The sequence below is a fragment of the Vipera berus genome, assembly GCF_964194415.1.
Source record: "Vipera berus genome assembly, chromosome: 3".
Taxonomy (NCBI): domain Eukaryota; kingdom Metazoa; phylum Chordata; class Lepidosauria; order Squamata; family Viperidae; genus Vipera; species Vipera berus.
In genome coordinates this window covers 71438281-71582459 of record NC_138204.1, presented here as the reverse complement: position 1 = coordinate 71582459, position 144179 = coordinate 71438281, and the positions used below count along the sequence as shown (strand labels likewise).

General features: G+C 38.0%; 3 protein-coding genes across 6 annotated transcripts; 2 read left to right on the top strand and 1 right to left on the bottom strand.

The window, feature by feature from the left end:
• Positions 1 to 56347: 56347 nt before the first annotated feature.
• On the top strand, positions 56348 to 71613 carry DEPDC1 (DEP domain containing 1; the record flags this gene model as incomplete). Its single annotated transcript, XM_081325493.1, has 12 exons — positions 56348 to 56395; positions 57078 to 57343; positions 58472 to 58622; positions 59824 to 59930; positions 60953 to 61083; positions 61630 to 61677; positions 62523 to 62663; positions 63109 to 63969; positions 64624 to 64796; positions 66024 to 66200; positions 67573 to 67758; positions 71344 to 71613. The coding sequence occupies 12 exons, from the start codon at positions 56348 to 56350 to the stop codon at positions 71482 to 71484; spliced, it is 2430 nt and encodes an 809-aa protein (XP_081181619.1). The 3' UTR covers positions 71485 to 71613.
• Positions 71614 to 81935: 10322 nt separating this feature from the next.
• Positions 81936 to 94571, top strand: RPE65 (retinoid isomerohydrolase RPE65; the record flags this gene model as incomplete). Its single annotated transcript, XM_081323969.1, has 12 exons — positions 81936 to 81949; positions 85749 to 85856; positions 85959 to 86100; positions 87444 to 87591; positions 87905 to 87986; positions 89322 to 89454; positions 89646 to 89785; positions 90840 to 90969; positions 91368 to 91482; positions 91567 to 91661; positions 94078 to 94189; positions 94420 to 94571. The coding sequence occupies exons 2-12, from the start codon at positions 85780 to 85782 to the stop codon at positions 94569 to 94571; spliced, it is 1326 nt and encodes a 441-aa protein (XP_081180095.1). The 5' UTR covers positions 81936 to 81949; positions 85749 to 85779.
• Positions 94572 to 95948: 1377 nt separating this feature from the next.
• On the bottom strand, positions 95949 to 127653 carry LOC308665767 (biotin-dependent 3-methylcrotonyl-coenzyme A carboxylase beta1 subunit-like; the record flags this gene model as incomplete). Of its 4 annotated transcripts, none has more annotated exons than XM_081323965.1 (14): positions 127564 to 127653; positions 124534 to 124794; positions 122619 to 122815; positions 116427 to 116605; positions 110488 to 110568; positions 109097 to 109275; positions 107248 to 107440; positions 106338 to 106429; positions 103733 to 103889; positions 102264 to 102386; positions 101370 to 101515; positions 100618 to 100699; positions 96252 to 96337; positions 95949 to 96092 (listed from the first exon to the last, which is right to left on the bottom strand). In XM_081323965.1, the coding sequence occupies exons 2-14, from the start codon at positions 124752 to 124754 to the stop codon at positions 96089 to 96091; spliced, it is 1740 nt and encodes a 579-aa protein (XP_081180091.1). In that variant the 5' UTR covers positions 124755 to 124794; positions 127564 to 127653. The 4 variants fall into 4 exon arrangements, with proteins under 4 accessions (XP_081180091.1, XP_081180094.1, XP_081180092.1 ...); XM_081323968.1 differs by having other exon boundaries at positions 100618 to 100660; XM_081323966.1 differs by lacking the exon at positions 127564 to 127653 and having other exon boundaries at positions 124534 to 125272.
• Between the last annotated feature and the right edge of the window lie 16526 nt (positions 127654 to 144179).

The following is a 144179-nucleotide window of genomic DNA, read 5'->3' as shown; positions in this document are numbered from 1 at the left end:
CAAGATGGATTTAGTCCAACATTGTGTTTCCAGGTGAGATCTATGAGATGCTTCTGGAAAAGTGCAAAGCAAGGATGACATTAAATCCAGCTCCATATTATTTGTTCTCCAACCTCTGGTACAATGAACCCTTTTATCTGCAGTCTTGTTTTCTGTGATGTTGCCTATCTGCGTAGCACTTACAAGCTGCCAATATTGATCAGAATTTGTAATATACCGTAACGTTCCAAACATACACAGACTTTGGCACATATGTTATTTTATACATGTATGTAGAATGTAGTATGTATCGAGCCTTGTCACTGAAGTTTGCCAGAAATCACAGTGATTTGCAACATTCTGTTTTTATATGGTTATGCTCTTCCTGGACATTCCTTTCTCCATAGTGAAAAATGAGGAAACTCTTCTAAGGGAAGTAGCAAATGTTCACACCAAATGTTGCCCTGACCTTTTGATTTTTCAGTCATTTTCCAGGGATCCAGAACTTAACCTCTCAATTTCCACAGGCTCCTGGTCTCATTATCCATGTTTTTTATAACTTGGAATTGTACTCTGAACTATAACCCTTGCAAATAATAAGGTATATCATATGTACACTTATGTAATATAAATATTCAACTAGGAAAGAATATGGAACCTGTAGCCCTCTATCTAGAGTTGCACTGAATTATACAATTTACTGGTCCCAATATCATGACCAATGGTCAGGGAAAGGTGAGTTATAATCAAGCAGCTTCTAGAGAGTTATAAAATGTCCATCTTGTATTTAGATGCTATTGCAATTATGTACCATATCTGTTTCAAGCTGCTTTGGAGAGGTAGGGCAGTCAGAATAAGGCCAAGTAGAAATGAAAGATTATTCATTCTTGAAGATTACTTCAAGAGCAATGCTGACTCAGGAATTCTGGGAGTTGAAGTCCACAGGTCATAAAATGGCCATAATTCCCCACCCATGCTTTAGATCAGACATGTCAAACTCGCGACATCACGTGACGTCGCGCAACGTATTGGGATGGTTTTGCCATTGCTGGATGGATGTACAAAAGGTTGCCTCCAAACCTCCTTCAACACTTGTCACTGTGAGTTTATTATGTAACCTGGCAGGGGAAATTACTAAATAGAAGAGCTATAATTGTATAAATTAATCACTTAATTTTCAATTCAGTATCAATGAAAAGTAGTTCTTGTCCTTCAAGTCCTAGCCTGCCCGCTTTTCATAATATAGCCCTAACTGCAGTCCTGATTTTTTTTAAAAAACTATTACACACATTGACTTACAGTAAATGTATGCAATTTTTATGTTAAATTTTTAAATCTACATTATAAAGGATGTGAATGATGCAAGAATATATTGACCATTTGTGTGCAAAGCAGCTTGGTCCTTTTCCAGAATATTTCAGTTTTTCCCAGGGCATTCCTTTTTAAATACAAAACAAAACAATTTCAGAATGCTGCCATCGGCATATTCCAATGGGAAAAAAGAATGGTCTGGAATATCCACTAAATGACCATTGTGGTTTGTAAATCCATAATATTCACAAGCAAAAGTTAATACAGATGATGGGGGAAAGCTGCAAACAGTAATATAAAGATCTAGAATTAACAATAAAATGTCATCATGGCAATAGTAAAAAAAAATACTATCACTATGAAGATAAATACATTTTTTTACCTGGAACACAGCATTTAATCTTAGCCATATCCAATGAAATGGATGCTTATTATTTATCTGAACAGCCTAGTGAGTGTGGCATTTTCAGATGCATTATATTACTGACAGCATGTTTTGAAATAAATTTATTGTGTAGACACCTCTGGAATATTATTCTGATTGCCGGATCTCAATATAGCATTCTAACTAGAAAATGTGAAGAATAACAAACAGAATGAACAAAACATGTTATCCTTTGCCTTAAGAAAGGATTGATAGAAGGCAAGCATTTGTAGCCTTCTGAATAGAATAATTGACTTTGGATTTGTTTTGATGAATAAATGTAGCAGTACTATTATCAATGTTACCTTTGAATAAGGGGATTTATTCAAATTGACCATACATCAACTCCACAGTCTAGTGTAAGGACAACTAGAATGCTTTCTTTGGGTTTATATGCAATAAACAGGGCTGTCCAACCTTGGCAACTTTAAGACTTAAGAACTTCAATTCCCAGAATTCCCCAGCCAGCCATACTGGAGGTCCTTGTAATAAACCTTCATATTTAACTTTCTGTTCATACTGTGGGTGTTACTTATATAAATGTTCTTTCTAGCCATCTTCATAATCAATTGCTAATCACATGAAAAAATTTTTTATAAAGCATGAATAACTCCAAGGACGCTTCCATATTGAAAGTTACTATCTTGTCTGAAAGAACTAATTTGTTTAAGCAAATATTCAAAATATTCACAAAACCTAAGGGAAAGTGCTAGATGGATCAGAAGGCAGAATCCTTTTCAACCTCTTGTTATGAAATAAGGAAACCAAAATTAAAACCACAACTGTGACATGTTTTATTTACTATAGTCAGGGCTTTTTTTCTCATAGAATGCTCAGAACGGTGTTCCGGCACCTTTTTTGCAAAAAAAAAAAAAAAAGCTCCCTCTATTGGCTTTTAAAAGCCTATTGCAAGGGGAGGCAATCTTGGCTCTTTTTTATGACTCGTGGACTTCAACTCCCAGAAATCCTGAGCCAGCCACGCTGAGGGGAAAGATAGAGGTTTCCAAGCTGAGACATGCTGGCTCAGGAATTCTGGGAGTTGAAGTGCTTGAGTCATAAAAGAGCTAAGGTTGCAGCCCAAGTGCTGGAGGTGTGGCGATGAAGATGCAACATATTTTCACATATGGTGGACTTGTAAAAAGGTTAAGGCCTTTTGGATAAAAATTTGGTGGAACATGCAGAAGATTTTCAAGCAAAGGATAAAGTTTTGCCTGCAATTTTTTTTGTTAGGTATAATTACAGATGCTGCGGTTGTGGACACTAAGTTGATGTTGAATTTAACTACGGCAGCAAGACTCTTAATAGGTCAATATTGGAAGAAGGAGGAACTGCCGACTATAGAAGAATGGACTTTAAAGGTTTCTGACCTGGCAGAGATGGCAAAGATTTCGGCTTATTTGAAAGATCACTCGCAAGAACGTTACATTATGGAGTGGAGAAAATGGATTGAGTATATCCAGAACAAATATGGGACTAAAAAGTTTCATGTAGCATTTGAATAAGTCTTCCTTTCTTTTCTTTTTTCTTTTTTTATAGTTAATAGTAATAGTGTTTGTAGTTATCCTATATGAGCTAGAGAGTGATAGATTTCAGAGTTTATGGTTGTTAGCATTTGGATGTTTATGAGTGTTTTTTTTTGTTTTTATACCCTGTACCCTGGGAAGTCGGGGGGGGGGGTAGGGGTAGGGAGGGATGGGTGTGGGAGGGGGAGGGGGGATTGTTAAAGATAAAATGTATGTTAAAACTTTTTAATAAAAAAAAAAGAGCTAAGGTTGCCTACCCTGCACTAGAGGAGGACATTAAAATTATTTACAAGGTTACTTCTTTAGGAACTAAACTTTTAGAATCTAAAACAGCTAATTCAAAAAAGCCAACAGGAAAGAACCTCACATTTTTCATCTGCTTCTGTCTTTTGGAAGGTAAAATTAGATAACAAAATAATCTGTTTCCTATGTTAACATCTCTGCAATGAAATCAATAAACGTAACAGGAAAGAAATGAGAAACATTTTTCTCAATGTAATATGTTTAATTTAGCTGATGCTAGAAAAAAATAGTATCTTTTGTAAATACTCTTGAAAACTATTTTGAATCTATAACCATCTATTACAACTAAACCACTTTAAATTAAACAATTCTTAAGAATGAAATATTCTTAATTTGGACTTTACTTTTACTGTTTGGACTGTTGTGTGTTTTGAAAAATAGATTATTTAGAATCTAGTTATATTGCACTTCAGTCTTTAAATAATTAATCTAGTATATACATAACAATACAGGGACGCGGTGGCTCAGTGGGTTAGGACGCTGAGCTTGTCGATCGGAAGGTCGGCAGTTTGGCGGGTCGAATCCCGAGTGCCGCGTAACAGAGTGAGCGCCTGTTACTCGTCCCAGCTTCTGCCAACCTAGCAGTTTGAAAGCACGTAAAAATGCAAGTAGAAAAATAGGGACCACTCCGGTGGGAAGGTAACAGCGTTCCGTGCGCCTTTGGCGTCTAGTCATGCCGGCCACATGACCACGGAGATGTCCTCGGACAAGCGCTGGCTCTTCGGCTTTGAAACGGAGATGAGCACCGGCCCCTAGAGTCGGAAACGACTAGCACGCATGTGCGGGGGAACCTTTACCTTTTACCTTTATACATAACAATATATGATGTTTTCCATGGTGAGCTTAACATCAATAACAACATTTATTAAAAAGGCTAAAATAATTTCTGGTGGCATTATCTGTACATTAAAATTTTGTTTAGTCACAATCTTTCACTTTTCACATTCTGGACAAGCAATGGTCATGTATCCTAGCAAAAGATGTTACATATGTGCATAAGCGTAGTCAGTAGCATATGCCTTTTTAAAAATATCAAACAGTAAGTGAACGAGTGCCGGTGCCGGAGGCCATCAGCTGTTTGGCGCCAGAGACCACTGCCACAAGGAACACAGCTCTGGGTCAGGGTTCGGAGCAGCTCCGGGTGGGGGCTCAGCACGGACCGCAGCATGGCAACTGCGGGGAGGGGAATCCCAACGGTGGCTGTGGGGAGGGGAATCCCCATGGCATGTGGCTCCAAGCCGCAGGGGCAGGGGTGCAAAGGACGAGAGGCGATGCCGCAGCAAGACACCGGCATTGCTCCCAGTGACAGCACCTTTGAGTTCCGGCACCTTTTTTTTTTTTTTAGAAAAAAGAACTGACTATAGTCTTTCACATTTCAGGATCTTCCAAGAACTGAGAGAAATAACAGGAGTCAAGAGATAACCAGCTTGGAGATATTTTCCTTAAGGACATGGGATGTTTGGAAGACCCCAAAGCATTTTAGCCTGGCCTCACATTATTCTGAGAATTTCAAATCAACTTTCCTTCCTGTGTCAGCAAGTCAAAAATGCTGTGCTATTCTTTTGAGTAAATTATCAGTCATTGGTAGCAAAGTTTGGAAAAGGTTCTTAAATCTAGTGAGATATTGGAAAGATCAAAATTTTAGCAAGACCTATGGATTATTTTGATTTGTTGAGCTAAAAATTCATCTTGTCATTTTGAAGAGATGAAAAAATGGTTCCTTCTAAATCAAATGGTTGCGAGTAATTTGGACCTGGTTCATGCAAATTATTATTAGAAAACCTCATGTAACATTGAATGTTATTTCATGAGTGTATATTAACCTGCAGCAATAATCATACAGACTTCAAGTTCTGGGGGGGGAATCAAAGTACAAGTAGATATAGAAAAAATTAAAAGTTTAAAAGTATAAGATAACTGCAAATAAAGTTGTAGCTCCTCGATTCATCTTGTGATTATTTTGGAAGAAAAAGTGATCCAGATAATTATCCTCCATAGAGAGTCATTTGTTCTATTGCAAAGGGAAACAAAATAATTTTGCAAGGCTCTGCTAAACAAACACAAAACTGAATCTTTAGTTAGGTTTGCAGCATGCATTTCAACAATACAAAAATCTTCAGTAATTCTACATTCCTATAATTATTGATGTTATTGTATGGGTGTAATGGACTGTAAAAGTAATCTTGAAGAACAGAGGATGAACTAAAACCAAGATAATAGTAAGACAGAAGAAATTTTAGTCCAAGGCAGAACTGCAGTTTGAGAAAACATTTCAGGCTTGACCTTCGCTTGTTCTCTTGACAATAGAGGAAGGTGAGGGAGCCTCATTCAGACATGCAAGGCCTTATTACAAAAGTAGCACTAGCGTTCATAGTTCTGGTTTCTTAGCCTGGTCTACCTTGAAGGGCTGACAATGGGAAACGCTGTAAGTTTTAGCAGCTTTAGAAATGAATTTTCTTTATTGATTTATTTTATTAAATTGCTTGACCGCCACAGCTGTGTGACTCTTAGGGGTGCACAGAACTAATTACAAACATCAACATAAAATATCCATAGTACAGTGATTACAACATAATACAAAAATTAAATCCAACAGCCTAATTGAAGCAATACATACATTCCTATGGCTCTCTCTCAACTAATTAAAAAACCTCTCCAGAAGAGATTATTTTAATTTGTTTCCACAAGGCAACAATGCCAGGCTATTCTACTGTTTCATAATATGATGATCATTACAGAAAACATCTTCTCCTTACCTCAGTTGCTGCAATTTCACACCAGTGGAGATCTACAAACATTTATTGCCAGGATGCTCACAACAGATGGATAGATTCTAGATCAGGGTTTCCCAAACTGTAAGGCGTAGGTCCCTTGACAATGTACAGAGAATGTACATACATTTCAGGTATCAACAGCTGAAACTTGGGTTTTGACAAGTCCTTCAAGGTGTGGTGTACAGTTGTTGTTTTTTTGAATCCTCTTCTACAGACATCTTCAAAACAAAATGAATCCATTATCACCTTTAATCCATTTATTTATTACTTATAAAATTTATAGGACGCCCATCTTACCTCAAGGTAACTCTGGGTGGCTTACAATCATAAAAGATAGAAACTATGTAAACTAACAACATAAATAAGTTAATGCAAAACACCAGCCTTCGTCTTCCCCCAGACTCCTTGCCCTGCCCAACCCTGGATTGCCACCACCATATCAGATACATCCTCCTGAAACTCTTAGAGCCAATTTTGGTTAAGTGCAATCTATGGAGCAAACAAAGTCCACCTTTTCCGTGAATTAAAGCCATGTTTAAATATTTAATCAAGCATAGGTCATCATAGGTATGATATCAACTTGCATGTATGGGGAAGTTTGTTCCATCAAAGGGAAAGATACACACGTATTTTTTCTTTCACAACAAATTTACAACTGTTGATTCCTTAGACAGCCTTCTTGAAGAGAAGCTGTAAAGTGCCAGATTATAAACTGTGAGTTACAAAATAAATGATTATATATGTTATATATATTCATTGGACAGATAGAGACAACAACGGTGCTCTTGGAGCTTGTTGGTTTTCTTGCAGATGTTTTGTTACCAAGCCAGGTAACATCATCAGTGCAGCCCTGAGCTAAAAATATTCTCTTCTATCAATGGAGATAGATTTATATACTTTGCCACAGGAGTTCAAGACGGTCTCAATTGCACTCCTTCCTCTTGTTTTTCTACATAACAACTCTGTAGGATAGATCTTATTAACTATCTACTGAGTCATTTGCAAGTAGGCTGTCCCACACTCCTGCTACAATGTGCCTTCTCGTAAGACAAAGTAAACTTTTCAAACCAAAACTCCATGTATGTGCATGTCCTTCGTCTGGAGTACAACTAAGAGAACTGAGAGAGTGAGTGATTCAAAGACATTCAGTGAGCATTCATGGTTACAAGTGGAGTAGAACCTGGGTCCAACACCTTACTCACTATATCACTCCGATTCTCTCATGCTGCAAAACTCAAAACAGATGACTTATCCTGCTATGGCTCTAGTGTAGGTTTTTTTTTATGCCTCATTTCATGCTAATTTATGAAATAAAATCAATATGAATACATTTGCTGCCCATAACTAAGATCTTTCTCCAGTAGAGCAATCTTGCATTGCAGGAAAATATATTGCTTCTTTTACTCTGACCGGCCATGTAATGGATTGGTCACATGCAAAGCCATTGAAGCATGCTCATATCTGAAGGCTGAAGTCATCTGAAAGTTGAGCCAGCAGTGAAGTTGTATGGTTTGGTTGTTTCCCTGATATTTGTCTGAAAGTAAACTATTTGGTTTTAATCTTTCACATAATTCCAGTTATCACTTCATTGTATCGAGTAAACCTGATTCATAAAAGCTGACACGGTTTATCAGATCCCTGCGATAATTCAAAGAAAAGCAGCTGCAGTCCAATGAAGGCTTGGGAGCATTACTTTGAAGACTTCCAGGCCTTTAACTTTCAGCAGTATTTTCTGCCTTCAACAGTCATGATCAAACTTAAATCAGAAATATTCTGAAGGATTGCATGACAATTTTATATGGCTCATAGTCTATCCGCTTCTGATGCACAGCCATTTTTTGGTTACCCTTGAGTGTTTGTGTATAATTTAGGTTAAAATAAGGGGATCTGGAAGAGTTGTGGTTGTGGGAGCTTAGGGAACAGTTGCTTTCAAAGCTGGTGTGGTTAATTATTGAAATTGATCCTAATTTCTACCTCAGTACAGTATTCACTCTCAATGCTGGTCACCAGATCTTAGGTGATCATGGGCTTCAATCACTGCAAATGAATGCCAGATTGGTATGCAGTAAGGCCCTAATTCCACAGAGGAGGGAGGGTTATTCATAAAGGCTAGTCCATCTTCCAGCTTTCTGTATTCTTCCCTAGTTCTAAGTTACCAGATCTTTAGAGGCCCTAGTCTCCAACTGTTGCTGTTATTATGCTAGTTTGGTTTGTATTAAGATCACTCTGATTGATGACTTCACCTTGGATGAGGCAACTGACTAGGCATGTATAATTAAAACTAGGTGATCCAGGGATCTTGGAATCTGCTTGCCTAGGGTGAATCTGGAGCTGAAATGAGAGGTAGAGTTAAAAGAGTGACTTGCCTGGAATTGCTGGGAGGGAGGAAGCAATGGAAAGCAGACCCTGCCTAAACCTTAGAGTGCTTATCTAATCTTTCTGTAGTGAATGTAGTTGTAGTTTGGTGAGATTCTTGTAAATAGGTGAGTGGCAATCAACATACTTCTCTGTTCAGCTCCCAGTATTGTTGTGGTTCCTTGTTCCTGACACTGCCTGGGTTTCAAGTTTGGCATGCCCCACCACTCCAAAGCAATAGTGGGTTAGGCTGAGAGTTGTCATCCTGAAAGTCTTGATAGCTTCTGATAACTGGATAATAGCACCTCAGGTTGACGTTTAGCTCTAGGGGACATCTATGTTTTTTGCTGATGTGCTGGCCTCCTTGCCTGAACTGCTGGACTCCATCATAAGGTAGGCAATGGAGTCACCTAAGATTATATAATCCTTGAGGACTTCAACCTGTACCTGGATCTCATTAGATTTTTGTCTCAGGGCAGGTGCAACATGATCTGCAGGATGAGAAAATTACTATCAGTATTTTCTCATGATTAGATTACTCTTGTCCCAGTACTTGGAAACTTTGGGGAAGAACAGATACAGACTTAATCCTAACAAGACTAGTAAGTGTTGGGCCTACCTGGAGACTTCTACCTTTAATTTCCGTGGAGCTGCACTTCCCCATTCAGGATTGGTATACAATCTTGGGCATCCTCCTGGACCCTCAGCTCTTGCTTGAAGATCAGGTAGAAAATATTACTAGGAGGGCTTTTGTACAGATCCATCTCATGTGCCAGTTGTGCCAGCTCCTGGATCGAGAGCCCCTGTTCGTGCTTTCCAAACTATTTCAACCTTCTTGGCAGGCAGCTGCCCGTGAAGACCACTCAGAAATGGTAGCTAGTCCAGTAAGTTCAGCAAGGCAGTGCTGGGTATACATCACCACATGAAGTAACAACCCTGCTCTGTGATCTCTGTTAGCTACTGGCAAGTTTTTAGATGCAATTCACATTGCTGGGGATACCTACAAAGCCATACATTGACACAGGAGCTACCTATTTGAGTGATTCTCTTCCTCCTGTGATTTCTGCCTGCCCTGTGTAATCAGCCAGGGTAGATTTGTTTCCAGACCTTTCCATGAAGCACTCCCTAACACTGATGGGATCAAAAAAGCAGGCATTCTCTGTCACAGTGCCTGTCCCCTGAAATTATTTTGATTCATAGTGCCCCCATCCTAAAAAGGCTCTTTTCCCAAGCTTTGGGCTACATTAAAGAAGTGAATGGCTCTGCTGGGGATGTGATTGTGTTTTTTGCTGGCAGGCTGGTTTTTATTCTTGTATAACCCCCAGAGCCATAAATAAATGCATAATCATTGCTAAATACTTTGCTCTAAATTCAAATAACTATAGATAAATAGCAAACTGCCAAGCTGAAAGGAATTTTAGGTAACATTTGATTTATTCATCTAAATCACAAACTCACATCCATCTGAATAAAAAAAAGGATGATTTCTTTCTGCCTTGACTTAAAAAGAAGCAACCTATAAGAGGAAAGAGATAAAATAGTGGCTTTATCTATTCCTCATTCTCAGTACAGATGCAATGAATTAATCATGAAAGACAGCTTTTAACAAGGTGGGTTTTTTAGTGAAACTGGACTCTTTAATTATCCACTTTTCACTCACCTCATAGGCAGTAAGTTTCAAAGTTGCAATTAGGGCTGTGAAAATGGAAGATTAAATTCCAAAGTATAACAAACAGATTTTTTTTTAAAGAGCAAGCACAAGATGGAGTGGCATGTTTAAAAATAATAGGATGTTTTGTTTTGTTTTGTTTAGGGTTAGATAAATTCTTGCCCCAATAGTAGATTATGGGAAATGGAGAAAAAAGAAGGTTAAAAAGCCAAAAGCACAATTAGTTTCTAATACAACGCAAAGCCTGAAACAGAACTTCACTTCCTCATTGCATTTTGCATTTTTGTATTTTGAAGTTATAACTAACTTCAAACTACCATCAAGCCATTACCATCCTAGCAAGCACTATCATCCTAGCACAAAGCATCAGGATAAAATGAAAATAATTTGATGTCATTTTTCATTTTCAAATGAAACAGTCATATGCTAATGGGGTGGCCTTTTTTGAGCAGCATATGCTAATTCATGCCATTCATCACTGTGCCTGCTGCATTATTTGCCTCCATTAAAATTCCCATTTCCCGACTTCCTATTTCTCTCTCTTTCTTGAAGACTCAGGATGACTATTCAAAAGTATGTCTCCATTTCCCACTGTTTACTTGAGAGAAGGCATTTGAGCTCGTTGAGGCTGGCAGATTCAGAAGACAAAAACCACCTAGATTTCTCAAAAGACCTTTATTGCTAGTAGTAGTATTACGGTAGCAGAATCTTGAAAGTCTACCCAAATATTTCTCCTGCACTGTTTACATCTAGTTTAATTAAGATGGGGTTGCTCTGATTCTCTCCTTCATGCCTCTATTCTCTCCAGGACAGGGTTCTCTTCTACAATGGCCTGTTCTGTCTGGCTGCCTCCTCCAGCTTCTCAAGGTCTCTTAGGCCTTCCCTCACAGTAACTCATCATTTCTTCTTGATCCCTGGCTGTGTCCCTGTCTATTTATTCCATGGGCCACTGTCAGCAAAGGATTTACTGCAGTCTGTATAGCTAAAATGTCTCAGTCTGCATTTTTGAAATGCCAGCAACAAGGCTTCACATGTTTCCAATCCACTGTGGCATAATTTAACCAAAAGCACTTTTAACTTTCCTTAAAGGCTTACATTTAGAACATAACAGTCTCTGTAGCCTAGTTTGCAATGGGCAGTTGGAAGAATGGGCTATAGATGAGGTTATAATGAGGAAGGCTCAGAGAAGATAAATAGCCTAGCAGCTTATTTATTTATTCATTCATTCAATTTATAGAGCTGCCTATCTCACATTTGTTAAGAATTTACTCAGTGATGTCTTCTGAGGAGCCAGCCAAATAGCCTGGCTCCACTTGAGAGTTTGAAGGAGCTCTTAGCAAAATATTTTTGATAGACTTTCCCTTGCCTAGGTGACCACTTCCCCCTTAATCTACTTAGTGCAAAGCTTATTTTCTGATGAACAGAACCGTGGATTTTCCTCCTTGATTGGAAGGATTAACAATATATTTGTAAAGGAATTCAGCACTGATCTTGGAAAAGGTATGAAAGAGCCATTATGAAGGCATTTGGAGAAGAGATTACACAGTCCAGTGATTAAAAAGCGTGTGTGAAAAGGTGTCAAAACAACCCAGCCTTTGCTTAGAATAACATGGGAGAGACATAAACTTGGACAAATTTTAAGCTTCTGTTGTTGTACCCTACAACAATAAAGGATCATTCCTAGAATCTCTGTGCTGTCTGTTTCTTGACCAGGCCTATCTTGAATGGCTGACAATCTTTTACACTGCAAAAGCTTGAAATCTGCTACACCAAAGTACAGCTAGTAAACCTCAATCCTCTGAAATGCAGAATTAAAATTGAACACAGTGGAATGTAGACCCTAAATCTAACCAAAAATGGGATGTGTCAAGGCTAAGCTGGATTTGAAGCACACTTTTGAAATCAGTCTTGGATAGCATTCCTGAAGAACCCATAGCTTCCCCAGTCCTCAAGGTTGCACATATTCAGTTTAAATATAATAACTGCTTGATGTACAATAATGAGTTAATTGTGAACATGCGAGGGGCTTGGAAGGCAAAACAGTCCTGTTTTTTTTACCTAAAGCAGAATTTTCTATTGTTCTTGTACATATGTAAACATACACCTGTAAAGTCTTTATCTATGTTATTCAGACTGATATGATAACACAATCAGTGAAATGAAGAAAGAGCATTCTTATGGAATTTTTAAGAAAATGAATTATGGAGAAGACTAGGTCTAAGTAAGTCAATAAAATGGAAAGTGTAAGAGGAATAGTTTGGATACATATTGGTGGGACTTTTCTCTTGTCAGGCTCCTCTGATTATAATTTAGTGACAAAGTTGAAAAGTTTTAGTTGCAACTAGACTGAGTCTGTGTGAACAAAAGCCAATCTTTACTGCTCCAGATTTATGAATTTATTACAAGGGAGGGAGGGAGGGAGGGAGGGAGGGAGGGAGGGAGGAAGGAAGGAAGGAAGGAAGGAAGGAAGGAAGGAAGGAAGGAAGGAAGGAAGGAAGGAAGGAAGGAAGATTGTCAGATAAAGAAATGATTTCTCAGAATGAAGCTCAGAAAAAGATAGGAAATGGTACTTAGTATCATATCTGGTGGACATGCCCTAAAGCAAAAAAGTTTTGGGTTAAGAAACATACACGGTTGGAAAGGAAGACTAAAAGACAGATAGAATTTAAACCAGAATTGTTTTTGTTAGGAATATTAGGACCTAATTATGAGAAGGAGAATGAATATTTAATATTGCATGTACTGACAGCAGCGAGAATAGCATTTGCCCAATACTGGAAAAATGAAAACTTACCAACTGAAGAGGTTTTAATTAAGAAAATCTTAGAATGTGCAGAAATGGATAGATTGACATTAGAGATTAAAAAGAAAGAAGATTCAGTTTACTATAGAACATGGGATAATTTTTACCAATGGTTAGGAAAACAAACTAGTGAGAAATGAATGTGACATGTTATTTTGAATATATATTAATAAAAAGAATGATATGTATTGACTAACTGATAGTTTTTGATTATCGTTTATTACATTTACTGCAGTTAGCTATTACTATATCAACTATTGCTAATTTAATATATGTACCCTGACAATAGCCTGTTTGCTAAAGAATGAAAATGTTATTGGGGGATAACCTCAATGTTGATCCCAACGCTGTCCTAATCCCAATCCTGATCCTAACCCTACCCTAAACTTTAATCCCAAACCCGATCCTATTCTATCCCTAACCCTATAAAATTCAATAAAATCCTTTTTTTAAAAAAGATAGGAAATGGACCAATCTGTAAGCAACATTGGGTTTTCAAAGGTTCAGCGATACTGCTCCAGTTTTATGCATAATATGAGAGTGGGAAGGATCTCTGAGTCATGATACTGAGGAGCCTATTAAAATCATAGCATGTGCAAAGTAACATCCAGAGAACAAAAGAAACACTGAAGGTCCCCTATTTCTTTGTTGATGACAACACAAAAGCCTAAAATGCCGCCACTTCAGCTGGCTTTTTCTGCAGTTAAGTAATGTGCTCTTGGTAGTCTCTGTGCGTCAGGCATATTTCTTATATAGTTCTACAATCTGTATAATTAAAATCCCACACATCACAGTTTGTCAGCTCCACTTTCCTTCCTGCAATTATAAATCACAACATCCTGGATATGAGGACAGAAAAAAATTATTCTATACTTTTATGCTTGCAGTTATGCACACGCATAGGTGAGATTTTGACTTTGGTTTTGTATGGCTGTCAGAAATACAGCTCAGTATAGAAGTCCTAGAGAGAAATGGTCTGACTGCCTAACAGAACATTATGCACACAGGGTTCTTTTACCCATTATGGAATTGTATCACAAATTTGGTAGCCAGAATATGTCAGCATGAAGAGTTGCCAAGCCACTAAAGCAGCCTAGTGATTCACATACTTGATCTTCTTATGCTGTTTAAACTGTCAGGAGAAAACTAGCATGGTTTCAGAACACTAATTGCTCAAAGTAGGAACCCAGCATTATTGATTGAAACCTTTACATCAGGGGTCTCCAAACTTGGCAACTTGAAGACTTGTGGACTTCAACTCCCAGAATCCCTCAGTCAGCATGGAATTCTGGGAGTTGAAGTCCACAAGTCTTCAAGTTGCCAAGTTTGGAGACCCCTTCTTTACATCATGTAGGGAAAACAATTTATGGGGCTGCCCTTGAAGACCACTTGGAAGTTACAACTGGTCCCCAATGCAGAGGCATGCACAGTGGTGGGTGCTTCTAGTTTCAGTCTCATTAGACTCCTGCTGCATGAGCTGGTCTGACTTCTAATTTCTGTTCAGGTACAATTCAAGGTGCTGGTTTTCAACTTTAAAACCAAACATGGCACGAGACCAGATTATGTATAGGACCACCTCTCTCTGAGACTTTCTGCCCATCCTACCAGATTGGATAGATTAGGTATGCTCCAAGTCCCTTCCCAAAACTATTGCCATCTAGTGGGATTTCAGAAGCATATGGCTTTTCTGTGGTTCCCCTATCTTGTGGAACACCATTCCCCTGGTGATCTGGGGAGGCAAGACACATGTCAGTCCTCCAAGGTAGACCAGACTAGGATACCAAAGTTATGACTATTAATTGTTACTCTGTTACTATAACAGAGTCTTGCAAGTCTATGCCTCCCTTGTCTCTCCTTTTATCTACAAGAGAACTAGGAAACGTCATGTCTGAAACACCTTCTCAAATTACATTTCTGCCTTAGACCCGCCTTTCTTTCATCTTGGTTGTGGCTCTTCCTTCTGTTCCTCAAGGTTACTTTTACATCCCCTGACACTATATGGTACATAGAGAATTAAAATTTTAAAAAACAACTATAACTTACAAAATGAATTTCCAAGACAATGTATCACACAATCGTGAAAATCATTCCACTTCCTAGGTCCCACAGAATGACATGTTCTAATAAAAGGGTCTGGAGAATGCTCCATTTAGCTTGTGTTTTATACATATGGTACCATCCATCGCAGCCCGTTCTCCAACCCACATTATACTGGATATAAGAATATTAAGAAGCAAAGAGCGTTCTTAGAGAAAGATATTTGCTTCACCTGCTGCAAATATGATAATTTCCAATCTCCTGAATACTTTCAGAGAATGGTAGCGCCAATAAGAAAATTTAACTTACTCACCCATGGTACACCCATTTGTTTGACTGAAAGATTAGAAATGAACCATATTGAAAGCAATGGACTGAAACTACAAGTGTCCAAGTAGCAAAAATGTAGGTATCTGACATGACACAATAATTTCAGAAGCCACTGTTATTGTCCTATAGCACTGCCAGTGGAGTAGAACATGAATTTTGTTCCATAGTATTAACATCGCTTTTCCAGCACAGCAAAATAAGATGACAAATAATAGAAGGTTAGCACGAAGAGAGTAATCCCAAGCATGCTTTTTCCAAAAGGCAACTGGATTTTCTTGGGGTTTTTTTCTTTGAAAATGTTTCTCATCCAAAAAGCTTCTTTTGTTTAACTTCTTATGAGAAGTGAAACACTTCCAAGGAAAAAAACAACAAGAAATCTCAGTTGCCTTTTGGAAAAAAACATCTTTGGGACAACCATGAACTGGATGATTGAGAATCTGTACAGACACAAAGAGAGCAAATGTGCTTAGTTGTGAATATAGTGTTTGGGAGACTGTACAATCTTCTATACAAAAGCATCCTGGACAATGGACTTCTGGGAAGGGTTCCCATTGTTGTTCCCCTACTTTCAGCTTCTTCTCTGCTTCTGTGTCATGGTGCCAAAGTCTAGTACTACCACCATTACTACTACTGCTGTTCCACTTCTATCATCTCTTCTGATAGTTCTACTCAGGGCTTTTTTTGTCATAGAACGCATGGCGTTCCAGCACCTTTTTTCAACGGAATTTGTGGAACAAAAAACAGTTCAGTCAAACCTTCCAACTTCTTGCGGGGGGAAAAAAGTTCTCACAAGGAGTTGGAAGGTCTGACTGAACTTTTTTTAGTCCCACAAACTCTGTTTCCCTGCAACAGAAGAGAAACATGCCAGAGCTGGAAAGCAGATTAGCAACTCCTGTTTTTTACTCAGCATGTCCTCGGTCTCTTTAAGCCTCTGGATGGCCTCCTGGGGAGAAGGCCCCTTCCCACTGCCTTTCTCCCCTGGGCCGATCCTGAACAACTTACACAGCAGCCTGGACATGGCTGGATCTCACGCGAGGAGAATGACCAACTGAGAACCCCAGCCCGGAGGAAGTTAAGAAAACGGGGAGGGGAAGGAGTGTCTCTAGAAGATGCTGTGATTGCTCCTGAAGTGCTAAGGTAGACGTGGCAGCGAAAGGTGATCCCGGTGGTCCCCTCCTGCCCTCGAACCGTCAATCAGGTTAGTTGGTCACACAGGCCAAAGGCCCGACACTGACCGCTCTCTTAGACCAGCCCTCAGCAGTGCATCAACCCCAAGCTCCCCCCTACTGACTCATGGCCCATCGTAGAACTGCCCCCGAATCCTATACATCACTCATACAGCTATGGCAACAACGGTAACCCCACCCACTTCCGTCTTCCCTCTCGGCTCAATGGGTGTAAATAACCAGCAAAGTCTGTCAGGAGTTGTACTGTTGTTTGAGAAGGGACGCTGTTGCATAAATATGCTTAGACATACAGTATTATTCTTGTTCCGTCAGTTCCTGAGTCATTATAATAGTTTCTTCCCTGCCCATCCCATCCACCTTAGCATGCCAGTCCGGCTTGGGAGGGGAGTGAAAGGAATGGCCTGGCTGGTTGGGGGGGGCTGAGTTCCAGCACCTTTTTTCTTACTAAAAAAGCACTGGTTCTACTAACCAGCTAATTCACATTTTGGAAGACACCTGTCTTTATAAACATTAAAATATTGGTCAAATGTAAGGAGCAGAGAATGTAGCCAATCAGCATTGGCTCTGGGGGATCTCCTGCCAAATGAAAGGATGTCACTATTCCAATTAACTCATGAGAACCCAGGAAGACCCATGAAAATATCATTCAATTGATTCAGTTACCCACCATCTATTGGGGAAAAAACATTTCTTCTAAAATGGAGAATTACTGTAGCAGTCTTGAGTACTTGGCCAGCACAGCAGCTGACCATTATTGTGAATCACTAAAGTTTATTTTGAGACTTTCCTGGAAAGTCTTAGGATTCAAAAAATAATAGCTGCTCTCACTTCTAGAGATTTTAATGTTGTAAAGGATGGGGATCTTCAATGATCTATGCTTTAGTTTCAGCTCCAACTTCTTCCAAAGCCAGACCTCTCTGGAATCCATGCATGGTGGTGCAATGATTAGAAATTAGTATTGCAAGCTAACTCTGCCCACAGCAAGGCGTTCAGTCCTGACTGGCTCAAGGTTAACTCAATCTTCCAGCCTTCTGAGGTCGGTAAAATGAGGACCCCAGATTGTTGGGGGCAATATGCTAACATTTGTAAACTGCTCAGAGAGTGTTGTAAAGCACTATGGAGAGGTATATAAGTCTAGCCGCTATTGCTGTTGCTATAATCCTTTTTTGAGGCACAGGTTTATATTTCTTATGTAATTCAAAAGACATTTTCTCAGACATAAGTACCACTGAATACAACAGTTGATGACAGGTAAGTTGATAATTATATGTATTATAATAGAATGCATCTATTATAAGTATTTTAAATTTGGTTTCTTGCTAACTAAGAATGATACCTGGGCAACCCTGTACTACAGTCACTCATATCTCTGTAAACTTAATTCTTCATGGGCAATGTCTGACATGGTGCCTGGGACAATGTTTTTCAGTAATATCTAGAACTGCTTTCAGCCTATAGAGTCTAATGAGATGTTCAGGAAACACCTTAGCATAGCCTCTGCCACATATAGGCTGAATCCATGCCCCTCCTGACTCTTTCAGATGCTTTTCAATATGTATTTACTTTATTTATTTATTTAGAAAATTTATATTGCTGCCTACTCACATGTGGCATCTCAAGGCTGTTTACAGGACATAAAAACACAATATAAAAGAAATAAAAATAAAAACAATAAAGGATAAAAATAATAAAATAACCACCACCACCCCAGGAGACAACACACATTCATACCAGCCATTTAATGGGCTCTATCTCCAGGCCTACTGGCAGAACCACATCTTCAGGGTCTTCCAAAAGAGTGTTAGAGTGGGGGGCAGTCTAATTTTTGGAGGGATGATGTTTCAGAGGCAGGGAGCCACCATGGAGAAGGCCCTTCTTCTGGGTCCTGCCAAGCTACCAATTTTCTGGGCAAAATTTTGGAAGTAGTTTGCCATTGCCTGCTTCCTGGGGCTGAGGGAAAGTCACCGGGCCAAGGTCACACAACTGGCTTTGTGTTTCAAGCAAGACTAGAACTCAGTTTCCCAGTGCCTTAATCACTACACCAAACTGGTTCCAAAATATATGTTTTTATTGACATTTATCTCACACAATAACCTTTTGAAGGACATCAACCTGTCCAAGGTTATCAGGTAAGGAGAAAGATGAACATGAATCTTTCATGCACTGTTCCAAGGGCATGTTTTTATCTTCACAGCCCTGTGAGGCAGCCTTACCTGACAGGAGGTAACCTTTTCAAAGAAGCTAAATAAAAATTGGAAACTATAGGATATGTTATATTTACGGTGACCATATTTTCTTGGAAAAGGATAAAGACCAAACCTGAAAAAGGGACTAATATGAAAGAGATTCATAAGGCTAAAAAATAATAAGTCTTTATGTTTAGACCTTTGCTTTACAGAGGAAACTTCAAGAGCAAAATCAAGAACATAAATCATTAAATAAATCTAAAGGAGAGCTTTCAGAAATAAATAACTGTCCTTTACAAAAAAAAGGACGTGTGGTCACTGTACTCCTGGAACAGTAAAGGATTCTGAAACTCTAGTGACAATGACAAATATGTTTTGTCCTAAGGAGACATTTATGGAGGGAAGGCCTTCCCTTTATTATGCTACTGCTGGAGAAACCTCCAACATCATTATATCTGTTATGTAGTGAGTTCTTCGCGCAGGAAAGGAGACGAGGCAAGTGAGTTCAACAAAGCTCATGGTTTATTGCTTGCAGGATCTGAACTGAGAATTGGGCTGCAACTAGCAGCAATTTATAGCCTAGCCCCTAGGCGGCAGCCAATAGGTTTAAAGCAACCACTGCTGCCTAGGGACAGCCAATAGCAGCACTGGAGACCTGGAGTCTGGGTAGCTGGAGAGCCGTTAGCTGCTCCAGCTGACCACGTGGTATTACAATTGAGCCCAATACATAACAGTATCTATTCTGTTACACAGCTTTAAATTTAAAGGTTGGCATGGTACCAGATGTTCCCACATGGCTGAATTGGCCATCCACTGCCATTTTGTTCAGGTTTCCTGGTGACTTTGGATTAACCGCCTACACATAGAAAACAACAACTGACGTGAGAAGTGGAATGCTAAAATGTGAATCACATATACCTAAAATCTGGCAAGAGCAGTTCCATGTTCCACTTTGTAGTGATTTAGCCATTGGAAAAATCTGCCCATGTCATTTATCCTGTCCAGGATAGTTCCAGGTTTTCACCTGACAGAGTTTCATTAGCAAGTGAGTCCTGCATTTGGAATTTGGGATGGAACAATCATTAATTCATCAGGGTTTTGTGGTTTACAATCAACAGGGAATTGTGTATTCCCTCATCTCCGTTTCAAAGCCGAAGAGCCAGCGCTTGTCCGAGGACATCTCCGTGGTCGTGTGGCCAGCATGACTAGATGCCAAAGATGCACGGAACGCTGTTACCTTCCCACTGTAGTGGTCCCTATTTTTCTACTTGCATTATTACGTGCTTTCGAACTGCTAGGTTGGCAGAAGCTGGGATGAGCAACAGGCGCTCACTCTGCTACGCGGCACTTGGGATTCGACCTGCCAAACTGCCAATCTTCTGATCGACAAGCTCAGCATCCTAATCCACTGAGCCACCATGTCCCTATTAAACTCTAGTACTAGGATGCAAATATTAACCAATACCAGAGCCCACCAACATGCACAAAGAGAGACACTTAGAAATACTTTTATGTTGAAGTCTTGACTTTAGAAAAAAAAAATATATATTCCTGCGGTGTTTTAAAGGCACACAATTCTTATCAACCGAGACTAAAGAAGGTGGAGAAATCATTCACAATGACATGTAGCAGAATTAGCTAGGTACGAGGCTGAGGAAGTAAAAGCACTTTGCTGTTCTTTAGGCTCTGTTTTATCAGTAGATGAAATAAGTAGGGGGGGAAAAAAGTGCTGTTTTGCCCTGAATCTCAATCAGATCCCCAGAACTGCACATTCCATCTGTAACAGGGAGTCTTGAGCCATCGTCCCTACCAAGAGGAGTCTTTTACATCAGGTGCCAAACCTCTGTCCAGAGATCAGCCTGTTCAGCAGAGTTCATGGTAATATCAGCCTGGAAGGCAGAGTACTTGGCAATTTCAAAAAGCACTAGAGCAAATACAAATGGAAACTGCAGGTAAAATGACTAGGAAAACCAAGCTAACCTATGAGAGACATGGGATCCTCACTGTCAGATAAATCTGATCATGATAGAGCAGCAGCAGCAACTTTCTTAAAGGTTCCCCCGCACATGCGTGCTAGTCGTTTCCAACTCTAGGGGCCGGTGCTCATCTCCGTTTCAAAGCCGAAGAGCCAGCGTTTGTCTGAGGATGTCTCCGTGGTCATGTGGCTGGCATGATGCCAAAGGCGCACAGAATGCTGTTACCTTCCTACCATAGTGGTCCCTATTTTTCTACTTGCATTTTTACGTGCTTTCGAACTGCTAGGTTGGCAGAAGCTGGGACGATTAACAGGCGCTCACTCTGTTACGCGGTACTCGGGATTTGACCTGCCAAACTGCCAATCTTCTGATCGACAAGCTCAGCGTCCTAACCCACTGAGCCACCACATCCCTAGCAACTTTCTTATTATTGCTCTTTTTATTTACAGTATTTTAACCCCTTGTGGGAACTTAAAACAGTGGTACCTTGGTACTCAACTGCTTTGAAATTCATCAAATTTGGTACTCAGTGCCTTTTGATGTGAACATTGTTTGTCCTGGTACTCATTGTTTGTTTGGCACTCAATACACAAGTTAAAACTTGTTGCTGTCAGCTGCCTTGTGACTCACTACATTATTCCTTATAGGAAAAATTTGTCTGGTACTCATTGTTTTTGGTACTTCTCGGGTCTCCTGGAATCAATTAACAATGAACACTGGAGTACCACAGATAATTTAGTCCACAGTTTCTCAACATTGGCAACTTTAAGACACATGACCTTCAACTCCCAGAATGCCCTGGGCCAACATGGCTAGCTAGGGGATTCTGGGAGTTGAAGTCCGTGCATCTTAAAATTGTCAAGATTGAGAAACCTTAGCTTAAGTCTATAATAAAGTACAGGTGGAAATGATTAGAGATGACTAATATACAGTACAGGGAGTCTCAGTGACCTTAACAAAGTATCTCAGGAGGGAATGGGCAATCAGCAGCAATAGAGCTGCATCTGGCCTCAATCTTTTGTTCTTATATCACTGTCAGTCTCCTTTGCCTGCTTCTGTCAAAAAAAGAAAAAGAAACCCAGCAGCATACATTCCCACTATTTTGAAATAGAAACATAAGCACATAGACACACACACAAGAACATGCAAGCCCTAGAATAAGTTTAGTAGAGTTTCAAACAAAGTATCCCCCATACATGGTATGACCTATCCATTGTGGCTCCTCCCCCTCCAAGTTAAATAAGGTTTTGGCCACCAAAGCAATGGCTGTTTTAAGAATACAGAAACTATCCTTGATATGGCCTTCCCTACTTCACTAAAGCCCATGTGAAGACTGATCACTGTTCTGCTTCACTGCGACAATACAACTGTGGCCAGCTTGCCATCTTTTTCCTGCAAAGCAGGGAAGGCAACATTTCACAAATACAAACCTTACTAATGCCAAACGTAGCTATAAGGTATAGCTTATATATATATATAAGCTACAAGGTATAGATGTTTGGCAACCTGCTTGCCACTATAGAAGTTGGCAGCCTTCTTGCTGCTCTAAAATGTTGGCTTATTTCTGTGAGCTTTACAATTGTCTTCAAAATGTGCTTCCTAGGAGCAATAATTTAACCAAGTTGGCAGTAACAGCATATAAGAAATGGAACAGAACTGTATAGGTCCCAGCATAATTAGCAAAAATCTACTTCTAGGCACACAGAAAGCTATAATATAATCAGAGACCCAGTGGGATGGAAACAAGATTAAAGCCAATACAGATCAGGGCTAATCTATCAGGAAGAAATCAGAATGTCATTAAGCCACAGATTCATCCAGTTGGATGATGCAAAGATGTGTGGCTCTTTCTGAAAACAAAAAACAGGTATAGTCTAAAACAATGTTTTTCAAACTTGACAACTTAAAGATGTGTGCAGTTGAAGAACATACAGTTGAAGCTCCCAGGTTTGAAAAATACTGATCAGAAATAAGGAGAAGAAAAGGCAACTGGAAGCACTAAACAGATATGGAAAAATTGAATTTTAAGCTGTAAATTTGGGATAACAGTAGCTCTGGTGAGGAGGCAAATCTATTGTTTATAATTATAGAAATCATTACTGTTTATAATTTTGGAATCAAGAAATCTCTTCTTACCTGCGTAAGTAGCAAGCTAATTCCAGGTGCCCTTTTGATAGATAGATGATTGACAGATGATAGATACAGTACATGATAGATGATAGATGAGAGGGAGAGAAAGAGAGAGAATGTTGTCAAATTTAGTATTACACTTCATATTTCCTTTAAAACCCCTAGTATTAGTTTAGGATACTATATAATAAAGTAAGTAGAATAAAACATGTTACTATTATACAAAAGGCTGTCTACAAGTAGTCCTTGACTTACAACCATTCATTTAGAGATCGTTCGAAGTTACTATGGAACTGAAAAAAGTGACTTATGACCATTTTCACACTCATGTCCCTTGCTGCATTCCCATGGTAATGTGATCAAAATTCAGATGCTTTGCAATTAGCATCTATTTATGATGGTTGCAGTGTCCTAGGATCGTATGATCACTTTTTGCAACCTTCTGAGAAGCAAAGTCAACGGAGAACCAGATTCACTTTACAACTGTATTACTAATTTAACAACTGCTGTGATTCACTTAACAATTGTGTCAAGAAGGGTCATAAAATGGGGCAAAACTCATTTAACAACTATCTTGCTTAGCAACAGAAGTTTTGGGTTCAGCTGTTGTCCTAAGTCGAGGACTACCTATAATTTAAAAAAGAAATGTGCTCTATTATATATAAAGGCTATATCATGAGAAAAGAAAAAAAGAAAAATGGACTCTATCAAAAAGTTGGGGGGGGGAGAAGGGAGCAGTAGGATTTCACAAAGATACATACCTTAACGAAAAAGGAGGGAAAGAAAAAAAAAACCCAACAATTACACTTAAGTAAAACTAACAAAAATTAAAAAAATCTAACTTAAGTCACAGATAAATTATACCTAGTGTTAAAATATATATTGTAGAGAAAAACAATTAAATTAAAAAGAGACTTAATACATCAAACTATTACAATTCTATACCTTTCTTCCATTTCAACATTATGATTCAATTTTTGAACACTGAATTTAGACCACAATTATTCTAAGATGTATCTGGAATCATACTCTATGGCAGAGGTATCCAACTTGTCATTTTTTAAGATGTGGACTTCAACTCCCAAATTCAGTTCTGGGAGTTGAAGTCCCACAGGTGTTAAAGTTTCCAAGGTTGGACCCACCCCTGCTCTATGGTCTTGCCTCTCCTTTGGTATAATTCTAATTCATTAAGCCAACTTTGAGAGCTTTTGCAGCTGCCTTTCAAACCAACCTCTCAGTGGCCAGCAGTCCCAAAGTTGATATCAAGCATTGGGTGGGCTTGCAGCTCTCTCTCCCATAGTATTTTAGGATCCCCTGATCTCTGTATGCCATTTCCATTGCGACCCAAAGGGAAACATCTATTCCAAAAGACGAGTGCTTCTAAAATGCCACAAGATTATGCCAACACATAGGGGAAATAGATTCAAGGTAAGATAAACGTTACTAAATTAAATAAATCTCATATACTTTGAATTAATCACAATTGTTCAATATATGTAGAAGTATGTGATCTCAAATTGACGGGTGGGTTTTGTCCATTGGGCTAATCAATACTCCATTCACAGGAAAGGGTTAATTGTAGCAGCTAGCACTTTGTTAATATGCAAAAGTTAGATGCTTCCTTGGTTGTGAAGGTTAGAAAGATTCTTTTAACTTCCCCTTTTGTTAACAGTCCCTTTTTCCCCTCTCTCATGATATGATCACATAGAACAATGTCCTTTTCACCGATTTTTGTGAACATTGGTATTTTCTGAACTGTGTATAAAATACAAATTTATTTATAAGAAGATAGTTTAATTTTTAGGAAAGGCAATTGGCTCAAGAAGGAAATGAGAAAAGGCAAAAAGTGGAGCTGAGACCAGTTGAAAATAGTAATTACGAGACTATCCAATAATTTCTGTTCTTCATTATGGCATTTGCTGCCTAGAAAATTCATACCTGCAACAATATTTATATGAGAGAGAGAGAGAGAGAGAGAGAGAGAGAGGGAGAGGGAGAGGGAGAGGGAGAAAGAGAGAGAGAGAGAGAGAGAGAGAGAGAGAGAGAGAGAGAGAGAGAGAGAGAGAGAGGAGAGAGAGAGAGAGAGGGAGAGGAGAGAGAGAGAGATGAGAGAGGAGAGAGAGAGAGAGAGGGAGGGGGGGAGAGAGAGAGAGAGAGAGAGAGAGAGAGAGAGAGAGAGAGAGAGAGAGAGAGAGAGAGAGAGAGAGAGAGAGAGAGAGAGAGAGAGAGCTGTGACATTATCTGTACAAAATCAATTCATAATAATTGGGCGTCCAGTTGGATATGTTATTAATTTATCACACCAAGTAAGAAAACCAAAGATCTTCTCCACAGTGAATCTCAAGGACACTTTGTGGCGGTTGGCCTTAAATTGCTTTCTTCTTTAGTGAAGTAGTTCTAAAAAAAAAAGAGGTTAAGCCCCCTACGGGAGAAAAGAGCTATATAAACAGATTAATGGAGGATTTCTTCCTATACATTTGCCTTTTCCAAGCTATGCAAATGGTAGCTGTCTGGGAATATGAACAGTTGTAATCCAGACAAACCAAGCATATACCAAATGGGAACTGTGGAGTTAAGCAGGCTTTAACTCTCTGCCAGCCTAACATCATGTTACATTTATCTTATCTCTCTTTGGCAGAATATAAACCTATGGGTCCTCTCAAATTAGACTATCCTATACTACAGGCATGTCAAACTTGTGACATCACATGATGTCACGTGACGTATCGTGACTTTTTCCCCATTACCGGCAATGGGGAGGGCACGGTTTCGTTGTGATGCATCTGGCCTGCGGGCCGGCAGTTTGACATGCCTGCTATACTACATCTACTTTCAAAAAAAATTCAATAAGAAAGACTACAAGAAAAAGGTGAAATGCATGAAGAAAATAATTTTAGAAAGACTTTGCACACCTGGCTATTGAACAAATGCAAAATTCTGTCCCATTAAAAAATGTATATTTTGATTTAAATGTAGGGTAGAATATGAACATAGGGCAGGTTCTGGTGATGGGCTTTCTGTACCTGAAAAAGGAAACATGCTTTCACTACACGAGTGCACCTTCAATAGATGGCAAAAGCATTCTTTTGCCCTATGCCCCCCAAATTTCAATCACATCAGCCCTACCAAGGTTGAGCCTTTTAGAGTAACATGTCTTCCAAACAGGAAAGTGTTGGATGACCTCCAGCCATGTTGGACTTCAATAGGGACTTTATTCCTCTCCATTCAACATGTTGGCAGAGGAGTAGGAGAGCTGAACCCAATATATCTAGATATCTGATCTTTAGGTTGGAGAAGATCTAGCCTAAAAGAAGAAGTAGAAGCGCAATATCTTTTGCTATGTCCAGAATGTGTGATCATTTACCTTGAATTATTGTGAAATGCAAATTCCTAAAGTACTGTCTCTTGCATGTTTAGCCTCCAATTTGTCGATCATTTCAGCATTGCCAGGTTTAAACTAACAAGCTGAGGGAGCTTACGGATTGCATAAGCACAATCATAGTGCATGAGCATGGGTAAATACGTTGATTGTTTTCCCATTGTTGTTCAGCTATCATTTAAACTAAATACAGATGTTGACAAACGGCCAGCCAGGCTGGAAGGAGGGGGTCAAACAAGGACCTACTTGGAGTCATTGCGCAGCTGCAAGTGGCATAAGCTTTAATTCCCCCAAGATCCATGAAGCCTTATCTGGTCATTCCCAGGGGCAGGCAAGCTGCCTGGTGAGATTTTGTAACATAAGTGCTAGATAATAAAGTGTCTGAGTTTTGTTTTTCACAAGTGGCTCTGGTTGCTTTCATCTTAAGCACAAGCTGTTGCTAACAAAAGCTTCAGTATCCCTGTGTTTGCAGAGTTTGTCCAAAGAGTAACAATAGAGTTTTTCACAGGTAGGGCTTTGGAATATGAGCAGTTCACTGTTCATATACTTAGGATAAAACCATAAAGTAACTTACAGCTCCCTAATGTCTGACACATTTATTTCTGCATGACCTCTCTTAGACCACAGAATACATCATAAGATGCATGAAGTATTCACTTGAGTTAAGAATATCTTAGCTCAGGAGAACGCTATGCATCTGATTAACTTACACAGAAAACTAGTTTACTCCACAGTAAATGTTCATTTTTAAGGCAGGTATGTGAAAATACCTTTCCAGATGTTGCTCCGTCACCATTCCTAGGAGACTGGGATTCCAAAGACTTGTGTTCAGCAACATCTGGAAGTCTGCAGGTTCGCTATCTCTGCTTTATGATACTACAGCATTACTTATTTATCAAATTTAGACAAGTCACGTATTTTACAAAACAAGGACTCTGAAAGGCATACTTGGTGTTGCTGCAGTAGACTAAAAGTATCTGACGATCCTTTTGTTAAATAGATTTTATTTCTGACCTGCATTAACTCTGGTTTCTTCCCTTAACTAAAATTTGCCTGCAAAATATATCACAAAAATAGTTTTTTTTCAGATTGAGGTGCAAGATCACATCTATCCCACGCTAATGGAACAACAAGATTATGAAGGCTGCACAATTAAAGCAACATTCCTTGGATGTTAAATATTGCTTCTTTAATGCCATCAACATTTAGTATTTGAAAGGTTTATATTAGAAATGATTTCTATTAGAGGCAAGATAATTACGAGGTTTGCATTACAGAAACTAGGACATCTCTTGCTTTGGAAAGTTCTTTTCTGTATTTAAATTTTAAAAATCCTTTCATCCTTATTCAAAATTTTACCTTTCAGAAATGACCAGTAGCTATACACTGAATTGCACCTGGAAAAAAAACTGGAAGCCAGTGCAGTTCACACAAAAGAGATGTAAGAGGGGCAAACCAAAGGCCCCCCATTACTGTGTGCAGTGCTGCCTTCAACTGGACCAGTTGAAGTTTCTGATTGGTCTTCAAGTGCAGCTCCATGTTGCTTCTTGCTACCATTTCTGTCAGAACACATAGAGCAGACATGTCAAACAAAAGGCCCGGGGGCCGGATCCGGCCCGCGAAGTGGTTTCATGCGGCCCGCGAAGCCATCCTGGAAACAGTGAGGGAACGGCCCCCACTGCCTCGGCCCTGGCCCAGAGACCCTCCTTCTGCCAGAGACCCTCAGATCTGTCCCACTCCTGCCCAGGCCCTCATAGGCACCCTTGATGCGAACCATGTAGAGCTGGCCACGCCCACCCAGTAGGCCATATGCACTCTAGCCATGCCCACCCAGTAGGCCACGCCCACCCTGGCCATACCCACCCGGCCCCTTGAGGGTAACCGCAATGGTGATGCGGCCCTCAATGAAATTGAGTTTGACACCCCTGACATAGAGACTAAAGAGGATGACTTTGGTGGAGAGAAGAGAAACTTATTAACAATTCAAGCAGAACAACATAGCTCGATTCCAAAAAAAGAAGGTTAGTGTATCAGATTTGTTGATGGGGGGTGGGGGTGTTATAGGAAATCTGAGGCTCTCTGATGATTCGGTCATGTTCTTTTGTGGCTCTTTCTTGCAAGACATTAAAGAGCAAGTTTAAGAAAAAAAAGTCCTCTACAAATTTTTCAAATGACATTAATTGTAAAAAAATGAAAAGGTGGAGCAATAAGGTTTGTAGAGACTAAATTTATATTTAAAATTGGGCTAATTCTATATTAATATTTATAGATCTTTTGCTCATTATTATGTATCTTCCCCTTTTTCTACTCTTGTATTGTTTTCACTATTACATTTTTTTAAAAAAAACTTGCAGGAATAATACCATCTACTTACTTTTGTTTCTGGTCTGAGCTTTAATTCTGCATTTCTTTACTCAGCTTGAAATATTGTTATTAGTGCTTGAATATTTTTATTATCATTTATAGATTGACTTTGTCTTTCCTTTGGGTCCCTTTTTTGCATTTTTCTTCTCTTTCTCCATGGAATAGTTTAATACCATATTTGTTGGCCTCAGTTAAGAAAGATGCTTTACTTCTGTAACTTTATTTCTTTTCAGAGTGAAGAATTGATTATCTTAACAGCTCATGGCCAAATTATATTTATCCTCTTGTTAAGCTTCTCAGAAATATCCAATAAATCTTTATTCTAGCTGGAAAAGTTACAGAAACAAAAAAACATCAATCCATATAATTTTGAAGCAGAAAGCCTAATTTAAGGAGACTTGTTACCACAGCAAAATAATTGGCTATGTTACCTGGACAATATACGAAGTCTGTGGAAGGCATCTCAATGCAAAAACGTAATCAACCTATTTAGATAATGTGTAACAGCCCGATAAAATAAGGATATACTAAATTCTACAATAAATCATTTTTTTGAAGTTACCTGTATGTTTAATCCATTGGTACAGGGGGGAAAAACAAGGGACTTTTTCTTTTCTTTTCTTTTTATCTAACTCCATTTCCTTAAGTTAACATTCAATACAGCAAAGAGATTATTTTGCGTTTCTGCTTTATGGATAGTTATCTTCAGAAGTGTCAAATAATGCAATTCCTTAATACAGGGCTTTTCAACCTTTTCACCCATTGTACCACTTTAGGATATGGCAACATCCGAGTACCACCAGTCGCCTAGCAAGGTGCCAAAAACTTGATGACCCCCCCCCCAAAAAAGGGGAAAAAAGTGATAAAGTACAGATAGTCCTCGACTTACAACAGTTCGCTTAGTTCACCTCAGATGCCAAGCATCTGAGTGTAAATCACAAGACCCTGGAGAGGCTGCCACATTCCACATTCCTGGGCTCAGCAGATGTGCCAGAATCAACGGTGAGCTCCAGCTGGAGCCTGGCACTGATCCTGGTGCTTCCGCTGAGCCCTGACAGCCCTGCAGCTCCAGCCGTCTCTCGCTCAGGCTTGTGGGGTGCTGCCACCGGTTCAGCTCATTCCCCTCCCCCACTACCACTTTTCTAGGATGGTCGCGTACCACCTGCCAGGTGCCAACGTACCACAGGTGGTACCTGTACCTCTAGTTGAAAAGCCTTGCCTTAATACACTTCACACAAAAAAACCTGTGGTCCTTTTTAAAAAAATATTTGGCAGCATCAATTGACCTATCCAAGCAGCAAATTTGCTCTGGCTTAAATATGGCAAACAATAGGGCTGCGAATTAAATTGTGGACCATTAATTTGTTGGATGTTAGTGTTGATTTCACAATCCTATTAGACACCTGAAATATTTTAAAAGCGTTGCACTCAGGCAGTGGGGGAAGGAAATACAACATAACATCCTTTTAGTAGCCGGATCACTTTCTATTATTCACTGCTTTCTCAAACCTGGTAGCAAGGCTGTATCTCTTGATATATTTGATGGATAGTATCATGTATACAAAAAGACATTGATTTTGATATAGCCCAGATATATAAAAGTAATCTATATTTTGATATATATGTAATATATTAAAATTAATGTCTTTTTGTGTACTTGATACTAACCATCAAGAATATAAAGGGATACATTTTTGCTAGCAAGTCTATGCCATCAGTTCTCTAGTTCTCATCATTAGGCATAAATATATCCAAGTTGTAGATATGGGATAGGACACAGACTAATGTAATCTTATAATGAGGTATAATTTAATAACCCTTACTATACAAAATCGTTATATATATATATATATATATATATATATATATATATATATATATATATATATATATATATATATATATATATATATATATAGAGAGAGAGAGAGAGAGAGAGAGAGAGAGAGAGAGAGAGAGATAAAATGTTTATAACAGTTTCATTTTCTACATGATCAAAATTTTCTGATAGTTTATGTCAACATATCCACACTTTCCATTATTAAAAATTGTCAACATTCAGAGAGGTGGGATTTCTTTAACGTAATCTATAACTAGTCTAATACATCTCAGGTTAAAATGAACAGACTCCTGACCAGGTTGGTCTGCAGACTTTCAAAGTGCCCCCACATGGCTTGTGCTGGTATCATCTGTTACACAAACTTCACTAAAGGTGGTGTTTTCTCTTCTTGTGATTTTCACTTACATCTCAATTGAGTGCAAGGTGACTGGAAATGTTTTGTCCAGAAATTTATTGTTGTTGCATGGGGGGGGGGGGAAGAGAGAGAGAGAGAGAGAGAGAGAGAGAGAGAGAGAGAGAGAGGAGGGAGGGAGGGAGGGAGGGAGGGAGGGAGAGAGAGAGAGAGAGAGAGAGAGAGAGAGAGAGAGAGAGAGAGAGAGAGAGAGAGAGAGAGAGATCAAATCATTAAAAGTAGATTAAATGAGAATCTGCAGATTGAATGGGATAGCCAGAGAAAATAAATTCTCTAGAACCATTTTGAAATAGATTCTGCAGCTACGTATTAATTACTGGCTATTTGTCTTTCTAATTAGGCAAATATTCACCTTAGTTTGGAGGGCGGAGAGAGACAGATGTATATACATTGTGGAACATACAACTAACACATATTAATTCAAATTAACCAGATTAAAATATAATTACTGTAAAAATAATTTTTTAAAAAAAACTCTTTATATATTGAGAAGATTTTGAAGAGGCCATGCTTTAAACAATGTAATAATTTAAAAAATGAAGTAAAAATTAATCTGTTCTTGACAAATCAATGCCAACTTCTAGTAATCACCACACTGTTTTCAAGTTATTTACAAATTAATTGATTTCTGCTATGCATCTATTTGCACAGCAAAGAATGGTATTCAAAAGCTGTCATTATTTGCATTTCCAATTCTCAGTATTTACCCAGATTTTCCATTTTTTTCTCTCAGGACAGTCACATAAATAATATTTCAGAATTAGGCTATTCATAACAGGATAGCCACATGACAATGAAATGTGAAGTTTAAAAGTAATACAAAGTCACTACTGTGTTTGTTCATGTGTTTTTTTCAGAAATAATAATAATAATAATAATAATAATAATAATAATAATAATAATAATAATAATAATAATAATAATAATAATAATAATAATAATGTTGGAAGGGACCTTGGAGGTCTTCTAGTCCAACCCCCTGCTCAGGCAGGAAACCCTATACCATTTCAGACAAATGGTTGTCCAGTCTCTTCTTAAAAATTTCCAGTGTTGGAGCATTCACCACTTCTGGAGGCAGGTTGTTCCACTGGTTAATTGTTCTAACTGTCAGGAAGTTTCTCCTTAGTTCTAGGTTGCTTCTCTCCTTGACTAGTTTCCATCTGTTGCTTCTTGTCCTGCCTTCAGGTGCTTTGGGGAATAGCTTGACTCCCTCTTCTTTGTGGCAACCCCTGAGATATATTGGCTCCAAAACATGGACATCAGTGTGAGAACTAATACAACAAAGATTTTTTTTAAAAAAAGATATTTTTTTACACTTTATGCTAAATCAATCATCGAGTCAACATAAAGTGTTACATCACTGAGCTTTTGTAATAATAACATAAGGGTAAAATAGCCGGCTCACAATCCTGCATTCCTCAAGTCATCTTACTGGAATTTGTTTCAAAGCTTCCATGAAGTTAATTAAAATCATACAGTTCCCCTGCTGTATGATACATTATTTCCCAAATTTACTGCAACAAAACAATAAGAGAAAAGAAAAAGAAAATACATTGCCACTGAGAACAAAGTTACTCTTCTGGTGTTTTGATTCATAGAAAGAACTTTGTATACATCATGATTTTTAAATAATGGTTTAATCTGATATTGTTTCCATTCCTACCATTTTGCTGCTATATCCTCAATTTTCCCAACTATTATTGTCTTTTTTTAATGGTAAACCATTCTATAATGAAAACACTGAAGGGTGAAATATAATATGTTTGAATGAATAAATACAGTACTATATATTACAACACTGTTGACAGTCAATTTCCTTTCAAGCCTTAGTGAATTATTGCACATGTAGTCATTCAACCAAGAATGTTCAATTACTGATATTCTTTATACTTTTAAGGCTACCTTACAGTAAAAACATATAAAACAGACTAAATGCATTTACTAATGCTAGATCAAGTCTTTACACCAGCATAGCAAAACTCATTTAATGAGACTTGCATAGTTACAAAGACACTAGGAACTATTAGATTCTTTGTCTGCAAAAATAAAGCTTGCAATTCAGTTCTAACAGATTTGAATAATTTAGAAACAACATATTGGAAAACAACAATTTACTACGCATATTTTACACAATTGGGTAAGGTCTGTAATAAGACTCATGGCAAAGATATACGCTTAGTCACTGAAATAAACTGCTTTAGTTGCAGCTTCTATAAACAAGTCTTGCAATCTTTATTCTCAATTTTAAGTATTTTAGCATATGTATTTTAAATAAATTATTAAATATATTCCTTCCTTCTCTTTTTGTCCTTTGTTTTAAAGCATCTTTCCTGACAAACATTTATTGGGGTGGATGGGTGGGTGGGTGGGTGTCTGCGTGCATGTATTCTATATACACAGAGAGAGACACACATACACACATACATGAATATACTATTAAAATTGTAAAATTGTAAATATCTATAGTTAATCATATAAATAAACAAGAAACACTGGGGTGGCTAGTCCAGGAATCAGATAAAGATCAGTGGATAAGCACTGAAAGAAAGTCATACGTGCAAGTGAATCGGGGCGGGGAGCTGTTTGCAGAAATCACGGAAGGGAGTCAAGAGGGAAAACCAGGCACAGCACAGAATGGCCAATCACAGGCATGGAGGGTAGAGAAGGAGGACACAGAGAACAAGGAAATACAAATACCAACAGCTATGACATTGGATGAGGAACAGAAAAAGAAAACAAGATCAGTTAAGGTAGTCAAACCAAAACAGATAGGGAGGATAAAGTTTTAAAAAGTGACAGTAAGACCAGATTGCAAGGGAAGCGATGCGAGACAGTCAGAACAATCACAATTGGCTAGAGCAAGGTCCATCACACGGCCAATGAGCAGAGCGCGGAACCAAACAGACTTACCAATGGTTTTTTTTCAAACCTTCAATGCTTTCTCTGATGACGCTGGCAGAGGACCAGCAAAAGCTTAGATTAGGTAGATATGCTTTAAATAGTTACTTTTTATTGCTTATTATGATCTTTTAGCAATAAACAACTGTTTTTTATCCATCCCGGTGTTCGAAGATTTTATACTTTAAGTAAATATGCCTGGGATTCGTATTTTTAAAATTATTAGGAATATGTTTGTGTGTGTGTGTGTGTGTGTGTGTGTACACATATCAGTTTGGTGTAGTGGTTAAAGCATGAGTTGTAGTCTGGCTGTAGGCACAAAGGTGACTGGGCCAGTCACTCTCTTTCAACCCTAGTAAGAAGACAATACCAAACTACTTCCAAAAAACTTTGCTAAGAAAACTGCAGGGACCTATCCAGGCAATCAAGACACACACACAAATCCCTTGAGTTGCCTGGACATAATTGCCTGACTCTTGTTATCAGGGCCCATCACCCAATCATTTCCTGAAGATTTGGTATAAACATGGTTCCATTTCATTTTTTTAAAAAAATTCTTCTACATGCAACTTGTTTCCTTTATGCTCCTAATATTGGATTCTCTTTTGGCCCTTAGACAACTGGATAGTAAATTAATGCATGCACACACACAGGCACACACACCCCACACACCCCTCCTATTGCTGAGAATAGTACATAAATACTTGAAAGACAAATCAATACAAGCATAACCTTATTATGGAAGGCTCCTTCCCTCACACATTTTAAACAGGCTGTCAGAAGTAGAGGCCTGAAGCATCTTTCTGCATATCAATGAAAAGTTGCACGTGAGCGATTTCATTTGTATGAATTTCCTACTCTTCCTTTTTTTTAAAAAAAGGATCAAAGATTTCTTCTCTTTTATTAGGAAAGCAATGCATCTATCAATGTCATTTGTGACATCACATATTTTGCCTGTGTTTTTCTCACCACTCAAACAAAATCAAAGAATCATTCTCCAAAACAATCATTGCATTGCAGAATGACAATGTTATAAAGGTAATATTTTATTTGCCTTTCTTTAGCCATTATGCCAGAGTATAATCATTTTAGTCGTACAACTTATGTCATTTGAAGCTTATTTGACTGACAGACATGGAGCTGCCTTTCTTGATGTTGAACAAATCAGGTGTCAGCTATCCCTGCAGAGTATCCAGCATACACATAGTCAGTTAGTCAATTATGATAACCCAGTACAAAAAACTATGGGTAGTCCTTGACTTACGACCACAATTGAGCCCAAAACGTCCGTTACTAAGCAAGGGAGTTATTAAGTGAGTTTTGTCTCATTTTATGACCTTTTTTGCCACAGTTGCTAAGTGACCCATGCAGTCATTAAGCATTTATGGGCTTCAGTAAGGCATTTGATAAAGTAGATGACAACCTACTACTAGATAAAATAGAAAAATGTGAGTTAAACAGCATCACCACCAGATGGATTCGTAGCTGGCTGACCAGCCGTACTCAGCGCGTGATCCTCAATGGAACTGCATCTACATGGAGGGAAGTGTGTAGTGGGGTGCCAGGGCTCTGTTTTGGGGCCAGTTTTCTTCAACATCTTCATCAATGATTTGGATGAGGGGATAGATGGGGAACTCAAATTTACAGATGACACCAAACTGGCAGGAATAGCCAACAGTCCAGAAGATAGGTTTAAGATACAGAAGGATCTTGACAGACTTGAACATTAGGTACTATCTAACAAAATGAAATTCAATGGTGAAAAAAGTAAGGTTCTACATTTAGGTAGGAAAAACCAAATGCACAGGTATAGTATAGGTGCTAGTTTGCTCAGTAGTAGTAACTGTGAGAGGGATCTCGGAATCCTACTGGACAATCACTTAAATATGAGCCAGCAGTGTGCTGCAGCTGTGAAAAAAGCCAACACAGTGCTAGGCTGCATTAATAGAAGGATAGAATCAAGTGTTAATACCACTTTACAATGCCTTGGTAAGGCCACACCTGGTCAGTTTTGGTCACCACGATGTAAAAAAGATATTGAGACTCTAGAAAGAGTACAGAGAAGAGCAATAAAGATGATTGGGGGACTGGAGGCTAAAACATATAGGGCAGTGTTTTTCAACCACTGTTCCGCGGCACACTAGTGTGCCGCGAGATGTTGCCTGGTGTGCCGTGGGAAAAATTGAAAAGTAATTATAAAATACTTTCTTTGTGTTTATTTGATTCCTATTCAAGAGAATTACTTTATATATAGTCAATATAGGCACAGAGTTAAATTTTTTAACATTTTCTAATGGTGGAGTGCCTCATGATTTTTTTCATGAAACAAGTGTGCCTTTGCCCAAAAAAGGTTGAAAAACACTGATATAGGGAACGGTTGCTGGAATTGGGTATGTGTAGTATAACGAAGAGAAGGGTGAGGGGTGACATGATAGCAGTGTTCCAATATCTCAGGGGCTACCACAAAGAAGAGGGAGTCAAGCTATTCTCCAAAGGACCTGAAGGCAGGACAAGAAGCAATGGATGGAAACTAACCAAAGAGAGAAGCAACCTAGAACTAAGGAGAAATTTCCTGACAGTTAGAACAATTAATCAGTGGAACAGCCTGCCTCCAGAAGCTGTGAATGCTCCAACACTGGAAGTTTTTAAGAAGAGACTGGACAGCCATTTCACTGCAATGGTATAGGGTTTCCTGCTTGAGCAGGGGGCTGGACTAGATGACCTCCAAGGTCTCTTCCATCATCATCATCATTATTATTATTATTATTATTATTATTATTATTATTATTATTATTATTATTATTATTATTATTATTATTATTATTAATCATCGCACAGTCAGCCAGATGTTCAGACTGGATTTGGCATTTTTGTCTATCTATCGAGTCCTTACCAAGGACCTGGGATAGGCAGATGTGGATGTTTGATGGTATTACAGATCTCGTCGCAGGATGGAAGCAGTTCCTAGTAAGGCCGCCTTTTGCAATTGACTAATGGCGAATTTGTCAATGCCAATGCTGTTCAAGTGGTGCTCCAGTTGGATTTTTATTATTATTATTATTATTATTATTATTATTATTATTATTATTATTATTATTATTATTATTATTATTATTATTATTATTATTATTAATTATTATTATTATTATTCCAACTGGAAAGGTTACAAATGGTGTTCACATGACCCTGGGACAGTGCAATCATCACAAATACATGCCAGTTGCCAAGCGCCTGAATTTTGATGATGTAACCGTGGGGATGCTGCAGTAGTCACAGATGTGAAAACCAAGACCAGTTTTCTTAAGTCATTTTTTTCAGTAATATTGTAACTTAGAATAGTCTCTAAACTAATTGTTATGTCAAGGACTACCTGTAATAATAAAATACATTTGTTATATTTTTAGGGAAGGTGATAAGTTACTAAAATTATTTATATTTCTGATGAAGGGGAGATGTCACTTCTTTAGACATTTCTTTCCTTTTTTTAACTATATTATGTTTTCTTCCTTTTCTATTTGTCTATTTTTTTCTCTTATTCTCTTCTTTTTTGCAGCTTCCTTTTTTTCCTTTTTATCTTCTTTTTGTATTTTGTACAAGTAGTCCTCAACTTGCAATGGTTTGTTTAGTGACTGTTCAAAGTTATAATGGCACTGAAAAAAGTGACTTATGACCGCTTTTCACCCTTATGATTGTTGTGGTATCCCGATAGTCACATGATTCAGATGCTTGGCAACTGACTGACATTTACAAGGTGAGTCATGTGATCACCTTTCGCAAGCTTCAGTCAAGCAAAGTCAATGGGGAAGCCAGATTCACTTAACAACCATGTTACTAAATTGCTTTGTTCCTGGCAAATAAATGTTTTGTGCAACACTGACACTGGAAAAGCTTCCTTTGTGTCTAGCCATAGTCTAATCTTGTTTTACAAAGTAAAGCCAGTACAAGGTAGCTTATTTAATGTACATGATTTCTAAATCCCCTTCCATTTCTCTCATTTTTTCTCGGCCACAAAGCGTTCATAATAACACAGCAATTTGTCTATTTAATTACGCCAGAGAAAATACTTGACAATTCCAGTTATCTCAATGATCCTGCAGGGATGTCCGTTATAACTACTGAGATGTCACTGTACATTTTAAAATGTCTTATTTCTGATCAGCTGGTAGTCTTACAGTGTGAAGATTTGAATCTAGATATGCTACACTGAGCTGAACACTTCTAAAAAATAAATCTGGCTGGTCAGCAAACAGCTAGGCCTTCACAAGAGCCCCACTCTTATTTCACTGATTTATATACCTTTATGAAATCAACTGAACTGTACAGAAGCTCTTAGTGCCTCCCCCAAGATGTCAGACCTTCACACCTAACCCATTGAGTTAAATTATCTACAAACCAAACTCAACATGCCACTTTGTATTAATTTAAGCATCACATACTGCGTTCGCCATTTGCTATAAATGAGAGTTCTCAAGGAACTATACATTCACAGGGTTGCTGAATAAATGACCTTCTCTGAACAAGTTAAAAGTAGAAATCATACAGGTTTTATCAGCTAATAACTTAGGTGATGTTTTGTTTAGTTTTCTGCCTCAGGCAACGATTCTCACAGCGACTCCACATTGCTTAACTCCTGCATTCTCACTCTGGGTGCAACAGAGAAGACCTTGAAACTTTCTGTAAAGCTCAAGTTCTGTGCCACGTGCCCAACAGACTAATTGGATCCCACTTTGGCCCTGTCTGACCTAGATTAGATGCAGAATCTGTATGTGGCAGTCTAATCCAGATTAGAAGAGGATATTACAATGGTTAAACACTTGACCAATTTCTAAGGATCCCCAACTTCACTTAGAATTTTTTAAACACCACTGACGTTTAGCAATAATGCAGTCTGAGGCCAACTCACATGGATCCATGAGATCAGATAATGAGGGAGATAGTGGAGTCTATAGTGCACTGATGGTCAAGTTTCAAAGCAAGCAAACAAGAAGAAATACCAAGTAAGATCAATCATAGTTGGATGACTAGATTCTAAGCTGATGTCAGAAGACTATTTTGGGGTTCCAGCTGGAGCCAGGGTTGTGCAAGAATAAATAAAAATGAGATCCAGACAGTTCTGAGGAAAGAAGAAATGTTTATTCCTGAAAGCAGAGTTTGCAGTTAGGGGCGGCTGCAATGAAATGGGATAGAGTGATACAGTTTTTATAGGGAAGCTTGTCCTGGGTGTGGAAATGTCTGTGTGTTGATTCTAGGGTGACACTTGAGGGACATGTGTATATATTTAGGTATGTCTATGTTGTTTATTCTTGTGAACATGCAGTTCTCATGGGAGACCTAATTTAATTAACTCTGTTTGTGTTTATAGACCTTAACCTTTGATATGTAGATTAGGCCTGAGTAACGTATGGCATTTGGGGGCTTGAGAAAGTTGAATAAAAGATTTAGGCCGTTTTGCTGTTTTTACTTGATTAACTTAGCTTCAGATTGACTGTCAATTATCTATCTGTCAATGGATTCTCAGTCCATTGTGGATTCTGTTAATGTTTTAAGGGAAGATGAAAACAGTATAAAGAATAAAATATATTTTGATATAAAGCTTCTCACACTGACTCGCTGCAATTTCTCTTCCACATGCTGGCAGGTAACACGATTGGGCAAACAGGCTCTTGAACCATGACTACAATACTTTACAACGTTCTATGTAAACATGGACAGAAGGACATATAGGCCTGGCTCTGGCAGCTAATCACATCCTGGGACTGAAATGCAACTATAATGTGCAAACCATGATATAAAAATGAATTACTTTGAGTATTTAAAAAAATCCAGTATCTTATTTTGTCGTACAACCACTAGCTTTGGCAACTGACATTTACCATTTCCCACTTAAGTAGCTCTACTTTACAGAATCTAGAATGTGTATAAATGTCTTTGTACTGATGGAGCAGGATCAATTCAGTAGTCAGGCTGCTTTCCCTTTTATAGCCTTCTGTGCTTATAATGTTAATTTTCTCTTTATGAATTTATTAACGTTCTGTTCACTCATAAGCATACTTATATTTATACTTAAGAGTATAGCTCAGTGGGTTAGGACGCTGAGCCTGTCGATCAGAAGGTCGGCAGTTTGGCGGGTCGAATCCCGAGTGCCGCGTAACAGAGTGAGCGCCTGTTACTCGTCCCAGCTTCTGCCAACCTAGCAGTTCGAAAGCACGTAAAAATGCAAGTAGAAAAATAGGGACCACTCCGGTGGGAAGGTAACAGTGTTCCGTGCGCCTTTGGCATCCAGTCATGCCAGCCACATGACCACGGAGACGTCCTCGGACAAACGCTGGCTCTTCGGCTTTGAAACAGAGATGAGCACCGGCCCCTAGAGTCGGAAACGACTAGCACGCATGTGCGGGAGAACCTTTACCTTTACCTATACTTAGAGTATTTCTCTCACTCATTCTACCAGACTCCATTTCCATGCATGTAGTGGGCTGATGTTTTATTATTCTTTTTCTACCACTTACTCACAGTTCATGCACTCTGAAATTTGTTATATTAGAATTTATAACATATCATCTAAATGCATTTTTTTACCTAGAAGCCTTTTGGGAAGGCTTAGTCTTCCCCAAAGTACATCTTAGTGTTAGGCAAAAGATAAAATAATAAATGGAAAATATGGCAAGGTCTGATCTGGGAAACACAGGAGTAAAATTAACAAAAATCTTTTAGCCAATAATTATTCATTTACTACAAGAAAAACATGAAAAAGATTAAAATCAAAGACTATGATAGGACAGTAGGATGTCCTATAAACTAAACCTGCTGGGTTTTATTAAAAGCTAATTTTAATCTACAATATGGTACTTATACCAGATCACTATACTTACTATTAATCCATTTCCTTGAAAAAGAAACTAATTAATTTGAAAGCTATGCATATAATGTATGTGAATTAACATGTGAATCCAGTGGTGGAATTCAGCCAGTTAGCACCAGTTCAACAGAACCGCTAGCTAATTTATTATTGCCCAATCCCAGAATGGACTTCCAGAAGCGGCATCCACACAGAGAACTGGTTGTTCACATATTTGAATCCCACCACTGTGTGAATACCATTGCATTCTAAGCTATCATCCAGTAGTTTATACTCAACCATCAATAGCTTGGAAAAACAAACATTTCTTCTTTCAAATTGAAGTTAATTACATTTTCTTGCATGCAAAGCAATAAAGCAGTTATACAATGGAGTCTTAAAACTATACCTCAATACAATCTTACCCATGTCAATTCAGGAAAGTCAAAAACATAGAAATTCCATTAAATTCTAGGTAAAAAGGTATAGGACTATATCTTTGATAAAAGATTTCAATTTCATTTTAAAAGAAATGTAATTCTCTCATTTCTAGGGAAGTATTTATCTGCTGATGCCCATTTAGGGCTTTTGTTATCATTTGTATTGGCTGTGAACGCTCAGAATATTATACTCAAGTGCCCTACCTCAGTGAAAGCTCACATGCAATTCCCTAGTGTAATTCCAGTTGATATTGCCTCAGTAGCTCATAGGTCATATGCTTCTGACCTTCCACTTGTTGATAACCTATGACGTCCATCTTCCATGTTTTAAGAATTTGATATGCTGACTGTGATTTTGGGAGATTTGAGTTCAACTCCATGCATAGAATAAACTGTTCCTACTTCAATTGCTCTACAAGCTAGGTCACAGCACTCAGATTTGGTTATGTTATTGTATGAGTGGGTAAAATGGCTGGAATATTTATGTGGCAATTCTACTCCTCCTCTGAGATCCAACAGTGAACGGCAGAACATTATTACACTGGTCTAGTCAATTAGATGCATAGCTTCAAACCAACGTCACTACTCTGCTTTGCATTAAACGTCCAGTGAACGTATTCCATTTCTTGTATATTGTCTAAAGACATATGGCAAGAGCTGTTGAGAACGCAAATACTAATCAACAAATGAAAAATCACCAGCACAATCCATTCCTTTTGCTCTTTTGCAAGATGTTCAACAGAACAATGAAATACGTCCTGCAAAAGAATAGAGAGACCATGCTAGGGTGTTTTGTAAATTTCATCTGAAGGATGAAAGCCCTCAATCTGTTAAAAGTGCAACAAGATGCTTCTTTGTCAGAAAAGAGAGTGCAAAATATTAATATAATAAAAATCCCAAAAAGATATGACCACAATATTAAGGAAATTCCAGAAAAGCACATTGTAGCAAATGCAGCTCACATTATAAAGAAGCGACCCTTCTAAAACAATGAGACTTCAGGTTGTACCAGTCCTTCAGCAGAGTTCTGCCAAACAGCATTTCTTAGCTTACAAAAACACAGAGGCCCGAGAAATATTCTTTTGTTTAGAGGAAGGAGATCCAAGGGGAACTATTAGAATAATTTTCCTGTTTATTACAGAATAGAGCTCACTCCTTCACGCTGAAGTACTAACTATATTAAAATCCTGAACATTCCACAGAGGGGGGGAAAAGCACTGAAGCTTACATGAAACAAGAAAAGGAAAAGATACAACACCATTAAAAGTTAGGTTTCTAACCGATCTACAAATAAAAGCAAGCTTCCTTATTGTTCCCATGTGGAATTATATGCCTGTGTTTCAATTGCTTCTTTATTTCAAAAGGGTTCTAGAATGAGTTAATGGCCAGTCACTGAAGGGTTAAAAAGTTGGGCTCGTTGGAAAAGAGACCTCAAAAATATGGGTAATGATTGTGCAAGACTATCCCCTAACACAAGACATTCCAAGTGCAAAGGGATACAAAATGTAATGTTAGAATATGACATCTTGTTAATTATGTTTAAGTTGCAAACTAAATTGTGATATAACTGTTTACCCATGAATACATAAAATGGAATAGTACTTCTACATGGGAATGTCAGGTGTCCTTAAAAAAAATAACCAAATGCAGCAACATATCGTGAAAAATTTGGAAGTCTCAAATCTCTTTTTTCAGAAGGACTGCAACTCTATACATTAGTATCTATGAAGATTCTCAGTCATCCAGGTCATAGTTATCACAAAGATTTCCACAAGGCAACTGGACTTCCTTGTTTTTCTTTGAAGACATTTTGCTTCTCATCCAAGAAGCTTCTTCAGCTCTGAGCTAAAGAAGCTCCTTGGATGAGAAGCAAAACTTCTTCAAAAAAACATCAAGGAAAGTCCAGTTGCCTCGTGAAAAAGCATCTTTCTATACATTAGCATTTCTTAACCTTGGCAATTTGCTTGTCTTTATGAATTTATTAACGTTCTGTTCACTCATAAGCATACTTATATTTATACTTAGAGTATAGCTCAGTGGGTTAGGACGCTGAGCCTGTCGATCAGAAGGTCGGCAGTTTGGTGGGTCGAATCCCGAGTGCCGTGTAACAGAGTGAGCGCCTGTTACTCGTCCCAGCTTCTGTTAACCTAGCAGTTCGAAAGCACGTAAAAATGCAAGTAGAAAAATAGGGACCACTACGGTGGGAAGGTAACAGCGTTCCATGCACCTTTGGCATCTAGTCATGCTGGCCACATGACCACGGAGATGTCCTTGGACAAGCGCTGGCTCTTCGGCTTTGAAACGGAGATGAGCACTGGCCCCTAGAGTTGGAAACGACTAGCACGCATGTGCAGGGGAACCTTTACCTTTTTAAATCCTTTCTGCATGTTTCTGGGACACTCTGCAACATCAGAGTTTTGCAATACAAGTTCCCACATCTCAAGAGTCAGTCAAAGGCAATTACCATGTTAGATCTGACTATCTTAACCCCATCCTCCATGCAATGCAAACTTGGTGCTATGTTGATTTTCACTTTTTCCCCAAAGAGAAAGAATTCTTTCATGGGTACCTGATTTAGATGAATCAGTAGGAAGAATGCCTGGCTAAACAGAGCGTGGCATTCTTTCATGTCAGCTTTAAGAAGCTTGTCGGTCACAAAGAGAAAGGTGCAGCAAACAGTAGTGGCTAGGAATGGAAAAGTAAACAAAAGAGCACTTTTCTTGTTTCATTTATTAAAATATACCTCTTTTCACTAAAGCGATATAGGTGGAGACATTACATTTCATTCAACCCTCATATTTTTTTAAATAAATAATCATCTGCCCCAGCAGATGATCCTCCAAACATCAGAAGAATGAGAGAATAAGTATATGATCTTGCTATATGTAGGTGCTCATCGGGATTTTTTTTTAAAAAAAGGGATGTAGCAGTAACCATGGCATTTTTTCATCTCAAGGGAGGATAAGAATGAATGTCCAAAACTCTAATAATAAAGTATCTCTCCCGGTTGTAAAAAGACCTTGGAAATCATTTGATCTATCAGGAGGAATCAATGATAAATCCCTGAAGTACTGTCAAGACAATTATATGAGGCAAACGAAGATCTTGATCAAATCAACTGAAGACATAATTGCAAAAGGGAAAATAAAAAAATAATATAAAACTAATTTGGAAGCATTTTATTTCTTGCTTAAAACATGGGTTGGCCATGTGAGTCACGGACTTTATCCTTGTCCTAGACAGGCCTGTTTTCCTTTGCTTTGTATCCTAAAATGCCTTCCCCAACACTTGGTGGATTGTCCCTGATGCCTTCCCGCCCCACAGCAATAATTACATAGCTTGTATGCTATCAGAATTTGTTCCGGGTGGGATTAAATATTGTGACATGATGATGATGATGATGATGATGATGATGATGATGATGATGATGAATATTATACATGTACATGAAATGGGAAAGGCCACAAGGATTAGGAAGGGAGAGAGGTTATAAAGAAAGTTCCTCCCCACAAGCAAATAATTTGCCAACATCCTGGATTAAAATTAGTGGCTCGTTCTCACTATTTTAGCAATTTATCAAATCCTGGTACCACACAGTTGAGCAGATTTTTGATAGTCACCGAGATAGCCAGGAAGGTCAATACCTTTTCCAATTTCTGCTTTCTGAAATTAATATACTTTAAAGGGAATTTATTTGCGAGCAGCTGAATTTTGTTATAAACCTGGTTTCAGTTTCAGACAAGTGCACAACTGCAATGTCTTAATGGTGAGCAAATGCTTTGGCACTTTCAAATGTGGAACTTTTTTTCTTGAAAACCTATTTGTGGAACATGGGGCTCACTAAGCGTTCTCAAATCTTTCTTCCTGATTCCGCTGTGATGGGTTTTCAACAGAAATCTTCTCAATATAAAAGAGGGGAATCAATGAAAAGTATCAGAGGTGAAAGGCTCTTGTCATCTATACAAATAGAGGTAGATATGGTAGCAGGGGGACATTTTATTTTCATACTTGCTACATTTCTTTGGGTTTTTTTCCTGTGTGAATAAAATACCTGTAGAGAACCAACCAAAGATATTTAGAGCCTAGTGCACAGTGAGCCCTTGTGCTTATGAAATATAGACAAACAGCATGCTGCTTTTGTACAACAGTCATGGAAACGTATGTTCAATCGTAGATTTTCACAGCACAAGCATGCGGCTTTCATTGTTTTGCTATAAATAATATTGTTGAAATGAGAATGACTTATTTTACAGCTAAAAGTCTTTGCACATTTGACAGCATGAAACTTGGCAAAAATGTTGTAATAGGCAATGATCTGGTCAGATCCAACTGGCTTCAGGGGTATAAAAAAAAATCAGAAAAATTTTAAATCCCCCAGAAAATATTTCACACGTTTCAACATCGTGCCATTAAATTCCTTCACCGGAGCTAAAGGTTGAAATAAAAAAGAAAAAAAATAGAAGGAAAGAAGACTTCAATCAAGTGATGCTACCTTGAACAAAGGACATGGTTACCCCCAGTTTCGGTGATTATGTGTGAGCATTTCCAACATGTATGTAAGTCCTTCAGTTCTGCTGTTCGGTTCCAGGATGGAGGCTGATTGAATATTTGATACTATAGATAAAAAAAAGTATGGGATTATGAGACACGTATTTTCTACATCATTTGGAAAAATAAGTAGAGCATATGGTGATAATGAAGGAAGTGGGTAGACTGGCAAAGCCTATACAGCTCCAGATGATAAACAAGACATGCCTTAATACATATATATATAATGACACACAACCACAAAACAGAAACCTAACTACAGCTGCAACATCAGCCACTTTAAACCCCTCCAAACCACACAATATATCTCCTATATTTATCCAAAAACTGATTAATCGGTGTTCTGAATTAAGGACATTTTAGTACTACCAAATAGATGTCAACAGCATCTGGCAGAACAGTGTTTAGTTGGACCAGTTGGAAATGAATTGTTGTAATCTGTAATAAATGTAGAGCTCAAATCCCTGTATTGAAGTATTATTTTAGAGCTTTTAGAACCTGTGTGGGCTGATTGTTCTACTGAAATGTTTTGATGCCATGGAAACGCTAGCAGATATTTTCTCTTAATTGCATGAATGGTTGACAGATACGGTTGCGGCACAGTAGAATTAAGTTCTTGATTGCCAATGAACTATGCCTTAAAGCAAGAATGAAGCAGGAAACACAGAGAGCTGGAAAGAGTTTCAAAGAACATCTGAACAAGGGACAGACCTGATGTTGTGATGATGTAACTCAGTCTACAAGCTTGTAGTCAAATGGGGAGGGGGAGGACTCCAGAGAGAAGACTTAATTACATCAAACACCACACTGCTGGTTCTGTCTCTCTTGGGGACATAATTTGTTCCTTCTTGTAGAGATTTCTTTTGCCTTGGGGATTAATGGTATCTCTTCCCATTCATCTTGCAGAGGGTATACTCAGTCTGAATGGCCTGACAGCTCTTGAGAGTAGCTTTGAATCTGTTCATGATAGCAAGATATATAGTTTCAGGTATTTATCTTCCAAGAACTATGGGATATTACTGATGGAATCCAACTGAATCCGTTAAATGTCAATCCTGTTGACAGAGCCTCAAATGTCCCTCTACAAAGGGGATTATTAATGTCCATCCCCAGATACAGGAAAATGCTGAAAAATATCCTTCCACCACAAATAGAAATTTTTTGAGGTATTTCTTCCCTAACCTGGCATGCTAGACAAGCATTATTGTATTAATGGGGAGTTCAAGAGGTTTCATTTCATACAACTGAAGGGCACCAGGTTAGTCATGGCCGCTATAAGAGCACTGCAGTGCTATGAAACTTAGCTGCCAATTATGCCATTTCTAATTGTCATAAACAAACTTCCAAAGCACAAACCCTGTAGACCTTAGCAATTGTGGAGGTCAAATTCTACCTGAAAACATAAAGTTTAATGTAATTACAGCATGACTTTGTTTGGCCATCTAATGTTAAACGTCCTATATTACTCCTATTGGTATCTTCTGATTATCACTTTGTTGGTTGCATCTTATGTTTTATGATTGTATCTTATGTTTTATGATTTATCACTTTCTTGCTTGAATGAATATTAAGAGTTTATGCACCAGAGACAAATTCCTTCTGTGTCCAATCACCGTTGGCCAGTAAAGAATATTCTTATTCTATTCACTCAATTTCAATTCAAATTTTAGAGCATTATTGACTGAGATGCTTAACTATCCCTAACAATAACATTAAGGTCCAGAAATAATCCTGTGGCCAGTTATGGAAGCCATTCTTATACATCAAGGGTAGATTTACATCTCTTAGACTGCTAGGGACAAAGCTTTATATTCAATATGAATTCTCATTTAATGAAAAGACCTGTTCTCAGTACCCTTTAATGGGATAAAACTATCTGTTGGTAACCGTAAAACTTCCTGTAGAAACTCTTCTGACTAAATGGATGTGGGAAGTCTGGCATGCTTCCGTAGCATTACTCAAATATGCCCTGATTTTATTTTCATCTCATTTCATTATGCTTATCCACTCTGACATTTCATATACTTTACACTTACTTGACTACTAAAATTGGAAGTGTCAAAATAGAAAATGGGGAAAGTGTGCATTAAAATCAACTTAATTAAAACCACACCTATAGTGTCATAAATGTTCATAGTGCTATAGAAATATTTGAATTAGCCTACATGTTAGCTAAATAAATTCAGATTTAATTCCTGCCCTGAATCTTTTCACTTTTTTTCAGAGTACATCTGCCTACATGCCACTCTAAGGCCAAGCATGGTCCTGTGCTTGAAAAAAAGAACTCTCCATCATAGAATTAGTAGATGGATCTAGAATTAAATGGATCTAGAATTGAAGAAATGTTAAACTCAGTCTCCACTCAGCAATGAAACTCATTGGATGATTGTACCTGATGCTGTCATCAATCTTATATTGCAAGATTGGTGAGAATGGTGAGAATGAGGGAGATTGCCTACCTGTACTCCGGATGTCAGGATACCACAGGATAGGAGTTATCCCATGCTATGAGCACTGGGGATGAGGAAAATCTTCAAGCTCTCAACCACGACAGAGTTTTCAAGGACACTGGTTCAACCACCTCAGTTTCAAATCACCTTTGTATTTAGAATTATTTTATAGTTAAAAGAACAAGATTTAAAAACTACCTAGTGAGTAAAATGTCTTCCCAAAACAGAAGAAAAGCTAACTAACAGTGTAAAGAACTGTAACTATTAAAGCTAAATTCCAGAGTTCTTCTGTAAGACAGCTATTATATAAGAAAGTACAATGCCTTTTGAGCTATCATATGAAAAAAGACACAAAGATAAAATGACATATTTTAAGTGTTTACACACATTACACATTCAATTATGTCAAGTTTTGTTAAAGTGTATGAAAGGCAAAAGCTCTTGTTCCTAATGAAATACCATACCACATTTTTCTGTCTTGATATTCTGATTAACAAATTCAGAATTGACTGGAGCAGCAAAGGAATAAACTGTTCCAAATCGTTCAATATTCAACATGATTTTCCAACAATTACATAGGGTTTTTTTCTTGGGAAAAAAAACAAGGCTGTGCTGTCATCTGTAAAAACAGGATTATAATCATTTCTATTTTATTTTATTTTTCATTTTTAATTCTATAACTGTGATCCTAGCATATCAGATAAATATTCAAATAGCTCAGGTTCTATAATTTATTTACATGCCTAAAAAAAGAATTCAACAGCACCATCATGTGGCAAATACAAAACATGCAAACTAAAAATATAGATACTGTATAAAAAGGAAAGGCATTTCCTTCTATTGAGTTTGTTCTATCTCTGTCTGTCTGTCTGTCTGTCTGTCTATCTATCTATCTATCTATCTATCTATCTATCTATCTATCTATTGTTTGTATGGTCCAGTCCTGAAAAAGTCTATCTGTTCCATCTCTCCATCTGCACTTGTACTAATTTTATAACATGTCTATTAACTTTGCTACTGTACAAAAGCTAATATATCTGACCTTGTATCTTCTGTCAAAGAAGAATCAATACATGGTAAAATAATTAAATCATAGTCTATTGAATTTAGGACAAAGATAAAGAATTCTGCCCCAAATCAGACTGGCTAATTTACCTTATATTGCTGCCAAGTTTTCTTATGTTACTGTTAAGGATAAAACTCTTGAAGGATTTTTGGAACATAAAACAATATTACTCAACACAATCAATCACTACAAATAAAATCAGCAGTCCAAACTTTATATAACCCAACAGATAAGTCCCTATTTTACAGAACAGAAGTTCTGCAATGAAAGAACTTAATTAAGCCACAATGGATGTTCATTTCAGAAATTCGGAAGCTATTGATGAAAAGGCCTTCTTTCTGTGTCCTCAGTCTTGCAGCCATTTTTTTAGGGTAGGTAAGTGAAAAACAACCCCAATAAGGGCAGATGAAGGCACACTTATACAGACAACAAGTCTCTAAGTATTTCTGGTTGCAAATAGTTTAAAAGCAGACTTAGCACTAAGTCTGGAAATCTCTGAAATCCATGCAATTGTGAAATATTGAAATCAAATGAGTGTTTAGCCAGCTCATAGCAATATCTGGACAGACATGTTCTGAACCAGCTGAATTTTCTTGAAACACCCATAATGCATTATAGTAGTTTGGCATCTATTCAGAGTATTAATATTTGAGAAATAACATGGTATCTCTAGGTAGTACTGCAAGTGACATAGAAGCACTGCCATATGTGCTTCTCGAATTAATGCCAATCACCTAAAAATTCCCAGCTTCATAGATTAAAATTGTATGCATACCTTTATCTAAATTTAGTGAACCTCCAGCATTAATTTACACCTATCTTGGCTGGAACTAACAAAGTTTATTTGCCCTCATCTGTCCAAAAATTGCCTTCTTATATGAATTCAGGAAGTCTATACAGCTTCCTTCTGTAAGGTTCCAGTCCCTTACCTGAACTTGAGATACCATATCAATCTAATCAGATAACTCAAGAGGAGACTTCTTGATCAAGCAGCACTTTATTTGATCAAATTAAGTAGCTGGATGGCCAACAATCTGGAACGCTGGCAGAGTTACATCCAGAAGTGCCACGCATTAGAAAATTGGTAGCATTGCTTTATAAACTTTGTTAGCCAATGAAACAGAGCCATTACATCATAAGAAAGACATCAATCATTCCTATGTACTTTCTTATTCCTTCCTTCAGTATATCCCTTCCATGTACATGTTTCCCACACTTGCATGAAATTTCTCTGGTGCAAAAGCTCATTACAAAAAGCAAAAAAGCAACAGTTAAACTAAACAATTTCCCTTTGTTCCAGAACCCTTCACTTCCATAGATGAAAATGAAAATTACAGTATTAATTAACCACAGGCTTTGTCTAGTCATTTTACTGAGATGTTTTTTTAAAAAAAAATGTTAATGGACAAGGTAAAACCTTATGACACTCTGCAAGCCACTTATCATGAGGCACAGCACAAGTCCTCAAACATCAACTTCTGAAAAAATATTCATACAGGAAGAACTATCCAAAGGATTATGTGGTTAATGCTCTTTAAAGCCTCTGAGCAGTGCAGCAAAACCAAGGACATACTCCATAAACTAATCCCATCTACCTGAGCTATTAAAATGGGTACTTTCACAAAGCCAAGCATGATGCTGGCTTGAAATGGATCCAGATAATCAGCACTATCACATTCAGTATACTTTGTACAAGCAAAAATCTCAGGCAAGATCTCACTCTTCCACGATTTTTGTTCTGATATGTTAATATTACCGTACACTGTTAGCTATTTGCTGGGTATAGAGTTTAAAAAATAATGCCTCAAAACAAGGTGTGAATTGTTTTAGGATCTGCTCATCCCTGAAACTGCTTCTATAATAAAAGATATAATGAATTTTATACATTTCGAAAAACCTGTTCGCTTATTTGGGAACAAGACTCACTGACTAAAATAGAAAACGTCTCTGCTCAACTGTCTGCATAATAAACAGAGATATTATAAAATTATAAAATCTACATGCACAGAATTTCATGGGCCCATTTCTCTGCTATATATGGACCCTTTGAACATCTAAGAAAAGAAATTTTACAACAGTTTACGTACATATACACATACTTTGAGTCAGTGCTGATTTCTGTTGACTGCCTAGATAACTTCCTGCAGCTTTCTTGACAACATTTTAAAACTTTGCCATTGCCTGCTTCCTAGGGCTGAGAGAAAAGGACTGGCCCAAGGTCACCCAGCTGGCTTTGTGTCTTAAGATAGGACTAGAACTCAGTCTCTCAATTTCTAGTTTAGTAACTACTATACCAGACTGGCTCTCTTTATCTATAATAAGGTCACATAATTGGGTGCACTTAAAATCAACATAGCAAAGTTTATAAATACCGTACTAATTTTATTCAATGCACTCTTAAAATTTAAATACCCATTTAAATATTTATAGAAATCCAGAGGAAGGTCAATAGCAACCAAGATTATTCAACAATGATCACTAGAAGATACTGCCTTTTGAAACTTAGGAGAAAAGTATTACTATTCTGGATCAGCAGGAAAAGGCATTTGCATTCAGACCACATGCCATGGCCCACAAAGTCATTCCTATTTAAAATTAGGGCAATGTGTTAAGAGAGCTGCTCTTTTGTAATTGCACTGTGAAAGCAACACCATCTGGCTATCTGCAAGGTAAAAGATTCTTTATTTTCCTTTTCTTGAAAAGGGAAGTAAAGGGTTTTTTAAAAAAAAATGAAACATCCAGTTAAGCTCAGGATACAATATATTAAACTTGTTTTCATTGCAGACCTTGCAGAACTAACAATGATAACATTTTAGACATTTATAGCATATAGTACACAAAATTATGTGCCTATTATTTTATATACTTATATATTGTAGGGTTTTGTAACTGGAACTAGAAAAAGAAACAAATGGTTCAGCCTAACTGCTGCTATCTCACTTCTGTAATCAGCATTTGCGTCAGGGACAAATTTGATGCAAGCCTGAGAAAACACATACAGTACACGGATGAGGAGGGAATAAGGGACTGTACAGGAATGATTGATGTCTTCCTCATATGGTAATAACTCTATTGTCTAATGTTGATTGGTTGACAAAGTTTACAAAGCAATGCCATTAACTTTCTAAGGCGTGGCATATCTGAATGCAATCGCTGCCAGACTTTCAGATTGTGTTTCACCTAGCACTTCATTCGATCGAATAAAAGTACTGCCTGAGCTTTCCTGATTGGATCTTATGGTGTCTCAGGTTTAATCAAGGCCCAGTGACCTTACAATATTTTATAAACTAGAGAGAGAGAGTTAATAACAGTGACCACATTGTAGAAGTTAAACAAGACATCCACTCCAAAGCCCAGCAATCCAATTTGCAAATATATAATCTATATTGTTTGCATGCATGGATAACTGACAAAATAAAGCAATCAGCTGGAGTGTTGATTTCCCTGATCCTGTTTCATATGCACTCTTTCTCTATCTAGACCAGGGCTTTTCAATCTTTTCACCCATTGTACCACTTTTAGGATATGGCAACATCCGAGTACCACCAGTCGCCTAGCAAAGTGTCAAAAACTTGATGACCAAAAAAAAAAGTGATGAAGTACAGGTAGTCCTCGACTTACAACAGTTCACTTAGTGACTTTTTGAAGTTACAATGGCACAGAAAAAAGTGCCCCCCAAGCCACAGCCGAGCAAGACACCTGCCTGCCCGCCCAGAGGCGCTCTTCCTCCTGTCCGAGGTTTTCATTGTTCTGAGCATTTCTGTTGAAGATTGGCAGTGGGGGTGAGGTGGGGGGGGTGTTTGGTTTTTATCCCCCCCCCCTCTGCTGGGTGGTTGCAGCAGGTTTTGGTCCCTTCACATAATCCTGGGACACTGTGACCGTCATAAATATGAATCAGTTGCCAAGCATCTGAATGTAAATCACAAGACCCTGCAGATGCTGCAACATTCCAGCTGATCAGCGCTTCTGCCCTCAGCAGAAGCGTCAGGATCAGCACCGAGCTCCAGCTGGAGCCTGGTGCTGATCCTGGCGCTTCCCCTGAGCCCCGACAGGCCTGCAGCTCCAGCCATCTCTTGCTCAGGCTTGTGCGGTGCTGCCACCGGTTCAGCTCATTCCCCTCCCCCGCTACCGCTTTTCTAGGATGGTCGCATACCACCTGCCATGTGCCAATGTACCCCGTACCACTGGTTGAAAAGCCCTGATCTAAACACTATCACAGGACTGTTACCATAAAGATAAAATGTGAGAAGTTACTTACGAGTTTCTATAACAAAAGCAGGATATAACCTAATAAATACATTTTCTTCCAAATGTATTCTAGATTTTCAAAGGTTTCTTTAACCCTTTTAATTCAATACAAATGGCCAAATTAATTCTCAACTGAGCGTTTTTATAAAGACACATCAGCAGTTTTCAGGGGAAACAAAACACACACACATCCATTTAGAGTGTGTGTGTGTGTGTGTGTGTGTGTGTGTGTGTGTGTGTGTGTGTGTATGAATGAATAGCTCCATAAAAACAGATCATGCTGAGTGTGAATGTTCATTCTTAAAGGTAAAGGTAAAGGTTTCCATCTCTGTGGTCATGTGGCCGGCATGACTAGACGCCAAAGGCGCATGGAACGCTGTTACCTTCCCACCATAGTGGTCCCTATTTTACTACTTGCATTTTTACGTGCTTTCGAACTGCTAGGTTGGCAGAGCTGGGACGAGTAACAGGCGCTCCCTCTGCTACACGGCACTCGGGATTCGATCCGCCAAACTGCCGATCTTCTGATCGACAAGCTCAGCGTCCTAACATGATGGCAAATCTGTCTGTTGCCAAGAGGCAGAAGGAAACCAGGCCTTGTGCCCCAAAAAGGAAGCAAACCAATCCCCTGCTAAAATGGACTGATGTAGTCTGCTTATAATAGCATTCACTATTTTTTAAAAAAACATGGTATTTTCCTGTAATCATTAGGATTTATTGTAAATTCACCAGAGCATATGAAATAAATGTTTAACATTTGAGTAATGAAACTGAGTTACATTGCCTCCAAAGAAAATTTATTGAATTTTCTTCGGCCACATCAAACTGAAAAGATCTGCAAATAAAAAGGCATTCTTGACCAGCTAACCATCTAATTAGACTCCTGGAACGCTAGATTGTGACCTGACTGTGCGTCTGCCCCACACTCTGGACTGTGCCCTTTCAGAGTGCTTTGCAAGAGATCTCCCTAAAGATTTGGACTTTGTTGCTATGTAAAGCTCCTTGAACTAATTCTCAAAGTATGTGCTCCTTGAACTAATTCTCAAAGTATGTGCGCATATATGAATATGTCTTAGAAGGGATTCAAGGACTTGGGTAGAAAGATGGCTGGGAAAAGTTTTGGTTGATGGGTAACAAAGGGCAGGTAGTAACATCTCAGCTTTGCTAGGCAGAGGGAAGTTCAGTAAGAGACAGGGCTGGCTGTTCTTGGGGAAGATGCACTTGCCACCATGTATTTTTTTTCCTCTTTGAGCCGTCTGGGTTCACCCAAATGCTGGTCATCTGATCCTCTATGGCTTTAACCTCCAGCTTTACTATTAAATGTCTTATTACTATTAATCTGCAATAAGGCCTCCCTCATCCAGGATCTTACAATGGCTGGTTGCCGTGTGTAAGCAAGAAGTGGATGGAGGTTTATTCCTCCAAATGCACTCACTTGCGTTTCATGTATGGCATCAGTGGTGAACCCCCCCCCTAGAGTAGAGGTGGTAGAGTGTTTACTGTCAGACAGGAACTCTGGTGGCAGGAAACTCAAATTGGGGTAATGTAGGGATATATTTCAGACCCTTTTAAATTTATATAATTTGAATAAATTGAATAAATCAGCTCTCTCGATTACACGCACAAACACACACCAGTATTAGCCAATTGGTGTGCAGACTTTAAGGGTCTGTGAAGATTCTCAGTTACCCAGTCATAGTTATATCAAAAGGGGTTATTTTTTTGAAGAAGCAACTGGGCTGATTCTTTTGAGGAAGATGTTTCGCTTATCCTGGAAGCTTCATCGGTTGTATTGGATGGTGTAGAACAGGGGTGTCAAAACTTGCAATGTCACGTGACGTGTCACGATGTATCGCAACTATTTTTCCATTGCCGGCAATGGGGTGGGGGCAGTTTCACTATGATACATCCAGCACACGGGCCAGCAGCTTGACACCCCTGGTAGGAGATGGAAGGACAGTTATTGACAGTTGAAATTAGTTTGGGACAGGGAATGATAGGTTCTGACAGGGTTTTTTATTTTCAAAAATAAAAACTACTTTTGATAGACTTTGAGGGTATTTACCTTTCTGCCAAGGAGAAAAACTTGTAATAAACCTTCTAAACGAGAGGTCCCCAACCTTTTGGGCACCAGGGACCGATTCCATGGAGGGAGGACCAGAGGGGGTGTGGTTTTGTGTGCTGCCTTCATCCTGCTGATGGGGCTTTGCTTGTTTGTGCGGACCGGCTGCTGGCATGCTGCAGCCCGGTACTGGTCCACGGACTGGAGGTTGGGCACCAGTTCTAAAAATTCAAGTTTTAATATTTGCACAAAATATTAAATTCAGGCTTCAAATACTTGGCTTCTCTGGCTAATACTACTCAGCAGAGCTCCTCAGCTATCCTGAAATTGTCTATGGAGATTCTCAAGTCATCCAGGTCATAATTGTCCCAAAGATGTTTTTTTCAGGAGGCAACTGGACTAGTCACTAGTCACGACTAGTCCAGTTGCCTCCTGAAAAAGCATCTTTGGGACTATCCTTTGATTGTACACAACGCTACACGCTTGATCTTAACCAAGAGCTCGAGAAGCGATCCACAAACGGCCAGAAGCTCCCAGCCTGTGTCCCATTACACAAGAAAGTGAAGGCACCACCACTTTTCCTCCGTTTTTATAAACCCTCCCTGCTGCCACGAGTTCGAGACACCGCCGATCTGCGAGCACGCGCACCTGGCTTCCGGTTTTCCGAGTCACGTGACACCACCACCCCCCACTACTTAGCCAATCAGAAACTTCGGAACGCGGTTCAAACTTCCAGGCAGCGGCTGCTCGGTGCGGACGTTTGCACGGCTGCCGTTGGCCGTTGTGTTCGTTGGCTGCGCTATGCTGTAGCCGCGATGGAGAATCGGGTGGTCTCTCCTGGACCTTATCGCGCCACCAAGCTGGTAAAACCAAAAAAAAAAAAAAGCGGGGAGGGGGCTTTCTGGAGGGCGAGTTCTCAGTGGAGTTGATTGACTTTCCTTCCCATAATTTTTTCTCTCCGAGAAATCTCTATGTTATCTGCATCTGTCCTTACGTGCAAGCACAACATTAACGTATTTGCTTGTAGTAAAGTGCCGTCCGCGAAAGCTTAAAAACTTAATCTTAATCCTAACGCGCGGGCCAATCTGGAAAGGGGCTTCGACTCTGTGGTTGTTAATGTTTTAATCCACGTTGGCATCAGTGACATGAGCGTTACTGGATGGTGATCGGGCAGATTTCTATTGAAAAACCACCTCGAGAAACCACGTGTCAGAGCATTTCTAAATGGTCTTGTGGATGAACCTTCAGACAGATGCCTTTTCATGCTCCGTAGCTTGCCTTGATGTAGTAACAAGACCTCGCCAGATTTGACAGCTGAAGTGAAGATTTTACTGTATATTAGTAAAGTCTTGGTTGCAACCTAACAGAGTCAAATATTCAAATTACTGTGTTTTTTTTAAAAAAAAATAAAAGATATACAGTACTTTTTGCACTATATAACCTGAAAATGTAAAGTGACTTAGAATAAATTTGATATATAAATAAATGCGTACTTTATTTCTCTGTGTCCTCTCCATTTGCAATTTCATTTCTCTTAACTTACAGTGGAATGAAGTTACTAAGTACTTTCGGGCACAAATGCCACAAAAGAAACACAGACAACACTTTAGAAAATATGGAAATTGTTTTACTGCAGCAGAAGCAGTCGACTGGCTTCATGAATTACTCAGGAATAATATTAATTTTGGTCCAGAAGTTACCAGGCAGCAAACTATTCAGCTGTTAAGGAAATTTCTTAAAAATCATGTGATTGAGGACATAAAAGGAAGATGGGGTTCAGAAAATCTGGATGACAATCATAACTTGTACAGGTAATTTACAAAATTATTGACAGAATCTGTAAAAAATTATCAGATATATTGAATGTAAATGTTTGGCTGGTTTCCTTATTTTGTGGCTTACTGCAACAGATACTTTACATTTTACCCATTAATAGAATATGGAATTTTAAAAAATCTGTTTCAAAAGATCACATTTAGTAACCCAATATAATAAATCCTTTGTACCAAGATGCTGCATCTTATAAAATGCTACAGTCTATACTTAACTGAAACTTAACATTAAGAAAACCAAGGTCATGGCATCTGGCCCTCTCAATTCCTGGCAAATAGATGGGGAAGAAATGGAGGTAGTGACAGATTTTATTTCCCTGGGCTCCAAGATCACTGCAGATGGGGACTGTAGCCAAGAAATTAAAAGACGCTTGCTCCTGGGGAGGAAAGCCATAGCAAATCTAAACAGCACACTAAAAAGCAGAGAAATCACCCTGTCAACAAAAGTGCATATAGTCAAGGCTATGGTCTTTGCAATGTATGGCAGTGAAAGTTGGACCATAAGAAAGGCTGAGCGCCAAAGAATTGAGGCCTTTGAACTATGGTGCTAGAGAAGACTCCTGCGATTCCCTTGGACTGCAAGGCGATCAAACCGGTCAGTCCTAGAGGAGATCAACCCTGACTGCTCTTTAGAAGGCCAGATCCTGAAGCTAAAACTCAAATACTTTGGCCACCTAATGAGAAGGAAGGACTCACTGGAGAAGAGCCTAATGCTGGGAAAGATTGAGGGCAAGAGAAGAAGGGGACGACAGAGAATGAGGTGGCTGGATGGAGTCACTGAAGCAGTAGGCGTGAGGTTAAATGGACTCCAGCAGATGGTAGAGGACAGGAAGGCCTGGAGGAACGTTGTCCATAGGGTCGCGATGGGTCAGACACGACTTCGCAGCTAACAACAAATACTGTAGTATCAAAAAGTGACATATTTTTAAATGAAAATTATTTATTTGATATTTTGAAAATGTTGGTTCTTTTCAAAATACTTTTTTATCTTCAAATAGTGATATTAGACCTAGCTTGCAAAAGGACAAAATTCTCTTTAGGGGGTTTTGTTACATCTGAATTAAATTCCTACATTGAAATGTTGATATTTTCTGTCTCAAATTATAGATTTCCTTCAGCTTCCCCTGTTAAAATTTTGCCACGTCGATATCCATTGAAAGAAACCCTGCATAACATACCCCAAAAAACAGAAAGCATGTTTAAATTACCTCAGTATTCCAAGAGAACTCCTAAAAAACATGACCTTCAGGAATGTCAGGTAATTATTATTATTAATTGTGTTTACAATTTAATGTCTAAACACCTGGGACTGAGCCTTACCAAGGTGGCTTCTTTGTAACATTGCCTATTCTATGGAGTATCATTCCCCTCAGATTTGGATGGTCCTGAAGAGATAGAGGTTCTCCTGGATAGTCCTTGCAATCTTTTAAAAACTGATTATTCTTGAACTTAAGAATGAATCATTTTTTAAAAGGTGTATACAATAATCGATCTTGATTAGTCTCTTGTTCCTGTTTTGGCCAAACAAAAGTGAGCTTGATTTGCCAATTTTATTTGCAATTATGTCCAACTGCTGTGCACAAAGAATGTGATGAGATTTGAGTCATTTAGAGCAGAGGTCCCCAACCTTTTGGGCACCAGGCACCAGTTCCATGGAGAGGTTTTTCCGCAGACCAGAGGGGGTGTGGTTTTGTGTGCTGCCTGCATCCTGTGGATGGGGCTTTCCTTGTTTGTGCGGACCAGTTGCTGGCATGCTGTGGCCTGGTACTAGTCCACGGACCGGGGGTTGGGGACCCCTGATTTAGAGTCATAAGGTTTCTATTTGTTTTGCATAAATTACATATTACAGATAATCCTCAGTTTACAACCATTTATTTAGTGACAGTTCAGTTACAGAGTGGCACTGAAAAAAGTGACTTATGACCTTTCTCACACAACTGTTGCAGGATCCCCATGGTCACATGATCAAAATTCCAACACTTGGCAACTGGGATATTTTTATGACACTTGCAGTGCCCCAGGAGTCATGTGATCACTTTTTGAGACCTGACAAGCGAAATCAATGGGGAAGCCAGATTAATTTAACAGCCATGTTACATACTTAACAACTACAATGATTCACTTAAGAACTGTGGCAAAACTCACTGTGACAAAACTCACTTACCCATCTTACTTAGCAATGGAAATATTTGACTCAATTGTGGTTGTACATCGAGGGCTACCTGTAGCTTTCTGCTAAAAAATATGGCAAGTAATGGTTTCCACTTTCCAAAGTTTACTGCTGTGTTTTGAAATAAATAATGTAAAGGTCATCTGATTGATAAACAAATGTCACTGTGACTGCTGGTAGTCTCCTACTAACTTCCAGATTAGTGGAACAAGAAAAAAAAAGGATTATAACTAGGTAGCTAAAATTAGTCTCACACTTTTACAACTTGGTTGTAATTCCATACTTGCAGAACAAAGAAAATCTGAAATGTGAAGATGATAAAAAATGGATAGCAAGTGGCAAGGAAATAACTCAAGCAGATATAGAAGAAGTTTGGCGAAGCATTGTTATGATACAGTAAGTCACATGCGTTTTCTTTCTCCCATAGATTTTAGAAATAAGACAATTTGGGGGGGGGGGATTATTCATGTGTCCCAGTGATCTTTCAAAAAAATTACTCTTCAAGGTAATTTCTTGATATGTAAATATGTTATATGCATTTGCCCTGCCACAATATTTTGAAAATTAAAATTATAAAACTTACATACCAAACTGGTGAAAAAAAGCTTGCATTTCTACTGTACCGTAAAAAAGTCTAGATTTAAATTACTAAAATAAAAAGGTAAAGGAAATCTTGTATCTATAGAGGAAGTTGTAATGTAAGTGTTGAACTTCATCAAATAGCTATTGGACTTAAAATGGCAGCTTGCTAGCTTTCAGTGTTTTCCTTATGTGATCTTACTAATGATGTCATTCATTATCCCTAGGATGCTTTAGGTAATACAGAGAATTTTATAACTGTGTGCAAAACCTTTCAGAGTATCCTTTTTCCCCAGATCATACCAATCCAGCCTTTCTACATTGTCAGTTTTATATTTTCCAGAATAGAAAGTAGTTTGTAGTAGTTCAGATTTAAAACTTCCTCTCCTAAAACATTTACTTGGAAAAAACTGTTCACTTACATCCAAAAAAATGGATCAGCATTATTTGCTATTCCCCAGAATACTCCATATTTAGGATAATATATTTTGCACATCTCTAGAATTTAGACTAACCTGTTAATGAAAGCAAAGGAGTAGCCATAAGGTAATAATTTTTCTGCTCTATTAAATGTTTTCCGTTTTTGATAACCCCATGATTAAGTCAACATCTTATATATGGCACGCTGGCTGAGGAATTCTGGAAGTTGAAGTCCACAAGTCATAAAAGGGCCATGTTTGAAGACCCCTGTTATAGACAATGTCATGTAAAATATAATTCTTAACCATTTCTGGATTACCTGAAGCAAGATAAATTGAAATTTTTACCAGCCTGTTTTCTTGATAATTTATGAAAGTTTCATTAAGTTTCTGAATTGATTGGATTTTTCTTCTTTATAGTTTGCAAACTATTTTAAGTATATCATCCTTAGAAGACATCTTGCATCCAGCACAGATAATTCCTCGCTACATAATATATAACATGACTAATACAAGTAAACATGGAGTTGTTCTTCTACAAGATAAATCAGGTAAGTGTTATAATGTAATTTTTATAAGTGTTTGGGTTATTCCCAACTTAAACATCAGCAAAAGTGTGATATATTTTTTGTATTAGGAAATGTAGGTATTAAACGTATCTGCAATCATTTACTGGAAAACTATAATGTCATAAATAGGAGTTCCAGGTAAATAAGTTGTAGCATTTTGGTCTAATAGAAATTTCAATTTTAAATGCAGTTCAAAATTATGTATAATCAAATAGAATTTTTTAAAAGTTAACTTATTGAGTGTGTTCCACTTCTCAATTTACTATTTGAAGTATATCAATTAAAAATCAGTGTTGGGACAGGGCAAGTTACATTCAGATTCCCATTCAATCACAAAAAGGGTAGTCACGAGTGAATTGTGGTATAGTAAACATGAAGTTTAAAATGATATGCTTTTCAAGTGTTTTTCTGTATGTGCTGTTGTAGTCCTTAGATGAGTGATGAAATACAAATATAACCAATGTGTTCAGTAGTTTGGGTGTAAAAATAATAGCTAGTCAAATCTTTTTTCTCCCCCTTTTCTTGCAGAAGATTTCCCTCACTGGGTATTGTCAGCTATGAAGTGTTTGGCAAACTGTAAGTGAATATGTATATAAGGAAAATACAATGCAAAAAGAAGTAAACACAATGTAAACATTATACTTGTAGCGGGATCCAATCTGGTTCAGTCACAGTTACTGGAGGTTTAGTCTTCCGAGCTTTTGGACTCATGCTGGAGGCCATCCTCAGGAAGTTTCTCTCATCAGAATGTGTGCTTTGGACTATTCTATGTATACTATTTATATGGTGCCTAGTTGTGTTTGGCTTTTTAATTGTTGTTTGGGGTGTTGAGGGCTGGTTATTAAGTCACTGACTGCCAAATCCTTGATTCCTAAATACCTGATAACCTGGTGGTAAATCAGCACTCTTGTTGACTGACAAGGAGCCGGTTTCCAAGGCTTCAGTAATTTCCCTGGCTATGTTTATACCTGCTCAGCCAACAATCTTAGTAGATGCAAAATTGAATGTATGTCCTTGTTCATTGCAATGTGAGGCTAACAATGAGTTCGGCTCTCCACATCTGACCTGACTATATTTATAGGTTCGATTAAGTTACTTTGCTCTAAATGCCACGTTATCTAAATTTAGAAGATTAAGGTGAGTATAGTGCCAATAAAAAGAATACAGATTTACAATATATAAAATAATGAAAAAAGATGCATGTTTCAGTGAACCTGTTCCTTATAATGCAAATTCTTGCTATATCATTTATACATAGTAGATAGGATCTTGTATCCAGTAGGATTCAATTTAGTTTCATAAATCTTTCGTCTGATGAATTGTTAATGTAGGATGTTAGAAAAGCAGTGCTCTGCTGTTCCTAGCTCTTGAAATATCATTGAGATCAGTGTTGTTGAGATTTCTTTCCTTTTGCATTTCAGGGCCTAGATGTAATGACCTGAGTCAGCCAACATACACAGGTTTTGAGCGAGATGTATTCAAAACAGTTGCTGATTATTTTCTTAGTCTCCCTGAACCTTTGCTTACTTTTCAGTATTATGAATTATTTGTGAAGATCTTAGGTATGTATCCATTCATATCAGGGTGGTACAGAATCCCAGTATACAATTGAAAAGAAGACCTAAGATACCACAAGTGTGTATACTAGTTTTTGGAAAGAAGTATGTCTAGTTTCACAGAATAAGTAATCAAGTATAAAGTATTATAATTATGTATTTTTTTTAGATTGCTAACAAAGAATTAAAGGGAGACATATGCATTTCAAACTTATTTGTTTTCATCATATATATGTGCAAACTGCTAATCATAATATGATTTGTTATGTACACTTAGTCTTGCATATGTGAGCTATCCTTTGCATGTATGTTTCTGAATACCTTCTGACTGAATATACAGTCTTTCGGCACCACTAACTTTTAAATATTAATCTCTATTTTATTTTTTCTGATGATGTTGCTTGTGCTTCTAAATTGCCTGCATTTGAATTTGTATTTCATTTTCTGATAGTTTTGTGTGGCTACATCACAATTCCAAACAGATCCAGTGGAAATTTTGGTATCCAGAATGATTTGGTATGTTCAAAACCTTGTCATTTAAACTCGTTCAAGTCAACCGAATGTCTTCTGCTAAGTTTGCTTCAGCATGATACTGACAAAGAAGAGGAATCTGAGACTTCTGCTAAAAGTTCTAAAAGGTGTACAAATGAAATAGGATGCAGTAAGAATTTTCAGCACCGCAACATGACTTATAAAGGTGGCATTGTTTGTATACAAAAAGGTGGCAGTTGTCAAAATCTTTCACAACTGAAAAATGAACAAGCTCTACCTCTGAGGCTTAAGCCAAGATGTCACTCTTTGGAGGGAATTGCAGATACAACCTCAAGCAATTGTAGTAAGGATGAATTTAAACAATTTTCTCAAGCTGGAATTCATATTGTCCCATTGACAAGTAATGAGAACAAACTGTTGCACTGTGAAAGTAAACCAGTCTCTTCATTGGATCTACGTTTGGATAACATTAGTGAAAAACAGACTCATGGCTCCAAGGAGGTTCCTGCATCAAGTTTTCCTGACCAAGAGGAATCTAGTAGTAACCCAAAATCAAAACAACTTTGCAGATCTCAGAGTTTATGTGGAATTAAAAATTCCAGTTGGTGTGGCATACATGCTCCAGTTGCAGAAATTACAGTAAAACCACATCCAGTAAACTTTGGTTCCAAAACTCAAAGCACTAGCCGACTGCCTGTTAAAATAGGAAGTAAATCTGTGGGTTCTGATATGGCCATCAATAAAAGATTCCACAAAAGTGCAACACAGCTTTCAGAATACATGTTTTCTCCCAGCTTCTTTATGCTGCCTGGCAGATCACGTAAGATTGCTTTGTGAAGCATGTCTGTATGTGTTTGAACTAACTAGCTTGCTTGTGTGCTTTTTTTTTTTTTAAGGGGAGGGAGATTTTGCCAATCCCAGTATTTTAACTGACTGTTTCAATAAAATTTGTAAGAAACTCATTAGCCTGTGGAGTTAGATAACTTTTAAGCTAATACTATCAGTTCTGCAAGCATCAGTATTTTGAGTGCATGTTAATACAAAAGGTATGTTTTTTTGCCCCTGCTGATATTTTTATAACTCATATTAAATTAACTTGAGTCTTTTGCATTGTGATTTTAAATGACTAATCAATTAGCACCTAAATAGATGGAAGACAATAGGAGAGGTTGTGTGCAATAGTGGTTAAAGTGTTGAACCTATGGAGACCTAACTTCAATTCTTGCTACAGCCATGGAAGATAATTTTGGGCTAGTAGCTTTCTCAACCAAATTTACCTCACAGAATTAATGTGGGGATAAATTTAAAGAAGATCCCCATGTAAGTTACCTTATGCTTCTAGAGAAAAGTTTAGATTACCAACAAATAAATAATAACATGCACATTAATCAGACTTTACTTGTATTAATGATATAAAAGTGAATCTTAATTTCTAGAAAGTTGCAAAAATAATGCCTCTCTAATAATTTTCTAGATTTGTTGCAACCTCATTCAGAAAGAGTTGCAATTGAAGCTCTGCAGATTTGTTGCCTATTGCTTCCACCACCAAATCGCAGAAAACTTCAACTTTTAATGCGCATGATTTCTCGGATGAGTGAAAACGTTGATATGCCACGACTTCATGATTCAGTAGGCACCAGATCTTTGGTACGATTATTTCCCATAATGGTTTTTAAGCAAGTATTCCAGTTGCCTCATTGACCAATGTAGCCGTTGTGACTAGTTATCATGATGCCATCTTCCATGCTCAAAATCATTTTTAAACCAATCCAAGCTGATGCCTTCATAGCTTGTGATAGAAAGATGCATAAACAATTTCTATGTTGAGGATAGAACATTTTGCAGAGTAGAGTTAAGCAACGATTTGCAGAGCGATATAAATTTAATAAATACATTTAATAAATCTCATGTCATGGTTCCAACAGATGAAACTCTTCAAAAGAACTTTGAGGCTTTGTTTACCTTAAAGGATCTTTCATTTGAGTAGCATAACATCGGCAAGGCATAATCGAAGCCAAAAACTAAATTCCCCTCCCCTGGGCACATAGTATCAAAGCACAATTCCCTCCTCCAATTAACAGTCATAAATCACATTCCCCAATTAGCTTGAAGTGGCTTCCTCTCCAGCCTGCCAATTCTTTATCAGCTCTGGGCTCAATAACCTTGATTCTCACGCTACGTTTAGTGCTGTTATGTCTAGTTGGACTCTCATTCATATCCCCCCTCCCAGCATCATCTAACTCTAAAAACAAAAGGAAGAAAGATGGCTACTTTTCATCTATTGTCAATGCAAAAACATCCAATGTTAGCGTTGGCATCTATAATAAGTAAAGGTCCAAAGAAGAGAGATCTCCTTTAGCCATGTACACTTTCAGTTCTGGGTACAGAAGAGAGAGAAAACATTTCACCTGTCCTCCCCCAGTCTGTTTAGTTACCTGCATGCAACTCTTACGTTTTCTCCTGCATCCAGTGTTCTTGTTGCTTGTAACATCCAAGTAAGCACTGAAAATGCAAAGTTGGATGTGGTGCAGCCCCTCCCCCCCAAATCCTTGAGCAAAATTTTAGAGATGCTTCAGAATTTACTATCTAATATGTATGTGTAATAGAAAGATATTAAAAATATGGGAAATAATTATGTGGACAATATAGAATGTAATGTAATTTTAATTTAATGCAAATTTAACTCGTGTGGCCCTGATCTGCTGTTTGCTTTTTTTTTCTTTTTTTCTTTTTTTCTTTTTTCTTTTTTTTTTTTTTTGTAAACTAAAAATCAAATATGGTCTTCAGCCTCCAAACTGTTGGAAAGTTCTCTGCTGTAGAAGAATGTTATTTTAATACTGGCTGTTTTATAACTGCATATTTAAATGCTTCCAGATGATACAGACGTTTTCTCGTTGTATACTGTGCTGTGAGGAAGAAGTGGATCTAGATGAGTGGCTTGCCATAAGATTAGTTTCCTTTCTAATGGATCACCAACAGGAAATTTTAGAAATTCCTATATATTTACAAGTAGCAGTAGAAGAGCACATTGAAACGTTAAAAACTACTCAGGTGAGAAAAACAGTTAAATTATATCTGTTAATCTTTAAACAGAGCTTCTTTTAAGTCAGAGTTACATAAATAATTTGTTTTGACGGCCATGGTCTTGGAATTCTTTCTTCAAATTTATCTGACCATTACTGCTACTTTTCAGGTTTAAATGAAAAGTTTTGCATTAATAACTGACATTTTATAATCCATATTGTATATTTCCCCATATTGAGACTTTGATTTAAATAGATTACTGTATGCCGACCAAATATGATTTATCTGATCTGGCACTTCTATTATTTTACTTAGCCAGTTTGCAGTGTAACGCAGAAAGAGTGAACTGCCATTCATTGTTATCTCATCTTTTGAACAATTTTAACCAAAAAATAACAATTGCAGTAAAATGTGCATCTTGACCACCAAGATTCAAATAAATCATATAGCACTATTCACACTTAGCACACATTGAAAACATGTTTTATGTTGAGTATAAACAATTATTAAATATATAGTAATGCTATAGATTACTAGAGAGTTCAGTTGTAAGTTAGTTCCCAGTGAAGATTTTGTGGAAATAACATATTCATCATTCAATTTGGTTTTCAATAAATTCTGAATCTAACTGGCTATGAGCAGGAATCAGTACAAAGGTTTTCAATTTTCTGTAATGTTAACCAAAGCACACAGATGCACACAGCAGTTCAGTAACTTATAACTGGGCCCATTGAATTGTTCAGAGGTTATCTCAAGCAGAGGAGTTTTTGAAATTATACTTATCTTCTCTGAATCTGCAGTGACATCTGTATATGAGAATATGCTTCAGATAATATCTTAAGTCTTAGATTTTTCCCTTTAAAAATATGCAACAATCAAGGTTCAAAAAATACCTTACCCTTACTTGTGAAATGTGATCTAGTGTGTAAATCAGATTTCATTAAATGTAAGCCCTAGAACCTAAAATATACTTAGATATTAGAATGAAGTCATCTTATCTGAAGTGCCTTTTGATAGTCCAGTTGCTATTGACTTTCCAGCTTTTTTTAAATGTCATCAGGGGAATTTAATGAAGTTGCATTTGTGCTCATTAGTGAACTGAAGGCTAAGAATTGCAACTACAGGTTCCTATATCAAAATAAAATTCTACTTGTGGAATTCATATTTTCTTAGTTATCGTATTCTCCTGAAGTGTTTTAGCTGCTATAAGCATGTTCATCTTATTCTTATATTAAATTGTGTGAGAGAATTCTGGCTTATCAGAGATCTTCTCACTGGCCACTGTTTTAGATTTCAAATTGGAGTTTCAGAATTGAAATTCTTGCTCTTAGCCAGAACAGGTGGTGTCGTCCATTTGTTAAAATGTCTATCCTATTCTCTTTGTTTTGCATGCTTGCAGTTGGAATGTCTTGAAGAAGAACTGAGCACCATATTTCCAAGTTATTCCTATTGCATGAGGATTACATCTCAGGAATTTGATGAACAAAAGATTTCTGTATCTCAGGCAGCAGTAGCTGAACTTTTAGAAAATATTATTAAGGACAGAAATTTATCTCTGAAAGAGAAGAAGAAAAAACTTAAACAGGTAATGTGATTTGTGAACTGTTTAGACATCATTACTCGGCAAGAAGGCCTCAAGTAATTTTGGGAGATTTGGTTTATTTTTGACAGACCCGGATAAGAAAACTGTTTTTCAGGAAATAAATATTCTGTAGAAAACATGGGGCAGCATCCCTTTAGCTAGATTATTTTTTTTTTAATTGAAAAGTTTTAAAATACATTTTATCTTTAACAATCCCCCCTACCCCTCCCCTACCTACCCCTCCCCCCTTTCCCCCCTCCCCCCCCCCCCGACTTCCCAGAGCTAAGTACAGGGTATAAAAACAAAAAAAACAATCATAAGCATCCATTTGCTACCAATAATAAATTCTTAAATCTATCACTCTCTAGCTCATATAAGATAACTACAAGCAATACTAATATTTCATATAGAAAAAAAAGAAAATAGAAAGGAAGACTTGCTAGATTATTTTTTAAACCTTTCTACAGTCCCATTTTATATCGCCACTCAAGCTACTGTGGTGCAAAGAGGACTTAGACTTCAATAGCAAAAGTGATGTCTTAAGAATCTTTACCTTTTGTCAAGAATAACAACTTTGACATAAATCGTTGCTTTAGTTTTGCCATTATATTAGATGTGAAGGATTTCCACTATCTACTCCCCTGCTAGAACCTTTAACAAGCTATTATACTGGACCAGGCTTATATCTCTGTTAAAGATATGAGGTAACATCAGCTCATTTAAGTGTAGTAAAATTATTAGTCCTCTCCTTTTATTTCCTTCTTGGAGAGTACCAAACAGAGGGATTTTCTAATATGGCAGGATGACAGTTCCTATCCCAGCCTAAACAGTTGTGTTAAAAACCCATAATGGGTAAGCACAACATCCTCTTTTCTAGAGCTGCAATCTGGAAAATGACACATAGAATCAGACTAAATGGCCGGGCATTTTGAAAACTAGATTTGCTGCCACTTTGTGTTACATTAGGAACAGACTATCCATGGCATTTCAGATATTGTTTAACTACCACTCCTGGCATCTCACCACAGGCAATCATTCCTCAAGGATGATTTATAATTTAGCAGTTCCTTGAAGCCTGTTATTGCTATTAAGATAAGAGCAAATTAGAGATTAGGAAAATTAGAGATTACCACTAGAGATTGGGGAAATGTTCTTTACTCTTGGCATAACACATTCCCTTAAATCCAGTGTGTGTTGGATTGTTACATTGTGTTTTGCAGTTAGATCATCTCTGACATTATTAATAATCTTAAAATGAGTATATTATGAAAACATGTATATTTATTTATTATTATTATTTATTATTATATTTTTATACCGCCCTTCTCCCAAAGGACTCAGGGCGGTGTACAGGGCAATAAATATAAAAACAGAATACAAAAGTTAAAAAACGATTAAATATAATGCCCAAATTTAAAATTTAAAACAATACTTAAAAACATATTAAAACCCCAACCCTAACCCATCAGACCAGGTCAGATTGCTCAAATAAATACGTTTTTAGATCGCGCCGGAAGGAGCGAAGATCGGGGGCCATCCGGAGCTCAACCGGCAAGCGGTTCCACAGGTCTGGCACGCCCACAGAGAACGCCCTCCCCCTGGGGGCCACCAATCGGCATTCTTTGATCGGAGGCACCCTGAGGAGGCCCTCTCTGTGGGAGCGCACTGGACGGAGGGAGGTTGACGCCGGCCGCAGGTGTTGCCGTAGGTAATCCGGACCCATGCCATGTAGGGCTTTGTAAGTCATTACTAACACCTTGAATCTCACACAGAGGGCAACCGGCAGCCAATGCAGCTCGCGGAGCAAAGGTGTAACATGGGAGTATTGGGAAACTCCCAGTACAACTCGCGCGGCTGCATTCTGCACCAGTTGGAGCCTCCGAGTGGACTTCAAGGGTAGCCCCATGTAGAGAGCATTACAGTAGTCTAGACGAGAGGTCACGAGCGCATGAGTGACTGTACGCAAGGCATCCCGGTCCAGATAGGGTCGCAACTGGCGCACCAGGCGAACCTGGGCAAAGGCCCCCCTAGTCACAGCTCCAATATGCTCTTCTAAAGAGAGCTGTGAATCTAGAAGGACCCCCAAGTTGCACGCCCTATCTACGGGGGGTAACAGCTCACCCCCCATGGCCAGAGATGAAGTAATCGGAATTTCCCGGGATGCCGGCACAAACAGCCACTCAGTCTTGTCAGGGTTGAGCCGAAGCCTGTTCCTCCCCATCCAGACCCGGACCGCCTCCAGGCAGCGGGACATCACGTCGAGGGCATCACTGGGGTGGTTTGGGGTCGAAATACTAGACAATTGTTTTCGAAATATTTACTTGAGTTATGCAAGTTCACCTGACACAGTTTATTGTAATCTGCTTTGTGGCAAAGTAGAACAACTATGGCAGAGCTTAATACAGAGGGATTTTTTTCTGAACAAATTGCTTCACAGAATTATACTTGTCCTAGAATGTATTAAACAAGCCTCATGACTCAAGTCTGGCTCTAAATTAGCAGAGTTTAAGTCACTGCATTGAAGTTACTGTTCTTTATTTTTACTTCCTGCATTCTTTGTGAAGATTCCAAAAAGTTGGGGAAAAACTTGAAATTATTCTTTTTAAAGGTCCATGACAGTGTTTTATAACATTGTTAGATTAAGATCTGACATCTGTTATAGTAGCAGCATGTCTTATAAATGTGGTGGATTACAATGCACAAGATTCCCAGTTGGACATATGTGCTAAAGAATTGCAGTCCAACATATCTAAAGGGCAGCTTTAAATATGTACACGTGCTTTTTTTTTACTTCATTTAAAAGGAACAGCGAGTCCTGATTCTCATATGAATACATTAGTACTCACAATCATGAATCATGGAATGCATCTGCTGCTATGTAATTTTAAGTGTAAAGGTGCATAAGTGAAAGAACTATCCCTTATTAGATATGATAGGTCATGATCAACCATTGTTTCTGTTCCAAGTTCTGGCAGAACACACTCATATGCACACATACTGTCTCTATCTGGTCTTTGGCTACTTTTTAATTTAGAGATGCTTGAATAAGAGCTTACTAGTTGCTAAGAAAACACTGAACAATACAGTTTTTTGGTTCCAGTTTTCTTATTCCAGTTTAGTTTCTCAGCTAGAAAACCATTGCAAATCATTGCCAGTATCTTTTATAAATCCTTTCTTTGTTTTGACACAGAATGGTTAGTAAGGTTAGCGATTATAAACATTGACAATTTAAATAATTTATTCTTTAACCTTGGAAACAGATAAAGAGGCAGTCCCATAGAAGATCAGACACTTCCTGCAATATGATTTTGTATGTAGGTGCATGATCAGAAATAAGAATTTACATTTACATGTACGTTTACATTGTACATTTAAGAGAATAAATATTTGCAAAAATGTAATGTGTACATAGTAACCTGGTTTTTGGATATAGATAGATAGATAGATAGATAGATAGATAGATAGATAGATAGATAGATAGATAGATAGATAGATAGATAGATAGATAGATAGATATCCATCCTATATATATATATCCATCCTATATATATACTGTATATATTGGTGATTTACTGTTTTGATTTACAGTTCCAGAAGGAATATCCAGAGATTTATCGGAACAGATTTCCAACTTCAGAAAGTGAAACCATCTTGTTTGATCACAAGCCTACAATTAAAAAGCCAATGTTTAACTTGCGAAAGTCCAAGCATTTTAGCATGAAAAGTTAATCTGTACCTCAGTTATATATTTATAAAGAAAGTTTTTGAAAGTGAACATTAGAAATCTTTCAGTAAGCACATTCATGCAAATATGGATTTTATGAAAAGTTCATCATGAATCCTGAAGACTATTTTATAAATGCCATTGTTTACAAATTAATTCCAAAATTGTAAATAGTTCCATTTTTTTCATGAACAGGCTTAATGAGAGACATTTAATATTGGTATATTAAATATACCAATAGCAAATAAATATAGTAGTAGCAGTTATAAATACAAACGTGTGTTGTAACTCTTTGCACAGTTTTTAAAAGAAACACTGTAATTTGAATACCACAATACTGTATTAATGTTGATCTTCAGTATGTAATCTATTTATATATTGTATGTGTTAATGCTGAGTTAAGTAACACAGCTGAGAATGGTGAGCATGGAACATGGCCATAAAGGTAATGATGGCCAGCCTCACTTTTATTGTACAAATTGAACTCTTGGTTACAAAAAGTGAAGAGTATTGCTTAAACAGCCATAAAGCAATAATTCATTCATTCTTTCTAATAGTTTGAAATTGTAATTAATTGTCCTCTATTGTCTATATGTGCTCACATTTTTGTTATGCTTAAGTTGGTTGTGGCTCACTTTTTATGTTGCTTTAGTAGAATTAGATTGCCCAGATTCTGTTCCCCATTTTACTCCTGTTTGTGTTTTCCTTCTAAGTATTTTCTATTTATGACATATATTTGCCAATATCTGAATAAGAATCTCTGAAAAGATTGTTTAATGAAACCTGTATAAATGCTTGTAATGTAGTTATATTATGTATAAAAGAATGTTTTGGAAAAGACATTACTGTACATATGCAGACCTGAATTTTAAATGGAGGAATTTAAAGGACATTGTTTCATTTACTTTCTATGTTCCACTATGTGAACCATTTCTAATGTCAACAAGCTTTTCGAGTGAGCTTTGAGTCTTCTGAAAGGAGCAGAAATATTATATTCTGTTTTCTAACTGTGAGAGTAAAGTAAGGACCATGTATAGTGGAAAAATTATTTTATTAAATTTTTATGACTGCCCATCTCACAGAAGATGGATCTGAATGGCGTATAAAAATCAACAGTTAAAAGTGTTTATAAAAACAGTTAGTACAAATATAAATTTTAAAAAAGGCAAAAGAATATATTAGAATAAAATTAATGACACAGCCAGTGTGTTTTAATTAGCAAATTAAAAATGTTTTAACAACTACCAATGTCGGTTGAGTAGGCTAAGTAAATAGAAACACTTAGCAGATATAAGTTAAGTAGCTGAATTGTTACTAAATTTTATAAATGGCATATAAACCAAATTGCATTTAAATGCTTTAAATATGAATTTGATATTTATAGACTAAATAAGACCTGATGCCTTGACGATCTTACTGCCTGGCTGGTCAGAGCAATGTATAGGCATTTAGATTTGCCACTCATGGCTAAGATTTTGTTGATTTTAGATCATGCTACAGTAGCAACAAAGAAACTAAATCTTTTTCTTCCTTTGACTTATTTAAGCCCATATTCACATCAGATTTTTATTCAAGTGCTGACTCTGGATATATTCATAGATCCTCTAATTTCAGCTGAAAAGTGATTCACTAACATCTTCAAGAACATGCCCTCAAAATTCAGCCTTCCAGAGCCTAGCCAAAGCCAGCTGGCAACTTTCTGATTTGACATTGACATAGCGTTTTTCATTTTTCTGAAAGCAAGTCTAACATTTGTGCGGCTTCAGCAACAATTGTAGTAGGGATGTAGTCTGGCTGGGATCTGTCCTGCTCCTACCGACTAATAGCAGTTCTTGTGAACATACCACTGACCTTCCATGATTATTGTGTGTTTTGCTGGATTGACATGACACTAGTAGCAGAACCCAGATTACTAAAGGAAGTGATAGACCCAGGACTATTTTAAAGCAAGCTGCCTCTAAAACCTGTGTTCAGATAGTCTTCATTTAGCAACTGTCTTGCCTTGGCAAATACTACTAGTAAATGGTAATAAGCAGGGCTTTTTTTCTCATAGAACGCTCAGAACGGCTTTCCAGCACCTTTTTTTTTTTTTTTTTTTTTGAAAAAAAAGCTCCCTCTAAAAGCCTATTGCAAGGCTAGGCAATCTTGGCCCTTTTTTATGACTCATGGACTTCAATTCCCAGAAATACTGAGCCAGCCATGCTGAGGGGAAAGGGAGAGGTTTCCAAGCTGAGCCATGCTGGCTCAGGAATTCTGGGAGTTGAAGTCCCTGAGTCATAAAAGAGCCAAGGTTGCCTACCCTGCACTAGAGGAGAACATTAAAATTATTTACAGGGTTACTTCTTTACGAACTAAACTTTTAGAATCTAAAACAGCTAATTCAAAAAAGCCAACAGGAAAGAACCTCACATTTTTCATCTGCTTCTGTCTTTTGGAAGGTAATTTTTAATTTTAATTTTAATTCCATTTATATCCCGCCCTTCTCCGAAGACTCAGGGCGGCTTACAAGCTTAGCAGTAGCCTTCATTCTATGTATATGCCTGCTTATTAGGGCTTTCATACACCCCCCAAGCGGCATTATTACAAGTTAGATAACAAAATAATCTATTTCCTATGTTAACATCTCTGCAATGAAATCAATAAAGGTAGCAGGAGAGAAATGAGAAACATTTTCTCAATGTAATATGTCTAATTTAGCTGATGCTAGAAAAAAATAGTATCTTTTGAAAACTTTTGAATCTAACCATCTATTACAACTAAACCACTTTAAATTGAACAATTCATGGAGAATGAAATATTCTTAATTTGGACTTTACTTTTACTGTTTGGACTGTTCTGTGTTTTGGAAAATAGATTATTTAGAATCTAGTTATGTTGCACTTCAGTCTTTAAATAATTAACCTAGTATATACATAACAATATATGATGTTTTCCATGGTGAGCTTAACATCAATAACAACATTTATTAAAAAGGCTAAACAGTCTCTAACTTTCAGCTCCCGGTGCCTTGCCTTTTTTAAACTGGGAAGTTGAAAAAAAGGCTAAAAAGAAGGCAATAGAGTGCTATCAAGGGAAATGTATAGATATAGCCAGCAGACGTTTAGGGAACCTTTACTTTTCATACACTGTTCAAATTTTGTTTTAATGCCATGGTGATAAACAATCAAATGTAGTCAGTCTTTTTTTTAATCCCAAAGCATCTGTTCGTTAAATGCAGTATAACAAAGTTTTGGATGATGGAAATATTTTATATCTAAGGATAGCTAATGATAACAGCTCTTAAATCTGTTATTTTGTTTTATTTTTGCACAAAAAATGTATAATTTTCATTTGCATTCATTTACAAATAGAATATGTTATTAAAATGTATTGGTGTTGAAATAATTAGTGCACACATATACCTAAAACCAGTTTATTGCATTTGGCAATTGTACTAAAAAAAATCTCATTGCCAACCAATATAATTCATTTAATTTGAAATCAAGTGAAAAATTGATTTAAATTATTTTATTAAAACAAATTAATGGCAATTCTTTTATAAGAAATTGCCTCAAACAAAATGAGTTTGACCTGCCTGCTCTAGATAGTTGAATGCTCCAAAATAAATTCTAGACCATGCCTGTACATGCAGCCTACCAAGCATCCTTGGACAGAGCACAGACTTTTTTTAAAAAAAAAGTAATAAAATCACCACCACTGCCCTGAAAGTCATGTTGCCTAGTGCCTCCATGGCTTACCATGACCACGAGCTCCAACACTGTAGATGCTCCTCTAATCACCAAATCATTGATTAGCCCACCAGCATTCCTTTGCAGACCACAAAGATTTTTAATTTATCAGTGTGGGCTTTTCCCTTCTACAAGTTGCACAGATCTCTTCTAGATTTTCTTCTTGCCTTTCCGAGTTAACTCCTTGGTCTGTCATTGAGCAAGAATTGACTTTGTAGGGAAGCATATTATCATTTGATGTATATTTAACATAAGTTCTACCTTTATTTACCAATTATATAATACTTGTATGCAATCCACCTGGCGAGGTTTGGGGCAACTTACAATATTTTTAAAATCATAAGATTAAAACATAAAAGCAGGTCTTTTTCTCGTAGAATGCTCAGAATGGCGTTCTGGCACCTTTTTTTGCACAAAAAAAGCTTTTGCACAAGCTATGTTACTCCCTTTATTGGCTTTCAAAAGCTTATTGGCTTGCGAAAGCTAATAGGAATTGCTGCTGAGCATGCCAAAAGACCTGGCCAGCAAACATTGCACCACTAAGTTGTCTGCAGCAAAGGCAAGTTGGCAAGAACTTTACATTCCTCCCTGCTGCCCAACTACACCATCTCAACTAGGTAAGTAAGAGAGGACAAGAAATGGGAGGTGGGTTCTGTGGAGTCCAGGTGCACTCCTTCCTTGTGCTCACCCGTGTCAGCCAGGCTGGTGGCCTACCTGGTGCTGGACTTGCGACACCGTCGCCTCGCCCTGCGCACCTAAGTGGCCACCCTGCATTGCCTGGTCCGTTCTGCCGCCTGCCCTGCGCAGCCCCACCATATAGAGCGGGCCCCACTGCTCCCACAGCACCAGCTGCGCTGGCCCCAGGGGGCAGCCCACCGCCAACACCCTTCGCACCTGTGACCGCAGCAGCGCCGTGCCCCCCCACCTCCTGCGCCCTCCAAGATGAGAGTTCCGGCACCTTTTTTTTTAGAAAAAAGCACTGGTAATAAGAAAAAACATTTTCTGACCCATGTGCCCAGTTACACCCACATTTCTATGCATGACAACATGGTGGAGTGTAACACTGTTGTGTCTGCATGAGAACTTTTAAGTGAAACAGCTACAACTAGCAATCTGCAGCATGTCACTCCCTCATGTAGTTTACTCAGCGACCATTTTACTGAAACTATGGTTGCTAAACAAGGATTATCTGTATACACTAATGCCCAATCAGTTACGCAAGGCCTCCAATGCCCTAAAAGACAACCTACCTTTTGGGGTAGCTATTGTCAGGCTTCCCTACTTGAGTTCCAGACAGAAAAGTTAATTGAAGGAACAAGAACTCAGGGAATCAGATTAGTTTATTAGAAGAAAAGTTATTAAAACTGCCAGCAAGTACCTTACTTTCAAAGGAAGCACCTGTAGGCAATTCATGGTGGTAAAACACTTCTTATTTCTTCCTGCTTTTTTGATACAAAAGATTGGAATCTTGTCTTATTACCAAAAACAGGTCACTCTGTGTCTTCACTGCTTAAATAATAGCTATATTTTTGTATTTAGAACTCTGCAGCAACAGAGCAAAGTATGTCAGTAATCTTTGCCTCTTCCTGACCTGGAGAAATCTACATCAAATCAGTTGTCTAAATGTGCTCTCACTCTCTTTGGGTAGCCAAGGTCTTGAGTACCCTTGCCTACATTCCTCTCATCTTCCATAATAACTTACTCAATTTGTATTTGCCTTTGCTCTGGTATGGAATTTTTTTGAACTTTTTTTAATATGATCCCCTTTTGCTGTCAGTCTTTTTCCACCAATGTATATAGTTGAACTGCTATTTATCCTTGAATCAGCAAACTCTTTCTTTCTTTGTTGAGCCTGTATGCTGTGATAAATGCTGGCAAATGAGCAGTGTACACATCCAGCACCCATAAATTAGGCTGAAAAATAAAGTTACAATATGTACAAAGTCCATCCATCAATAGTAGAAGTTTAAGGTTAAGTTTAAGTTTATTATATTTGTATACCGCCCTTCTCCCGAAGGACTCAGGGCGGTGAACAGGGCACATATAAAATACAAAGTACAAAAGTTAAAAGAGGAGTTTGGTCAACATCTGTCGGATAAAATCGCTCGGATTCGGACCGGTCTGGACTCCAACTGGGCAGAGTCCGACGATCAGGACACGGGCGGTCTTGTCGATGTTATCTGGGAGGAGTTTGATTCTGTGACCCCTGAGGAAGTGGACAGGATTATGGGGAGGTTGAGCTCCACCACATGTTTATTGGACCCGTGCCCTTCTTGGCTGGTCTATGCAGCTCGGGAGAGGACATGAGGCTGGTTCCAGGCAGTTATATCTGCTTCTTTGAGTGAGGGTAATTTCCCCACCGTCTTGAAGGAGGCGGTGGTGAGACCTCTCCTCAAGAAGCCTGCCCTGGACCCAGCTGTGTTGAATAACTTTCGTCCGGTCTCCAACCTTCGCTTCCTTGCGAAGGTTGTTGAGAGTGTGGTGGCGCATCAGCTCCCCCTGGTTCTGGATGAAGCGGATTATCTAGACCCGTCCCAATCGGGTTTCAGGCCCGGGTACAGCACGGAGATGGCATTGGTCGCTCTGGTGAATGATCTCTGGAGGGCCCGGGACAGAGGACATTCCTCTGTCCTTGTCCTATTAGACCTCTCGGTGGCTTTCGATACCATCGACCATGGTATCCTGCTGCGGCGTCTCAGGGGATTGGGAGTGGGAGGCACAGTTCTTCAGTGGTTCTCCTCCTATCTTCTGGGACGCCCGCAGTCGGTGTTGGCAGGGGGGCAGAGGTCGACCCCAAGGACTCTCGTTTGTGGAGTTCCTCAGGGGTCGGTCCTCTCACCTCTCCTGTTCAACATCTACATGAAACCACTGGGTGAGATCATTCGTGGTTTTGGAGATCATTCGTGGTTTTTTCTCTGTGGGCGCCCCGGACTTATGGAATCAGTTGCCGGTTGAGCTCCGGACGGCGCCTGACCTTCGCTCCTTCCGACGCGATCTGAAGACCTATTTATTTGAACAAGCCGGCCTGGCCTGATGGGGGATGTGTTGGGGTTTTTATTGCGGTTTTTTACACTATTATTTATTGTTTTAGCTCAGGCTTATATATTTTTATTTTTTTATTTTATTAAATTTGTATACCGCCCTTCTCCCGAAGGACTCAGGGCGGTGAACAGGGCATATATAAATAGAAAATACAAAAATTAAAATAGAATTAAACAATTGCCCAGATAAAAACAGTAACAGTATAAAAACCCATTAAAAACCCTAACCCACAGAGAAGGCCCTCCCCCTGGGGGCCACCAGACGACATTCTCTGACCGGTGGCACCCTGAGGAGGCGCTCTCTGTGGGAACGCACAGGGCGGAGGGAAGTTGACGCCGGCAGCAGGTGATCCCCGAGGTACTCCGGACCCATGCCATGTAGGGCCTTGAAAACCATTACCAAAACCTTGAATCTCACTCGGAAGACAACTGGTAGCCAATGCAGCTCGCGGAGCAGAGGTGTAACATGGGAGTATCAGGAGACTCCCAAGACAACTCTCGCAGCTGCATTCTGTACCAGTTGGAGCCTCCAAGTGGTCTTCAAGGGCAGCCCCATGTAGAGAGCGTTGCAGTAGTCCAGACGAGAGGTCACGAGCGCATGAGTGACCGTACACAGGGCATCCCGGTCTAGATAGGGCTGCAACTGGCGCACCAGGCGAACCTGGGCGAAGGCCCCCCTAGTCACCGCCACTATATGGTCTTCCAAAGTAAGCCACGAATCTAGGAGGACTCCCAAGTTGCGAGCCCTATCTACGGGGGGTAATAGCTCACCCCCCATGGAAAGAGGTGGAATATTCTGAATATCCCGGGATGCCGGTATGCACAGCCACTCAGTCTTGTCGGGGTTGAGTTGAAGTCTGTTCCTCCCCATCCAGACCCGAACTGCTTCCAGGCAACGGGACATCACGTCGAGGGTATCACTGGGGTGGTTTCGGGTCAAAATGAAAAGCTGGGTATCATCGGCATACTGATGATACCCAACTCCAAAACCACAAATGATCTCACCCAGCGGTTTCATGTAGATGTTGAACAGGAGAGGCGAGAGGACTGACCCCTGAGGAACTCCACAAACGAGAGTCCTTGGGGTCGACCTCTGCCCCCCTGCCAACACCGACTGCGAACGTCCCAGGAGATAGGAGGAGAACCACTGAAAAACTGTGCCTCCCACTCCCAATCCCCTGAGACTCCGCAGCAGGATACCATGGTCGATGGTATCGAAAACCGCTGAGAGGTCTAATAGGACTAGGACAGAGGAATATCCCCTGTCCCGGGCCCTCCAGAGATCATTCACCAGAGCGACCAATGCCGTCTCCGTGCTGTACCCGGGCCTGAAACTCCGTGCTGTACCCGGGCCTGAAACTTCAATTACATTAGTCAGGTTTATCCCTGACTAGATCAATGAAGGCTTCTGTGCAGTACCGAAGAACAAAATATTTATATATCCTAAAATCAGAAGGCAAAAGCTTCATACTTGAGAAAAGAAAACAAGAAATTTTAGAGGTTATAAAAGTTGCAAAAATTACCATACTACTAAAACCAATATAGATAGTCCTTGACTTACGACCACAATTGAGCCCAAAATTCCCATTGCTAAGCAAGAAGGTAAGTGAGTTTTTATTTTATTTTAATCCCATTTATATCCCGCCCTTCTCCGAAGACTCAGGGCGGCTTACAATCTAAGCACAAATCAAATGTGCTTAGCAATAGCCTTCATTCTATGTATATGCCTGCTTATTAGGGCGTTTTGCCCCACTTTATAACCTTTCTTGCCACAGTTGTTAAGTGATTCATTTGGTCGTAAAGCAAATCTGGATTTCCCCCATTGCTTGTTGGAAGCTGACTAGGAAGGTGATCACATGACACCAGGACAATAAGCTGTCATAAATGCATGCCAGTTTCCAAGCATCCAAACTTTGATTACATGTCCATGGGAATGCTGCAACAGTCATAAGTATGAAAACCAGTCATAAGTCCCTTTTTTCAGTGCCATTGTAAGTTCAAATGGTCATTAAATGAATTATTGTAAGTTGAGGATTACCTGTATAGCTCTACATTAGGAGGGTGAAACTTCCATCAGTATGAAAGTATTATTAGGCTTTGCACATGTCAAAAACCACACAGCACAAATGACCAGAACTTTGTGCATTTGGTCAATACATGAGGATCTTAAATGGAGGATGAAGTAGTTATCTTATTTAACTCTAACCCATTCTTCCTTTATACTTTGTCCATTTTTTAATATGCAAACAAGTTGTTCAGGGAACAACAAAAGGAATGTTGGCAGATCATAATTATGCACTGCAACCTTAATATATGATGATGAGTGGAGAGTTGCTCTTTTTAAATATAATGTTCAAACATTTATAGGCTACCTGACTCAAAGTAATTCTATATTAGCTGCTGTAATCTTTCGTTTATTGTGTATATCTGAGTCCTCCCATTGAATAGAAGAGGGTAACCAATGCATCTGTGGTGCACTGGGAGACTATTTCTTTCCTTAAAATTGAAATTAGCAGTATGCCAGTGTCTCTAAGCTGGAAGTTTGGAAATAGGGCAAAATGCTGGTGCCAAGAAGAGCATGTTACAGACTGTGTGACTATAGCTTTCTTTGTTTCCTCTTGTTGTTTCTTCCTAATCCATTTCTGCTATGGGGATTTAGGTCCCTGGAAAATATTCAAGCCACAGCAGGACAAAATCTCCAGCAGGATTTGAGCCCTGAAAGATTCTTCTGTTTCTTGGGGCCAAGCTGATTGGCTCATAAGTGTCCTTAGGTAATTGCTTCCATCAGTAAGACAATGTTCATATAAATATCCAGCACAAATCCCTTACTTCGGTGCTCCGTCTTTGGCTCAGGAAAATCCCTATCCTTTTCTGAGGAGAAAATGTCCAGTCAGTAAGTATCCACTAGGATAGTCTATGAATGGAAGCAGGAGGGACAACCTATGTGTTGTCAAGCATTGTGCTAAGAATCTGAGGGACTTTATGGAAGAAAACAAGTAAAAATCCTATTGATGGTGAGAACCTCAATATTCAGAAGCAGTTATTTCTGTACTTTTAACTATTGAAGTTGAATCTATTGTATAAAAGTCTGTTGAATTAAACTTCCATTTAATAATAAAATCATACTTCAGTTGCTCTTAGATGTAACAGATTTTTTCTCTCCTTTGAAGAGCAGAACCACATATCAGGCTTCATTTATTAATCTTTCTGGTTGTCTGACTTATGGAGAGCAGTTGCTATTCAAAATTATATATATATACAGAGCTTCACTAGGCAAGCATAGCTGAAAACCTGGTTTTCCGGGAGGTAGCCAAAGGGCTTAGGATTTGACTATGGAAATTAATGCTACTGAAGGGTTCAGGTGTATGCAATATTGCAGGAATAGAGAAATAGTTGACACATGTAAGGGTACAGTTTCATCTGCTGAAGGAATATTATATTGTTAGACTATTTTATCTGCTGATGAAAATATCCCTTGGTTTCACAGCAGGTAATTAGAGACACAACAACTATGCTAAAACAAAAGACTTTCCAAATCTCTTCTTTCATCCAATAATTGGGAATACTAGTAAAGAAAATGCTAAATCAATCACCTTTGGCTTTCTGAACACCTTGCAGATTTGAGCATCCAGCTGGTGGATACAAGAAGCTCTTTGAGACTGCAGAAGAACTGTCTTCACCAATAACTGCACATGTTACAGGTTTGTGCCTTGAAAGTGAAGGACAGTCACTCTTGGTTAGTACATAGATAGGAGTCCAGTGTTACAGCCTAGCCTGGGAAAAAGAAATGGGAAATCATTATTGAACAATCGTCAAGAAAACTGTATGGATGTGCCGATGTAGTCCCCATACATTGAGCTCACCCTTGGTGGAACTTCACCTTTCTACAGCTTCTGCAGCTTTCTTTTGCCTTCATGAAAATGAAACCATTTCAAGATGTGGATAACTAAAATGAATAGGTAGAATTTACTGTAGAAAACCAAGCCCAATTCACATAATGAAAAGCAGGTAGATTTGTATTTTCTAGGTGTTTAGAATTCCCATTGCTACAGTACCCTGGTCACTGGCCATGCTGGTTGGATCTGATGGGATCTGATGGGATCTGAAGTCCAAAATTTCAGGATGACATGAGGTTGAGCACACAACACTAAACTATAATGTGCTTTTTTCTCCTTTTGCTGATATCTGAATAGAATATTACAGGACATAAGGACTGGTGTGAAAACAATGGTTTCACGCTATATTAAGTGATAATGCAACCCTGCTAAACTGGGGATCATTTGAGGGAATGAAAGTGGATACACCTAAACTACATTCTATTTGCAAAATTAATTTGTTTAATTACAGTAGATGTAAGGTTGAATTTCTGACTCTATTTCCACAAATGAACTTGGTTTATACTTTGTTCTAACAATAGTTTCTGCAGCAATTCAAACTGAAATCCTTGTGTATCAGTTGGCTACAGTCATAATTAAACTAACAAGCAATAGGTACCGACAAAAAAGGACTAATGTTAGAAAGCATTGAATTGCAGATGGCATCAGGTTTCCTATGTCATCCAAGACCAAAACTTACACATCTTAATATCCACACTCCTATAAGTGAATATTTAGGTCGAGAGCTTTTCTAAACGCTTGCAGTGTGACAGTATGGTATAAAGATGTATGCCAAGGAATGTCTTATTTGTTTCAGACATCCCAGCTGTTCTCACAGGTCCTTTGAGAATAGGACTGTAGTTGCTAATCTTGCTAATGTTGAAAAAGCACACAAGCATTTTAGAATATGAGCTGCAAGTGATTTTTACATCTTAAGGGAAAGTTTAGAGGTGAAGGAATGGTTTGGCAGTTATACAGGTAGTCCTTGACTTATGAGCACAATTGACCCCCGAATTTCTGTTGCTAAGCAAGACAGTTATTAAGTGAGTTGCTCCCCATTTAGAATCTTTTTATGCCAGTTGTTAAGTGAGTCATGCAGTCATTAAGCGAATCATGAAGTTGTTAACCAAATCTGGCTTCCCTCATTGACTTTGCTTGTTGGAAACCAGCTGGGAAGGTTACAAATGGCTATCACATGACACCCCCCCGGGGACAATGCAACTGTCATAAATCCAAGTGCTTGAATTTTGATCACGTGATTGTAGGGATGCTGCAACAGGCATAATTGTGAAAAACAGTCATAACTCACATTTTTCAGGGCTGTTGTAACTTCAAACAGTCACTAAATGAATGGTTGTAAGTCAAGAACTACCTGTATAATCTGTGCAAGATTGCCCAAACGTTTTCTTGGTATGGTCTTCCCTTCACTGGTTGTATGCAACCAGGGGCTGAGTAGCAATCTGTTGGCAGTACTTAAATTAAATCTCATGTATTAGGTAGGATTTGTGGCCTAATTTGTCCCTTCTCATTCTCTGATAGTATAAAAGCAGCTCCATGCAGAGCATAGTACAGTGGTCCTGTCTGAATGCCAGTAATACCCAAAGCAACGTAACAATCTCCCACAAACCAGTTAATACCCAGTTCCAAGAAAACACCTAACTGTGCTTTAAGAATAGTTTATACCCATCTCAAACCTGCTGTAACATTCTATTCTTACTATAAACCGCCATCCACTGTCTAAAATAGTGGCCCCCAACCTTTGGAGCACCAGGGACCAGTTGCATGGAGAGAGGTTTTTCTGTGGACTGGTGGGGGAGTGGTTTCACGTGCTGCCTGCATCCTGCAGATGGGGCTTCGCTTGTTTGCACAGTTTGGTTTATGGCATGCCGCAGCCTGGTGACAGTCCACAGACCGGGGATTGGGGACCTCTGGTCTAAAATATGTTTCAAAAAGATGTAAAATGGAGGCCTGTGGCAGGCAGATGGCCAGGCCAATAGCCAGCCTTGCAATCCCAGAGGTGGTCAATCCTGCATTTCCAGCTACCATGACCAATGCTGAGAGATGCTGGAAATTCAGTGCTGTACAGCTTAGCTATTTGACTAAGAATGAAAACTGAAGCCAACACAACTCAGGAGCCTCAAGCCTGTAGTAATATATATAATAGGTATATTTAGTTCAGAGAGTGAAAACTCAGGAGAACCTTCATTTTTCAATTTTTTAGTAAACATTTTTCGCTCTGTTTTCAACAGGCAAGATTCCAATTTGGCTGAAAGGCAGTCTGCTCAGATGTGGGCCTGGTTTATTTGAAGTTGGATCAGAACCGTTTTATCATTTGTTTGATGGTCAAGCACTTCTTCACAAGTTTGACTTCAAAGAAGGCCATGTCACTTATTACAGGAGGTAAGTTATGCTGCCTGCCTGCTTTCTCCATCCTGCAGTCCAGATGCTTGGCAACTGGCATGTATTTATGACAACTGCAATGTCCCGGGGTCATGAGATCTAACTTTTGCAATGTTCTGACAAGCAAAGTCAATGGGGAAGCCAGATTCATTTAACAGCCGTATTACTAAATTAACAACTGCAGTGATTTACTTAACAACTGTGGCAAGAAAGGTAGTAAAATGGGGAAAACTCAACAAATGTCTCGCTTAGCAACATAAATTTTCGGCTCGATTGTAGTTGTAAGTCAAGGACTACCTCTATATAGACTTTATTTCTCCCACCCTGATAAATTCTATTGGGGGAACAAGAGTAGGAACAAACACAAATAAACAATAGTAGTATTCTTTTAAATACGACCTTAAGCTTCCAAGGGATTACAGATTATGACATAAACTCTAAATTGTCACAATACAATTGGTACTGAATTAGCATTGCATACTATACTATTTAATACTTCTATGCTACCAGATCTATATCTAGGGGGGAGGCCAGTGGAAATTCAATTCCCCCTAATTTTTCTCTGTCTTTTAGAGTTGCTTTTAAGAATAAAACTTTAACCTGCTTTTATACCTTCCCCAATTTTTAAGCTCCCTATAGACCTGCATTCTTCCGATACAAAATCCGCATTAGTTAAAGCCTCTGAATGATCTTTTGAAACAGCATTATGGAAGTTTAGTTTGGTTGTGACCGTAACATGACTACTTTCTTTAAGCCAGTATTTCCTTGCAGAACTCTGCATGTTTGCTTCCTTGAAGCATTTGCTCTTTCAACCTGAATACCTGCAAGAGGAAAGCATGTCTCATGCAGAAGTCAGTGGGACTTCTCTATTGCAAGTATTCCCATATTCAGTCTAAAGAAAGAAGGGCAGTTGTCTCCTGAATGGATCCAGTATTTTCGTCCAGATTAAGTCTCTATTTGTTTGCCTTCATCAATTCCAAAAGTCCTTCCTAGAACAGTGCAACACTTTCTCCAAGGTTATTGGGAGGGAATAAAAGAATTGTGTGTCATCCACATATACGTAATTAGATGTTGGATGGAGTGTGTTACTAGCCTCATTTATGAACCTGGGATTTTGTTTCATCCCAAACATGGCTCTGGAACATATTAATAGAAATGAGAAATAAGCCAGTAAGATGTAAGTAGAATGGAGCATAATACATAATCTTGCCTTATTTCTTCATAGGTTTATTCGGACTGATGCCTATGTAAGAGCAATGACTGAAAAGAGAATAGTAATCACAGAATTTGGAACATATGCATACCCAGATCCATGTAAAAATATTTTTTCCAGGTGAAAAAAGTAAAGGTATAATTATGGAAAGTTTAAAACATATTTTTTGTATTATGCAGCAATCTGGAAATAATCTACTTTCTTTGTGGTTGTGTCTGGCAGATTTTTTTCATACTTCCAAGGTGTGGAGATCACTGACAATGCCCTGGTGAATGTGTATCCTGTGGGAGAAGATTTTTATGCCTGTACTGAGACAAACTTCCTAACAAAAATCAACACAGAAAATCTGGAAACAATTAAAAAGGTCTTTTTAAAAGATTAAAGACAGAGACAAGTGAAAACTGGAAATGAGTATTGATGGCACACATAATATATCACTTACAGAATATCTAAAATGGGGACAGTAATTGAAGAAGTATTTATAGAGCATTTTATTGAAATACAGTCTTCTACAGATATATATATATATATATATATATATATATATATATATATATATATATATATATATATATATATTATTTAAAACTTTGGACAAAGTGTTAATGCTCTGACATTCCTTCTTGTCTACATCATTTTTGTATTTTATACACATATATACATTTTATGTACATATGATTTATATACAATTATACAATATTCGATCTTATCAACCATCTTATTCTAATAATGTGTGAAATCAGCATCCTGTATATATTTTGTCTGCCGATTAAAATCTCACGCAATTCTCATTTACTACAAGAAATTATCAGAAAGCACTATTAAAAATAAAAATAAGATCAATGACTATTTAGAATTAGAATTAGACCCACATAAGATTTTGTAACTTAAGAATCAATGTGATTTGCTTAACAATGGAAGAAGTGCTGTTGTAATTCCAGAGCAGTTATGTGATTTTTTTTCCCTTGGTGACAATAGTTCAGCAATGGAATTGTAGGTCCCATTTGTAGTCAGTGAGAGGGATATATATCTATTTCAACTGAATGCTATCTGCTGGATGCACGTGAATGCAATTACCTCCCTGCAATAATCAAAATTATTCAACTGGTTAATCAGATTTATAATTCTGTTATTCCAATGATCATGTGTATCTATCCTATCAAACCCAAATAAAGTCTGGAATAGTATAGGATCTCCTGCCATGGGCAAGGGCGTTGGACTAGAAGACCTCTAAGATCCCTTCCAATCCTATTATTATAATACATTGTATGTTCTGTGAATATTGTTTGCTTACATTTTGAAATAGTTCTGAGCTAGAGAATTATAGTCTTCTCTAAATTCATGAAACTGCACCTGTAGTTGTTCAGAAACTCATTTCCACTGCTATTCCATGAAGTATCTACAGATATTTCTGAGCTCAACAAGAGGTCAGATTTGTAACAAGAACAAAAAAAGTTAAGATTCCTGTTAAGCTGCCTTCTAGGATATCTGTTTTCTACTCCCACCAAATTAATCGGTCTACTGTATATGCTTTATTTAAAAATCACAAAATACTGATTTTGAAGGATAAGCAAATTAGCAGGTCTATTTTATTTAAAGTCATAAAGTACATTCTTCAACACAATGTAATGTGCTTATAATGAATGCATTTTGTTGGCAACAAACGTATGGATTTCCCTGAAATTACCTTTCTATTATGTTCTTCAGGTGGATATCAGCCAATATATTTCAGTCAATGGGGTCACAGCACACCCCCACATTGAAAATGATGGAACAGTTTATAATATCGGCAACTGCTTCGGAAAGAATTTGTCTTTTGCCTACAATATTGTAAGGATACCTCCCCTCCAAGCAGGTCTGTTCGCTTTCAAATAGCAGCTGCTAAAATCAGAAAGTTTCTCCCTTCCAATACAGATGAAACCAATGCGATGTAGATTTGTATGGCTAAAACTATAGAAGACTTTTACTTCTGAAAAAAAATATCAGTGAGCCTTTTCTTAAATGTTCAGAGAACGAAGACTTTTATCTGAATTCCGAATGCTTGTTTATTCACTAGAATCGTCTGTTTTCTTTTCTCTTTTTTGTATGATTTTTCATTAATTAGTCTATACAACTAAACACAGGTAAATGAATTGATCCTTATATTGCCACCTCCTTGTCTCTCTCAGATAAGAAAGATCCAATGACAAAATGCGAAGTGGTGGTTCAGTTTCCCTGTAGTGACAGATTCAAGCCATCTTATGTGCACAGGTAAAAAAAAAGGCATCTCCTCAAAAAGATGTATTTAAATACCTTCGGCATAGCTTTATAAAATATTTATTTCTTTTATTTATCATTTTATTTATTTAAATTTTAAAACCACTTAATAGACAAAACTGTCTGGGGGGAGGGGGATTTACAATAAACACCCTAAAAAAATACAATTTAAGTTAAAACATATAATCAAAATCAAATGCATATAAAGTACTCCACACAAAATGGGTAGGAGCAAGACAAAACAAAACAATATGCATTAAAACACAATTTTGAAATACAAAATAAAGTTAAAACGCCACATAAATACCCTGGGAAAATAGAAAGGTCTTTACCTGGCACTGACATGATGGCAGTGTGGAGGAAGACTTCATGAGATGAGCTTAAAATCCAGGGAAGCGCATGAGGGAGAAGATGCTCCTTGAGGTAACCTGATCCTAAGTTGTTTAAGGCAGAGGTCCCCAACCCCCCTGGACCGTGGACCGGAAGCAGTCCGCGGCATGTCAGAAACCAGGCCATGCAAACAAGCAAAGCCCCATCCACAGGATGCAGGCAGCACGAGAAAACACAACCCTCCCAGTCCACAGAAAAAAACCTCTCTCCACGGAACCAGTCCCTGGTGCCCAAAAGGCTGGAGGCCACTGGTTGAAGGCTTCAAAGTTCAAAGCCAGCACTTTGAATTTGACCCAGAAATGAACCAGCAGTCATTGTATATGGTAAAGTACTGGCCTAAAATAATTGAATTGGCCAGTTCTATTGATCTGTCTAGCTGCACTAATCTGAACCCATGGAAGTTTGCAGACCATTTTCAAAGAGAGCCCCATGTACAATTTTTTGCAATAATCCAACCTGGAAATTACCAGAGCATGGGTAATGGCTGCACAGCTCTCTTTTTCCAGGTAGGTTTCAGTTTTTAAATCAGCTGAAAATGATGAAAGGCAGTCTCCATCACTGAAGCTACCTGGACTTCTAGTGACAATGATGAATCTAGGTTCTGCCCCTCCCCACCCCAGCTATGAACCTGCTCCTTTGAGATAAGTGAAGACCCCTCCAGCACTGGCAGAACATCGCCCAGCTACACAGACACACTACCCCTGCAGACTTTATGAAAAAAAATCCAGATTTAATGACAGCTATTTCTAGCCAAGCATTCTTCTCATATGTATCAGTGTTTATTGAACTCAAATTTGACATTGATAGATTTAGCCTAACAAGTAGCAAAGAAGAAACTATTGGCATATACATTGAAAAATGTATAGCTAAATTTTGAATCTCATGTACATACGCAAAATGCTATGCCGTCTCATATACAATCATCGTCTTTCCTAACAGTTTTGGACTAACTCCAAATTACATCGTGTTTGTAGAAACTCCAGTGAAAATTAATTTGTTCAAGTTTCTTTCTTCCTGGAGTCTTTGGGGAACCAACTACATGGACTGTTTTGAGTCAAATGAAAAGATGGGGGTAAGTATTTTTGAATTAGTCCCTTTGCTATGCTGTCTTGTCTATCTGTCTCTATGTGTATGTGTATATGTATGTGTATGTGTATACACACACACACAGGCACACATGCATGTATATGTACATATACACATATGCACAATGACATAAGAATATAGTTTTATTATTTAACAAGGTTTAATAATATTTTAAAGGTATGGATGCATGTTGCTGACAAGAAAAAAGGGGAGTACCTCAACATCAAATACAGAACTTCACCTTTTAATCTGTTCCATCATATTAATACTTATGAGGATAATGGATTTCTTGTTGTGGATTTATGTACATGGAAAGGGTAGGTATTGAAAAATGTATGTATACAGAAAACCATACAATTTTAAAGCAATCTTCAGAGCCAAGTTACTGGAGTCCAGGTGCCAGAATCTTCTAGCAAAGGCTGAGGATATATTTGAAGAATGTTAGTTCAGAAGACTGGCTTTTGAATAAATTCTATATACGGTACTCATTTGTTTTCAATTATCCTTTCTTCATGTATTTGCAGCAAAACAGATAGCTTTCAGGGATTATCACATTAGTTTGTTATTCTGTTCAAATGAGTAAACAATAGCACAATAAAGTCAAGAGGTAATTAGTGGCACACATTAAAAATAGAGGAAGAAAGCAAAGGAAGCACACAAATACAGGACTACTGTCAGTCTGCCTTTGTCAACTATAGGAAGGAAGTCTGACTGAACAGAAGCTAAAATTTATTCTTAATAGTACAAGTGAAATTTGCTAAAGGTCAGTTTATCTTTTTAAGGGTAAGAAACAAAGTAGGCTGTGTGTCAGCATACACAGAATAATGCTGTGATGACAAAGAATTTAAGAAATATATGTGACTTTTCATGAGATACCTCAGGATACTGAAAAGGTCTCCGATTTGGCTAGTACTAATTGTTTTATTTTCTTGTGGTTACTTTTTTGTTTTATTTACTTATATGCCACACTTATTTTTGCAAATAACTCAAGGAGACAAACATATCCAGCACACTTTCCCCTTGTTGGGGAAATACCCCACAAGAACAATCCTGTGAGGTGACTCAGCTGAAAGTGAGTCGCCCAAGCTCACCAGCTGGCTTTCATGGCTAAGGTGGGACTTAAACTCAACAGTCTCCCACTTTCTAGCCTGGTGCCTTAACTACTAGACCAAACTGGCTCTCTGTTTTCTTTATATCTATACTTGATTTGGATGCTATTAACTGGAAAAATATAAATTTACATAGTGATCATTTTTGGCACATGCATTTCATTGACCCAGAAATTATTATTGTCATAGTCAAATAGGTAACTGTTAGGTTAGATCCCATGACCTGTTCATTGAGAAGCTAATGCCTTTTATTCCTCTATAGATATGAATTTGTTTACAATTACTTATACTTAGCCAATTTACGAGAAAACTGGGAAGAAGTGAAGAAAAATGCACAAAAAGCTCCTCAACCTGAAGTTCGACGGTATGTCCTTCCCTTAAATATTGAGAAGGTAAGAATTAAATATTATATATTGGAATGAAAACCAATATTTTGCACATGTAATGTGTACAGATATCCGCTAGCAAGGACTTCGTAAAGAATGCACATTGGGCTGGTTGGAGGTGAGATAATGTTCAAATGTTCTTTGCAATATTATTTTCAAGCGCAATATTTTGTATTTTCCCAACGGACAAGAGGCACTTACATACAGGGGGAAAAAGATGTTTTGGGAGAACACTTTTGAATTAGCATTTCAGTTTCCCCTCCTAAAACCAAGATTTTTTTTAAAAAAAATTGAGATCTGTCTTTTACTTATATTATTGGAAGAATACGTGGAATATTGAAAAATGGGGTACAGTATAGAATGCATGTTTCTTCTTACTTTCTTTTTGTGGGGGGATGTTTTAGGCTGATACAGGAAAAAATCTAATCACATTACCTAACACAACAGCAACAGCAATTCTGCACAGTGATGATACCATCTGGCTGGATCCAGAAGTTATTTTTTCAGGGCCACGACAAGGTAAGACTAAGCTCAGGGAAAAGCAAAAAAGACAATCCTAGCAAATACAAGAAACCAATTAAAAGTGTTTGTTTTGCTTTATAGCTTTTGAATTTCCACAAATAAACTATGCAAAATATGCCGGGAAACCTTATACATATGCATATGGTCTTGGACTGAATCATTTTGTTCCAGACAGAGTAAGTATTACATATTAATAGATTTGTTTTTGCAAACAGGCTAAGAAAAGTCCAAGTCCAAATTCTTTTATGTGGCTCATAGGAATATACAAGATAGCAAAATTAGGTGCATCATCTTAAGACTGCTTTTTTTTGCTATTCAGGTTATTACTGCATTTGCTTTTAAGTCTATTTCTAATTTAACACAAAAAAATATCATTGTTGGAGAGAGGGAATGCTCCGTTTTCCTAGGGTGCTAAGGGAGTCATATATAGCTTGAAAAGCCAACTCTGGATGCCAATATTTATTATAGGAAAAAACATACCAAGTATGAAATCCATAGATAGCAACTATACAACAAACTTTTCTTCCAGGTCACAGTATACTGGCAGCAGTCACAGCTACCACAATGCGAAGGGGTTGAGTTTCTCATAAAGCTTTGCTCTTAATAGATTTCCATTCAAACAGATCACAGCATTGCTCATCCTAGCTCAGCCTGCTCCTGTGCTCAAACTATCAAGAAAATACAATGTACTTACCCAAATGAACAGATGCAAATGTTTCATACAGTGAGGGGGAAAAATATTTGAACTCCTGTTGATTTTGTACATTTGCCCACTGACAAAGAAATGATCAGTCTATATTGTTTTTATATTTTATTAATTTTTTAACATGGTCACCTTAATATTCAGTAAACAGTGTGTTGTCTGGGTTTACATTTAAAAATCATTCGCTAACAATTGGTTTACATGATCTATAATCCGCATAATAGCTTTACTTGATTTCCTCTTCTTCCCATAATGCTCTCTTAAGTTAGTACAATTCTTGTTTTGATAACAATTGAATATAATTTTTCTTCTAATATTTCTGCAAATAATAATCACATCAATATAATATTTCTTTTCTATCTAGTCGTTCTGGTTGCCTCATCATAGATCCCGTTTACAGTTCTTGTTTACATTTGTTTTTCCCACAATATTCAAGACGTTCTTACTGGTTAAGATTTTTTCAAAGTTAATTACATTTAGATATTTGATTCTATTTTTTTCTCATGTAAACCATCCCATAACATTTACCTTACTTAAGGAATAAGTAAGACTAAAAAAAGAGAAAAAAAGAACAAGAGAAAGGAGGGATAAAAAGATAGTACACTACTGAAAGTCCAGGTTCCCCCTAAGCTAATACATATTTCCAAAATTTTTCCATTCTTTTTACCACAACTAAGAATATATTTCATCTTTAAATATTCCATTTAATAAATCTAGCCATCTGGTCTTTTAACTCTTATTCAAAACACTTTTTTTCCAATCCATTGTAATTTTCTTAAAATCAATCACATTTAAATAACTAAAATATGTCCTTATATATAAGCCATTCTAACTCTTTTATATTACACATATAAAAAATAAGAGAAGAAAAGAGAAGAGAGAGAGAGAGTACTGTTATTTGAGGGATTCCTCCCTCTTAAAGTAAAATTCATATCCAAAATCTTTCTATGACTTTGACCATATTCAAACAGGTGTTTCTTTTTTAAATATTCTCTCTGATAAGTCCCATCATCTATTTTCTTAATTTTCACTTTGACCTTCTTCTTTTGCCCAATAACTTTAATCAATATATTCTGCTGAATCAAAGTCTTTCCATATTGTGTCACTGTAGATATAAAAAATGTCAAGTACAATATCTTTGTAAGAGGCATTTGCTCTTTCATGTTTGTAGAAAATCTTGTCATAGTCATCTTGCCATGGCCATCTCACTGTAGATCGCCATCTTGCCATAACCAACTCGCCATGGCCAACTTGCCACAAGACAACTCACCGCAGGATGACTCACCACAGGATAATCCACCTGGGATATCTCAATGCAATAAATATTATCTGCCAGGAATGGGACAACTTGCCACAGCCAACTCAGTGTGGCCAACTCACTGCAGCTGACTCGCCAAAGTCAACCTGCCACAGCCAACTTGCTATGGCCAACTCACTGTGGGATAACTCACTGCGGGATAATTTAACAATTCTATTTAATTATTTAAAATAAATTTAAAAATTTAATTTTTACCATACCAGTCATTCTGTCCTTCATTTTGCATCCTTTAATGATTCTTTTTCATCATTTCTTTGATATTAGTGTAACTTTTTTCTTGCAACGAATTGTCCTACGGCGAGTTGGCTATGGGGAGTTGGTTGCAGTGAGTTGGCTGTGGCAACTTGTCATAGACCCATATTATCTGCCACTGTTTCTTTGACATTATTTCCATTGACAAAAATGGAAAATAATGAATTGATGTTCAAAACACTCAAAATTGCCATTTTAAGATTGGAAGGTTTAGGAGTCAGAAGGTTTTGCACATCCTAATAGTGACGCCTTTGACTGCTTTACCAGCCTTTTTAGAAAAATGCATTTTTAAAAAATAAAAATCTTTATCTTTTTTCAGCTTTGCAAAATGAATGTTAAAACTAGAGAGACATGGGTATGGCAAGAACCAGATGCATATCCCTCTGAACCAATCTTTGTTTCTCACCCTGAAGCTATAGAAGAGGATGATGGTAACGTTATGACATTTTGATTAAAGTTTAGAAAAAGCTTTTATCCAAATTTGGCTCTATACACATGAAAAGGACTTAATAAATAAACTTAATTTATGCCCACTAAATATTCCCTGGGTGAATAAGGGAAAATTAATATGTTCCTGAGTTACTGTATTTTTCAAATCTACTATCTGTGCTAAAGTTTTTGTGCTTCTTTGTTTACGTAATTTGCATTTATTTTGATACAGGTATTATCCTGAGCATAGTCATCAGTCCTGGATGTGAACCAAAGCCTGCCTACCTTTTGATCTTGAATGCAAAGAATATGAGTGAGGTTGCCAGGGCACAAGTGGACATAAATATCCCAGTTACTTTCCATGGACTCTTCAAAAGAGCATGATGTCTGTCTTGAATACACCTCAGTCTTTCTTTTTAATGTAATGTGCAAAATAACATAAAGCATTCTTCTAATTACCTGCCAGTGATTTGCAAAAGTAGTTTAACATTAACAACTTCCTGTGCTGAGGCCCAATTTAAATATTTTAATACTTAAAGAAGTATCCATTCTTAAGACTGTTTCCACGACTGTAATGTACCATAAATAACGATAATTAAAAGCTCTTAGTACTGTAGATGTTGATGAACAGTATCAGCATAATAATCTCAGCAAACCTCAGACAAACATTTACAATTTAAAACTGTTAAAATTGTTCGGCAATGGAACATAGGTGAAACACAAGAAATAACCTTTAATTCTGGCAGATTAAGTAGTGAACAATGAGAAATAAGTATTTAGCAAATTATTAGTTTGGAAACTTTAGATTTCTCCTTATATTTTAATATTTGAACATAAATTATTTTAAAAAATTAAAATGAAATAATTTTAATCTTTGCCACTTATCAGAGAATTTGATCTCTCTGATACCTTAAACATCTTTATTTTACAAATGATGTTGTGTCTAATAAATATTATGTAAAATGTAAATATTTATTTTTTAAAAAATATTCAGTTTCTCCTTATCCGCAACTGTACTACAGGTAGTTCTCAACTTACAACAGTTCATTTAGTGATGGTTCAAATTTATAACAGCACTGAAAAAAGTGACTTATGACCATTTTTCACACTTACAACCATTACAGCATCCCCATGGTCACATGATCAAAATTCAGATGCCTGGCAACAGGCATGTATTTATGACAGTTGCAGTGTCCCTGGGTCATATGATCAACTTTTGCGACCTTCTGACAAGTAAAGTTAATGGGGAAGCCACATTCACTTAAAAACCCGTGTTAACAACTTAATAACTGCAGTGATTCATTCAACAACTGTGGCAAGAAGAGTCGTAAAATGGGGCAAAATTCACTTAACAAATGTTTCACTTAGCAACAGAAATGTTGGAGTCTATTGTGGTCATAAGTCAAGGGCTACCTGTACCTGTATCTTTAGATTTGAAGATCTATATAGTCACAGTATATTCTGTGTAAACTCTGGGAAATGAAAACCTTTATAACTAGAAAAAGGGTCTTTATATCAGTTTGTGAAAAGATATGAGAAGATCACTTAACAAGTATATTGCTCTACTTCTGGCACATATATACATCCTGAACTTCTGGATTAATTTATTATAGGAGTAAGTTGCAGAGTGCTAGTCCTTGGCATTTTTGAAGTTTTTTCAAAGTTGAAAAGTTTATTGTAAGTTGCTTTAAATCTTTTAGACTTTTTTTAAAAAAAACCCCACACAATTTCTTGATTATATAAATGCTACATAATAGTGTTCTAACATTGGAGTTACATTGGAAAGCAAAAAGTACATTTTGAAAGAAGTCAGTAGCTTTTCTTCTATATTGTTGCCAAGATCACATATGGATGTGTCAGTGGGCAGAAGAGTGAAGATTTACTTGAGAGTGTCTGTACTTTTACCTACAGCATAATAGATAAGACACATGATTAAATGGCAACATATAAATATTTGTTAAATCCAGGTACTTTTTATACAGTGATGACAACTTTAATATTATTATTTGACATCAGCCCAATCTGATATTCAAAAGTTATTTATAAGCCAACTGACTTGCTTACATTCTCATGACAGGAAGAGAAGATTGTTGCAAGGACATTATCCGGTATCTTTGTTGCTTCATAATTCTTAAACATTGCCCAATAACCTGTCAAAGGATAAAAATTAGTATCAGTGATAATAAGTTGAATTCAGATCAGGAGAGAAAAGATACGATAATACAGAGGTTTCCATGTGCATTATCAAAATTATCCACTACATTTTAGTATTGCATAAACAAATGGCAATATCTTCTGAAAATATTACACTACAAAACTGTACTGCATTAAATGTAGTTTAAAAACAGAAGAAAAGCCAGGATGGATACACTATCTGAGGGCTTTTCAACCGGTGGTATGGATACCACCTGTGGTACTTTGGCACGTGGCAGGTGGTATGCGACCATCCTAGAGAAGTGTAGTGGGGGAGGGGAATGAGCTGAAGCTACCCAAGCCTGAGGAAGAGGCACCTGGAGCTGCAGGACTGCCAGGGCTCAGCAAAAGCCCCAGGAGCTCCGGCAGGACTCCAGCTGATTGGTGCTTCCAGAAGCAGCATGGAGCTGGAGGTGAACTGAAGAAAAAGTGGGGGAGGAGAGGAGAGGATATAAGGAGAGGAGAGCATATAAAAGGAGGTGGTTTGGGTGGGAAATGGGGAAAAAAGACAACAGGGAAAGAGAAGGGGATGGAGAAGAAGCTGTGGAAGGAGAGCTCGGCAGGCAGGGAGGAAAAAGAGACAGGAAAGAACTAGCAGCTGTTCCTGGAAGAAAAGGTCCTCTAGTTCAGTGATGGTGAACCTTTTAGAGACCGAGTGCACAAACTGCAACCCAAAACCCACTTATTTATCAATGGGTGCCAGGTGGGCATGGCCTACTGGGTGGGTGTGGCTGTGGTCATGGAAGATTGGGTGGATGTGGCCAAGGTAGATGTGGCCACCTCAATGTCACCCATGGGAAGGGACACCTGTGGGGGGTGGGCAGGGTTGAGGGAGATCCAGTGGGTCTCTGGTAGGTGTGGCGGTAAGCAGGAGGCTCATCCTGCGGGATAAGGCGAGGCAGGGTGAGGATGTCATTGCCATGGGGCAAGGCAAGGGCTGGAGCGACTGCTGCCTGACACCATCAGCCCCCGCACACAAAAGCCAGTGAGCGCATGGGGGCCGATGGTGTCCGTCAGTAGCCACAGCCTGCCAGCCCCTTGACCGTCACGCTCTGGGGCTCCGCAGCCCATCACCAGCAGCTCAAAGAAGCCACCTCCGAGATGGATGGTCGGCCAACAGCTGAGGAGGTGATGTGGGAAAAGGAGAGCATGTGAGGCCAGGAGGGATGGCGGGGGGAGGGAAACCAGCCATGCTGGGATGCATCCGGCTACGTGGACCTTGGCAAGTTAGCAGGCGGCTGGTTGAAGAGGAACAGTTGCCACCTCCGAGGCATGGCGCGGGTGCCCACAGAGAGGGCTCTGAGTGCCGCCTCTGGCACCCGTGCCATAGGGTCGCCACCACTGCCCTAGTTAGTTTTCTCCAGCCAGGAGAATGCAATCAACGCTGATGAAACAAAAAGCTGGGAGACGAGCATGTCGGAAAGGAGGTGGGTTTATTTCGGAAGCCAGTGGGTTCTGGTCAACTGGCAGCTTGAATGGATTACCACAAGAATTTTTATACAGTTTTTACAGCGTTTTGTAATTCAGAGGCTCCGTTGTGTGCTTTGGTTATTGGAATATTTTAGTCTGTTTCACAGACTAGCAATGAGTCCAAAGAGTTGCCTTCCGTAGGTTTAATCCCTGTAAACAAATGTAATTAGTTTTACCCCCTTATCTTGAGTCTATGGCTTTTAGGAAGTTTTCTTTGTAGGTAAACAAGCTTAATTTAAGGTTATCGCTTTTTGCAATTGCCGTTTGCTACATTGTTTAAACTGAGACACACCTGAGGGAGCTTAAAGAGGGGGGAAAAACATAGTCAGTGTTTCTTTATTCTGGGAGGCTTTTGTGAGTCTTGCTTTGTGCTTGATTCCTGTGTTTTTAAGGGTACAGTAAAGGGACTGGGGGGGCATTCTTACTACACCATGGAAAGAGAGCTCAGAAGGCAGGGAGGAAGAAGAGGAGAGGGAGAGAGGAAGAAGGACTGACCAGCTAGCTCAGGGGTCTACAAACTTAGCAACTTTAAGACTTGTGGACTTCAATTTATCACTATACCCATCTGAAATGTCCCTCTGACATTGTGGCCCAACTTTCTCCAACAACGGTTTCCACAAGAGAAAATGAAAATTGTCTAATACCACAGGTTTCTTGAGAACAGGAGGGAGCACTTCCTCCTGAAGTTCTGGCAAGACTATTCTCTCCTTCAAGGATAATCCATTACCACATGGATCCAATAATGTGTTGTCTTTTGAAAATTTTGATCAACCATAAAGGACATGGATCTAATAGATAAATGGCTGTGCTTACAGCCCCAAGGACCTTTATCTACTTCCTCAGTCCATATAACCAAGCCCATATAACTAACTTCCCCAGCCCAGGTAGCTTTGAGAATATTGAGTACAACTCAGAATGAAACCAAGTAACTTTATCTAATAGTTGCCTTAAATAACCTACACATAGCCCCACTGAGGTTTCACCAGGCCCTCCTTACCATGGAGGGATTGAGTTACCTCAAACAGGATTGCTGGCTTTCTGCAGATACGATAAGAAAACTATTCGTTTTGTTGCTTTTATTATTACAAAGTAATTCTTAACAAAGCATTACCATATTTTCCGGCATATAAGACTTTTGAACCCCTGAAAATCTTCTCAAAAGTTGGGGGGTCGTCTTATACGCCGGGTCGTCTTATACGCCGGAAAAAAAACATAAATCAGTCGAGTGTCCCCGTTCTTGCAAAGCAACTTCAAGCCTTAGTCCAGTCCCCCCTCCATCGTGACTCTCCCTTCCCACCCCCAAGAGCCTCTAAGCCCCTTCCCCTTCCCCTTGCAAACACCAGACCCCGGGAGCGGCAGGAAGCCCCTCACCCAAGCGGCATCTGAGCATAAGCAGAGCGCGCCCTGCTACCCGCTATCTCTCCCGGCAGACGCCCGCATCCGGCCTCGCAACCAGCCACTCAAATGGGTGGGTGGAAGGAAAAGCCCCTTTGGACTTCAAAAGGGGCTTTTCCTTCCACCCACCCATTTGAGAGCACATTTGCAGACGGAGCAGCCGCGCGTCTGGAGCCAAGCCCCGCCCAGGAGGCGGTCAGCCAGGTGGGCTCGGAAGACGCGCTGGAGAGGCGGGCTTGGGGCGGCCATGCTGAGGCCGGCTGACGAGGGCCACTGCGTGGTCTGCGGGCGAGAGGGGCGCCAGGCCCGCCGGAAGTCCCCGGAAGTTCCCGGAACGGGCTGGCAGGCACGCTCTTCCCCGGCCCGCCGGAAGTCTGGCTTTGCACCATCTGCATCAGACGGGGCTGAATCGGGCTTGTGTCGGACACTTGGCAACTGGCATGTAAGTATTTTCCGGCGTATAAGACGAAAAACCTTAAAAATCGTCTTAAAAGTCGGGGGTCGTCTTATACGCCGGGTCGTCTTATACGCCGGAAAATACGGTACTTGTTTGTTTGTTTTGTTTTATTTGCTCTTTGGACACCTTGCTTTCCACTTTGCCTGAGTAAACTTCCAAGGATTTTATTGTTTTAAAAGAATGTTTCATTATAATCTTCATCATATGAAAGACTATCTACCTATTATGATTTCAGGATTTTCACAAGATTTTCTGCTTTTCTGAGTTTGGGACAAGAAAATCCAAAAGAGGACACTTATTTGTCTTTCCTTAGAACAGCAGTAAAGGTACCTTGATAGAAGGGATAAATGCTCCAGCTGGACAAACTAGGGGTGTAAGGAGGATTAATCTGATTACTGGTAGTCTACTAATCTAGGCTACAGTAGTCCACAGAAGCTTCCTTTTTTAAACTGGGCAATTTTTGGAAATTTTTTGCCAACACAGTAAAATCATCATCTCTGCCAAGCTCATAACACCGTTTGACAATAAAATGAAGAAGGAAACATACTATAAATTAGACTTTTCAAACCACAATGCCTTCATAAAGTGTAGGTATCCATTTCCAAACTTTCTACAGACACAGCCATAGGTGAGATTATAGGAATTAACATATCCAAAGGATGCCCAAGTTAAGATAGATTGCACAATCTCCACATGGTTTCCAGATCTAAGAAAGCAACTGATGGTTAAGATTTGTTTGGGAAATCAAGCATTGTGTTGAATACTCAATGAATAATTCAGTCTAAGATATCTGGTAAGATTAACAATGTCACAGGTGATTTTAAAAGGAAAAATAAATTGCAATTTAAAAAATGAGGTTTTGGGGATAAATTAACAAAAAGAAAGAATAATCCTGAACACACATTTAGTGCATACCTTCCTTGAACTCTGGGGCAAGATTACTCCATCATCCCAGATCCTGGCAGAAGAGTAAAGTGCATTACTTTCATTTTGCAGCCTGGAAATATAAGAATTTTTTTAAAAAAAGATACACAGCTAAATCTTTAGATTTATATAATTGAAGGTTCTGTATGAAATTATTATGTGCTTAATAAACAAATGACAACATAAAGTTTTTTTCAAGAATGAGAAGCAGAGATTGATCATTAGATATATGCAAAACCCACTGTTTGGGGAATGTATCATTCTGGACAATTCTGGAATATTCTATTTCTCCACTGCACCACACTGATTCTGCTATCAGGTGGTAGTCTCAGGAAGTTAACTTTACAAGTTAGAAACAGTCTATGCTATTCTGGAATATACAGACCAAACCAGAAGTCTATTTCTGTTTCTGTCGAGGTCACCATGAAATGACAAACACACCATGAATATCTATTTTGCATTGAACCCTTAGACTCCCAACAGCTATCAAGGCAAACATTTTAGCTTTGGTTCATTTTGCTGAGTTCTCTGGGTCATCAGTCCTCAATCCATAAATGCTCTCCAAAATTAAAATGTGTCCTTCACTACCAAAAGACACTTTGCCAAAGCATTTCCAGCCCCAAAGATGCAGTAAAGACGTTCACATTTTTAAAGTTTAGAACTTACATACTGAATTCCAAAGAGACATGTAGTATTATTAATAGAATTGTAATGTCAATGCTTTAATGTTTTAATACACTTACTTCCCTTTTAATAATTTTAAGTCTATTTCTGGTTCTGAATAGTTGTTCCAAATCTCTGTGAATGTAAAACTACGTCTTGAGTCCACAAGGGCAATTCTTGCATTTGGCCAAAGAAACAGAAAGTTTGGATCAAATGATCTTCCACACTGAAAAGGTTAATATAAAAGCAATGAATTCAGAACAAAGCTCATTTTAAGTTAGCTGAACAAATTGATGACTTATGGATAACACTTAAAGTCACAGAAAGACTAGGAAACATAATGGCAGCACTTGGATCAAAAATTAAGTTGGATCAAGGTTAGGATCAGTACTTGGATGGAAGATATCCAAGAACACCAAGGATGCAAGACATATTGGAAAGTTAAAAAACATTCTGAAAGAAGGAAATGGCAAACCACTTCCATATTACTAAGGATATTAAATGGACGAGGCCATTTCCTCACCAAGAGGTGGTCTTCATTTCAGAAATGTATTTTTTATCTTAATAATTGCACAGAAATACTTGGGTTCCACATTAGAGACCTAAAATGACTGCAACAACTATAGCACTAATTAATTTGTATATTTTTATGGAAAAGTAACATGAAGCTCTTAAAAGAGAGTTCATGTCAAACCTCATTTTTGTTTCAAAGCTACTAATTGTCGAAAGGCTACTGAAAATCAGCATATCAGTTATTATTTTTATTTTATGATAGATTATTCATTAATTTTATAAAAAGTGCTGTGCTGTGAATGTTTGGACCTGGTGATTAGGAAAGGCAAGCTGGTTCTCACACATAATAATATCCTGACAACCTATAGTATCATCAGATCTAAAGAATACTTGGAGGACTTCTAATCAAAGGGCAAGAAACCTTAGATCATTCCCCCAAAACAGGATGTTCAGCATCTTACCATAGCATAACTTTCACTTCCTAAACAGCCACCAATCACAACTGTTATCTTGGGTACAGGGGCACAGGCAACTGCAGCCATCATGGAGGCCTGTGCCTTTAACCTATTAGCTTGATCTTCTGCCTAATTTGAAATGCAAACAATTGAGAGTTATTTTATTTTACACAGAGAGGTTCTATTTATTCCTTTTCATTAAAGGTTCACTTCATTACCCTGCTCAATCAGTTCTGATTTAGAATAGACTGATATTTTTATTTGCAAACAAATAAAAATAGAATGCCAGAAAATGTCTCTCTCCTAACATCCTGTCCAATATTTCCTGTTAACATCTAACCATTCTTCAGGTGCTTTGTTTTCAGCATGCACACACCCACATGCACAAACACAAGAAATAAAAAGATATGCATTTTTCAAAACAAATCCAAGCCATATTCCTGGTGAATAACCATCACTAGAGGTAAATATATAATTTCTTGTGTAGCTTGGCACTACAATTTTCATCTTAGAAACATACATTGTAATCCTTTTTCTATAATGTACTGTTGAATCAATGGAAGGAAACCAGGAAATCCAGCAGTAACAAATTAAGAGCTCCACAGGAGAAACAAGATATAATATTTCAGGATAATTAAATCTAAAGGTCCTTCAGTTGTTCCCTTCATCTACTGCTCTGCTTCTCTCAGAATCTACAACTATCAAAAGAGGCAACCTTTCCAGTTTGCTAAAAGTTAGAAAGAAATATATATATTGGTTTAACACTAGTTACAAACCACTTGTCTCTCTCCTAGCCAAATAACATCCTATCAATATTTCATGATAATATCTCATCATTCCTCAGTTGATATACAATACTCAAAGTGGTCTAGGTTTTCAGATTTAGATTTTCAGAGAAATGCCAACATTCAAAATTCCTGCCTGTCACAATTATATATAGCTTTACTAAAAGAAAAAATAGAACCTGTGAACATGCTCTTGAAAAAAAAATCCATAACATCTACATTTAACTAGGTGAGTACCGAATTGACCCTGACTGACTTAAATAAAGAAAGGTTGACCTGGTTATTATTAGGATGGTGAATTATGCTGGAGCTATAAAACAAATTAGAAAAACACATTCCCCAAAGGCACTGGAAAAACCATTTCCATACTGCTGCCAAGAAATCCATAGGAACACATGTGCGAAATCACTGTGAGAGGCTAAGCTTTACTTATCTTCTTGAAGGAAAACTGATCATCAATGAGCCAAAGGTTGGTTAGAACAGCGTTTAAAAGACCACTATCCTAGATCTCTCTTGCATTCTCCTACCTGGCATTATAGATATTAACTTTTTCTGAACTACTTGGGGCAGTGGAGATCTAGAGTGGGTTAAGACTGTTGCTCTTCACTATCAAGACTCTGATCTTTTGACCTAATGAAACTAAGCTTCCAAGTTAGAGCCATCTGAATGCATTTTGTATTAGTTGCTTACCTGTATGAGATTGGTTGCCTCTGCAGTATATGGAGCAGTATTCATGAGAAACAGAATAGGAATGTTTCTTTTGCTACAAAGCTGTATGAAATGGCAACCTTTTAGAGAAGCAGTCTGTGTCAGCTCACCATTGTTAGCCACTATTCCAACTAGCTCTCTAAGAAAAACATAAAATACAGTCTGTAGTAAGAACACTGGACATCCTGAAGTCAGAACAGCAAATATTATCTAAACATTTAATAAAATCACCTTGCAACAGCAATTTAAAAAGCAACTTAAACAAAATGTTTTGTGTTTCTTTTATTTCACATCAATCCTACATACTTATTTTTTAAAAAAAATCTTATAATGCACTTTGTAATTTTTAAAAGCTGGATCTGCATTTATTTCCATTTTATAGAATTAAGCAAATATATCAAGCAAAGCCAGCTGAAACATTAGAAAATACAATTTGAGATGAAATATTAGTGGGGGGGGAAACTAAGTTTAAAAAAAACCCTGAGTTTTGAGATAAGATTATTTCTTGGAAGAAATTATGAGAATGATGCAATTAAAAGTATTAAATATAAAGTAATAACATAATTGTATATTTTAATACAGCCTTTAATAAAATATAATTGTACAATAAGTATGAAAAATAATATCTGGACTTATTGGCCTAAAAGAACTAAATAATTTAACCATTAATTAATTTAACTGTTTGCAAAAAATTATTGTAAAACAGCTTCTGAAAATATGTCTGACCTGCTCACAAATTAGTTTGGCAGCTAACAATGCAGTGGGTTATATTTTTGCAATGCTGTCCTATTCAGTAAATACTACATGGTTCATCAAAGGATGAATACATGAAGGAAACACAAGTTTCTACTGAAGTGATGAAGTGAAGACCAATACAGGAAATAATTACATGTGTTTGCTACAGGATTTCAAGCTGTTGGTGCATTTTTGGCAACAAGCATTGGCCTAACTTATTTTTATATTGAACCATTTAAAAAAGCATCTTAATAATTACATATTCACCACTGGGGAAATCAAAGAGTTCAAATTTGCAGTATGCTTTATTAATTCTGGCAAAATAATTGACTTTCTAACCCTACTTCAAAATCAGGTTAATATTATCAGAAAGTATTAGGATCTAAAAAATAGCTCTTTCAGCTGGTTTTATAGACTGGATTTTCTGAACAAGAAACCATTACGTAAGAATACAGTATCACTAATTTGCTAAAATAGAAGAAGTGCAATAAAGTCTAAAGGATTTTGTTATACTGACTGGACTAAAACAGAGATGATCAAAACACCATTGAATTTAGAAAAAGCAGCCTATTCTAATACTATATTTCATTCTAAAGAGGCTGTATATGTAAGAATAGTGAAGAATACTGTAAGAATGAATGTTATGAAAGACTGCAAACCTGCAATGTTATGTATGAAAAAAGACATTCTTACTAGCGTTTGTTAAGATCCTTTACAGTAATTTAAGGCTAGATGAATACTCGTAATCAAGCAGCACTGAAGAATACAGCATGGAGGAATACATTTTTTTCATACAAAATACTTCATAAAACAAATTGAGATTTTTAAGGGAGAAAAAGTAGGATTTTGGTATGCATCATTAGTGCTGTGGTATCTAATGCAAACACACATCAATGATAGGCTAGTTACCATTAAAAAAACCCTTCCCTTTTTATGACGCTGTAGTCCCTTAATTCGGGATAAGAGTCAGGGTGACTGGATGGAGCTGAGCATTTTCTGGCCGGATGCCCAGCATTCCCATACTACATGCAATAAAAATATTGTTGTAGGGAAGATGAAAAAGCAGATTTCCCCAGGAACTGAAACAACAACAATACGCAGAGGACTGCAACTACCCAATGATTTTATTATCTAAAACAGTGTTTTTCAATCTGTATTCAGGAGAATCCTTAGGATTTATTGGAACTTGATTAGGATCCATGAGAAACTAAGGACAAAAATAAAAGGTCACTTGAGCTGAGTGAATGCTCTATCACAACACCGTTATCTTTTCATCAGAGGGTCTGGAATTATTCTCTCCCTTTTTTTTAACACCCCTGATCTAAGAAAGCTTATAGGGCTTCAATTTCAGAAAATATTCATTTTTGAAAATGGTTTTTGGAAGCTGGCAGTAATTTGTAACACATAGCCTTCCAATTTTTAAAAAATAAAATACTAATTAAATGAGCTTTTAAATGATGAAAGGGGCAAAGGAGCCTAGGTCTTGCAGCCTAAAAAAAGGCATAAGGGAAATAACACTTGGCAGCAATTAAAATTAAGATAACAATATCTGATTTTTGCAGATACAAAATCCCAGCATGTTTTCACAAGGATAAAATACATCCAATTCTTATTCAGGGCTATTCTATAAAGGTAATTCAGAAGTAAATCATGCAAAGTTCAAAGACGATTACCTCAGTATAAGAATACGTAGGATTGCAGCATCTGAAATGCACACATATTACAATACTGGGGTAATCTAAATAAAATGACTCAATTGCAGTTAATAAAGTTAAATCATTTACCGGTATTTCAAAAATGCATTCATATAGTTAAAATAACCTGGCCCAGTTATTTTATGTTTCACTCTTACCCTTCTATGTAGGCAAATCCTGTTACTAAAGTTATACCATAATTAGCTTTGAATTCCTGGAATCTGCTGCCATCTATTATTCGACTCAGAATCTGTAAAATATTGTTTAAAAAAATGAAAAATCAGTATGAAGTCGCTTTCCTTCAATAAAAAAAATTATTGGCTCATTTTCAACTTTGATAAGAAAATCAAATCAAATATAGAATTATGTACAACTTTTTAATTTGATGCTTAGGCCTTAAATGTACACTCAGAATTTAATTTCATTTTCAGTGTTAAAAATCTTTCTTTTAATTAATTAAATCACCTCAACAGAATATCTACACTTAATGCAGAGCCTCTCTCCGAGGGAGATGCATGGTTCAAAAATCTAAAAAATTAATTAACTAAAATATAATTGCCAGTGACAATAATGGCACATCAAAATTAATAGAAATCCTAATAAGTCCCTAAATGTTTTTTTGAATAACATCTCTGAAATCTTAACCAACTTTTTAGATATATACTATAACCATCACTGAAGAGTAAAAATATATGTGAAAATATAGGTTTACTCTTCATATATGAAAGACTCTGACCCACAAAAGATATACCATAATAAAGCTTGATAAGAGTTTGACATGCTCTAGCTCAGGGGTAGGCAACCTCGGCTCTTTTATGACTCATGGACTTCAACTCCCAGAATTCCTGAGTCAGACTCAGGAATTCTGGGAGTTGAAGTCCATGAGTCATAAAAGAGCCGAGGTTGCCTACCCCTGCTCTAGCTATTCTTACTGTTTTCAGTAATAAAAAGCTTCCATAAATGATCTAAGCAGATTAAGGACTTCAAGACTTCTATTTTAATCACTGTTTTAAATGCCCAAATAGGTTGCTCAGCCTTCCTAAATCAGATCTGCAGTTGGATTCTTACCAATTTTATATGTAATGTGTAACTATAATCTTGTGGTGCAAGTCCTAGGAGGTCATCATCACTGTACAAGGGATTATCAAATTCTAGATTCTCTTCTATAGGAATTACATAATTCAGTGTTGAAACAGCAATTTTAATATATTCAAATGCTTCTTTTTCAGAAGTTGCAAAATGATCAACACAGCCACTGATCCTGAAAGAGATATTTCCTTTACATGTAACTAATGTAAAATGCAACAATCAGGCTAAACCATTAATTAGTATTAGTATTAGTATTAATATTAGTATTAATAATGAAAGTATGAAAAACTAAGATCTCTTTTAAGTAATAGTTAGACCCCTGAAAAATATTAAATATGACTTTATACTACTTCAAAATGCACATTTGAAAATATTGCCACTATATTAGCTTATATAAAATACACTAATCTAAATAGAGATACGCCTGTGTGCAAGACAATTTACAGTCACTCTTCCTAAGTCAGATGGCTTCTCATGTATGACAGTACATGGGCAGTACAACATACAAATAAGGCTATACAACAATCTGGATTTAAAAGACAAAATGTAATTTGGCTTGCATTTAAATAGCTATTACTTAAATGCTTATAGCACCTTAAAAGCAGCTGCATCTTTTATCCAGCTCCATCAGCAATCTCCACTGGTGACATAACATTATGGGAAGATGTATTTGGTTAAAGGCATTCTGAACGGGACTAGTGAACATGGTGATGCATCTACTATTATTGCAGCATTCACAAAAGTTAGAGATTCTGTTTTCAAAGCAAATAATGGGACTCAGCCCTTTATGCATTTGAATCAAATTAATTCTGTATTGGCAAAGCTTAGTTTGGACTAAGAAGTTGTTCACTTTCATGATGTGTTTATTTACATGAATGGAAGCAGTTGAGAAAGGGAGGAAAGAAAGGAATGGATGATGTTGAGAAGATTAGGAATAAGACAGTGGAATACGCTAGGCTGGAAATCTGTTCCTTTCTATTGTACTGAGACGATCATAATAAAGTATAGAAGCATAAGCCAGTAAATCCCTTGGGGAGGCAATGGAAGTAGGGAAGAGAAGAAAAAGCTGGAAAGAAGATGAGGATAGGTTGCCTAACACTCAGGCTATGTAGAGGAGGGTAAAGAGGAAAATGTGGGCTAGCCTTACCTATTCCTCCTGTAAATCTGTCTATATATTGTTTGCACCAAAACGTGGAACAACGAGAACCAACAAAATATCCTGGCTTTGTTTCTGCACAACTATGGCTGATCCAAAATGGTTTAGCATATCATCCAGAAAGAGGCTTTTTTTTCAGATTAATCATAATGATGCAGGTTATGTTATGGGTCCCCTCTAAGTAGGGGCCATCTAGTGGGACTGAGAAGGGCCTTCTTTGGGGCGATTCCCTCTGTGGAACATTATCCCTGTAGAGATAAGATTTGCCCTTGATATTCTTTCAAAAATCTCTGGTGATATGGAGCCTGCCGAGTGGTTTATTTGATTGTTGTCATCGGTGGCAGCGGCGGGGGGTTCACTGGGTTTTGTATTTAGGGTTTTACTTCTGTAAGTAGCCAGGAGTCACCGGAGTTACCAGGGTTGAGCAACCATATCACTGTATTACCATTTTGTGCACACCCCTATTCATGCTATTTTGTCTCCGGTCTCCTGACTATTTTGATAATTCTCCTCTGGACATGTTCTAATTTGGCAATTTCTTTTTACACTGGCTTTGAAATATGCTTTTCAATAGTTTTGAGTATATTTCAGGCAAGCCTTCATTATAGAAAATTACTTAAGACTGAATGTACAATTCAGTCAATATTAAGAACTAAGAAACTAATGTTTTACTTAGCATGCACACTGGCTCCTCCTAATTCCTCAGGATTAGTATCCTCTCCTGTGGCTGCTTTAACTAAAGGGGGACCACCGAGAAACACTGTCCCAATTTTATCTACAATGGACGTTTCTTCTGTCATCACAGGAATATAAGCACCTCCAGCAGTACAGGAGCCACATACAATTGACACCTAGAAGACACACCAAGGTTACTGTGTAAGAAAAAAAATGAAATTAAATTTAAATTTTTAAGTGAATTCTAAAGGCATGCTATCTTCATTACATATTTCGGAGAAGCAGCATTTAGTGATCTCAGAAAACCCCATAGTAAGATAAGAATAAAGATTTTTATTTCAGGATACAGAATCAAAACTCCCTTCTAAATTCTACACTACAGCAAAAATAGCTAATATATAAACAATATATTAATAAGAAAAGAGAGTGTACATCTCTATCATGTAACTCTGGTAATGGTGGGAAATCTGTACTTGGTTTGATATAATACCCCAAATCAGACACAGACTATTGGAATTTTGAAATGCCTTATGTTTAATTTTTTTCTGAATAATTTTATATGACGCGCTTACTGTGCCCTGCTAATTCGTTGCAGAGAACAAGATAAAGTTAGTAAAAAAAAAGTAACTTAAGACTGTTTTTTAAACTTATGACCGTTGCAGCATGTCTTGTGTTCAACATGATTAAAATTCAGAAGCTTGGCATCTGACCTGTGTTTATGATGGTTGCAGTGTCCTGGGATCATGTGATCACCTTTTGCAACTTTTTGACAAGCAAAATCAATGGGGAAGCCAGATTCACTTAATAACCATGTTATTAACAACTGTAGTGATTCATTTAACAACTGCGGTAACAAAAGTTGCAAAATGTGGCAAAATTCACTTAATAGCTGTCTTGCTTAGCAACAGAAATTTGGGGCTCAATTGTCCTAAGTTGAGGACTACCTGTAAAGTGTTAGCTTTTCAAGATTTTATTTGTTCTTTTTTCATGCAGAAACTGAATAAAGCTAAAGACCAAAATTTACAAATTCTAGGTTTGCCTAGACCAGGCATGTCAAACTCCCGAGGAATAACCTACCGGTGTTCTGCAACGCACTTCCTTTGCTTTGTCTAAAGAATGTGCCTCCGGCCATCTGCCTTATCTCAAGTCCGAGGGGAAGAAGCCACGGAGAGACCCAACAGCCTTGAGAACGGCCCCTTAAACCAGAGAGCTATCTACAAAATGTTTTCTGAATCATAACAGAATTCCAGCAAATGAAAAACAGCAGCTCCTACATGTCTCTTCTGAAATTATTAAGTGTGATGCTCAACAGTTGTTTATTCTTCTGCTTATTACTTAATTTTGCTGAAAACACATTTTGAAATGTACTGTCCAATGTAATATTATACCTGAGGGATTTTCAGTGCAGACATTACAGCCTGATTATAGAATATTCGGCCTCCATGGAATTGGTCAGCAAACAGTTCAGCCTAACAATTCAGAGGCAGAAAAGAGCAAAGGAAAATAAGCGTCAGCAATGCATAAATTAGAGCCTATACATATCATAATTTTGCATTTTAACAAAAGTCATATTAAGTTTCTGTATTTCTTTCACCCAGGTTTAGAAAAACAATGTTATACAGGTAGTCCCTATGTTACAACCATTCGTTTAGTGACCATTCAAAGTTACAACGGCACTAAAAAAAGTAATTTATGACTGTTTTTTAAACTTATGACCGTTGCAGCATGTCTTGTGTTCAACTTGATTAAAATTTGGATGCTTGGCATCTGACCTGTGTTTATAATGGTTGCAGTGTCCTGGGATCATGTGATCACCTTTTGCAACTTTTTGACAAGCAAAGTCAATGGGGAAGCCAGATTCACTTAATAACCATGTTATTAACAACTGTAGAGATTCATTTAACAACTATGGTAACAAAAGTTGCAAAATGTGGCAAAATTCACTTAATAGCTGTCTTGCTTAGCAACAGAAATTTGGGGCTCAATTGTCCTTAGTTGAGGACTACCTGTAAAGTGTTAGCTTTTCAAGATTTTATTTGTTCTTTTTTCATGCAGAAACTGAATAAAGCTAAAGACCAAAATTTACAAATTCTAGGTTTGCCTAGACCAGGCATGTCAAACTCGCGACGTCATGCTTGTGCTGGTGGGGAATAACCTATGGGTGTTCTGCAACGCACTTCCTTTGCTTTGTGAAAAGAATGTGCCTCCGGCCATCTGCCTTATCTCAAGTCGGACGGGAAGAAGCCGCGGAGAGACCTGACAGCCTTGAGAACGGCCCCTTATCGGTTCTTTTCCACAACACTTTAATACCTATGGATTGGCTCAATTCAAACCGGTCAGTTGGACATTTGGGGTGGGGTTTGAAAGGGCTCTTTTAATGTAACATTTTGTGCGGGAAATCCTCAGATCCTACCTTACTATCCTGCTATCAATACCTTCCGATAAAAGTTCTTGTTGAGACTATGCAAGTTTCAAGAGTTCTGCTTTCTTGGGAGCTTTAACTAAGGCAGGTCCTTGCAGTCACACTTGTAATACTGCGGACAGTTCTGGTTACTATAATACAAAAAAAAAAAGATGCTAACACCATAGAAAGTGTGCAGAGAAGAACAATAAAATTAAGAAAGGGTCCAAAGGCTAAATTATATCATGGATGGTTGAGGGAGCTAGGTATATCTGGCCTATTGAAGAGAAAGATTAGGGATTCATGATAACTGTTTTCCAGTACTTGAGGGGCTGTCACAAAAGGGGACTGACTCATTCTCCAAAGCACCGAAAGGCAAGACAAAAAGTATTTTTTTTAATTTTAATTCCATTTATATCCCGCCCTTCTCCGAAGACTCAGGGCGGCTTACAAGCTTAGCAGTAATTGGTTGAAGCTTGTTAAAAAGATATCCAACCTAAAAGTAAGGAGAAATTTTCTGACAGTGAGAACAATTAATCAATGGAATAGCTTGCCTCACAGAGTTGTGGGTGGTCCACCACTGGAGGCTTTCAAAAATAGACTGGATAATCATTTGACCGGGATGGTATAAGATCTACTGACTCAAGCAGGAGGTTGGACTAGAAGACCTCTGAATCTCTTCCAGCCCTATGATACTTGTTCCATAGTCCACTTTACAATTGCCAAGACTTATGACTGTAATGGACAGGCTCCATTACAGTTGTACGTCAAGGACTACCTGTATGTCCTATATATGCTCATAAGTAAGGACATCTATGAATGAGATGACCTTCAGACTTTTAAGCAAAATACCATGAGAAATCGATAATTTGTGAAATACCCAGGGATAGACCAATTGTGGAAATTAAAACAAATGAAAATTTGAGAGTTGGCTTATTGAAGGTGGCACATTTTTAAGAGTAGTTTGCTTAAAAATGTGACAGATAGGCTTATACACCCGTCTTATAAGCCTTATACACCTGGGAGGGGGGCGAAGCTAGTTTGCATGGACACAGAGGCTGAATTTCTGCCTCCTCCGGACCATCGCAGAGAATTAATTAAGAAATATAACACCCAGTTAAGGACAAAATTTAAGAGATTATGAAACGTGACTTACTTCCCTTGCTTTCCTCCTGAAGTTTGGATTGTATTTTATTCGGTTTTGGACATTCTCCCAGAGAAGCTTTGAATCTGGATGTTTGGCTAAGAGACACGGGGAGAGGAGGGGCCCTATGATTGAAGACTGATAGGAGAAAGAATTTGGAGAGAGTTTAAATAAGTACAGCTGAAAAGATAATAGCTGATTTATAAGTATACAGTGTGAAGGCCCTTTACTCCCTCCTTTCAGTCAAGTGTTGAGATCTGGAGAAAATGGAAATATTAAACACCTTTAAGACAGAGCCTTGATAAGGCATGTGTAATAAAGATAGTTGCTGCCTTTGGATTTATTTATTTTCATCATGTTGCTTTCACAGAGATAAGTTAATAAGAATAAGATAAAGGGAGGAAGTGATGTGTATGGACTATAGACTGTGTAAAAATTCTTAGAAGGTTAAGAGCTCTTTTTGGTGGTTGGATGTCAAAATGCAGCCAAAGTGCAGAAAGTGTTTGGCAAAGACCCAAAGCAGGCCTTAGTCCTTCAGATTTACATCTGATTCGAGTGGAAAAAGCCTTAGAAATGGATGTGAGGAAAAAATCGCCTGACAAGTCACTGACTCAACTAGATAAACTTGATTCTTACAAGAGTTAAGAGAAATGAAGATAAATCTAAAAGAAATGAAGACAAATATAAAGGAGGATTTGAAGGAAATAAAAAATAAAATGGATAATATGGATGTAAGAATAACAGAAGTGGCAAAACAAAGTCAGGATATGACACGAAATATTACAGAAGTGAAGACTCAGATGGGAAAACATGATAAGGTGTTAAACTGTCAGACAACTATGATGCATCAGTGAAAAAGGATCTGTTCGAGATATGTGATTGTCAGCACCAATCAAATTTACATATAGGGGGATATCCGGAAAAAAGTGAAGAAAATGAAGCAAAATTGATTTAAGCAGTACTGGATTAAAGCTACCTCAATCCTCCCAGATGTCCCCTTTACAAGATATGATATTGATGCAATACATAGAGTTGGCCCAAAAAGGTTGGGAAGAAAATTGCCGAGAGATATTGTGGTGCGACTCTGGTCATACACAAAAAAAGAGCAATTGATGCACAAATTGCGCATGTCGTCTATACTGTTTAGGGGGGCATCAGATACACGTTTTTCCAGATTTATGCAATGAGAGGAGAGAGATGCATCAAGTTTGTCCAATACTGAAAAAAAATAACATTAACTACAGCTGGGGATATCCAATTTTTTTGAGATTTTCTTACGGTGGAAGATTTTACAGAGTTGAAATAAAGGAGGAAGCGATGGAGAAATTAAGGGAGCACGGAATCATCAATAAAGATCTACAGGTAAAAGGGAAGCTGGATGAAGCAACAGGAGTTACAAGTTCGTTGTAGAGATAGTATATGAGTATTTGTAATGTTATTATATATGTTTGGGTGTAGAAATTAAGGGTAAAGATGGTCAAGGGAGATGGAGCAGGTGACCAAAGTCCATGTAGGGATGGCTCCTCTTCCCCCCCCCCCGGACGCCTGAAGCGGCAGAGAGGAGGAAGATCTCCTGAAGAAGGGAAGGGGGACAATATATATGTATATGGGTGGCTAAGAGGTTATTTATGTGTATGTTTACTTTATAGTTTTAGTTTTGTAAGATTTATGTTAGAGCACATATGGAGACCAAAGGGAATATATAATATAAGGAATAGATGGAGAAATCATTGAAGGAGGCTACATGGAATGTACATGGCTTTGGGGGGAAATATAAATGAACAAGAATTGAAAAATCAATTAACAAAAGAGCAAATAGATATTGTATTTTTACAAGAAACACATCAAAAGAAAGAAGGGGTGAACGAACTTAGGTTATATTGGTGTGCTGCCACCACGTGGCTGTTCTTGGGAAATTACCAATATGCTAATTGGGTCTGCCAGTACCTTCCCCTTTGTGATGTATTTCCTATCCTGCTCATGATGCTGTACTAGGATCCACCCCTTCTGGGTTGGACTTCCTCCTTCTCCTTGCTCCCTTGTGTTCCATCCTCCATTGTAACATCTGAACACAAGCCATGCGGACAGTAATCCTGTTACTGTCTTTTGACCTTAAAGTTCCGACCACGTTCAACTGACCACACCTTCTCTGCTGTAACCACCTTCTACATGCAAAATAAAGGTATTTCAGATGAACCAGGTGCTTTATGAGTTCACTGTCTGCAAAGGGCCGTTAAACGTGACTAAATTCGCTTAAACAGACCAATAAGAGTCTTAACAAGGAATTAATTTCGCAATAAAACGTGTCTGTAGCAGAACAATTGGGCTGATGAATATGAAAAGGCATTTGGTACATCAAAAGCAAGAGGGGTAGCAATCATGGTAGCTAAAAGATGTGAATTTAAGATAAAAGCCATAAAAAGGAATTATATGGGAAGATTTCTTATAATTCAAGGCTTGATTTATGGACAAGAGGTCACTTTAGCAAATTTGTATGCACCTAATACAAATCAAAGAGAGTTTTATAATAGGGTATATAAAGAAATAGAAGAAATAAAAAAAGATTATGTGACAATGGCAGGTGATTATAATATGGTTATGGATACAGGAATTGATAAATCTAATTCATAAAAAGTGGAAATAATGTATAATAATACAGATTTAAGAAAAATTATTAATAGAAATAGATTAAAACATGTTTGGAGAGAATTACATTTGTTATCAGATACTAAATTAAATTGGTTGAATTTAATACAGTTAGAGAAATGATAAAAATGGAAGAAAAATTCAAGGTGAAAGATAGACGGTTAACAAAATTTGAAATGATTATAAAAGAGAGTGAGGAAAATGAAGAATATATAGGTAAAAGAAGAATTGGGAAAATATACAGAATATTAACTGAACTAGAAGATCAGGCAAAAGATTTAAAATTCATCTGGGAAACAGATTTAGGAGAAATAGATTGGAAAAATATTTGGAACAGAAGAGTATATAAGAATATATCAGTTAGAATTAAGGAAAATTGATATAAACTGATATGGAGGTGGTACCTAACACCATGTAAATTAAAACAAATAGATATTAAATATACAAATATTTGCTGGAGGTGCGAGAAAGTGATTGGAACATATAAACATATGTGGTGGGATTGTGATAGCGCACAAAAGATATGGGATATGGTGTTTAGGGAAATTAGAGAACTTTTGAATGTAAATTTAAATATGTCACCAAGGATTGCATTACTGTTACTGATGGAAAAACAAGATATAAATGAAGCAAAAAAGGAATTGATTGTAAATTTGATAATGGCAGCTAGATTAGTGATGGTTAAATATTGGAGACGGAATTGGGTTATTCAAAGAAATGAGTGGTATAATGAAATATGGAATATGGCAATAAATGATAAATTAACAGAAATTAAATTTTAAAAAGAGATTATTAAAGTAGATAATTATACTGAAATATGGGATGATTTTATAAAAACAGTCTTGGTGGAAGGCAAAGGGAATAAACCTGCTCAAGAATATATGCTGTTTTGGAGTGGATAAGGGCACAATTGAAATATAGTGTATATTGTTAGTTGTTATATGAGAAGAAATATAGGTAATAAAAATGGTCTCGGGGGGGTGCTCTGTACTATTTGTATTTTTATACTGTTTTTATTTAGACTTATATGTATGTTTCTATTATTTGTATTTGAATAAAATAAATTTTTTTTAAAAAGCCTTATACACCTAAGTATATACAGTATTATATAATTCGTTACATTATTAATGTTTTACCTGAAGTGGCAAGAATGCTCCCGCGCTGTCTACCACATAAACAAATGGAAGTTTATTTTTAATTGCTATTTCTTGAGATCTTAGCACTTTCTTTAGTGTAATAGGATAAATAGTTCCACCTTTGATTACTGAATCATTTGCGAAGAAAGAACACCAGATTCCAGATATTCTTCCAATTCCTTTAACAAAAGTGGAAAGAATTATCATGAGAAACATTAGCACGCTTTCTACAAATGTAAATAATTTATAATTGTATACAACTTTTTTTTTAATCCCATTTATATCCCGCCCTTCTCTGAAGACTCAGGGTGGCTTACAATCTAAAGCACATATCAATGTGCTTAGCAATAGCCTTCATTCTATGTATATGCCTGCTTATTAGGGCTTTCGGGGGGCCCCAAGCGGCATTATTACAAAGTCAGCTTATTGCCCCCAACAATCTGGGTCCTCATTTTACCTACCTCGGAAGGATGGAAGGCTGAGTCAACCTTGAAGTCAACTTTAAGGCATTCTACAGAATATTCCAGACAGTTTTTGATAACTTTTGTAACTGAGCTAACCAAGGAGATAGCTTGATTTTTAATATTTGCTACATCGCTATGATAAGGTTGAAAAATATGGAACAAAGAAGAGACAAAACAAACAACTCATTTTTTCAAAATCTCAATATATTAGAACCAAATTATCAAAGCATATTGAAAGCTCAGTTTGAATTCCAAGTTCATTTTGTTCTCCTTTTAGTTATTACCTTTGTCTTAAATATAATTACTTCTATCAGCAAGTTGAATGATTTAATTCATTGATAATTTGGTTTTCAGCTGATCAGTCTATAATTTATATTTATTTCTGAATTAATTGTTACAATTTTGGAGTTGCTTCTCATTTTAAATTTCCAATATTTTTTCATTAATTTATTCCAGATTATTCTGTACATATACTTGCTGTTGGTAGTGTAACACAATGTGACTACCAGATGTTCAGCAATTAGTGGGGTTCTTTGAGGATCAGAGGCCAGTCTTGTCATTTGTTATAACACCAACAGCAAGTACATGTACAGATGACCAACTTACACATCATGATACAACTGACAAAGCAACTTGGGTCCCCTGCCTTTCTTATCTGATTGTTTCTTAGGCAGTATCTCTTCCTCTGATTCCTCAAGGTAACCCACACATTCCATTACAGCATTCATTTTCCCATTTAAACTTTTACAGAATATCGCCCTATTTCACAGAACTTCAGGGATAAAATTGGCAATTTTCATCCAATTTCCTCTTTTTTGTATGTGCTTAACACAGATTAAATGGATACATTTAAATTTTATATCTTTTCATTTACCTCTTAAATAATCTTCAAGCACTCCAAAGTAAGTTAAATATTTCAGTCTTGCATATTCTGCTGATAACATATCCTTGCCATGCTTTCTAGGATCTCAGTCAATAAATATCACAGGCTTTCTCATTGTAAATTATATCATTCTCCTAATCCTGTATATTAAATTCTGCTGCTAATAATTATCTGCCACATATACAATTGGTACAGCTAACCAGAAGACCTATAGATTAGCTAGGTCTTCAGAAATTTTCAATTATTATAAGAAATATATAATGCTACTTTAAAAGTATACGTTATAAGCACAGCTTCATCTAGAACAGTAATAATCATAAACTCGTGTGAATTTGGGTCAAACATTTTATAAGATGTATCAAAACTAATCCCAAAAATGTGTCCAAAAAGTAACAAAATTCATACTGATAACTCTTCTAATTCTGTATTTAAAAATACATCTTTCAATATGCACCATTGCTTTTTTTGTTGCTGTTGTTGACAGCAAGTCCAATTCCTACATCTCAACTGATTAGCTTTGGCCACACAGATGATGGTATCATTTATAGCCCTTGATTTATAACCATTCGTTTAGCAACCATTCAAAGTTGCAATGGCACTGGCTTCCGGTTTTGATGTCGCAACGAAGCAGACGCAGGAAGACAGGGCTCCATCTTTCATGGAAAGGGTCAAAAGTCGCCCTGTAGAGTCGGCAAGGAGGGGACGTGGCAGACAATAATATTACTCTAAAATTGGCCTGTCTGAACTATGAACACAAATATTGACTTTCAGAACTATATTGGGGAACTATTGCCTGATATGATGGAACACTTTGGATTATAAATCTGGATTGTTAAACAACCTTTAATGGTTCTTTTTTCACCCTGGACAGAAAGGATATTTTTCTCATTGGACAGAAAAAATTGAATTTTACTTATATCTGCTTAGGGGAGGTTTAGAATGGCTAGTTGGTTGGATAAATTTATAAAGGCTACTTACAGAAAATGAAATTGATGTTCCATACTTAGCTCTAAATAGTAAAAAACCATCCTTAACATCTGTTTCCAGAAGCCTCAGTTTGCCATATCAGCAAGAAAATACTGATGAACCACAGAAAGAAATTCTCTCCATGTTGAAATTAATACAAGAAACAATTATTTTGGAGAGTTTCCGGTGGCTCCGTGGCGCCGGAGACAGCCTTCCCGGGCTGCCCGCCGCCCAGCTGTGTGATTTTTCGCCCGAAACAGCGCCGATCAGCTGTTCGGGCGAATTTGAAGCCCCCTCCTCGGGAGAAGAGGAGGGGGTGAGCCCCCAGGTAGGGGTTGAGTTCTCCGGGGCCGCCTGAGCTTGGAGCTTGGGCGGCTGAAGGATCGAACTCCCCCGCAGCCTGGGCTGCTCCCAGCTGGCTAGCGTCTCTGCTCCGGACTTCATGGAGCAGAGCCAGGCGTCTGCGACCATCCCTGCTTGAAGGAGAGACTATGAAAGGGAAAGAGCAGGCAGAGCAGTACAAGAGGGAAAGATGAAGAGATGAAAAGGATTATTTTATTTTACTCTCGAGCTTGATGGACTTTGCTTAAAACCTAAAGTGAAAGTGCGACACAATTGTAAGTAAAAGATGGCGTCTAAACCTCCCCCTAGAACTTTTCGGAGTGCTGGAAATTCTCCTGTGCAACAACAATCATTACTGCAGGCGTTGCATTCTCCAGATGTAGTGACATCGAAGGATCTTGAAAAACATACCCAGTTAATTTTGGAGTCAATGGGTGTTAAATTTGCACAGATGGAGGAGAAATTGGAGAAATTGGAGCAGAGAATGGAAGAAAGGATGGAACAGAAACTTGGAGAGATGAAGGTAGACATTTTGTCCTCAGTGCATAAAATAGCTAAATGTGTGGAGGTGCTGGATGACAAAGTGGCAGAACTGACTCAAAAGAATGCTATATTAGAAGCAAAAGTATTGGAAATTGAAGATTTTAAAGACAAAATGGATAGCGAACTGAGTTTGGCCCAATTTTATCAGATGCAGTTTGCTGTTAGAATTAGAGGCCTAAAAGAGAATATTAAGGAAGATTTAAAGCAGCTGGTTTCTGAGGCTTTTGAGGTGGTATTGAATCATCCAGCATCTGAAATAAAACAAGGCATGGACAAAGTGTTTCGTGTGAACTCGTGGATTGCTAAACAGAGAAAGTTGCCTAGAGATGTGGTGGTTTATTTTGTAAAAAGGGAAATTAGAGATGAAGTTATACAAGCTGCCTATGATACTAAAGTTGTGATTGCTGGTCAAGAAGTTTTGGTTTTAAAAGAAATTCCTCCAAAGATTTTAAAGAGAAGGAAGGACTTTATATTTCTTGTGCAAGAGCTCAAGCAAAGGGATATAAGGTTCAGATGGGAGATTCCAGCTGGGTTGAGCTTCATGTATGAAGGCAAAAGGTACTGTTTGGGTACTGTGAAGCAAGCGCATGATTTTTACAACAATGTCTTAAAAGCAACCCCATCAACACTTTTGGAAGCTGCAGAGGGATCTGGAGAAGGAGAACATCAAGAGGATGAAGATGGACAGATAGACGAGAATGGTACAGGAGGAGATCAAGTTGCAACTCTTTTGGATGATCCTAGAGAACAGAGGGTGACGCGTGCTGCCTTAAAACGCTCAAAAAAGAAAAGAAGATAGGTCTAGTAGAAATCTATGGAACTTCCACAACATACTGATAGTCAAGTGGTAGTTGTGTTTTTAAGAGTTTTGGGATGATATGTATGGTAACAGAATCTTTAATTTGGAATTAATGGGCAATTTACTACAGAGGAAGAGGAAAAAAGTTTTGTGGGTTAATGTGGGTTAATCTGTGTAAGAATTATCTATTATAGCCTATTTTGGCTAGAGAGGTTAATAGGGATAGGGGTTTGTGATGTGTAAATGAGAATATGTTTAGGAAATAGTGAATTGTGGAAGAACATAGATGGGAATGACGCTAGTTTTCTTTTATTTTAGTTCTTTATACATATTTAGTATTATTAAGGATTGGTTTACTCTATATAAGCTAGAGAGTGATGGATTTTAGAGTTTATAATTGTTAGTATATGATTGTTTATGATTGCTTTTTAGATATATACCTTGTATTTTGCTCTGGGAAGTCGGGGGGGGGAGGGGGGGAGGAGGGGAGGTAGGGGGGGAGGCAGGGGAGGGAGGAGGGAGAGGGGGAGGGGGGAGATAGGGGGGAGGTAGGGAGGGGAGGAGGGAGGGGGAAGGGGGGGGGTTTTTAAAGGAAAACTGTATTTTAAAACTTTTCAATAAAAAAAAAAAAAAAGAAACAATTATTTTGGCTTGTGATGAGATTAAAAATAACACAAAGCAAATAAAAGAACAATTTTCTAATTTCAATCTACAAACTCAGAAAATAACTAGAGAAGGAACCAGCAACCCAGAAAATAGAAGGAAAACTAGAGAATACTGACACAAACATTGAGGATCTAAAGGAAGAAACTGACGACCAGACTCAGAAAAATGAAGACTTAGAAGACACAATGATAATATTGGAAATGGAAAAGACATGTTACAAATCAAGATTTCAGAACATACTGGGGGATAGGAAGGAGAGCTGATGGAATGAAAGATAAAGCCATTAACAGAAATGTGGGGAACTGGAGAAGGAAGGCAGTTTAATGAATATCAACGGGCTAATTCTTCCAAAAAAACTTTAACTAAATTGTGTCTCATTTCAAATAATATACACAATAGAGGAAGAATTATTTGATGATCCAAATGCACTGACTTGGAAAGTTAGTTGGCAAAGGAAGAAAGGTAGAGTAAGACTGAAAGAAACAGAAGCTTTGACCTATTAGAGGGGATGTTATATTACCCACTGGATGTTTGAATATGGTTAAGAATAGATTGCTAGAAATAGAAGTATTATTATAACTAGATAGATAGGATTGGTAATCAGAATATCATATCTTGGTATGAAAAGGGAAATAAGACCATGCTAAGAACTTTGAATAAGGGACGCTTTTGGTTACTCAAAAATAACTTGTTCTGAAATTATAAATGATTGGGACATTTTGAACATGGATGGGGAATTAAAATTGAGAAAAGCAAAAATAGGATATAGACTGAATAAATGGATATTGAGTGAAAATGCAATTAAGATATGCTTTGGTTAGAAAAATTCTAAACTGATATTATTGACACTATTAGAAAAATGTTAACAAATGTTGATAGACAATTATATATTTACTCACAACAATAAGCATTGTATTTGCTCAGTGTGGAAAAATGTCTATTACCAGAAGAAGAGAGGATGTACTGGAGGCTAATATTGAATTTAGCTTGAAGAAGCTTATATGTACCACGGAATCACTAATGGACTTAAGTTATCACGTTGTCTATTAAGCACTTGATTGTAAAAATAGAAAATTAATAAAATATATATTAAAAAATAGTTGCCATGGCACTGAAAAGACTGGCTTATAATAGTCATATGCTAAAAATATGGGTGCTTGACAACATGTATTTACAATGGTTGCAATGTGCAGGGTCATATGATCACAATTTGGAATCTTCCCAGTTTGTTTCTGACAAGGAAAGTCAATGACGGAAGCAGGATTTGCTTAATGACTGCATAACTCACTTACCTACAGGGATTCAATTTTAAAAAGTGGTAAAAAAAGATCATAAAATCAGGCACCACTCACTTAACAATTGCCTTGCAAAGCAACAGAAATTCTGGTCCCAATTGTGGTTGTAAGACAAGGACTACCTGCACCTTGAATTTCCCCTTATACCAAGGATGGGCAACTTTGGAAAATGTATGACCTGTGGACTTCAATTTTTAGAACTCCTGGGCCAGTCAGGCCTTATACAAAACTTACCAGTGATACATCCTCCAGCAGGAACGTCACCATATGGCATATCAAATCCTGCAAGAGGGGAGAGCTCAAGAAAAGATTCATCATCAAGGAGCAATTTTAAACGTTCATGAACGAGCAATTTCTTTTTCCTCTGAGTATGACTCAATATTGTACTTTTTCTTCTGCTTTTGCTGAACTTCTCAGACAGCTCTGAATATCTAATATGGAAAAGAGACCAGAAATGTTTCCCAAACCTCCTTATCAATGTTCTCATAGATGCTGAACAGCAGCACATATATTGTTTTGCTATCATGCGGGTATGGGTAGGGTAATAATGAGGTTGTACATAGTTAAATGAAAATTTCACATAGTTACTAGTAGTTTTATTACTCAGTATATAAAGAAAAATAAACTTGTATTGGAGTCTGGTAGAAACAATAAAACAGCCTGCATTACCATGCTTGGTAAGCCATGGTAAGCCAAAATTCTTGGCAAGACTGGCTTCCTCCTAAGCCATTCTTGACTTAGATGTGATTATGTCTGATCTATTCTATTATAAAGTCACTAAGAAATCTTTTGCCATTAAAGTGAACATCCCAGATCTTAAAGAAATCTGGCATTTTAAATTACTCCATTCTCTGATTCTTGGATTTTTGCTTCCTCCAAAGATTCTCTGGTAATTATTAAGCTGTAAGAATTTATGAAAAGTTATGCCTTTGTCTTCATATTACTCTTTCAGCTCTTGTTAATGATTCTGAATAAAGTCCTAGTAAAGTCCTTGCTTTCTCTGCTTTTATCCATGAAACATTAACTGAAGTAAACAGCCATTCATTTGGTGGGATTTTATAAAAGATTGATTAATTACAATATAAATATCTTGCATTCAAATTAAAATTTTAAACTTTTCAATAATATAGAACAGAGGTATTATTTTTATTTATTAAAAATATCTAGTTTTGATTAATTTCTTAGCCATGTATAAGTGCTAGAAAGAGAGCTGCTGAGTATTTATTTGCCTCTGAAATTATGTGGAAGAAGTTCAAGGAGGAAACTTATTTTAAAATAGCAGCAATATATCTTAGAAGGCCCTTTCTGTAATACCATCATAACAATAGAACATGTTATAATCCTTCATAATATTGATACTTATGACCCTATATACTATTTAAAGATGTAATGATTCTTTATATTTGCCCATTCAGTAACTCATTTCAAATACTTTGTATCAGATTGATTTTAAATATTACATTAGTAGTGTATTCTTGCTGTTTTTGAGATGACAATATAATTTTCTGCCATTTACATCCAAAAATGATACTAAAAATGTACATAACCTATGGTTAAAGAATAAATACATTTGTATCTTTATCCATCCATCTTCCATCCTCAGTAAACCATGGAAATCTTTTGTATGTGAGATGCTTGTTGGGACATCACTTCTCAATGATTTTTGCCCACCCCACCAGATTGGACAGAATCAGCATGCACTGGGTTTTATTGGTAAAGATGTGTCACATCCTTATATTGATACCTGTCTTGTGAAACAGCCTCCCTTCCATAAGACCATGAAAACCTGGGTATTCCCCAAGGCACTGGGCCCAGGGTAGTAATGAAGTTCTGATGTCTATGCAATTGTATCTCTTACATTGTTTCTTTTTCTTACGTATTGGATTGTGATTCTAGTTTTTATGCAGTCTGCCCATAGTATCTTTGGTAGATGAGTGCTGATATAAATAGCCTAAATAAACATTTTAAACAATAAATTAATTATATATAACTTTATGTGCTGACAAGTTAAATGAATCTGCAATCTCAGCTAAAGCATGCAAAATTCTGATAGTAATATATAGAATGCATTTTGTTTATTGTTACACCAAACTGTTTGATGATGAAGTGAAAGATGAAAGTGGTGGAATACTGCAAACAAGAGAATTACCTTTGAATACATGTCTTGCTGTTACTTGCATTTCCTTCAAATATATGTCTACAGAGTGAAGGGATTTCACCTTCCAATACTGGAAAATTTCTCATATCCTGACACTTATTTTTTAGATTAAAATTCACAGGTGAAGAATGCATCATGTTATATGGAACTTTATTGATCCATTTTATTGTAGACTTGCAGTTCAGCAAGTTCCATATTTGTTGTTTGCCCATGTCAATTTCCTGCCACTGCCTCTTGGGTGTTTAGAATAATCTGAAGTAGGATGTAAACAAAGGGCACCATGAATTCCTGGAGAATGGAATAAAGGGAATACAGTTCTACATCATTCTGGATTGATAAAAACAGCAAAAAGATTTATTAATACAAAAAAGCCCCATAATTCCAAAATCACATAATCTAATATAGAGGTCCCCAACCTTTTGGGCACCAGGAACCAGTTATGTGGAGAGAGGTTTTTCTGCAGACTGGAAGGGGCATGGTTTGTTGCTCTTCTCTGTACTCTTTCTAGAGTCTCGACATCTTTTTTACACTGTGGTGACCAAAACTGGATGCAGTATTCCAGGTGTGGCCTTACCAAGGCATTGTAAAGTGGTATTAGTACTTCACGTGATCTTGATTCTATCCCTGTTAATGCAGCCTAGCACTGTGTTGGCTTTTTTGGCAGCTGCAGCACACTGCTGGCTCATATTTAAGTGATTGTCCACTAGGACTCCGAGATCTCTCTCACAGTTACTACTATCGAGCAAGGTACCACCTATACTATACCTGTGCATTTGATTTTTCCTGCCTAAATGTAGAACCTTACTTTTTTCACAATTGAATTTCATTTTGTTAGATAGTGCCCAGTATTCAAGTCTGTCCAGATCCTCCTGTATCTTAAGCCTATCTTCTGGAGTATTGGCTATTCCTGCCAGCTTGGTGTCATCTGCAAATTTGATGAGTTCCCCATCTATCCCCTCATCCAAATCGTTGATGAAGATGTTGAAGAGCACTGGGCCCAGAACAGAGCCCTGGGGCACCCCACTACACACTTCCTTCCATGTAGATGCAGTTCCATTGAGGACCACATGCTGAGTACGGCCTGTCAGCCAGCTACGAATCCATCTGGTGGTGATGCTATCTAACCCACATTTTTCTATCTTATCAAGTAGTAGGTTGTGATCTACTTTATCAAATGCCTTACTGAAGTCCAAGTAAATTATATCTACAGCATTCCTCTGGTCCACTAGTTTTGTCACTTGGTCAAAGAATGCAATAAGGTTTGTCTGGCATGATCTGTTTTTGACAAACCCATGTTGGCTTTTAGTGATAACTTTGTTCGCATCAAGGTGTTCGCTGATTTGTTGTTTGATTATTCCTAGTAATTTTCTTATATCAAACATATTGCTTCTAGTAATACCTGTAAATTAGTTCTAAATAGAAGCAACCAGAAATTCCAAAATTAGCATCATTCAATTATGCCATTCTTTTATTATGAAAGATCAAATGCTTCTCTTAATAAATCCTTCATATACTTATAATCCTTCATATACAGATAGTTTTTAACTTACAACCCCAATTGAGCCCAAAACTTTTGTTGCTAAGCAAGACAGTTAAATACGTTTTACGATCTGTTACCACAGTTGCTAAGTGAATCACTGCAGTTGTTAAAGTAGCAAGTGGTTGTTAAGTTAATCTGACTTCCCCATTGACTTTGCTTGTCAAAAGATTGCAAAATACAATCACATTACCCCAGAACACTGTCACTGGCATAAGTACATGCCAGTTGCCAAGTGTCTAAACTTTGATCACATGACCATAGGGATGCTACAATGGTTGTAAGTGTGAAAAAGTCACTTTTTTCAGTGCTGTTTAACTTTGGTCGATAAATCAATGGTTTTAAACTGAGGACTATCTGTACAGTTATCTGTTTGTCATATTATTTTTCCTAATCCAAGATCAGCTTTTCGTTTTAGGTAAAATGTACCAGTCTATAATCAGTCACTTTCTACATTTTTTTCCTAATTCTGTGTTGTCCTTTTAAACTAAGGCAACCTTAGTTACATTTTTAGGCCCTAAATCTCTCTCACACACAAACACACACACATATAAAATTAAATTAGATATATGAGCCAAGATTATTCAATATAGTATTAGATTCTGAATCAGGGTTATATCTGAGATGCAAAAGTAGAGAACAATAAAGATACTGTTGGAAGAATAATAACTAGTAATTGGGTGTCAAAGCTTGAATATTATTAGAAAATAGTTACTAAAAAAGTTATTAGTAGTAACTATTTTCTAATAATACTCAAGCTTTGGAATCCAGTTCTAGGATTTTTCAGAATTAGTCATAGCTTTTCTAGTTGAAAATAAAGAATTTCCCAAATATTTTAAAGCCTGAACAAGTTCAGAAATTAATAGTCTTCCAGATAATAAAGTCGCAAATACATGGGGATTCACTACAATCATAACTATCAGTTTGAATCGTATGTAAAATAAAGGTAAAACGCAGCTCCTTGGTTTTTTGCCATCAGTACAAAAGTCCACTGCCCATTTCAGATCGCTTCGAACCCTTTTTTGAAAACAATTCTGAACAGAGGGTTTTGCAATAGTAACTGAGATATGTCACAGCATAAAACGCATTTGATACATCTAAGAGCGATTTATATTGTCCCCTTAAATGAGCAAACGCCCTCTTGACTACGCCGAAAACCTGGATATCTAAATCCACAAGGGCGCCCACACTGCAAAAACCTGCCTTTACAGGCGGGTAGGCTTTGCAACTGTTGCATACTGACATGGTGTCGCTCAGTATACTATTAGTCGATAAAGGCGCTCTCCGGCGAAAAATACTGTAACTTCGTAACCAAAAAAAAAAAGAGCAAGAAATAACTGAAGCAGGCCCGGCACCCCTCAGACCGTTGAAAAATTTGGAGTGGAAAGGAGCGCAGGCGGAGCACAGCAGAGCCCGCTGACGTCGAGTAACGATCTGACTGGCTCGAAGCGGCCCCGCCCGCGAGCAAACTCGGCCGTTTATACCGTTTCTTAAACAGGCTTCGCCTCCGCGCTACGACAAACGGCGCCGCGCCTTCTAGGAGGGAGGGAGGGACGGCCGACCGCCTGTCCCAGTCTTGGTAGCTCAAGTCTCCAAAACCCGGAACTCCTACCCGCTCCGTGGCGAAGTGCGCAGGCCCGCTCCGCTTTCCTGCCTTGGCTGCTTTCCCGGCTCTTGTCCTTCCCCACGTGCTGAAGAAGAGTCGCGGCGGGGCTGCCTCAGGTCAGCCCCGGCGCCATTTGCTGCCAAGAAGGTGGCAAACCTTTCCCGCCAAAAGTGTCCCTGAGCCTCACCGTTTAGACGTTCGGTTTCCAGTTTTAAAGCAGGAGCTCATTTTATTTTCCTTCTGGAAGCCTCGTACAAACGGGCAATGACTCCCTTTCTTTTCATCTTCGTTTTATGAGGCGCCTTTTTTAAGCATAATCTGGTCGTGAAGGTTCAGGGGACGCCCCACCTGCGGAGGCGACGACCAAACGTTTAAACCGTGGTTAGATCTTCCCCACCCCCGCTTTGGGTATTTTAATTTCACTCCGTGAAAAACAAAGCTAGAGAGCGCTGATTTGTGGGGCAGGGGGTGGACGGTCGTAAAGTGGGTCAAAACGCTTAACTATCTTGTTTAGCAATGGAAATTTGGGGCTCAGTTGTGGTCGATTGAGGACAGTGATGCTACCGTTCTCGTGATTACTTGATGAGATTTTAATAGTGTTACTTTTCATTTATTTATGTTCAAATTTTTCAAACAATTTTGATTGTGCAAATCTCTGGGAGAGTTTGGGAGGACCCCCAGTGGTCCTAAGATAATAATTTAAGAAATGCTGCCTACTTCAAAAAAAATTTCTAATATGTTAACTGTCGAGGGAAGAGAATACATGTAGTCCTCAACTTAAGACTACAGTGAAGCCTACAATTTCTGTTTGTAAGCAAGACAGTTGATAAGTGAGTTTTGCCTGATCTTATGACTTTTTTGCCACAATTGTTAAGTGAATCACTGCAGTTGTTAAGTTAGTAATACAGTTATTAAGTGAATCTGGCTTCCCCATTGACTGCTTGTCAGAAGGTCACAAAAGATTATCACATGCCCTCAGGACCCTGCAACTGTCATCTGAATCAGCTGCAAGTATCTGAATTTTGATCACATGACTGATGCTGCAACAATCAAGTGTGAAAAATGGTCATGAGTTACTTTTTTCAGTGCTGTTATAACTTCGGTCAGTAAGTGAGCTGTTGTAAGTTGAGGACTAGTCTTAAACATGATTTGTGTTACATAATGTTTGAACAGGATTCATTCATTTGTGTGTGCTTGTTAAGACTTCATCCTTATGTTGTCTTGATTAGATGGACATGGTTTTTATCCATAGATATTTTGTCCATAGACATAATAATTATTTTTATTTTTCTTCCATGTATATTAAATATGGACATTTCCATATGTACTCCTTCTAAAGAAGTACCAATTAGAAAGAAAAGTATGTGTAATTTGATGTAATTGAATTTAAATTATTTTTTACTTTAAAATATGTGATTTGCTTATACAGTAGGACAAAAAAGTATTTAGTCAGCCACCAATTTTGCAAGTTCTCCCACTTAAAAAGATGAGAGAGGCCTGTAATTTTCATCATAGGTATACCTCAACTATGAGAGACAAAATGGGGGGAAAGAATCCAGGAAATCACATTGTAGGATTTCTAATGAATTAATTCGTACATTCCTCGGTAAAATAAGTATTTGGTCACCTACAAACAAGCAAGATTTTTGGCTCTCACAGACCTGTAACTTCTTCTTTAAGAGGCTCCTCTGTCCTCCACTCGTTACCTGTATGAATGGCACCTGGTTGAACTTGTTATCAGTATAAAAGACACCAGTCCACAACCTCAAACAGTCACACTCCAAACTCCACTATGGCCAAGACCAAAGAGCTGTCGAATGACACCAGAAACAAAATTGTAGACCTGCACCATGCTGGGAAGACTGAATTTGCAATAGGCAAGCAGCTTGGTGTGAAGAAATCAACTGTGGGAGCAATTATTAGAAAATGGAAGACATACAAGACCACTGATAATCTCCCTCGTTCTGGGGCTCCACGCAAGATCTCACCCTGTGGGGTCAAAATGATCACAAGAATGGTGAGCAAAAATCCCAGAACCACATGGGGGGACCTAGTGAATGACCTGCAGAGAGCTGGGACCAAAGTAACAAAGGCTACCATCAGTAACACACTACGCCGCCAGGGACTCAAATCCTGCAGTGACAGACGTGTCCCCCTGCTTAAGCCAGTACATGTCCGGGCCTGTCTGAAGTTTGCTAGAGAGCATTTGGATGATCGAGAACAGGATTGGGAGAATGTCATATGGTCAGATGAAACCAAAGTAGAACTTTTTGGTAAAAACTCAACTCGTCGTGTTTGGAGGAGAAAGAATGCTGAGTTGCATCCAAAGAACACCATACCTAGTGTGAAGCATGGGGGTGGAAACATCATGCTTTGGGGCTGTTTTTCTGCAAAGGGACCAGGACGAGTAATCTGTGTAAAGGAAAGAATGAATGGGGCCATGTATCGTGAGATTTTGAGTGAAAACCTCCTTCCATCAGCAAGGGCATTGAAGATGAAACGTGGCTGGGTCTTTCAGCATGACAATGATTCCAAACACACTGCCCGGGCAACGAAGGAGTGGCTTCGTAAGAAGCATTTCAAGGTCCTGGAGTGGCCTAGCCAGTCTCTAGATCTCAACCCCATAGAAAACCTTTGGAGGGAGTTGAAAGTCCGTGTTGCCCAGCGACAGCCCCAAAACATCACTGCTCTAGAGGAGATCTGCATGGAGGAATGGGCCAAAATACCAGCAACAGTGTGTGCAAACTTTGTGAAGACTTACAGAAAACGTTTGACCTCTGTCATTGCCAACAATGAACTTTTGTTATTGACCAAATATTTACTTTCCACCATAATTTGCAAATAAATTCATTAGAAATCCTACAATGTGATTTCCTGGATTCTTTCCCCCCATTTTGTCTCTCATAGTTGAGGTATACCTATGATGAAAATTACAGGCCTCTCTCATCTTTTTAAGTGGGAGAACTTGCACAATTGGTGGCTGACTAAATACTTTTTTGTCCCACTGTATATTAGCATACATCTGGCTTGAATGGACAGAGGCTAAATTGCTAATAGAATTACGGTAACTACTTCTTTAAACCCATGGTAATTTCCCTTTTTTCAGTTAGTGTTACTATGTAATCATGTATACAGTGTTTTGAATTCAAACGGCGAAAAGGCACTTTGGAGCATGTGGGATGATGGCTCATATAGAGCCTTACAATTTTTAACTTCTGAATTCTGGCAAGAAAATAGTATGGCTAAGTTCATCAAGTCATCAAGAGTTGACCTCAACCTAAAGAAGACTTCATCTGTTTTGTCACATCACGAAAGAAGAAAGTAACTGTTTTTGAACTGTTTTTGACTGAAAGTATAAAGAACAATAGAACAATAATGACAATATCTAATGTTTCAACCAGAGACAGATAATGTGACGTGAAAGGAGTATCGTGTCCCTTCCCTTCTTTTTTTAATCATCCAGTAAATGAGAGATGTGAGGAAATTGTATAATATGATCAGCAGACAATTTTATGTTCAGAAGTATAATTCTCAAAAGTCTCAGGGTTATTATATTAAAGTCATATTGCTTTTCCACTGGATCACTAATCCTTAAAATGTTCGTATATAAATCTGTTAAATTAATACCTTATTTTGTCTGACAGTCATCTGTTCAAGATTGGAAAACATTCCTTCATAGTTACCCACTGGCATATTTTTATTTAATTAACATGGTTTCTGGATGTTCAGCATTACTGGTAGCAAGCTGTCGTAATCCTCTGAGGAAGGGAACATTTGCTGATGAAGTAAAAGAAAAGAGTGCAGAATTGGCAATTAAAATTCTGTTTTTATGAGACTTTCCTCCCCCTTGCTTCCTTATCCACAATCTTTTCAAGACAAGGAATGTAGAACTGTGTTTTCCAGTCAGTGATGAAATGAAACTCCCAGTAGCCTGTTAGCTTGACCAATGCTGATGTTTGCTGAGAGGTGCAACTCAGTAATATTCATAGAACCTCATTTTCTCATTTTTTGCCTAGAGATGTATATATCTTTTTTTATTTCTATCCCACTTTTATTTTTGTACAAATTCAGGCAGCATACAAAATGTTCCTGTTTACTTTCCCCACTGCAACAATTTCTGTGAGGTGAGTTGGGCTAAGAGAGAATTATTGACCCAAAATTAACCAGATTACGGTACTTTCATGTCAAAGGGAGGAGTAGAACTCATCATCTCTTGGTGTCTTAATTCAACATCTTAATTACTATATCTTTTCAATAACTTTTCAATTTTACTGATTTTTCAAAGAATTTCAGGTAAACTGTGTTTTTAAAAGTGATATGCAATACAGTGGCGTAGCGTGGGTTGTCAGCACCCGGGGCAAGGCAAGTAATTTGCGCCCCCTAACCCGTGGATTTTAGCACTCGAGTCTCTTCCACTAGCTCAGGAATTCTGGGAGTTGAAGTCCATGAGTCATAAAAGAGCCAAGGTTGCCTACCCTTGAGTTAGGTTCAAGGCAAAAAAGGGTCTCTGGAGAAGAGGGAAAATGCTAGTTTAAAACTGAAACAAGGCAACTTTAAGGTGCCTCAGCTGTGATTTAGGATGAGACAAAGAGAGGACATGGCGTTGAAAATGGTTAATGGGGCATGTTTGTTCCACTCTTAGTGGATGTCAAGATAAACCCCACGAGAGAATGACCTTACAACAGATGTGAATAGGCTTGGACTACGTTTGTAGATTGAGTGCATACATCACATGGAGCGATGATGGGCTTCATCAAGATTTATGATCCCACAATTGGCTAGTTTTCTCCATCTTGTCCTAAACCCTGGATACCAACCACGGTTTATGGCTTAGCATGTGGTGTGGGGTGACCCAACATGTTAGGCAACAAACAATGACTTCCAACTTACAATGCCTCAGCTTCCCAAGGTTATTCCAAATTGTCCATATTCCAGATTGTTGCCTCCTGCAGACCCACAGTCCAGGCTACCCCCTTCCTCCCCCTTTCCCCTCCCAACCCGGGCTCGCTCGATGTCCTGGATTTCAAGTCCCAGTCATCACCAATTCGTCCAGGGTCAATCAAGGATGAGGGATGCTGTAGTCGAACGTACTGGGAAGTCTCTGCTTACCTGGGAATGAATCTCACGGAACTTGCTTCGGCTACTTCTCAGCACGGAGGGGATTGGACTATAAAGTGACCTTATTAAATTCAACACGGATTCGAGAGTGGGTCTTGTCAATTTCTCGGACCTACCCCCCAAAGGGAAAACTCTGAAGTCCCGTTGACTAGTCAATTTCAGGCAGATTCCTCTTCCCAACTAGGACTAGGACAAGCGCCGTTCTCTTCCTTCCTTTTCTGGCAGAGATTTCAGGAACTTGGCGCTACCTGGACTTCCGTCCCTCTCCAGTCACCTTCCTCCTCTCCTCAATACCTTCCGGACAAGGTACATTGCCCCCCTCCCCCTCCTTACCCCACAATAGAAACCCAGTGAAACCAATTGCCCAAAGATAGCGGCTGTCTCAAAAGTGAACTTCCACGGCCGAGGGGAAGCTCCTCCGAATTCTCAACCTGGGAGCTCCCGTTTGTCTTGGTTAAGAGGAAGTTCAAGATCAGGGGCAGCCGCCGAGTGATTTTGAGAACCGCCTATCCGTTCCTCTTGCTTAAATGGAGGGTGATGGATTGGTTATTTAGATTTAACACCGACGCCTTCATTCAGGCCCCGTGAAGACGGGCGCGACCCGGTGAGTTCACGACTTCAGCAACTGGGTCTTCTGAATCTAAGAGAGATGGGGGGATCTCATCTTTACCTTTACCTCCGGGAAAGGAGATGGGGGCGGGAGCTGGGTCGGGGGGGGCGGGCTTGCAGGTTGAGAGCCAAGCGGAGGAGAGCCGCGGCGGGAGAAAGAGAGGGAGGCGAGACGCCGCCAAGCCTCCCCACCCCCACCCGAGAAAGGAGGCGATCCGCAGCCGCGAGAGGACGGGATCCCGCTCTGGCTGGGCGCAGCAAATGCGGTTGCTTTCTATGCTCCGCCCACTCGCTCGCTCCTCCGACCCTCGGTGAAGCAGAATCGTCCCCCTCCGGCGAGCTTAATGGGCGCCCCCCCAGATGTTGCGCCCGGTGCGGCCGGCCCCCCCTGCACCCCCCACGCTACGCCACTGATGCAATATAACACAATCATGATCTTTAGTGTAATGATTTACTTTTTATTTATGAGTACATACATCCATATACTAGTATGGCAAACATACTTTCTTGTACTATCAGAGTTAAGAATTGATGAAGTAAATATATTGACAGAGTTAAATGTCTCCTAGATATTTATGGCACATACAGGTGAAACTCAAAAAATTAGAATATCGTGCAAAAGTTCATTTATTTCAGTAATGCAACTTAAAAGGGGAAACTAATAGATAGAGTCATTACATGCAAAGCAAGATAGTTCAAGCCGTGATTTGTCATAATTGTGATGATTATGGCTTACAGCTCATGAAAACCCCAAATCCACAATCTCAGAAAATTAGAATATTGTGAAAAGGTGCAATATTCTAGGCTCAAATTGTCCCACTCTAATCAGCTAATTAAGCCATAACACCTGCAAAGGATTCCTGAGCCTTTAAATGGTCTCTCAGTCTGGTTCACTAGGAATCACAATCATGGGGAAGACTGCTGACCTGACAGTTGTGCAGAAAACCATCATTGACACCCTCCATAAGGAGGGAAAGCCTCAAAAGGTAATTGCAAAAGAAGTTGGATGTTCCCAAAGTGCTGTATCAAAGCACATTAATAGAAAGTTATGTGGAAGGGAAAAGTGTGGAAGAAAAAGGTGCACAAGCAGCAGGGATGACCGCAGCCTGGAGAGGATTGTCAGGAAAAGGCCATTCAAAAGTGTTGGGGACTTTCACAAGGAGTGGACTGAGGCTGGAGTCAGTGCATCAAGAGCTACCACACACAGACGGATCCTGGACATGGGCTTCAAATGTCGTATTCCTCTTGTCAAGCCGCTCCTGAACAACAAACAACGTCAGAAGCCTCTTACCTGGGCTAAAGAAAAACAGACCTGGTCTGTTGCTCAGTGGTCCAAAGTCCTCTTTTCTGATGAGAGCAACTTTTGCATCTCATTTGGAAACCAAGGACCCAGAGTCTGGAAGAAGAATGGAGAGGCACACACTGCAAGATGCTTGAAGTCCAGTGTGAAATTTCCACAGTCTGTGTTGATTTGGGGAGCCATGTCATCTGCTGGTGTTGGTCCACTGTGCTTCATTAAGTCCAGGGTCAAATTCCTGCAGTCTGCACCGAACAGTCTTTGCACTCATCTTCACACTGCATTGCGCCATTTCATCTTGTATACACCCAGATGATTTTCTTCTGTCACGTAGGCACAGTCTCTTAATTCTTCTATCATCACTTGCTGTTGTACACCTTTTCCTGCCTTTACCAGTGTGGTTTTGTAGTGACTGAGTCTCCTTATACCTCTTCAGAAACTTAGAAATGCCACCTTTGGTTAAGTTTCCAACAATTTTTCTTCTAATTTATTTATAACTGTAGCCTTGTTCACTTAATAATACTATTTTACATCGCTTTCTGGTTGACCAGTCAACTCTTTGTACCATTACTTTAATTTTATTACGTTTTACAAGCTCACTAAATGAAAGAACACAAAAAACCCCAACCAACTTGAAAGCAATCGCATAACACACTGACAAATGTCCTCCTCTCAGCTTTAGTACATAACATCAATAACTGAATCCTACTGTGATCTGATTGGCTCATTGCCAAAACAAGATGACACCTGATTGGCTCTCTAAACACTCATGCTCATTGGCTACAATCAGATGAAGGAAAGCTACCTGATATCAACCTAAGCAAGTTGTGCTCCCTTTTTCTGGTTATTTGGCTATAACATTTCATAGAATACAGATAATTGAACAAACCTTGTTTCATTACATTCCTGATTAAATTATCTTTCCATTAATATATAATTTGATGGTACTACTCCCAAAAAATAGTGGTGTTATTAGCCATCAAACCTCAAATGTACACTTTTCCCAAATGGTTTCCACAATTTTGGCCACTACTGTATGTGTTTCTGATTTATTTTTTTAGCTCTTTAAGTGAAATTTCTGTGTTCATTTTTTCAAATTTATTTGATTAGTATTCCTAGCTAAACTTAAATTCATCTTCTTATGAACAGGTTTAAGTTCTAGCCAATTTTCAGCAGAGGGCTAAAAATTACAGCACAATGCCTGGCAATTTTGTCCAAGTTCAACTTGCTTTTGTTTTTACCTGTGCAGATTCTGAATAAAAAGTGCCTGGACACTAGGTTCCAAAGACACTGTCCTCATTAAGATTTCTTAAGAAATATGGAAAATGTTATGATGCAAATAGGTTTTGTTGTTGTTATTTCATGAGTACATTTCTTTCCTGCTGCCTTTATAGAATTGAAAGCTGAAAGGAGCCATTTAGTCACAGGTCCAACCACTTGCTCAGTCAGGAATCCCACTTAAAGTATCCCAGATGGATTTGTCTCTAGTTTGTACAAATCCAGTGAAGGGGAATCTACTATGAATAATTTGATCTTTATGAAAAATAATCATCCAGAATCTGTTTTATGTATATTTATTTTTCTGGGTCCTGCACTCTACAACAAGATAGATCAGATTTTAATTTTCTGTGTAATGTCCTTTCAGATACGTGATATTTTCTCAGTGATTATTATAATGAAATTCTCCAATTTTTTTATTATAAGACTTAGTTTGTAATCATTTGATGATCTACAGTATTTTCCCGATTCTGAATCTGTTCTACTTTTGTGAATCCTTCTGTAGGAAGAAAACTATCTACCTTCCAACTGGATCACCCTTTTAAATAAGAAAAAAACCTCTTCTAATCCACATACAAAGTTACAGAAGATGCTTAAGATTTAAAATAATGATTTTATTGGGATTAAGGTTAGATAATAAAACATTATTTACGTTTCATAATTACATTTTAATCTAGAGATAAGGTTAAAAATGATGGAACTTTATAAAACAAAACTTTTTATTGGAAAAAAGGAGTAGTGCAATCAAATTTAAAACCATACTTTTAATTAAAAGGATGAGCTTGTTTAGTTTTCTGTAATTACTTTTTTATATATAAATTTTATTAAAAAAAGTTTAAAATAGAACATAAAAACTAAAAGTAATAATAGAGAATATAGAGAACAAAGGAAGAAAAAGAGGAAGAAAACATAAAAGACTGAATTACAGAAAGAAAAGATAAAAAGAAACAGAAAGAAGCTCTCAAACTCCTCTCAGTATGATTGCAAAATTATTTTAACCCCTATTAAAAAAAAACTCTAGTAATCCTTTAGTATGGGGATAAGATTACTCAATTAACAAATACCTACACACAATTTATAAGCGATTTTTTTTCCTGTTTCATGTAAAAAGTCTATAAGGAGTTCCCCATCAGTCATAAATGTAGATATTGTATCTTCTCTAATCAAGGAAGTCACTTTAGCTATCTGCAAGTTTCAACATCGTCTACAACCAATCCTCCATTGACAGTAATGCCAAACTTTTCCCCTTTGAACATATAATAATCATGCTGCTGTTGTCATATATAAAAAGAAAGTTCCACGGCTTTTTTCTAGCTATCTGTCTAATAAAAGAAAAGACGTTAGATTCAATTGTGTCTTAGTTGCTACCACCTGACCAGGCTCCAGAGCCAATTTGATAATGATTCAACTTTGGATGGGGCTTGCTATGCTGCTTGTGCATCCAGCATTGGAGGCATATCAGAACACGGAAGGCTAAAGGACTTCTTCCCGGAAAGCCAGCCAGAAAGCAAAATCACTTCAAGATAAGGAAATTTGCTAAATCACAGTACTGTATCAGATCCCTCAAAAAAATTCCACAGGTAGGAAGATCTACACATCTAACTCATACTTTACAAACAAATCCCATTTTGGGCTTCACATGTCCTCAGATTCTATGGGAATCTGGCTAGATTCAAACCCAGGAATTTTTTTACTTCTTAAGTTTGGATGCCCAGAACAAGATACAGTAGACTGAGGTGGCCATATCTAATTAATGAAGAATAATGTGCAACTATTAGTTTCTGTGATTGATATTTCTGTTGGTGCAACCTAAAATTTTTGAAGTAACATCATATTGCTGGCTTATATTTATTCATTTTGCAATAAATTATTATTCCAGTACTTTTCCAAAAGTACCATCATCCAGACAGGTATTCTAAATCATGTAGCTGTGAATTAATTTTTTTCTAGATGAAAACTTGTTCCTGCACTTTTGAACATTTCTTGGTTCTTCAAAAACTAAACTTTTCAGTAATTTAATTCTATGGAAAAAAAATTTGCACATGCTTCTTCCGGTTTCTAACATGTCCTTGGAGAATTTACATATTCCTGAACAATAATGTAATGAACATTACCCCACTGTAGTTCTTTTTCTTTTTTCCAAAAACCATAAAAGTGTTAATTGCTTTCCTGGGTGATGGATGAAGCTGTGTTTTAATGTGCATCATCAAAAGCATCCAAGCTTATATGATTGAATCAGAAGTTAAAGTATTTTTCAGTCTATAAAATAAAAAATAGACTGGTAATTGCCAAGCTTTTACACATCTCTTGAGCAAGGAACCAGAATCCATTCATATCAACGGCCCAACATTGGTACTCTGAAAATGACTTTATCAGGATCACACATGCTCTTTCTCCCTAGCTGATGTCAGGTATCTGCTTTTTCCCCCCTTCCATTCAGTTGTGCCTGAGACTCAGAGACTGCCTGGACAAGCCCCTACAGGTTTTTTTGGCAAGGTTTTTCAGAAATGGTTGCCATTGCCTCTTTACTAGGGCTGAGAGAAAGTGACTGGCCCAAGGTCATCCAGCTACCTTTGTGCCTAAAGTGGGACTAGAACTCATGGTCTCACTGTTTGTAGCTGGATACCTTAATCACTATATCAAATAGTTCTTACGCTTCTAGAGATGTAGTATCAATGGTTATTGTGGAACAAATAGGAGAAAGAAGGAATATTAGGTATGTTTGCTGCCTTGAGTAAATTATTATTATTATTATTATTATTATTATTATTATTATTATTATTATTATTATTATTATTATTAATTTTATTTATATACCGCCCTTCTCCCGAAGGACTCAGGGCGGTGAACAGGGCAATAAATACTAAAATACAAAGATACAAAAATTAAGAAAAGATTAAACAGAATGCCCAATACAATAAAACAATAAATACAATACGTTAAAAGCAATAATAAAACCCAAACCCATCAGACCAGGCCGGCTTGTTCAAACAAGTAGGTCTTTAGATCACGCCGGAAGGAGCGAAGGTCGGGCACCATCCGGAGCTCAACCGGTAAACGGTTCCACAAATCCGGCACACCCACAGAGAAGGTCCTCCCCCTGGGGGCCACCAGACGGCATTCTCTGACCAGTGGCACCCTGAGGAGGCCCTCTCTGTGGGAGCGCACTGGGCGGAGGGAAGTTGATGCCGGCCACAGGTGCTCCCTAAGGTACTCCGGACCCATGCCATGTAGGGCTTTAAAGGTCATTACCAGCACCTTGAATCTCACCCGGAAGACAACTGGAAGCCAATGCAGCTCACGGAGCAAAGGTGTAACATGGGAGTATCGGGAGACTCCCAACACAACTCTCGTGGCTGCATTCTGCACCAGTTGGAGCCTCCGAGTGGTCCTCAAGGGCAGCCCCATGTAGAGAGCATTGCAGTAGTCTAACCGAGAGGTCACAAGCGCATGAGTGACCGTACGCAAGGCATCCCAGTCTAGATAGGGCCGCAACTGGTGCACCAGGTGAACCTGGGCAAAAGCCCCCCTAGTCACAGTTGCTAAATGATCTTCAAAAGAAAGCTGTGAGTCTAGGAGGACTCCCAAGTTGCGGGCCCTATCTACGGGGGGTAATAACTCACCCCCCATAGAAAGAGATGGAATATTCTGAATTTCCCGAGATGCCGGTTTGCACAGCCACTCACTCACATTATTTATAAAAATAATGTGCAATAAAAATTCTAAAATAAAAAAGTTCCTAAAATATTCAATCTCAGACATACCGGTAGCACTGTCCCAACACTGTCTATATAGTCTAAGCACTAGACAAAAGCACTATTTTTGTTAAGAAAAATGGTATGTAACTGAGGGTCCTTGGTGCTCCCCGAGGTAGCACTAATGATGTTATCTAGTTTGGATAATAAAATGTCTGCAAGAAAACAGCCAAGCTCAGAGAGCACCAAGGACCCCTCATTTCAACCTTGAGCTAAACATATTTTCCTTTATTGGTATGTAACTGTTGATGCATTCTCATCTAAAACAACAATACCACAAAACATCAGACTATTAGTTTTCAGAACAGACATACTTATTTGTGCTATATGCGGTATGAATATGTTTGTACTTCACGTGAATTTGACAGTAGGAAATATAATAAAAGAAGCATTTGTTCATTATTCATGTCAGTTAATTCTGCAGGGAGCCTGCTAATTGAAAGGAATGGTTAAAAAAGGGGGGAAAAAGAATTGAGTAAGATAGCTCTTAATAGTTTCTATTACTTGCCAAGTAAGATGTGTTGTATAGAAATGTTGGTTTGAACTATTTTTGAATAAGGGTCACCTGTGGTTTCTTTGCAGAACTTTTGTTCAGTAAAGTGGGTCACAAAGATTTTCATATTGAAGATTCTTCCTTACTATCTTTTTCTGTGGTTTTATAATCTGACAATGTGCCAGCCAAATCTTTAGTGAGAAATTTTTTTAAAAGTGTTAACAGTGACACTAGTGAAACAACTGAGATCATTTGTACAATTTAATTTTTCTGCCTCATATTTATAGTTTCTGTAAAAATGCAATTCAACTTTGTATCCATGTGTCGGTATATTATGTAACGTAGTCCTTGACTTAAGAACTGTTCATTTATCAATGGTTGGAGCTACAATGCTCTTGGAAAAACTGATTTACTACCAGTCCTCAGTGTTGCATTTGTTGCACTATCCCCATGGTGACATGATCACAATTAGAGTACTTGGCAACTGTCTTGCATTTATGATGGTTGCAACATCCTGTGATCACATGAGGGTGATTTACAACCTTTCCAAGCAGCTCCCAACAAAGTGAATCGGGAAAGCTGGATTCACTTAATGACTACATGATTCATTTAATGAGAACATGATTTGTTTAATGACCATAGTGATTCACTTAACAACTGTGGTAAAATGGTTGTAAAATCAGATCTGGACATATGCTAACTCATCTAACAACCACATCACTAAATGATCACTTAGCAATCAAAATTTTGGTTACAATTGTCATAAATCTAGGATTACTTGTACACATTTGAGGTAATTAGCAACAGAACACTGATTTTGCAAGGCAGATTAGACATTTCATCTTGCATAGAATATTGTGTATATGCTCGAGTTGATTCTGGGCTTTGTTTGTTTTGACATACTGATCAGAATGTTCCAAAATTGAGAAATATTGTTACCATTAACGGACACCTGTATATACCTTCTCTGTCTTATTCAAAAACATTATATAAAATCCTCAATTGATCAAATGCTTAATGGGCAGCAGAGACCAATATGTATAGGCCCATCTGGTGACAATCATGCTATATAAAATTTTGTAAATTGGAACATAAAAAGAGTTACATTACACTACCATACAAGTAGTCCTCATTTAGTGATCATTTTGCAGACGGTGATAAAAATGTAACTGCAACCAATCCTCATATTTATGATCTTTGCAGGTCTGTAAAGCAAAAGAAAGGTGAATTAAGATCATAAGGACAGACTGCTTTGCTTAACAATCAAATTTGCCAGTCTTAACAATGATCTCTAAACAGACTACTTGTATCATAAAAAGTAAAACACAACTGAAGCCAGGTATCTAACAGCGAAGGAAGAAGACACTTGAGAAAAATATTAGAATTTGATATTGTTCTTTTTCTAATGAGTAGCTTGATTGCTGAGGGATAAATAACCATTATATTATATTTCTCAGACATTTTTAAAAGTATAGTTGCCTTGTGTGTTGTAATTCATCAACACTATGTAAAAATCCTTATATTTAAAAACATTTTGATCCATATATTTGCAGCAGCCATTTATATGTTTATATAACCTTGCTTTTATACTAACAGAATAGTTGTTTTGTGATGACAATGGAAAACTTATATTAAAGTCTGGCCAAGATCTAACACTGATTATTTACGTATTCTGTTTTCCATTTTTGCCTCTTCTGAACCGTAAAATACTAAAATTTTATTGTATGGTGAATCAATCCAAAGTTATGATTTGTAATAAAGTTATGGATTTGGGGGTTTTTAAACTAAATAATTCAGTTATATACAAATGCCTAAGTACTTTAGTCATTTACTTCCCGAAAGCTAGATCCATAAACCAGACCTTTTGTTACCTCATTACATCATTTAATACCATGAATGTTCTTTTTACGCTTTCCTTTTTGTTAACTTTAAATGCGTTTATTTCATGAGAGAACGGCAGCATTCTAAAGTATCATGGTTGAGTACCTTATAAATTATTAAATGCCTTATGAATAATTAAATCAAATAAAGGTTTTATTGAATTTCCTGGGAGTATATTGTCCCTTAAAAATGCAACTATGTAGTTAATTACATTTGTTTTGTTGCACATTTTAAAGTCAAATCTTTGAATTAACTGTTAGTTGGAATGACTTATTTATGTAAGATAAGTTAAATACTGTATGCCACATTTATTATTTATATTCAGGGGTGTCAAACTCAATTTCATTGAGGGCCACATCAGCATTGTGGTTGCCATTGGGGGGCCGGGTGGGTGTGGCCAGCATGGCCGTGGCTGAGTGGGGCGTGGCCAGCTTGACAACACTCACATCGGGGGCACTGTGTGGGCCTGGGCAGGACTGGGGCAGATCCGAGGGTCTCCGGCGGAAGGTGGGGTGGGACCAGGGCGAGCACTGGGGCATGGTCCATTGGAGGAGCTCAATGAGCTTCAGGCTGTGCACGGGGCCCCTGGACGGTGGCACGAACTGCCCAGAGCCCCAGGCAGTGAAGGTCAACAGCCCAGCCCGACCCTTGAGCTCCCACGGCACCAGGACCCCACAGCCCTGCCTTGCCTAGCCGCACTTCCCCAAGGGGGCGCCCACCTTCGCTTACCTCCTCAAGGCTGCTGCTGCTGTCCTCCCTCTCTTTGGCCAGGTTGCTCATGGTGGGTACAAGAGGACAAAGTGCATGGGTCAAAGGGAGGTCCACTCCCTCTCCATGCTAGGAGACCTGGCTTTGTAACCAAAGCATCGTCAGCAATAGGATGGGAGACCACCAGGGGATGGTGAAAGGGCAACAGGGCTGCTGGTGGCCAAGTGCTAAAGCAGGAATTCCCTCAGACCCTCCCTCCCTCTTATTCCAATCTCCTTCCTTCCTTCCCTTTATTTTCTTCCTTCTTTCCTCCTTCCCCTCCTTCCCTCCTTTTCATTCCCATCTCCTTCCTTCCCTTTCTTTCTTCCTGTTTCCCTCCCCTCCTTCCTTCCTTCCCTCCTTCTCTCTGTGCCCCGGAAGGGATGAGGGGAGGGGGAGAGGTTGGAAGCAGTTCTCTCAAAGAAAAAGAACTGGAAGAGACCTTTGAGGTCTTTAGTCCAAGCCCCTGCTCATTACCATTCCAGACAATGGAATATCCAATCTCTACTTAAAAGCCTCCAGTGATGGAGCATCCACAACTTCTGAAGGCAAGCCTTTTCACTGGTTAGTTGTTTTCACAAGTCCTTAGTTCTAGGCTGCTTTTCTTCTTGATTAGTTTCCATTTATTATTGCTTTCTGATGCTTTGGGAAATACGTTGACCCCTTCTTCTCTGTGGCAGCCCATCGAATATTGTAACATTGCTATCATGTCACCACCCCTAGTCCTTTACACTAAGCTAGACATACCCAATTCCCACAAACATTTGTGATATGTTTTAGCCTCCAGCTCCCTAATCATCTTTGTTTACCATCCATTTAGACCAGATGGTCCCCCTGGTTTGGTTTATAGAAGAGTGGCCACAAGCAGAGCCTTCTCGGAGACAGCACCCCAATTATAGAACTTTCTCCCAAGGAAAATATGAACAGTACATCCCTCACCTGTTTAGAGGCAACTCCAAACACACTGTTCAGCCAGGCATATGTAGAATAACAACACATTTTATGGTCAAACAGCACTAAGTACATTACTACTAATATTTTTCTTTCTTTATATACACATTTTTAATATTGTCTTAAGCAGTGCTAGTGATGCTTTACAATAGTTGTCTTTGAGAGTTTTCTTTTAAACCACCCTGGATTTGTAGATTTAATAAATTAGGCAGAAGAAACAAATGTTTACATACATCTAAATCCCACAGACCTACTGCCTCCTAGGTGCATACTACAGAGAAAATAAGGCATTGCATTTCTAGCCAGCATAGCCACAGGATGATGGGAACTGTGGTCCATGACATCCAATAGATATTAGTTTGGGC